Raw genomic sequence first — 141,506 nt, forward strand, 5'->3', positions numbered from 1 at the left:
GCAGCAGGGGCTGTGCTTTTGAGAGTTTGTTTGATTTCGGGACGACGACGACGACGACGACTGGTTGGTTGGTTGGTTGGTGGGTGGGGTGGCGTGCGCGTTTGTCGTACTGGGCGAGTCGATTGCCTGCCGGCTGGCGAAAGGTGCGCCGCCGCCCGTCTCGCGCTCTGTTTTTTTTTTTTTTTTTTTTTTTTCTGTGTGTGTCGGCTGCGTTTTGTTTGCGGTGCGCGCGAAAACGGTGGTGCCGAAAGTGTGCCGGCGTGGCGTTGCGACCGCGACCGCGACCGCGACCGCGACGAGCCGCGGGCGCGCCATTTGGCTGGTGTTGCGTGAAGAGCGGCTGTGGACGGGTAGTGGCTGTAGCCGTACGTGTACGTGCATCCGGCCCGGCCGCCAGCCCAGCCCAGCCGAGTCGGGTGAGCGGAGGCCGACACGTGGTGGTGCTGTGCTCTCTCGGCTCGGGGGGGTTTGTGTGTGTGCGTGCGTGTGTGTCTCGTTCGCTCTCCGGAATCTGCTCGTTCTGCTGATCCCCGCCTGTCGGCGTCGTTTATTTTTACTTATTTATTTTTTACCTGTTGTTTGTTTTTCGACGTCGTCTTGCAGTTTTGTCCTTTGCGGCGTGCCGACGACCCGCCGCGCGACCTTATGAAACCCCAAAGCGTGGCGTGGCCGAGCCGCAGCAGCTAAGGGGGTGCGGCCGCCTCGACGCCTTAACCTCCTAAACTTCTTTAAGCCCTTAACGCAGCCACCTAAACTAACGTAACCTAACCTAAGCTCTTAGGCCAACCCCCAAGTCGCCTTAACCTAACGTACGTGACCGCAACCTTAGCTTAACGCCTACGTTAAGACGTGACGTCACGTCAACGCTTAACCTAACCCTGACGCCTTCTTAGCCTAACCTGACGTAACCTAAGGTAAGGTAACCGTTGAAAGAAAGAAACCACCTTTGTTTTGACGTTGAGGCGTGTAAGGTCGGCTGTGAGGGCAGATTCGGTGTGTCTGTAGTTGGGGCTGGCTGGTAATTTATTTTGTTTGTTTGTTTATCGTTGTTTTGTTTTGTTTTGTTTTCGCCTGTGGCGGGGGAGGGTTGGCGCTCCGTCGGCCGGTGCCATGTTGCGCAGGCGGCGATCGTAAAAAAGTAAAAAAAAAAAGAAAAAAGAAAAAAAAATGTGTTGGAAGGGCTGTGGGTGTTGGCGGGCGAGGCGAGAGGAGGAGGACGGCCCGCGGCCGTGGCCCGACGGCTGCGGGCCGATCGGGAAAACGGCGGAAGGCGATGGGGCGGCGGAGGTGCGTTTGTGCACGGCCGTCATCGCCGCACGACTCGGCTCGTGTGGCTGTGGCGCCGGCCGCGGTGGCCGGGCTGCCGCGGCGACGGTGTGGGAGTTTTGACGAAGGTTTGGCCATTGTGGCGGGTCGTCGGCTGGGGCTGTGGGGGCGGCATTTGGGCGGGGGCGGCGATTCTCGGCGGGCCGACCCAGGCTGTGGCGCGCGGTGGCTGCAGTTTGGCCGTGGTTTGCGGCGCCGCCGCGGCGACTGGTTGGCGACCGTGGTGTCGGTGTGTGTAGCCCCATCCTCGGTGGTTTGAATGGCGCGGGTGGTTGCGGCGCAGGTTGGGGGCTGCTCCGCGCAGGCTGTCGGACGTTGGGCGGTAGCAAGCGCTCCTACCCACTTCTTCTTAACTTATCTTCAGTTGAGGGTAATGTAGGTTTTACCGGTAGGCATTTCCTACTTCATCTTTGTGTTCTTACGGGAGAGGAACATCGGGTTTGGATGTGTGTCATCTTTATTAGTGGCGTGTATCTGTCATCTAGTGTGGAATTTGTTTGTCATCATGTAGTTCAGCTGCGGCTTTCATCTTTGCAGCAGAGCTACAGGGCGTTTATATGTGGCCCTGTCATCATCAGGGGCTCCAAGGTTTCTGATCAATGGGTTTCCTGCCTCTTCCTTGTTGTCGTAGAATCTTCTTGTAACTTCTTTAATGCGTTGTAGGACTTCTGGTTCAGGCGTGAGTTCTCGCAGGAATCTCGTCGGGAACTGCGAGTTTACGTGCAGAATTCTTCTGAGGGCCTTGTTTTGTAAGGCTTGCAGTCTAGATAGATGTTTGGTGGCAGCATTTCCCCACACGGTGCAGGCATATTCCATGATGGGGCGAATAAACATGCGATATATGAGCAGCCCATGGTCGCTGGAGAGAGTTGAGTTCTCGTTGAGGAGGGGGTAGAGAGCCCCCAGGCGCTGGTCAACTTTTCTTCGGACGGCGGTGATGTGCTGTTGCCAGGTAAGTTTTGCATCCATTATGACTCCTAGGTATGTGGCCATAGGTTGCCAGTCCATCTCCACTCCAAACAGCTGAAGCGCAGGTATCTGTGTGGGTCTCTTCCGTGTGAAGATGATTGCTTGACTCTTCTGTGCATTAAATTTCAGTCTCCATTTTCGGGACCAGTTCTCGATGTTTCGGCAGGCGTCGCGTAGTCGATGATGCATGATTATGGCCCATCTGCTTCGGGTGTAGACCGCTGTGTCGTCCGCGTATAGAGCCACTTCTACACGCGGTGTCCGAGGTAGATCCGCTGTGTACAAAGAGTACAGGGTTGGCCCAAGCACTGACCCCTGCGGGACTCCAGCAGCGACAGGTCGTAGTGTCGAGGTGGTGTCGCTGATTCTGACTCGGAAGGATCGTCCTTGAAGGTAGGAAGCGAGCAGGACTACATAAGGTTTGGGAAACTGTAGGTGTTGAAGTTTCCACAGTAGTCCTGTGTGCCAAACACTATCAAAGGCACGAGAGACGTCCAAAAAGATGGCCCCACAGAATTCTCGCTGGTTTAAAGTTTGAGTGATTTCTTCTACAACTCTCAGCAGTTGATGTGTGGTTGAATGTTGGCATCTGAATCCAAATTGCTCATCAGGCAGCATGTGATGGCGATCTATGAGAGTCTTGATACGCTTCAGCAGAAGCCTCTCAAAAACCTTGCTGAGATGAGAGAGTAGGCTGATCGGTCGGTAACTTCGAGGGTCCTTTCTGGATTTGCCTGGTTTGGGAACCGGCACAACTATGGCTTGTTTCCAGGCAGTTGGATAATTCTTCAGACGCAGGATGATGTTGAACAGAGCGGCAATGTAGATGTATGCGTTTGGTGGTAGTTCTTTCAGCATCTTCCCATTGATGTTATCAAGTCCCGGCGCTTTCTGGTTGTTTAGTCCACGAATGCAGACGTCGACTTCTTCTGGAGTAATTGGTGGTATGTCCTCTTCTTCCACTCTGTCAGGTGCTTGTAGGTATTCTTCAATTTCATGTTCAATCCGTTGTATATGATTCCCATCCACCGGGTCTTCCACTGGTGTGAAGTTGTTTTCAAAAACGTCTGCAATGGCATTCGCTTTGTCTGCTGGAGTGTAGACGATACCATTGGGCGTTTCAAGTGGTGGTATCGTTGCCTTCCGCTTCGTGAAGAATCTGACAGTGTCCCAGGCTTCCGGATCGGGTGTAAACTCCTGCAGTTTGTCTGCCCATTGCCTGTTCCTGAAGTTTATGATGGCAGCCTTGATGCTTCTTCTCAGTAAGTTGATTCGTCGTTTCAGGGCCTGGTCCCTTGTCAGTCGCCAGTCCTTACAGAGCCTGTTCCTCTCACGTATCAGGTCAAGTATTTCCTGCGGAAGTCCTGGTCTTGTTGTCTGCTGTCTTCTAGTCATCGGTGTCGAGGTGGTAATGGCCGTTTGCAGGACGTCGTCAAGTGTCGCTAGCTCAGCCTCGATGTCTTCAGCGTCCGGATGAAGTGGTAATTCTTGATTGATAACTTCTTTATACCGATCCCAGTTCGTCCTTCTGAAATTCCATTTGGGTGGCTGATGAGTCGCTTGTGCAGCCAGGCGAAAAATGACCGGCAGATGATTTGAGTTTAGTGCGTGCCGCACCTCTGCTATCAGGAATTGATTGAGCCCCTTCGTTATGGCTATATCAATTACGTCCGGATTGCCATGAGACGGGTAGCAGGTAGGTTCATCAGGGCCGCACGCAAAGGCATTTGCCTGTTCCAGTACTTGCAGGAGGCGCCGTCCGCTGTAGGTAGTGGTCCGCGAATTCCAGGCTGCATGCTTCGCATTCATATCGCCAGCAATGAAGAGCTTTCCTCGCATTTGTAGGAGCGCTGTCGCATCCTCTACATTTAAAACTGGTTTCGGTGGTCGATATACTGCAACAAAAGTCACCATTCCCACTGATGTGTCTACTGCTATTGCTGTGGCTTCAATTGATCCCATGTCTGGTACCGGCACAGGGTAGTGTTTAATGGATCGTTTGATGTAAATTGCTGTGCCACCGCCCGCTGTAAGTCGATCCGTTCTGTAGCAGCTGTAATTCGCAATATTTGCTCGGAGTCTCGGTTTCAGATGTGTCTCAGAAATAAGGCAGATGTCTATGTTTTCGTCGATCAGGAACTGTCGTACGTCGAGTAGATCATGATATATGCTGTTGGCATTGTAGGTAGCCACGCAAAGATCTTCAATTCTGCGAACTCGAGCCATTATGCGCTGAGTGTTGGGTTGCCAGTGGGTCGAAGCACGTTTCTAATCGTGGCTTCAACTGTTGCTGCCAGGGTCGCTGGTAGAGCTTGAATAGCCCGACTCATCTCTGTGACAGCTGTCATCATGCCGGTCATGAGTTGTACTATGTCAGCGTACGATGGTGTTGTAGGCTGCTGTGATGGTTGTGATGTTTGCTGCTGCGATGGTTGTGGTGTGGTTGTTGCCTCAGGTCTTCGCCCACGTAGTGGTGGGAAGGTAGACGGATCGGGGTTGTAGTCGTCCTCATGCCGCGCCCTTGTGGAATTTTCTTGCTGCGCCCATGCTGCAGGTCGAGACTGTTGTTGCTGCAGATATGCGATGCGTCGCTCCATCAGCGGTGGTTGTCCAGTTTGTTGTCCTTCTGCGTAGCGCTGGCTGGCCGGGGTGCTTCTGACGACAGTGTTTCTTCTAATGCGGTTCCTTTCTTTGGATGTGAGCGGTGGCAGTCCTCTCATCCGTCGACTGGCATCTTTATGTTTTGGGCAAGTCTTGTAATTTGCGGGGTGATTGCCCCCACAAAGCCCACATTTCGCTGGTTGTTCCTTTGGAACCGGGCACTGCCGGCTGTCATGGGGTCCGCCGCATTTGACACACACCCAAGCCATCGTGCAGTGTCTGGCAACTTGATTAAATCCTTGACAGCGGAAGCACTGCGTGATTCCGCGTTGTTTGCGTAATATTTCTGCTGTGACTTCCAGGGCAAAGAGCCTGTGGATCTGTAGAATCTTCCTGCTGTCCAGGGAGTCAGGAAGGATGACAACTCTCAGTCCAGACTTCTGGTTGGTGCCAGGCATTCGGTGGAAGTCTACAACGTGCACCGTGTAGCCCATCCGTTGCAGTTCTTCCTTTACATCTTCATTTGTGAGGGAAGCTACTACTCCTCGCAGTACCACTTTCAGCATAGGTGCCCGTACAGTTGGGAAGGTATACATGGGTATACCTCTGGCTCCAACAAGGTCCATCACGCGTACATAGTCTTCATTAGAGGAGACAGTAAGCTTCAGTTTGTCTCCTCCCGCTTGTTTAGCAGAAAACGGTTGCTTCAAGTTTTCTTTGAGCCAGTCGTACAATTCCTTATATGTGTCTGGATATTGCATTACTATAGGTGGCATTCTCTCCGCCGGTTGTGAAGGCCTTTGCTGTTGTGACGCCTCGCTTTCCTCCGCAGCCGAAGTGTCTTCCTCGATAGCGTTGTATCTATTTCGTGTTTCAAGCCCTTGCCCTTGCGGTGGTTGCGATGCTTGTATCTTAGCTTGCCGTTTTCTTGGCGGGTTTCGAAATCCGTCGTCCAACTGAGTTTGGTGTTGTGATGTGCGGCCGTCTTCGCTTCGTTTGCGGCTTAAAGAGCTGCTGCCATTTGCATCAGTACTGCTCCCAGTTGCATTGTCGAACTGCATAGCTTCATAAGCCGACTGTGATATCATTCCGCCGTCCGTGTGCGCCGTGTTCGGAGTACCGGGTACATTTTCCAACTCCATGCTTTCTTCAGGTGGCTGAGACGCCGTCTGTGCGTTCTGCAGTTGAGGTGCAGTCGGCGCGGGTGCAAACAGTTCCGGATATGCTTGCCTAGCTCTGGCCGTTCTCGATTGCCGGGTCGTCATAGTCTCATTTCCCTGCCTCCATTGCCGGTTCGTCGTCAGTGGGGGGTCAGATGAGGCCGCCGACGAAGCATGCTCCGCCGGACGGCGATCTGCCACACCCTTCGCGGAGTTATCGCCCGTTATCATCGCAGCGCAAGCGTCATACGTCTGCTCACAACGGAATACTAACTCGAACTGGGTAGCAAGCGCGGGAGGCGCGGCGCGGCGGCGCGGCGGCGCGCCGAGTGGCGGCCGCTCTCTCGGCCGTCCGCGCCCGCCCGCGACACTGGCTGGGCCAGGCGCGTGCGCGGCATTTTCGAGGGAGTGCGACAGCCGAGAGTGGACGCTTAGCTGCTGCTGCTACTGGCCGTCTCGTCGAGCGCGCTACGCTAGCCGTAGCCGAGCAAAACTTGTCGTGTGCGTTGTGCGCGCACAACGCCGCAAAATTGTCGTGTGCGGGGGCGTATGCTTCGCGATTACGCCGCAAAATTGTCGTGGACAGATTCGGACGTGGTCCCTTTGTGGTGCAGCTGCTGCCGGTCTACTGGCAGCGCTGTGGCGGTGGGGGCCGCGGCTTTCTCGTTCAATCGTCGCCTGATCTGCCATCGTGATCCGGTCAGACACTGCCGCAGGGCATCCTCCCTGCCCCCCCGAGAGTAGGGAAATTCCTACGTCAGGGCCCGTGGTCTTACCCGGTTACCCGCGCGTAGTATATGCTAGGGCTGGCGCTGTTCGGGGAGACCTAACGGTGCCAACGAACGAACAACCAGTGCCCCTTGGCAGTGCATGTCTGGCTTCAGGTTCCGCTAATTCAGCCATATTGGGTAAGCCCAAAGCCCCAGTCCGCTGCGGCACCCAGTCATTGGGTTCCCGCGGCCAACCCACAACAAACATTACCAAAGCAAAGACACGTCTACAAGTCGCGGACGTAATGCCAGCGCCTAAGCGCCCGGCCCCAAGCCGGCTCGCTGAGGAACATACGACAGAAAGAGCTGATGACATGGACACTGGGGGGGAAACAGTCGTAGCCAATGTCCCCACATCAAATAGCTTCGCCCCGATCGCTCCCGAAAACACGGAAGCGACCGAGGCGACGCGTAACCGACCGTCAACCTCAGGTGCGCAAGCGCCGCAGAAACGGGAAAAGGTGCCGCCGATCATTGCCACCATCGTAAACGGCACGATGAAGATAATCAAAGAGGTTGCCCCCCACCTTAAAGGAGGTCTAAACACCTCATGCAGGGGCTCCTCTGTTAAATTTCAGCCATCTACCCCACCCGACTACAGGTATCTGGTGGAATACTTCACACAAAAGAAGATCCCGTTTCACTCTTACCCGATAGCTGACAAACACACCTATAAGGCGGTGATTAAAGGTCTCCCTCGAGACACAGACCCCGCCAAAATTAAAGAACTGCTGCTTCAACGACAATTCAGGGTCATTGAAGTGAAGCAAGAAACGCGTGCTTCTGACCCGAGCAACCCTGGCGAGGGAAGGAAAAAGAGAGCATCGTTTAAGGTGATCCTGCACCCCGATGAGAGAAACAGGGAACTGCTCAAAATAGAGCTATTCATGAATTGTAAAATCACCATAGAAAAATATAGACAGCCTGAAGGCCCTATACAGTGCCATCAATGCCAGCAACTGTTCCACTCGGCGGAGCAATGCCACCATCCCCCGAAGTGCCTTAAGTGTGCCGGCCCACACTTAACTAACACATGTAAAAAGAGCCGTGCAACACCGGCAAAATGCGCACTCTGCGGGGGCGACCACCCGGCAAATTACAGTCGCTGCCCGACACGTATACAACTCATGTCTACCCGTCCCCCACGGTCGGCAAATGGCGCGGCTTTGTCGCGAGGCGCCTCTGCGCCTGCGGCATGGTCGCAGCCAACCTCTGCGGCCACGGCGACGGCAGCCAGCTCTGCCGCCACCAACAGCCGCGGAACGACTGTGCGGGGTCGGGAAGCATTCCCTGCGCTTCCCCCACCACGCGCCCCGACGGCCGCTGCCGCCTGGGTACCCCCACCCCGCCCCCAGCACGCTGAGGCGCCTGCAGCTGCCGCACCGCCTCAGTCGTTCGCTGGCCAGCAGCCAGGAACGCCGCTCGGCTTCTTAGACGAGCTGCGACAACTGTTTGCAGGCTTCAGCCTGACAAATGTACTGACCACATTTAGGGACACCATGGCGCGCGTGCGTGCCGCGCCTGATGGCCTAAGTAAATTTATGGCCCTCGCTGAGGGAGCAATGACATTATTCACAATTGTAGATGGATCGCCGTGAATCCAACAAGTTAAAAATAGCAACCTTTAACGCCAACGGCGTAAAATCACAAAAGTATGTACTCGAAGAATTCCTAGACCGGCATGCTATCGATGTAGTGTGTCTGACGGACCTAAACTCGAAGCATAGGACCTTTGGCTGTCGCGGCGAGAACAGAAGTGGTGAGAGATTGCGTAGTCTCGTTGAGAGGCGTGCCGCCCTCAGCGTCATCGCACCCGATGAGCCTACGCATATCCCTGTAGACCCGACAAAAAATCCAGACATCCTGGATATTTTCGTCGTAAAAAACTTTGCTCTCGAAGCGACAGTCAGTGTGCACCACGAGCTGAACTCTGATCACAACCCGGTCGTTCTGGACATAGCCAGTGTTGAAGACGATGCCGGGAGGATGGCAAAAACAGAAGTAATTACAAACTGGGACCGTTATAAATATCTGGTGGGTGAGCACGTGGAGGAAATCCCGCAGTTGGAGACAGAGAATGATATCGACGACGTGATAACAAATTTTACAGACGTCCTCCACGCCTGTGCTCGCGCTACAAGTGTCAGGCTCACCACAGAGCCTGGCACCAGGGACCTGCCCCCTGACATCTGGGACCTCATAGTCGCCAAACGCAGGTTGCGTAAGCTGTGGCAGCGTCATCGCGACCCCGCTGACCGCCGCCTGCTGAGGCGGCTTGAGGACCAGGTGAAACTCCGACTACAGGAGCACAGGAGCCGCTGCTGGGAGGAGATGTTACGAACCGCCGAAACCGACAGCAGTAGACGCAAGATCTGGCAGATAGCCCGGCAGCGGAAAGCCCCCACCAAGTAAACAGGCCACTCCACGGCGAAAACGGTCTAGTGTATGAAGAACAAGAAAAGGCGGAAATAATGGCACAGTCACTAGAGTCACAATTCCGAACTCACGTCATCGATGATGACGAGAGTGACAGGCAGGAAAGAATAGTCATCGGACGAGTGACTCAGATAAGAAATACGCGCCCAAACACAGAATTCGTGCCCGTTAACGAGCGGACAATTAGTGCACTCATCAAGCGACAGGGAAACCACAAGGCTCCTGGCCCTGACCGTATCCGCACCCCACTCCTTAAGCACCTTCCACCTCCTGCCATAACATTTCTGGCCAGCGTCTTCAACGCTTGCCTAAAACTCACCTACTTCCCCTCAGCGTGGAAAACTGCTAAGGTAATCACCCTCCCCAAGCCTAATAAAAACCTGCTCCTTCCAGAAAGCTACAGGCCAATCTCCCCACTCACTGGCCTGAGCAAAATCCTTGAACTCCTCATCCTATTACCCCTCCAAAATTTCCTTACTGAGAACAACATCCTGATACCTGAACAGTTCGGATTCCGCGCTGAGCACTCCACAGTCCAACAATGCCTGCGCTTGGTGGAGCACATTTGTCTGGCCAGGGCAAAGAGAGAATCAACAGGAGCAGTATTCCTCGACATAGAAAAGGCATTTGACCGCGTCTGGCACGATGGCCTGATATACAAACTAGATCAAATAGGGTGCCCAGAACATCTCATAAAGATCATTGATTCATTTCTTGCGGAGCGTCAATTCTTCGTAAGGAGTGGGTCACGGTCGAGCCAGACACGACCGATTGCGGCCGGAGTTCCGCAAGGTTCGGTTCTGGGTCCCATTCTGTACTCAATCTACACGAACGACATACCCAAACAGGTCGGCGGACAGATTGCCCTGTATGCTGATGATACAGCTATCTATAGGAGTTGTCGCAACCTCGAGTTCATACGCCGAAAACTGCAAGCCCATCTCGACACCATCACACAGTGGTGTAACCTGTGGAAGATAAAAATAAACGCTAACAAGTCCCAGGCCATTTATTTCACCAGCAGAATAAAACTCCCAGACCAGCAACTTACCATTGGTGGACGGGACCTGCCCTGGAGAAATTGCGTGACATACCTAGGCCTTGAAATAGACAGGCGCCTGACATGGACCCAGCACATAAATAAGGCGGCGAACAAAGGTTGCGCACTCCTATCCCAGCTATACCCCCTTCTGAAGGGTGCAGGACTCACGTTAAATTGCAAAATGCTCCTCTGGTGCCAGCTCATGCTTCCGGCCATCTTATATGGCTCAGAGGTGTGGTCGATGGCGTCAGACACCAATCTCTCACGACTTCAAAGGCTCCAAAACAAAACGTTCAGGGTCATCACAGGCGCTGACAGATACGTCCGCAATACTCAAATTAGAGACTTTCTTGGACACCCAACCATTTACTCCCTCATAAAGGAGAAATCGGTCAAACTTTATGAGAAGTCAGAAACATCGCCCCACAACCTAATCCAAATCTTAGGCCGCGAACACCCCGACCATCATCACAAACGCCCAAAACTAACACTTACACGCCACTTTCGGGACATTTAGATAACACAAACATAATTCACACATCAAACATATACACAAAAACACGCACACAAACCAAACCCTCATTTCACCAAACCCCCTAGCGCACAACTTGAAGTCAGACGGGCACAGCCCAGTGGCACTTCGGAATCAATCCAGATCAACCATTGCCTCGTCGTGCGCGGCTATTCTCTGCTGCGCGCCCCTCGCTGTTGTGCGTCGTCGAAGGAGAGAAGGAAGCGAAACCAAGGGGAAAAAAGAAAAGAGAACAAGCAAAAGATGGCAGACCAGGCGGCTACGAACGAGACTGCCGCGGCACCCGCCGCCACCGGCACTACGAAGAAGGCCAAGTCTGCGTCGTCTGCGAAGAAGCCGCGCGCCAAGCCTGCGCACCCGCGCACCTCTGAGATGGTGACGGCCGCCATCAAGAGTCTGAAGGAGCGCGGCGGGTCGTCGCTGCAGGCGATCAAGAAGTACATTGCCGCGCACTACAAGCTGGACGCGGAGAAGCTGGCGCCCTTTATCAAGAAGTACCTCAAGTCGGCCGTCGTGGCTGGCGAGCTGGTGCAGACGAAGGGGAAGGGCGCGTCGGGCTCTTTCAAGCTTGCCGGCGCCGGTGGCGGGGCGGCCGAGGGCGGCAAGGCTCGTGGTGGCGGCGGTGGTGCGAAGAAGAAGCGCGCCGCTCCGGCCAGCAAGGAGAAGAAGGGGGCCCGTGCGGCCGGCGCAAAGAAGGCTGGCGGCGTGAAGGCGGCGACCGGTCGGAAGGCGGGCGCCGCCAAGAAGGCGTCTGCGGCGTCGGCCGCTCCCGCGGGTGCGAAGAAGGCGGCTGCGGCCAAGCCGGCCAAGGCCAAGTCGCCGTCGAAGGCGAAGAAGGCCGTCAAGGTTCCGACGAAGAAGCCGAAGGCGCCGCGCCCGAAGAAGGCGACGGCGACGCCGTCTAAGGCGAAGGCTTCGCCCAAGAAGAAGAAGTAAAAAGGGCAGGGAAGGGTTGGCGGTTGACACCGTCGCCTGGTGGCCGGCGCGCAACCAGAGGCTGTCGCGCGGTCCCGGACAAAAACAAAAACGGCCCTTCTCAGGGCCATCAAAGCACGTCGGGAAGGTGTTGATTGTCGTGTCGTGGTCGGTCGGTTGCCTTGTTGTCTGTCTGTCTGTCTTGCTTGCTGGCGTTTGTTTGTTTCATGTGTGGATGGTGTTTGCGTGCCGCGGTGGTTGGATTGTGGGGTCGTTGGCGGGCGTGGGCGGCGGCGCGCGGTTGGTGTTACATAAAGTGTATTTTACTTTTATTATTTTTACCTATTTATTTTGCGCCGCGTTTGTTTGTTTGTCTTGGTGGTGGTTTTGGAATACTCTTCTTTGGCTTTGCTTTCCGGGCGTCACGTTTTGTGCCGTGGCCTGTGTGGGTGGCGCTATTGACGCTTGCGACTTGGCTCGGCCGGTGCGGTGCTTTTTTTTTTTTTTTTTTTTTGGAAACGGCGGCGCCAGGCCGGGGGTGGGACGACTGGACCGGAGAGTGAGTGGGGAACTAGTCGTTGCGACCGACATAGTTTTGCTCGCGACGGAGAGACGTTAGTGGCCCTGAAAAGGGCCGTTTTGTTTGTTTGGCGGTGTGCGGGTTTAGGCGCGCTCGCCGCGGATGCGGCGCGCGAGCTGGATGTACTTGGGCATGATGGTGACTCGCTTGGCGTGGATTGCGCACAGGTTGGTGTCTTCGAAGAGGCCGACGAGGTAGGCCTCGCTGGCCTCCTGCAGGGCCATGACTGCAGAGCTCTGGAAGCGCAGGTCGGTCTTGAAGTCCTGGGCGATCTCGCGCACTAGGCGCTGGAATGGCAGCTTGCGGATGAGCAGCTCTGTGCTCTTCTGGTAGCGCCTGATTTCTCGCAGGGCGACGGTGCCCGGCCTGTAGCGGTGGGGCTTCTTGACGCCGCCGGTGGCGGGCGCGCTCTTCCTCGCCGCCTTGGTGGCGAGCTGTTTGCGCGGCGCCTTTCCGCCGGTGGACTTGCGGGCCGTTTGCTTTGTCCGGGCCATGGCTACTGCGGATGCGGCGTGGATATGCGTGCGCGACGGCGTCCGGTGCTGCCTTGACAACGGGCCCGCGCGCCCCGGTGCTGCGCTTATATGCCCTCGGTGCGCGGTGGTGGGGGGAGGGGAGGGCGGGCCGCGGGGCCCCAGAGTCTATATAGGGGGGCGGCGCGCGCGCTAGGCGCCACAACCGTAGCCGACTCGCTAGCGCCGGGTGAGGAGCTTGCCTTGCCTTGCTTTCTGTTTTTTTATATTATTGTGGTTGAGACGCTTGAAGAAGAAGAATGACAGGCCGCGGCAAGGGAGGAAAGGGGCTCGGCAAGGGTGGCGCCAAGCGGCACCGCAAGGTGTTGCGCGACAACATCCAGGGCATCACGAAGCCCGCGATCCGCCGCCTGGCGCGCAGGGGCGGCGTGAAGCGCATCTCTGGTCTGATCTACGAGGAGACGCGCGGAGTGCTGAAGGTGTTCCTGGAGAACGTGATCCGCGACGCGGTGACGTACACTGAGCACGCCAAGCGCAAGACTGTGACGGCCATGGACGTGGTGTACGCCTTGAAGAGGCAGGGGCGCACCCTGTACGGTTTCGGCGGTTAGGCGGTGTGAGACCGAAGGAAGGAAAGAGAGATTGAAAAACGGCCCTTTTCAGGGCCACCACAGTGTTCGGAAGTTGAAAAGTGCGAAAGAGTCTGTGTTGCTGGTTTTTTTTTTCTTTTCCTTTTTAGTCTACTTGGCCTTTTAGTTTTGTTTGGAGTTTTTTTGACGTGGTGTGCGGTGCGGTTGGGAGGGAAGGAAGCGTGCCCTTGCGTTGTGTGAGCTCCTTCCTTCCTTCCTTCCTTCCCCTCCCTCTTTGCTTGTATGCTCCTTGTCGGTGGATGGGCTGTGTGTTGCGGCACGGCTGAGTGCCGAGGGGTTATTTTTGAGGTGTGTTGTTGTGCGCCACGTGTGCTGGTTAATGGTCGCGAGACTGTGCGTGCGTGGAGTGGAGTGGAGGAGGTGGCCAAGTACGTGTGTACAAGATGGCGGCGCCTGTGTGTGTAAGAAGGAAAAACCGTACACAGAAAGAGAGAGAAAAAAAAAAGTGGTGCGACGAACGACTGGAATTCTGCTTTGGACGTAGGTTTGTGTGGTGGCCCTGAAAAGGGCCGATTGTGTTTTGTTTTTGAGCCGAGGCGGCAAATGGCGCGCTGCGTGCCAAGGGAGCACGCGGCGGTTGCCGATTGCGCTGTCTCTCTTTTAGGCCTTCTTCTCGGTCTTCTTTGGCAGCAGGACGGCCTGGATGTTGGGCAGGACACCTCCCTGTGCGATGGTGACGCCCGACAAGAGCTTGTTGAGCTCCTCGTCGTTGCGTATGGCGAGCTGCAGGTGGCGCGGGATGATGCGCGTCTTCTTGTTGTCGCGGGCCGCGTTTCTGGCCAGCTCGAGCACCTCAGCCGCGAGGTACTCCATGACGGCGGCGAGGTAGACGGGCGCCCCGGCGCCGACGCGCTCGGCGTAGTTTCCCTTGCGCAGGAGGCGGTGGATTCTGCCGACCGGGAACTGGAGCCCAGCCCTGCTTGAGCGGGACTTTGACTTGCCCTTGACTTTGCCTCCCTTTCCGCGTCCGGACATGGCGATGGGCTAGTTTGGAAAGAAGCGAGAAAGAAAAGCACAACGCCCCAAACGGTGCGAGCCGCAGCGAGTCGAGCAGCGGAGTGCGTGCCGGCGCCTTCCTTCCTTCCTTCAAACACTGGCGGCATATGCCAGGTGTATAGGCAGGTTAAGCAGCGGAGCTGCTGTTCCTGCGAGTACCTATTTTCTTGATTTGTGGGTCCTCACGTTTCGAGCTGACCTCACTGAGCGTCTCTTGGGGTAAGGACGCTCTGTTCGCCGTCATCGGGACCGCGAGACTTCACTAGTCCCGCAGTAGGTCAGGCCAACGTGTAGTCTGCCTGTGATGAGCCTGACGGCCCAGCCCACGTATTAGGCGGTTGCCAGAGTGTTCTGCCTTGTCGTAGAACACTCTGGCAGTGTGGCGAAACCGATCCCGGAGGTACGGGATGCCCGCTTCCTCGTGAAGCAGCCTCGTCGGGTAGCGAGGCGGCTTATGTAGCGCTAGACGTAGCGCCCTATTCTGTAATCGTTGTAGAGACGCAATATGCGTCTCGGCGGCGTTTCCCCATACCACGGCCGCGTATTCCAGTACCGGCCGTACCAAGGCGAGGTACATGGTGAGACCGTGGCGTGGTGGGAGGGTGGTCGAGGGATTGAGCAGTGGGTACAGCGCCCTAAGACGCCCCACTGCTCTTCCTCTGACATCTCGGACGTGGGGCAGCCACGTCAGGTGATGGTCCAAGGTGACCCCGAGGTATTTGCCGGTCCGCGACCATGGGATGGGGCCTCCCATGATCGTGACCGGCGGCAGGTCCGGAGGTAGCCTCTTCCTGCTGAAAACCACAGCCTGGCTCTTAGCAGCGTTAAACTTCAGGCGCCATTTCGTGGACCAGGCGCCCAGGACATCACATCCGAGCTGGAGGCGGCGGCGCATCTCGGCCGCGTTCATGCTGCGGGTGTACAACGCCGTGTCATCCGCGTAAAGCGCTAACTCCACGCGTGCCACCCGCGGCGCATCGGCGGTGTACAGGGAGTACAACAGGGGACCGAGGACCGATCCCTGCGGCACTCCCGCACGGATTCGCCGGTCGGTGGAGGTGCCTCCGTCTGCTCGGACGTGGAATGAGCGTTCCGTGAGGTACGAGCGCAGCAGGACTGCGTGCGACGTCGGTACCCCGTGCGCAAAAAGTTTGTACACGAGGCCGTCATGCCACACGCAGTCGAAGGCCTTGGAGACGTCGAGGAGCACCGCCCCGAGGTACTCCCGCGTCTCCAGCGCTCGCATCGCCTGTTCCACGAGGCGCAACAGCTGCTGTGTGGTGGAGTGGCCGCTCCGGAACCCGAACTGTTCCTCGGGGATGAGGTTGTTCTCAGACACGTGGCGGAGTAGCCGCACCGCGTACAGCCTCTCAAAAACCTTTGAGAGTGAGGGGAGCAGGCTAATCGGCCGGTAGTTGGCTGCGAGCCTCGGGTCCTTGCCGCTCTTGGGGATGGCAACCACTTCCGCGTGTTTCCACGCGGAAGGGAAGGTCCCAGAGCGGAGTATGGCGTTGAAGATGTCCGCCAGAGACTGGTGTACCTCTGGCGGCAGCATCCTCAACAGGCGATTTGTGACTCCATCCGTGCCACCCGCCTTTTGGGGGTGGAGTCGACGTAGCTGCAGGTCCACTTCTGCAGCCGTAATCTCCTCTATGACATCGTCCTCCTCTCTGGCCGCCAGGAAGACTGGTAGTCGCTCCTCAACCAGACGGACGTGGGCGGCATCCACCACGCCAGGGGCAGGCTGAAAATTCTCGGCAAACGTGTCCGCGAGGATACCGGCTTTGGCGTCCGGCTCGCAGACGACGTTCGCGCCCATGTGTAGTGGCGGGACACGCTGGCGGCGACGAAGGAAGCGCTTGGCCGTCCGCCAAGCACTGCCGTCCGTCGTTGTGAGGGTGGCCACAAGACCAGCCCAGTCCCGATTTCTGTGCTCCTCGATGGCTGCCCGGATTTCGCGCCGCGCCCTGTTGAGGCGGCGCTTCGTCTCGGGCAGGCGTGTGAGCTGCCACTCACGAAAGAGGTGGTTTTTGTCAGTGATCGCCTCAAGTATGTGCGGCGGGAGTTGCCGCGACATCTCACGTGGCCGTCCCGGCCGTCTGGGGGTGGCCACCTCCGCCGCACCCAGTGTGTGCCGAGTGAAGAAATCCAGAGCTTCCTCTGCCCCATGCACAGCTGGGTCGGGAGCGCCCGCGAGGCGGTCCACGATCTCGGCGCAGAAGCGCGCCTCGTCGATGCCGCGGTAGTTGCGGCGGTCGGGTGGCATCGAGGCACCGATGACATCCATGTCGAAGATCACCGGGAGGTGATCAGACGACATGGCGTGTCTGACGGTGGCCGACGTGAAGTGCCCGACGCCTTTGATCACGGCGATGTCCAGCACGTCGGACTGGCCTCTGTTGGGGAAAACGGTGTGCTCATAGGGCCCCAGTACGATAGCGCCATGCCGCTGCGTGGCGCGTAGGAGGCGGCGGCCGCTGGTGTTGGTGACGCGGGAGTTCCACTGTGTGTGCTTTGCATTAAAGTCACCCGCAATGAAAACATTCCCGCGTAACACGAGCAGGGCGTCGAGGTCAGCCTCCTGAAGCAGTCCCCTCGGCGGCCTGTATGCCGCAACGAAGGTGATGACCCCCGCAGTGGTGGTAACAGCCACCCCAGTGGCCTCCACCGCTGCAAGGGGCGGAAGCTGCACCTCATGATGTTTTAAGGACGACTTGACGTAGACGGCCGTCCCTCCGCCGTGGGTCAACCTATCTGTACGATAGCACCGATAGTTGGCCGCCTTAACGTGGACTCCTGGTTTCAGGAAGGTCTCGCACACGAGGCAGATGTCGACCGCCTCGTCGCGCAAGAACTCCCTGAATTCTCCCTGTTGAGGAACCAAGCTGTTCGCGTTGAAGACGCAAACGGTGAGGCCATGGATATGGTGATTAATATCCATGGCCTGCTCCGGTGACAGCGCCGGCCTGGAGGGCCGTCGTGACTGCGGTGACGAGCACCGGCAGTTGCTCGAGCAGCTGGCTCAACGACCGCAGAAGCGACCGGAGTTCAGCTGCATCGGGAGCAATGGAGGCGGTGGGGGCCGCTGGGGCGGCCTCCGCCACTGGAGCAGCTGGCTGCAGCTGCTCCGGAGTTGACGACCGTCGTGGAGCATCGGCGGTCGGTCGCGGTCGCGGCTCAGCACGATCTGCTGACGTCTGCTGCGGCAAGGTGTCGGCGGCAGGTCGTTGCGTGGCGGCTGGGGAGGCTCGGGCCGTGCGCCGGCGACGCCTGCGCGGGGCGGCATCCCGCTCCCCAGGCGTGGGTGCGGGGTTTGCCACCCCCGCAGGCGAAGCCGTGGACGACGCAGTCGGCTGCTGCTTCTCGCCCGTGTCCTGCTCCGGTCGGCGGGTGGAGGCGGCTGGTGGACCGCCCTTGGTGGCGGCGGCAAAGCTCGTTGACGGGCGCGTCTTGCGGGAAGGAGCAGTTCCTCTTCTCTGTTGCGCTCGACCCCTTTTAAAGGCCGAACAGCCTCTGTAGCTGGCAACATGCGGCCCACCACAGTTGCAGCACGTCGGCTTCTCCTCTCTGCTCAGCCCGCAAGATTTGCTCTCATGCTGTCCCGCGCACTTGACGCAGCGGGGCAACATGGAGCAGTAGCGGGAGACGTGGTCGAGCCGCTGGCAGGAGAAACACTGGCATCTCTTGCCTTTGGCCCGAAGTGGCTCCACCGTCACTTGCACTCGACCCACACGCTGCACTTGGAAAATCTTTCGATTTTCCAGGTTGTCAACAAGGACAACCTGGTACAGCGGCATGTCGCGGTGGGTGCGCGGCGATTTCATCAGGCCCGTGGACCTGACGCCGAAGCCCATGTCTTCGAGCTCCTCACGAAGATAGTCCGCTCCGAACTTGAGGGGAAGGTGGCGGAATACCACCTTCAGGAGTTTGAGTGGCTCGGAGGGGTGCGTATAGCACGGGAGGCCGTCCTTGCAGACGGTGTCCATCACCGCGCGGTACTCTTCATTTGTGGCGACCGTGACCTTGTAAAGGTCACGTCCGGCGTTCTTGACAGTCGTGGTCGTGGCCACTCTGTCAAGTTTGTTTTGGAATTCTTTGTAGTTGCCGTCCCATTGGACAACAATAGGCGGCGGTTTCTTCTGGGGCGGCGCCGGCGGCGCGTCGCCCTCATCTTCGTCATCAATGTTGGCGGCCGCGAACATGTTGGCCGTCGGCAACGGCTGCGTTTGCTGCAGTGCAGCGGCCCTGGCAGTGTGCCGCCTAGGTGGGGCAACAAAGCCCTCCGCGTCAGGCAGCCGTGAGGCAGCTGACGAACTTGGGGGTCGCTGTGTTTTCTTCTTCGGTCTCTGGTTGGCGGTGCTCCGGGAGGAGCCCGCAGCGGTGTTCCCAGACACCGCGGCAGGGACGCGGGAGGCTCTAGGGGCCTTCTTCCGCGGTCTCGCAGCGTCAGATGCCTGTGATGTTGCGTCAGAGTCGTCGGTAGTCAGTGCCCGGCGCTTTCTGGGCGCGCGGGTAGCGTCTGTGTCAGTGTCGCGACGTTCCGCCTCGGCTATGGCCTCGGCTAGGTTCGCGTCTGGCAGGTCGACTGTGTCCATTTCGGTGGTCTGTCCTGTTGACTGCGTCTCCGTCCAGACCGCGGGTGCTACACCAGCGCAGGACGGGGCAGAGACAAGTGCAGCCACGGGCTCTTCACGTGTCAGTGGGGCCAGTGGGGCAACCGGGGGCACATCGACCTCTTGCGTGGTCGAGGCCAGCAGCGCAACACCCGCCGAGGCCGCCGCCGCCGGGACCGCAAACTCTTGCAGTGCGACCGGCGGGGCTCTCGGTGGCACACCTGACTCTTCTTGCCTCGTGTGCGAAATCGCAACTTTGCGTATGTTGCAGAAGGCAAGTATGGCCTCCTCATCCGCCTCTCTCCCTTGGTAGAAACCCCCGTGAGCGAGCTTGTTCATAAGGATGAACGCTCTGTCACGAGAGTGCAAGTCATTGCTGTGAGAGTGTGTTCCGTCATTGTCAGTGGTCGGTAGCCGGTTCGTCATAGGTGGGGCGCCGTTACCTGCTTCCATCACGAGGTAGGAAAAATAGGGGAAAAAGCTAGTCGAGTGAGCGCGGACTGGTCCCACGTGAAGGGGGTCCTGACTCACGGCTTGCCCTAACGGTCCCTAGGCGCGGCACAAATCGATTTCTGAATCGATTTGATTCGCAGCCAAGTAACACGCAATTTTGCCGCTAACCACACTCGCGAGCGAGTTGTTAGCTGGAGCAGTTCGCTGCAGCTTTTGCCACGTGGCCGCCGTCGACGCGCGGGCCTTAACAAAGGCGCGCAGACAAAGGCACGCGTGAACAAAGGCGCGAGCGAGACAAAGCGCAGCGCGGAGCCAGTGCGTCCTCTCGCTACGACGGCTCAGCGCCGGGCCGCTTCGCATATTTTGACATGCTCGGACTTTGAGCAGTCTTGTGGTGGAGGTTTGTTGTCCTTTGACATTTGCTCCAAACAAGTATGTTCTTCGTTTTTGCATTTGTCATGCACCTTACTTTTTGATTTTGGCCTAACTTTTAATGCGATTTTTAATAAACCACTGTTGTCTGTTGGTGTTTGATTGTTAATCGTTTTTTAGTGTAGGATGCACTTTGGCCTCCTGTATTTGAGATTATCGGTGGGATAATTCCCGAGGTTATTTATCAGGTCGTTTTCAGAGTGACTCGCGGTTTGGTAGAATGCTACCGCGAGTTCTCTGAATCTTTCGGTTAGTGCTTTCACTTCCGTTGCTTCATGGGTGTCTGCAGTGGGGAAGCGCGTCCTGACATGAATTGCCCGTCTGAGTGCTCTATTTTGTACTCTCTGCAGTCTCAGCAGGTGAGATTTGGCTGCATAGCCCCAGACTGGGCAGGCATACTCAATGATAGGGCGGACAAGCGTACAGTACAGCCTTACTCCTGTAGTTGCCGCCAAGCTGCTTTCAATGTTGAGGAGGGGGTAAATGTTGTTGAGTCTGGCGCTGGTCTTCCTCCTAATGTCTTCGATGTGTGTGCGCCAAGTCAGTCTTTTGTCAAGGGTGACACCCAGGTATTTGGCCGTGGCCCTCCATGGGATGTCACGTCTGTGCAGTCTTAGTGGTCTGTTGTCACGTAGGCGGTGGGCAGGGTTTCGTTTGCCTTTTCTTTCGGTGAGCATCAATGCTTGTGTTTTCTCCCCGTTTATTGTTATTCGCCATTTCCTGGCCCAAGCTTCTGTCTGATGTAGTATGTTTTGGAGTCTCGCTGTAACCACCCTCCTATTTGTACTGACGGCGAAGAATGCCGTGTCGTCGGCGTATTGGGCTGTATGGGTCTGTGGGGCAGACGGTGTGTCGGCCGTGTATAGGTTATACAGTACTGGGCCTAGCACCGAGCCCTGTGGTACTCCGGCCCTGACGGTGCGTTTCGAGGACCTCGCAGTGTCCACTTTGACACAAAATGTGCGGTTGGCTAGGTAGCTCTTCAGGAGCTTAACGACATGGCCAGGGAAACCTAATGTGTACAATTTGTACAGTAGTCCAGTGTGCCACACACTGTCGAACGCCTTGGCTACGTCTAGCAGCACTAGACCACAGTAGCCTTTCCGGTTAAAGGCTTCTGTGGCGGCTTCGACCACTCGCATGAGTTGTTGGGGTGCTGAGTGTTGGTTGCGAAATCCGAACTGGAATTTGGGGAGCATGTTCTCTCTTTTTATGTGCCTGTCAATGTGCACTAAGAGGAGGCGCTCGTACAGCTTACTCAGCGTTGGGAGTAAGCTTATGGGGCGATGGTGCTGGGGAAAGATGGGGTCTTTTCCAGGCTTAGCGATCGCGACCACTTCCGCGTGTTTCCACTGTTTCGGGAATTTTTGTGATCGCGTGATTTCATTGAACGTTTCTGTCAGTTTTTCTATCGCTAGCTGGGGCAGGTGCTTAAGCAGTTCATTGGTGAGGAGATCGTGACCTGGGGCTTTCTTGTTGGGCAGCGATTTGATGGCTACCGCTACCTCCTCCGTTGAGAAGGTAGGTGGAACTTCATCGACGTCATCGTCTGCTGCCAGAAATGCGGTTAGTTGTCTGCGGACCATTCTTTCATGTTCGTGGTCCTGCGCCTCTGCTGGTGTGAATTGCTTCTCGAAGACGTCGGCGAGTGCGTTGGCTTTGTCTTGAGCGCTGAACACTAGTCCTCTCTCGCCGTGCAGAGGCGGCATCCTTGCGCGTCTTTTAGTGAACTGCTTAGTTGCTTGCCAAAGGCTGTTGTCCTGCACTTTGAGTGATGTAAGGCGGTTTGACCATTGCTGGTTTCTGTGCTCAGTGAGCGCGACCTTAAGTTCTCTCTGTAATCTATTGAGCAGCCTCCTGGTGTCCGGGTTTCGCGTAAGTTTCCATTCCTTCGCGGTCCTGTTTTTGTGCCTAATCTGGGCAAGCAGCTGGGGTGGCAGTCGCTGTGTGGGGGGTGGAAGGGTTGGGGGTTCTGGTGTTGCGCCCTGAGCTGCTTGGAGGACCGTGTCGGTGAAACTACTCAGCGTTTGTTCGGTGTCCTCTGTCGGGAGCGGGGTGTTGGTGAATTCTTCCATTACATGTGTTTGAAATTTTTCCCAATCGATGCGTTTGTACGAGGTTGGGCGCTGGATTGGCGGTAGCCAGCCGCCCACGTCAATCTCGAATGTAACAGGATTGTGATCAGACGACATTCTATTTAGTGAAATCGCCGTCACGAATCCTGCGAGACCTTTGGTGATTGCTACGTCGATTACGTCCGGGTTATTCCCATTTCTGGGAAAGTGTGTGGGCTCCTCTGGGGCCCATACGTGCATGTGGTGGATGCGCGCAATGCTTTTTAATTGTCGGCCAGCTTGGTTCGTCCTCCTGGAGTTCCAGTCAGAGTGCTTGGAGTTAAGATCTCCTCCAAGTATCAGCTTGCCTCCAATTTGTCCTAATTTGACGATGTCGTCTTTAACTAACCTGTGGGTGTTGGGTTGTCGATATGCTGACACCACAGTTACCGGACCTGTGGATGTCTGTACCTCTAGTGCTACTGTTTCCAACTGTGTCATTTCTGGCGTATGAATCTGGTGGTGCGGAATCCCCCTTTTTATGTATATTGCTACCCCGCCCCCTGCAGTTGGTCGGTCTCGTCTGTAGCAGAGGTAGTTTGGTGCAGAAACTCTGATTCCCGGTTTCAGGTTGGTCTCCTGCACCATGCATATGTCTATTTCTTCTTCCGCCAGGAATTGTCTGAATTCTAGACCCTGGGGGAAGAGGCTCATGGCATTAAACGTGCATAGTTTAAAACCCTGAATTGCTGGCCTAGCCATGATGAGGTGTTGTGACACTTGTTGTCGCAGTGGGCTGCGAGGGCCTAACTGCCGATGAAATTTCGGCGGATAATTTATCGAAGTTCTTTGTCATGGTCTGCATCAGCTTGTCCATGAGCTTGATTACTTCCGTCAGGGCTTGGGAGAAGTGGTGTATTGGTGTATTTTGTGTGCTGTTTGTTTGTGTTGTTGTTGCTGGCTTTGTTGTTTCTACTTTGGGGGTCTGTGCGGGGGATACTGCTCTTGCATAGGATCTTGTAGCGTCCTGTGTTCGTGTGCTTGTGCCGGGTGTTTGCGTGTTTGTGTTGTCGTCTTTCTCTTTGTTTCGTGTTTTTGTTTTGGTGTCTTCTGTTTGCGTGTTTTGAGTGGTGTTGGTTGGTTTTTTGGTGTTGTTACGTGTTTGTGCTTGTTTTACGTTTTTTGTGTTTGTGATCTGCCCAGTTTGTCGGGCCTTGGCTCTTTTGTGTGCTGGACAGCCTTGGTAGCTGGCCGTTTGGGCTCCGCTGCAGTTAGCGCATTTTGGCTTGTCCTGGGGTGACATTTTGCACTCCCTGGACGCGTGGCCTCCAGCGCATCGCACGCAGCGTGGCGGCATGTCGCAGTAATAATTTACGTGGCCGATCACTTGACAGTTAAAGCACTGTGGTGCTCTAGCTCTTTGTTTCAGTGGTTCGGTCGTTATTCCAAGGCCCATTAGTCGGGTTTCCTGGAACAACTTCCGATGCTGTGGTGTGTCGATTAACGTTGCACAATACAGTGGGTCTCTGTTGTTCGAGCCCTGTTTGCGCACCGACCTTACGTCGTATCCTTTCGCCGTTATGGCGTCCTTGATGTCGGCGGGGTCGGTGCGTGTGGGGAAGCCTCTTAAGACGACTTTCAAAGTCTTTTGTGCGCCTGTGGGGTACGTGTAGTGCGGTATATGGTGTTGTTTTAATGTGTTTTTTGTTGTGTTGTAGTCGTCTATCGTTTTCAGTGTGATTTTGATCTTATCACCGCCGGCAGATTTTGCGTGGAAGCGTTCGTCGCCTATGGCGGCAGTGATAAGATCGTACATTTTTTTGTATGTATCTGGATACGTGGTGACTATGGGTGGTAGTCTTTCATGTTTGGGATGTTGCGTGTTTTGTTGTGTCTTTGGTGGTGGTGGGGCTGGGGGTGTTTGCGCGTCTTCATCGAGCGCGTCGTATTTGTTGCTTGTGGCGCAGGCAGTGCCGGCCGCGGCTGGTGGCGGCTTGACCTTGGCCGTGCGCCGCGCCAGCTCGAAGGTACCGTTAGCTTCCGGCTCCTCGGCTGTGGCGGGCGCGTGCCCGGCTGCTGCGGTGACGTTTGCGTGTGCCGGCTCTGGGCTCTGGGGCGAGTTCGTGGGTGGTGCGTCTTGCGTGTCGTGTGTAGCGTCTTGTACTAGGGAGGACGTGCTAGGTTTGGGATTTTCGTTTGTTGTTACTGCTGGCGTTGACGCTTCTGCGGGAGACCCGTCCGTCACGATCGTTTCTCCCGCAGATGCGTTGCTTGGGCCTGGAGTGGCCGTCTCTGCAGCTTCGTCCGCCGTATCTGTGGTCGGGTGTGTATCAAATAGTAGGGGGAGAGGCTCTGATGTTCCGGGTTTGCGCTTGGGTGACTTCGCGCGCTTTCTTTTCTCCCTGACGAGCAGTTTGGCTGTCGTCTTTGGGAGAATTTTCCTGTCTGCTTTCCTGCCTATTTCCCTGATGAATTTGGTCTCCTGTTTTATCTGTTCCCTTTTTTGCTCCATTCTCCTCATTTCCCTACGTTTATCTGTTCGCACGACCGACTGCATCAGTTTTCTCTCGTCTTCTGGGTCGAGGTGTGGAAGCACATTTTGTATTAGTGGGTTGCGTAGTATGGTGCCCAGTCCCCTGTGGTCCCTCCTTTCCACTGTGAAGCTCGTCCCTGCTCTCCTGACATCGATTTCCACCGAGTCCTCCATGTCTATACGCGGTGTGGGGGCGGCAAAGTCAAGGGCTGCCAAGTGATTGCTGAGTGCGGCCTTTGTTGTCACCGTTACACGTTTCCGGCCAACACTCAGCCCTAACGCCTGACGTGCGCGAGTATACTGGCCGGCGAGCAGTTCCTTGCGGATCTGGTCGTCTTCCAGGCCCTGACACGCAATTGCCCTAACTCTCGGGGGGGCAGGGAGATTCCCTGCGGCAGCTGTGGCGCTCGATCCGGACGGAAAACCGGCCCGCGGCAACAAGAAGACGCGCCTCGCGTCGCGGCAGTAGTAACTGCTACGACTCCCAAGGCGCTGCTCCAACTCGCTGGGCACAACGACGATTTGCTCAACGGCTCCCGCTGGCGCTAAAAAGCTCAGGGTGCCGCCTTGTGCAACTCTAATTTAACCCGCTGGCCCTACAAGGCCTGTTTGCGTCCTAATAAGAACACAACCGGGACACTTCTCACTCGGGGCTTACACGAGGAATTTCACCAAGTGCTCCCGCAGTGTTCCTCGCAAGCGAGGTTCCTAAGGCTTCACAGTCAGCGCGGTCGGTGGAACTAGCGTAGCATAACACGCGTGCGTTCGCACTGGCTGCTGCTCAGCGTATGCCGGCGCCGGCTCTCGCTTCATCTTATACTTTCCCCTCTTTGGGGAAGTGTGTGTGGGAGTTTGTAGCCTTTTGGCTTTTACTCCCCTGTGTACTTGTGTGTGTGATTTTTAGCTGTAGTTTTTTGGGTTGTCTGTGATATGTGATGAATGTTCTGTGTGTGTCTGGTACTTGCCTGAGGTTGGCGAGAATATTGGTGTTTCTTGGGAAGGAGCAGGATTGAGGATTGGATATTGGGATTTAATCTTCGACTTAATCGTCAAAGATCGTCATGGGGCGTTTGTGTTTATCGCGGGACATGTCATACCGACCTAAGGAGTGGATAAGGTTATTCTCAGACCTGGAAGAGCTCTCGTAGAAAGCCCTTGCCAGATCCTGGAATCTTTCTTTCAGGAGTGGTATTTCAGCAGCGGCGTGCAGATCGTCTGTGGGGAATCCCATGGGTAGGTGCAGTGCCCTCCTGAGGGCGCGGTTCTGCAGCCTCTGGAGTTTGTCCAGGTGCTCCTTCGCCGCGTATCCCCAGACAGGGCACGCATATTCCATTACTGGCCGGATCAGGGCCTGGTAAACGTTTACTCCTATTGTGCAGGGGAGGGAGCTGGTTGTGTTAAGGATTGGGTACAGGATGGACATTCTGGCGCAGACCTTCCTGTGGATCTCGTCTATGTGGGGTTTCCACGTAAGACGAGAGTCCAAGGTTACGCCAAGGTACTTGGCGGTTTTGCGCCAGGGGAGTTGGGATCCATTTAGGTGAAGGTGGAGGGGGGGATGTTGAGGAGGTTCGCGCCTTCCGAGCCTACGGGTAATCAGCATAGCCTGCGTCTTTTCCGAGTTGATGGTAATGCGCCAGCGTCGGGCCCAGGTTTCTGTGTCATCTAGAACCCTTTGTAGCCTACGAATGACCAGGTCCTTGTTCGCATTTCTAGTGTAGAAGGCTGTGTCGTCTGCATACTGTGCGGTGTGCACCAGGGGGGCGGTCGGCGTGTCCGCAGTGTACAGACTGTACAAAACGGGCCCCAGGACCGATCCCTGTGGCACCCCAGCACGAATATGCCTTTTGGTGGAGGTGGCAGTTTCTACTTTGACAGAGAAAGTTCTATCCGTGAGGTAGCTTTTGATCTGCTTGACTATGCTCCCGGGGAACCCTTGTGTGTATAACTTGTAGAGAAGCCCTCTATGCCATACTGAGTCGAAGGCTTTGGCTACATCTAGTAGCACTATCCCGCAGTAGCCTCTGTGGTTGAAACCCTCTGTGGCTGCTTCAACCACTCTCATGATCTGTTGTGGGGCAGAGTGGTTCGGCCGGAAACCAAATTGGAAATCCGGCAGAAGTTGCTCTCTGGTAATGTGTTCCTGTATAGGTCTTAGCAGGAGGCGCTCATAGATCTTGCTGAGTGTCGGCAAGAGGCTAATCGGCCTGTAGTGCTGCGGGAATAGAGGGTCTTTCCCTGGTGCCGGCGCCGGCGGGGTGGGGGTCCTTTATGGGCTCGGGTGCGGCGGCCGGTTGCGCGCGCGCCCCATTGGTCGGCGGCCGCAGCAGGGCGAGCTGGTAAAGGTGCGGCGGCGGCGTGCGGCGGGTGTCACTGTGTGGGGAGACGCTGACTGGAGCGGAGCGCTTGACTGACTGACTGCGCGTGCTTGCCTGCCTGTTTGTTCGTGATGCCGCCCAAGACTAGCGGGAAAGCCGCCAAGAAGGCTGGCAAGGCGCAGAAGAACATTTGGAAGGGCGACAAGAAGAAGAAGCGCAAGAGGAAGGAGAGCTATGCCATCTACATCTACAAGGTGCTGAAGCAGGTGCACCCTGACACGGGCATCTCTTCGAAGGCGATGAGCATCATGAACAGCTTCGTGAACGACATTTTCGAGCGCATTGCGGCCGAGGCTTCTCGCCTGGCGCACTACAACAAGCGCTCGACCATCACGTCCCGCGAGATCCAGACCGCTGTGCGGCTCTTGCTGCCTGGCGAGCTGGCCAAGCACACGGTGAGCGAGGGCACGAAGGCGGTGACCAAGTACACGAGCTCCAAGTAAGGAGGTGGCTCTTGGAAATAGGAGGCTCGTCCGCGGCGCGGCGAAGAAAAGAAAAAACGGCCCTTTTCAGGGCCACCAAAATGCCTTTGCGGGAAGGGCGGAATTGTTGTTGTTGTTGTTGTGAGCGGGTGGACGGCGGCACAGCTGTAGCTGTAGCTTGTGGTGTGGTGCGGCGCCGGCGCCTTTGGTTTTGGTGTGACGTTGGGATACGCACTTTAGCCACAGCCGGGTCGTGGGCGTGGGTGTTTCGAGACGTGTTGGTGTTAGGGGGGCGGATCGCTGGAGTTGGCTTGTTTGATATATTTTTTTTGTCCCCTTTGTATGGTATGGCCGGAGGTGTGGAACGGAAAGCAAACCGCGATTGTCGGATGTCACACCGTTGGTGGCGAGGGTGAGAAACACGTTGCCGCCTACAGCTGCTTCTACGCCGAGCGGGTGCGTTAAGTTAGTTGGTTGGTTGGGCGACGTAAAAGTGGAGCGTGGAGGTGTGTGTGAACGTGAGGTGACACGCATTGCATTGTATTGTATTGTATTTGTACGCGCGAGGTGAGTTAGGAGACCACGCGCCACGACGTACGGTGCCCTCTTTCGACCTGACGTCTGACGTCTGGTTTTTGTTTGTGGAGGCGGTGTCGTCATTCTGGATGTACGTGTATTTTCCGCTCAGTTGAGTGAGGTGACGCGAGACGACGGCGTCGGTGGTGTTTTTTTTTTTTTTTTTTTTTTTTTGTTGTTGGCGCCCCGGGGATGAAGAGGGGCACCCGACGGTAACGAGAGGTTGCACTTTGTGATCGGTCGAATGTCCGGGGAGCGAGGAATAGGGTGGGGGGTTGAAAAGAAACGCCAGTGTAGGGCAACGGGACGGTGAACGTCCCCGTGGTGTCGGAGGTGTGCAGTGGGGGGGAGGAAAAAGAAAAAAAAGCGCGTAACGGCGCGGCTGCCGTGGTGGAAACGTTCTCTCCAACTTTGGTGGTGTCCCCTGTGTGTTTTGTTGTTCTCTATATCGTGTGTCCCCTCGCACAAGACGCTCTCTGGGCGGGTTTGATTCATTCATTTTTGCATTGTCACGTAGCGTAGAATGGAATGCGCAAGAGTTGAGTGAGACTGGCGACGGTATATGGTCTGAGCAGCGTCAGCTGCACTGCACTCCCCGGAAAAGAATCTTGGATGCCGTGCTAACTGAAATTTGGTGGACGGGGTTCTCAAGGCTGTTTTCCTATTTTGTTGTTTGTCTCTAGTTAAGATGGTGAAATGACGTCGAAGAAGCAGTGTTGTGCTCATAGAAACGGAAACAAACTGTTATGGAAATGCCCTAGTTTGATGAAAGGAAATGTGTGTTGAATACAGGATGGTAAAGACCAAGTGCGTTGAAAGAAACGTTGTGAAGGAACGAACGTTCCCTGAATTGGTTTCTTTTTGTTCCCGAGTTGTGTACAATGGACGACGGTTGTGCCATATCGCAGCATTGCATCGTCCCCAGGTTTTATTTCAATTGAGCGATAAAAAAAGGAAAAAGAGAAGAACAAGAACACTATCGAAATGGTCTATGGTGTGTGACCCACAATTGTTGTCTTTAAATCACTTACCCAACCATGTCGTAAAAATATTTTTTTTTACAGTGGCTGCCCAATGACCTAGATATAACACAGAGAGAGAAACACATGGCGTGTCAGATGTTTGTTTTCTTTTCCCCCCCGTCAAGTGGCAAATGCGAACACCGTGAGCTGTAATTGACGATCGACACTAGTATGGCGCGAAAAGGGGGTGCGACCTGTGCAGTTGTGGGTGAAACTTTGGGTGATGGGCTGTCATGCGGCATCGCGTGCGTTCATTACCCCTCGGCGGCGGCGCCGCAGCTCCGTCCAGCTCGCGCTCTCGGAAACAACCCTCTCGTAATGTCGCGTCTCCGTCACTGCAATTTTCAAAGGGATACCTGTGTGGCCGGTGGGGGTGTGTCAACCGTTGGCCTCAAGCTCCGCCGACAAAAAGTGTTGAGTGTATCCAGTGTGAGAGAGGTTGACGCTTTTCGTGGTGTGTGTGTGTGTGTGTGTGTGGCAATGTTTTGAAAAGTTTGCAACGTACGTTAAGAAGTGTTGACGCTGAAACTTGCGGGCTGTGTGGCCCTGGTGGTTGGCTGGCTGGAGACGCGGGCGTGTCCAGTCGGTCGGTTGTTGTGGCTGAAAGGTACGTATACGGTTCCGCCGTCCCGTCGGAACTGCGTCTGTCTGGAAGGTATGACGTGACGTGCAGTTTTTATTAGGTCAGCCTTGTTGTGTATTGTTCCATTTGTTGCTCACTCGTCACCCGTATTTGGTGTGGCGATGTATGTGGACGTACTGCTGGATCAGTGTCAGGGTTTCCGTGGGAGGTGTTGGTTGGGTTGGATTTGCCTGACACGGCTGAGTCCGCAATTGGCCTGCCGTTCGTTGATGTGATATGTGGGTTCTGAGGAAGAATGTGTACGAGATAGTTGCCCTGCCCTGCCCTGCCCTGCCCTTCCCTTCCCTTTCCTTTCTTTCGCGTTCGTGTGTGCCCCCCTTGTTGTGTAGTGTGGGTTGAACATGGTTCTTTACCGAGTGGGGGGGGAATGGGATGGACGGATCCGTTGCTGTTGCTGTCACCGTCAAGACAACGCACGCACGCACGCACCCCTGTCCTACGAGAAGGTGTGTCAACCGGGGTTTCGGTAGTCGTGTGTGTAGGGGACGGGGAGAAGCAAAGTGGAGAGTGCGGCACGGGCAGAGAGTGGAATTGGGGCGCGTTGATGTTGGGAAACATCCCCCAAGGGTTGCGGGATGATGTGGCGGTGAGAGCGGGGGGCGGGGGAGAAAAGAAAAGCGAAAAAGAACTAAGGAAGAGGAGGAGGCGTGCGTGTGCGCAGTGGCGGGGCCCCAAAGACCTGTCGTGTGGTGTCGGCCGAACGCGAACGCGAACGCGAACGCTTGTGCGGGGCAGCGTCGGCACGGAGAAGCGAGGAGGAGAGAGAGAGAGAGAGAGAGAGAGAGAGCTGGTCTGATGGGTATTTTTTACCCCCTGTACTCGAAGGACCGGATCTGTCCTTGATCCCTGCCTTCTGTCTGATTATGTTGGGTAACAAAATGATGGGATGATAGGGTCTCTTGGGTGTGTGTAGATGTTTGTTGTTTAAGTGAGTGTTATGGTGTTTGTATTTTATTTTTGTTTATCATGGTATGTTGTAGTTTGTGGTGTTTTGTCGTGATGGGAAATGTCGTTCTTGGGTCGGGTGGATTTTGTCCCAGATTTCTGATGAGTGGGTGGTTCGAATCCGTGGTTTGGTGGAAAAAAAAACTTTATGGATTTTTCTTTGGATGATTTCCGGGATTTTGAGTATGTTATGGTTTGTGTATATGTCTCGGTTTGTCTGGTACCGGCCGGCATCAGCAGTAATTCTGAAGTATTTGTTCTGCACCCTTTTTTACTCTTGTTATGTTGGTGTCTGCGGCCATTGACCAGATTTTCAGAGCCGTAAGTGATGGCTGGTTCCTATGACGGTTTTGAAGATTTTCTTTTTGGCGCGCATATTTATTCTGTTTCCTTTGATGATTGGGTACAGTCTGAATATTGCTGCTGCAGCCTTGTTACAAACGTGTGTAACATGGTCTCTAAATGTCAACCTCTTGTCCAGCTTGATACCTAGATACTTTATTGTGCCTGACCATGGAAGATTGTTATTTCTGAGGCGTATATGCAGGTTAGGAGGTATTCTTTTTGAATGTGAATCGTATTGTGTTGCTTGGGTTTTCTCCGCATTTATTGTTTTTTTTTTTTTTGTTTCCATTGGTTAGCCCATTTGTGGATGGATTGTAGGTGTTGCTCTATTTTTGTGACTCTATATTGCAGGTTAGAACTGCTGCGGTAGACTGCAGTGTCGTCTGCAAATAGTGACAAGTGTCCTCCCAGCTGTTTGTTTGTGTATATTGAGTAGAGAATGGGCCCCAGCACTGAGCCTTGCGGGACTCCAGCCTCTATGGATCTAGTGTTACTTGCCGCTCCTGGTACATGGACATAGAATGCTCTGTTGCGGAGAAAAGAAGCAATAATGTGGATGGGGCAGTTGTACTGGTGGAGCTTGTAGATAAGGCGTTATCCGAATGCTTTTCCAATGTCAAGCAGGACTGCTCCAGTACTGTGTCTAATGTTTCTGGCCTGACATATGTGCTCGACTAGTCTGCTCACCTGGTGGGTGGTGCTGTGTTCTTCGCGGAATCGGAATTGTTGTGGGATGATTATGTTGTTATCCTTTAAGAATTGAATTTCTTCAGTTCAGTTTGAACGAGCTTTCCGAGAACCTTTCCAAGGAAGTTGGCCTATAGTTTTGCGGAAATAATAAGTCCTTGTTTGGCTTTGGTAATGTGATGACTCGGGCCTGTTTCCAAGTAGTTTAGTCTGAAGCAAGCATTATATATTGATGTTAGATAGATAATTGATAGTTGCTGGAGGTAGGTGATGTAGTAGTTGCGGTTTGATGGAATCTGGGCCTGATGCCTTCTTAGGATGTGTGTATGTTTGTGATGTGATAAGATATGGGGTTTCTGCGTTTATTGGATTGTGAAAGATGTTCTGATCGGGGCACTTAGGATGCGGTTTTACCCTTCTGAGTACCATTTCCTGGTGGTCATCAGTTTCGTCATCTACCGCTTCTGGTGCTTGGAATTGCCTTTCTAGTGAATCCGCCAGTGCTTCAGCTCGGTCTGTGGGGTCGTTCCTTCCCCATGTAGATGTAGATGTTTCGTGTTTAGTTTACGAGTTTTAAGAAATTTCCAGAATTTTTCCTGGTCCCTTTCTGCTTCTCGTAACGTTTCCTCCCACGCCTCGCTACGGTGGTTTTCGGAGCTCTCTTTTTGATCCTCCCGGCCAATTGCTCTGATTTTCGTCGGTCGGCTGGGTCCCTGTAGTTTTGCCATCTCTTTCTGGCGCGCGCGGGCTGCGGTTGGCGCCTTTGGTGGCAACGGCCGGGGCAAGCAGCGGTGTGTGGTGTGGTGCGGGGCGGGCAGGGGCAGGGGCAGTGGCAGTGGCAGTGGCAGTGGTGGTTGACGGATGGCCTGGGGGCCGAAAAACGGGCCGGCCGGCGGACGGCGGACGGATGTTGAGAGAGGCGGCGCGCACGCGTCTCGCGCGGACACAGGCGCCACAGCGTTGATTGGAAGGAGGTGCGGTGCGGTGCGGTGCGGGGATGGGCCCAGGAAAAAAGACGGTCGTGGCCCCTGTCTTGGGTGCGTGTCGACGTCAGCACCGTCGGTGTGGTGTGGTGTGGTGTGGTGTGGTGTGGGCAGGGAGGGGGGAAAAGCGGGCTGCGGGCTGCGGAGGGAATGGTGGTGGGGAGTAGGCACACATGTGGGCGGGCGCAAAATCGGCCGGTGCCCGTAAACCGCGGCGGGATATTGGGTGGAAAAGAGGGAAATTGTAGAAAGGAAAACAAGCGGAGGGGGCGAATGTGGTGGGGGGGACGGGCGGGGGCGAGGCGACAGGCTTGCTTTTTCTTTTTTATTTTATTTTGTTGTAGTGTTTTTGTTTTTTTGTTTTTTTGCGTGTGTGTGGCCTTGGAGAGGCTGGTCTTGTCTGGCTTACGCTTTGGGTGCGTGTGTTGGTACTTTTTCGTTTTTTCTTGTTCTGCAGAGCAGGGGCGGGGCGGTGGGAACGGCTGGCTGGCTGTGCCCAGAGGAGGAGGAGGAGGAGGAGGAGGAGACGCTGGCGGCGGGCCCGGCTCCTGGGGCTGCTGTTGCATGCGCTGTGCAAAGAAAGGAAGAGTGGGTTTGTTTGGCTGGTGAAGTGCATTATTTAAGTGTGGGCTTGCCGGCCTGGCTCCGATGCGCAGGTAGATAGATGCCGGCGGCGACCGCAGGCAGGCGCGTTGTGTGTACAGAGGGACGAGCCATGTGTTTTGCAAGCAGGACGTGGCGTGCCGAGTGGAGAGGAGGCGGCGGCGGCTCGGCTCGGTTCGGCCCGGCCCGGCCCGGCCCGGCCCGGTCCGGTCCGGTCCGGCGGTGCCGCGCTGTTGTCGCGGACGTGAGCGCCCCCTGGCGGGCGGGTGGTTGGCGGCGGCGTGGTGGACGCGTGTGGCAGTTGTGTGCACGGGTTGCTTGGGCGAGTGAGCAGTGGCTGGCGGTGTTGGCGCGTCGTCGGGGAGGTATGTGTTGCGGCCGCGTCTGCTGCGCGCTGCGTCGTTGTGTCGACTGTGTGTGGGCGTGGGCACGTGTGCTCTGCCGAGGGCGTCGTAAAAAAGTGGGTCGCGGTGTGCGTGCGTAGCCCGTGATGATGTATGTGCGTCGCGTCGTTGTGTGCGAAACGGATGCCGAGAGGTGTGTGGTAAGTGCGAAGCGCGAATGTGCGGCGTTTGGCGGTTTCGGTGTGTTTTCTGTTTTTGCGGCGTGAGAGTGGGGCTGGCTGGCTGGCTGGCTGGCTGGCTGTTGTTGGTTGCCTTGTGTGTGTAGGTTGATGGCGCGACGCGGAGGGGACGCCGTTTGCTGCGTGCCTTGCCTCGCGTGTGTTGGCGCGCCGTGCATGTGTTTGGGTCGTGGGGGCGGTGTTTTTGTTTGTATTTGGATTTTCATTTTTTGGCGTGTTGTGTCGTGTATGGCAAGGGCGAGAGGAGTAGTGCGGTAGTGGTAGTGCAGTAGTGTCGTTGCGGCACGGGCGTCTGGTGGGGCTGTGCGTCGTGGCGGGGAAGGTGTGTAGGTTGCGGCGATGCGGCGAGCCCAGCCCGTCGTTTGACGGTGTGCCGGGTGAGTTGCGCTGCGAATCGAGTGTGGCGGGAAGGGAGCTGCGTGGCGCCTGCGTCCGTTGGCAGCAGGGGCTGTGCTTTTGAGAGTTTGTTTGATTTCGGGACGACGACGACGACGACGACGACGACGACGACGACTGGTTGGTTGGTTGGTTGGTTGGTTGGTGGGTGGGGTGGCGTGCGCGTTTGTCGTACTGGGCGAGTCGATTGCCTGCCGGCTGGCGAAAGGTGCGCCGCCGCCCGTCTCGCGCTCTGTTTTTTTTTTTTTTTCTGTGTGTGTCGGCTGCGTTTTGTTTGCGGTGCGCGCGAAAACGGTGGTGCCGAAAGTGTGCCGGCGTGGCGTTGCGACCGCGACCGCGACCGCGACGAGCCGCGGGCGCGCCATTTGGCTGGTGTTGCGTGAAGAGCGGCTGTGTACGGGTAGTGGCTGTAGCCGTACGTGTACGTGCATCCGGCCCGGCCGCCAGCCCAGCCCAGCCGAGTCGGGTGAGCGGAGGCCGACACGTGGTGGTGCTGTGCTCTCTCGGCTCGGGGGGGTTTGTGTGTGTGCGTGCGTGTGTGTCTCGTTCGCTCTCCGGAATCTGCTCGTTCTGCTGATCCCCGCCTGTCGGCGTCGTTTATTTTTACTTATTTATTTTTTACCTGTTGTTTGTTTTTCGACGTCGTCTTGCAGTTTTGTCCTTTGCGGCGTGCCGATGACCCGCCGCGCGACCTTATGAAACCCCAAAGCGTGGCGTGGCCGAGCCGCAGCAGCTAAGGGGGTGCGGCCGCCTCGACGCCTTAACCTCCTAAACTTCTTTAAGCCCTTAACGCAGCCACCTAAACTAACGTAACCTAACCTAAGCTCTTAGGCCAACCCCCAAGTCGCCTTAACCTAACGTACGTGACCGCAACCTTAGCTTAACGCCTACGTTAAGACGTGACGTCACGTCAACGCTTAACCTAACCCTGACGCCTTCTTAGCCTAACCTGACGTAACCTAAGGTAAGGTAACCGTTGAAAGAAAGAAACCACCTTTGTTTTGACGTTGAGGCGTGTAAGGTCGGCTGTGAGGGCAGATTCGGTGTGTCTGTAGTTGGGGCTGGCTGGTAATTTATTTTGTTTGTTTGTTTATCGTTGTTTTGTTTTGTTTTGTTTTCGCCTGTGGCGGGGGGGGGGGGGGGGGGTTGGCGCTCCGTCGGCCGGTGCCATGTTGCGCAGGCGGCGATCGTAAAAAAGTAAAAAAAAAAAGAAAAAAGAAAAAAAAATGTGTTGGAAGGGCTGTGGGTGTTGGCGGGCGAGGCGAGAGGAGGAGGACGGCCCGCGGCCGTGGCCCGACGGCTGCGGGCCGATCGGGAAAACGGCGGAAGGCGATGGGGCGGCGGAGGTGCGTTTGTGCACGGCCGTCATCGCCGCACGACTCGGCTCGTGTGGCTGTGGCGCCGGCCGCGGTGGCCGGGCTGCCGCGGCGACGGTGTGGGAGTTTTGACGAAGGTTTGGCCATTGTGGCGGGTCGTCGGCTGGGGCTGTGGGGGCGGCATTTGGGCGGGGGCGGCGATTCTCGGCGGGCCGACCCAGGCTGTGGCGCGCGGTGGCTGCAGTTTGGCCGTGGTTTGCGGCGCCGCCGCGGCGACTGGTTGGCGACCGTGGTGTCGGTGTGTGTAGCCCCATCCTCGGTGGTTTGAATGGCGCGGGTGGTTGCGGCGCAGGTTGGGGGCTGCTCCGCGCAGGCTGTCGGACGTTGGGCGGTAGCAAGCGCGGGAGGCGCGGCGCGGCGGCGCGGCGGCTCGCCGAGTGGCGGCCGCTCTCTCGGCCGTCCGCGCCCGCCCGCGACACTGGCTGGGCCAGGCGCGTGCGCGGCTATTCTCTGCTGCGCGCCCCTCGCTGTTGTGCGTCGTCGAAGGAGAGAAGGAAGCGAAACCAAGGGGAAAAAAGAGAAAAGAGAACAAGCAAAAGATGGCAGACCAGGCGGCTACGAACGAGACTGCCGCGGCACCCGCCGCCACCGGCACTACGAAGAAGGCCAAGTCTGCGTCGTCTGCGAAGAACCCGCGCGCCAAGCCTGCGCACCCGCGCACCTCTGAGATGGTGACGGCCGCCATCAAAAGTCTGAAGGAGCGCGGCGGGTCGTCGCTGCAGGCGATCAAGAAGTACATTGCTGCGCACTACAAGCTGGACGCGGAGAAGCTGGCGCCCTTTATCAAGAAGTACCTCAAGTCGGCCGTCGTGGCTGGCGAGCTGGTGCAGACGAAGGGGAAGGGCGCGTCGGGCTCTTTCAAGCTTGCCAGCGCCGGCGGCGGGGCGGCCGAGGGCGGCAAGGCTCGTGGTGGCGGCGGTGGTGCGAAGAAGAAGCGCGCCGCTCCGGCCAGCAAGGAGAAGAAGGGGGCCCGTGCGGCCGGCGCAAAGAAGGCTGGCGGCGTGAAGGCGGCGACCGGTCGGAAGGCGGGCGCCGCCAAGAAGGCGTCTGCGGCGTCGGCCGCTCCCGCGGGTGCGAAGAAGGCGGCTGCGGCCAAGCCGGCCAAGGCCAAGTCGCCGTCGAAGGCGAAGAAGGCCGCCAAGGTTCCGACGAAGAAGCCGAAGGCGCCGCGCCCGAAGAAGGCGACGGCGACGCCGTCTAAGGCGAAGGCTTCGCCCAAGAAGAAGAAGTAAAAAGGGCAGGGAAGGGTTGGCGGTTGACACCGTCGCCTGGTGGCCGGCGCGCAACCAGAGGCTGTCGCGCGGTCCCGGACAAAAACAAAAACGGCCCTTCTCAGGGCCATCAAAGCACGTCGGGAAGGTGTTGATTGTCGTGTCGTGGTCGGTCGGTTGCCTTGTTGTCTGTCTGTCTGTCTTGCTTGCTGGCGTTTGTTTGTTTCATGTGTGGATGGTGTTTGCGTGCCGCGGTGGTTGGATTGTGGGGTCGTTGGCGGGCGTGGGCGGCGGCGCGCGGTTGGTGTTACATAAAGTGTATTTTACTTTTATTATTTTTACCTATTTATTTTGCGCCGCGTTTGTTTGTTTGTCTTGGTGGTGGTTTTGGAATACTCTTTTTTGGCTTTGCTTTCCGGGCGTCACGTTTTGTGCCGTGGCCTGTGTGGGTGGCGCTATTGACGCTTGCGACTTGGCTCGGCCGGTGCGGTGCTTTTTTTTTTTTTTTTTTGGAAACGGCGGCGCCGGGCCGGGGGTGGGACGACTGGACTGGAGAGTGAGTGGGGAACTAGTCGTTGCGACCGACAAAGTTTTGCTCGCGACGGAGAGACGTTAGTGGCCCTGAAAAGGGCCGTTTTGTTTGTTTGGCGGTGTGCGGGTTTAGGCGCGCTCGCCGCGGATGCGGCGCGCGAGCTGGATGTCCTTGGGCATGATGGTGACTCGCTTGGCGTGGATTGCGCACAGGTTGGTGTCTTCGAAGAGGCCGACGAGGTAGGCCTCGCTGGCCTCCTGCAGGGCCATGACTGCGGAGCTCTGGAAGCGCAGGTCGGTCTTGAAGTCCTGGGCGATCTCGCGCACTAGGCGCTGGAATGGCAGCTTGCGGATGAGCAGCTCTGTGCTCTTCTGGTAGCGCCTGATTTCTCGCAGGGCGACGGTGCCCGGCCTGTAGCGGTGGGGCTTCTTGACGCCGCCGGTGGCGGGCGCGCTCTTCCTCGCCGCCTTGGTGGCGAGCTGTTTGCGCGGCGCCTTTCCGCCGGTGGACTTGCGGGCCGTTTGCTTTGTCCGGGCCATGGCTACTGCGGATGCGGCGTGGATATGCGTGCGCGACGGCGTCCGGTGCTGCCTTGACAACGGGCCCGCGCGCCCCGGTGCTGCGCTTATATGCCCTCGGTGCGCGGTGGTGGGGGGAGGGGAGGGCGGGCCGCGGGGCCCCAGAGTCTATATAGGGGGGCGGCGCGCGCGCCGGGCGCCACAACCGTAGCCGACTCGCTAGCGCCGGGTGAGGAGCTTGCCTTGCCTTGCTTTCTGTTTTTTTATATTATTGTGGTTGAGACGCTTGAAGAAGAAGAATGACAGGCCGCGGCAAGGGAGGAAAGGGGCTCGGCAAGGGTGGCGCCAAGCGGCACCGCAAGGTGTTGCGCGACAACATCCAGGGCATCACGAAGCCCGCGATCCGCCGCCTGGCGCGCAGGGGCGGCGTGAAGCGCATAGCGCATCTCTGGTCTGATCTACGAGGAGACGCGCGGAGTGCTGAAGGTGTTCCTGGAGAACGTGATCCGCGACGCGGTGACGTACACTGAGCACGCCAAGCGCAAGACTGTGACGGCCATGGACGTGGTGTACGCCCTGAAGAGGCAGGGGCGCACCCTGTACGGTTTCGGCGGTTAGGCGGTGTGAGACCGAAGGAAGGAAAGGAAAGGAAAGGAAAGAAAGAGAGATTGAAAAACGGCCCTTTTCAGGGCCACCACAGTGTTCGGAAGTTGAAAAGTGCGAAAGAGTCTGTGTTGCTGGTTTTTTTTTTTCTTTTCCTTTTTAGTCTACTTGGCCTTCTAGTTTTGTTTGGAGTTTTTTTGACGTGGTGTGCGGTGCGGTTGGGAGGGAAGGAAGCGTGCCCTTGCGTTGTGTGAGCTCCTTCCTTCCTTCCTTCCTTCCTTCCCCTCCCTCTTTGCTTGTATGCTTCTTGTCGGTGGATGGGCTGTGTGTTGCGGCGCGGCTGAGTGCCGAGGGGTTATTTTTGAGGTGTGTTGTTGTGCGCCATGTGTGCTGGTTAATGGTCGCGAGACTGTGCGTGCGTGGAGTGGAGTGGAGGAGGTGGCCAAGTACGTGTGTACAAGATGGCGGCGCCTGTGTGTGTAAGAAGGAAAAACCGTACACAGAAAGAGAGAGAAAAAAAAAAGTGGTGCGACGAACGACTGGAATTCTGCTTTGGACGTAGGTTTGTGTGGTGGCCCTGAAAAGGGCCGATTGTGTTTTGTTTTTGAGCCGAGGCGGCAAATGGCGCGCTGCGTGCCAAGGGAGCACGCGGCGGTTGCCGATTGCGCTGTCTCTCTTTTAGGCCTTCTTCTCGGTCTTCTTTGGCAGCAGGACGGCCTGGATGTTGGGCAGGACACCTCCCTGTGCGATGGTGACGCCCGACAAGAGCTTGTTGAGCTCCTCGTCGTTGCGTATGGCGAGCTGCAGGTGGCGCGGGATGATGCGCGTCTTCTTGTTGTCGCGGGCCGCGTTTCCGGCCAGCTCGAGCACCTCAGCCGCGAAGTACTCCATGACGGCGGCGAGGTAGACGGGCGCCCCGGCGCCGACGCGCTCGGCGTAGTTTCCCTTGCGCAGGAGGCGGTGGATTCTGCCGACCGGGAACTGGAGCCCAGCCCTGCTTGAGCGGGACTTTGACTTGCCCTTGACTTTGCCTCCCTTTCCGCGTCCGGACATGGCGATGGGCTAGTTTCCAAAGAAGCGAGAAAGAAAAGCACAACGCCCCAAACGGTGCGAGCCGCAGCGAGTCGAGCAGCGGAGTGCGTGCCGGCGCCGGTCTCTCTCCTCTCTTTTTTTTCCTCTACTGTTAGAGGGGGGTGTTGGTGGAGGTTGTTGTCCATTTTGGTCATTTCCTCCTCTTTTCTTTTTTGTTGTTTTTAATTCTGGTCTTTTGTGTTTTGCTGTTTTTTTTGAGAGATGTCATTTAACTAATTTTGCTACTGCAGGAGTAGCGACTTAGGTCTTTTGTATCTGTTCCCATTCTGTTCGTATTGCCCAAGGGTGTTTATTAGGTCATTTTGTGAATTTCGTGCCGTGGCGTAGAAAACTTCTGCCATGGCACGAAACCGTGTTGTTAGCGGCTCTATGCCTGCAGCTTCGTGCAGGTCCGCCGCGGGGAAGTGTGTGGGGACGTGTAAGGCCCGTCTTAGCGCTCTGTTTTGGACCTTCTGTAAGCGATCTATCGTCGATCTGGCTGCATAGCCCCATACAGGGCACGCATATTCCAGTATCGGTCGAATTAGACTTCGATAGATAGCTACTCCTGTTGCGGGGTCGAGGGAACTGGTGCTGTTTAATACAGGGTACAGGATCTGCATCCTGGCGTGAGTCTTTCTGCGAAGTTCCTCTATGTGACACTTCCATGTCAGGCGTCTGTCAAGTGTGACACCGAGGTACTTCGCAGAATTTCTCCATGGCAAGTTCTGCCCCTGTAATCGCAGCAGTTGGTATGGTCTTCTTGGGGGTCGGCGTTTCCCGTAACGTCTGGTGAGCAGCATGGCTTGTGTTTTTTCCGAGTTTATTGTTATTCGCCACTGCTTGGCCCAGTTTTCCGTCCTGTTTAGGGCGGTTTGCAGACGCCTTGTAGCCAGGTTCCTGTTTGTCGAGCAGGAGAAGAATGCAGTGTCATCTGCATATTGTGCAGTGTGTACATGCTGAGTCATAGGGATGTCAGCAGTGTAGACACTGTAGAGGATGGGTCCCAGGACCGAGCCCTGGGGCACACCTGCACCGATTCTTCTCCTGGTCGACAGGGATCCATCGATCTTAACTGAAAAAGTCCTACCGGAGAGATAGTTTTTAACTATTTTGACGATCTTTCCGGGGAAGCCTAGGGTGTACATCTTGTGTAGTATCCCGGTGTGCCAGACTGAGTCGAAGGCTTTTGCCACGTCTAGCAAGACAAGCCCGCAGTAGCCCTTTCGGTTGAATCTGTCCGTAGCTGCTTCAACCACCCTCATAATTTGCTGGGGGGCGGAGTGTCTTTGCCTGAATCCGAATTGGAATTTCGGCAGAATCTGCTCTCTTGTGATATGGTCCTGTATGGGGGTTAGTAGGAGGCGCTCATAAAGTTTACTGAGGGTAGGCAGTAGACTAATTGGTCTATAGTGTTGCGGGAACACCGGGTCTTTTCCTGGTTTTGCGATCGCAATGACTTCTGCGTGTTTCCACTGCGCCGGGAATTTTTGTGATCGCGTCAGTTCATTAACTATATCGGTCAGGTGGGTGATTGCCAGAGGCGGGAGGAGTTTCAGCAATTCATTTGTGACCTGGTCGTGACCCGGGGTCTTCCTGGTGGGCAGCGACTTGATGCAGTGCGCCACGTCTTCAGTACTGAAGAGTGGCGTGTAGTCATCTTCGTCGTCTGCTTCCAGGAACACGGCCAGTTCTCGGCGGACTGTTGCAACGTGTTCTCTGTCCTGTACTTCTGCTGGTCTGAACTGTTTTTCGAACACGTCGGCTAGTGCGTTAGCTTTGTCAATGGGGCTGAACTGCAGTCCGCGTTCGCCATGCAGTGGTGGCATTTTCGCGCGTCTTTTTGTGTACTGTTTGGTGGCTTGCCATAAGCTATTGTCTTCTAGTTTGAGAGCTGAGAGCCTTGCTGACCATTGTTGGTTGCGGTATTCATTGAGATCTGCTTTCAGCTCTCTCTGTAGCCTATTGAGTAGCCTCCGCGTGACCTTGTTTCTGGTGAGCTTCCACTCTTTGGCGATCCTGTTTTTGTGCCGTATTTGCGCAAGCAAGTGCGGGGGGAGTTGCCTCTAGCGGGGGGGCCCCACTTGAGGCGGTGTGGCTCCCTCAGCAGCTTGCAGGATCGCTCTTGTGAGGTCGTCTAGTGCCTGTTTTACTGTCTCTGCAGTTGGAGGCGGGGTCTGGGCAAGTTCAGTTGCTATTGCGTTGCTGAATTGCTCTTTATTGATGCGCTTGTACGTCGCATGTCGTTGTGGGATAGAGAGCCATTCTCCCATATCGACCTCAAAAATCACGGGATTGTGGTCCGACGACATTCTGTTTACCGATGTCGCGGATACAAAGCCCACCAGATTCTTTGTGATGGCTATGTCGAGGACGTCCGGTCTTCCTCCGTTCTTTGGGAAGTGTGTCGGTTCCTCTGGGCCCCATATTTGTAACTGGTGTGTGCGCGCGAGTCGTTGCAGCTGTTGACCAGCTTGGTTTCGGTGTCTCGAGTTCCAGTCCGCGTGCTTGGCGTTTAGGTCCCCTGCTATTAGCAGTTTGCCTCTAATACGGCTAAGTGCAGCTATGTCGTCCTCTTCTAGTCTTTGGGAAGGGGGGCGATACACTGCAACGACTGTTAGGGGGCCAGTTACTGTGGCCACTTCGATTGCCGCCGTTTCTATTTCTGTTGTATTTGGGGGGTATACTTGGTGGTGTCTGATTCCTTTTTTGACATATACCGCGACCCCGCCTCCGTGAGTGGGTCGGTCGTTTCTGTAGCAAATGTAGTTTGGTACAGAAACTCTTAGTCCTGGTTTGAGGAATGTTTCTCCCACTAGGCATATGTCAACGTTTTCGTCCTGTATGAATTCTCTAAACTCCATGGGTTGGCGAGTGAGGTTGTCTGCGTTAAACGCGCATATTTTGAGACCTTGTATATTAGGTCTCCTATCCATGGTGGGGGACAGTTTTCCCTGGGGCTGTCGCTGCTACAGGCGACTGCTGTGCTGCCGATCTGAGGTCGGCGGGGAGTTGCGTCAATGTTGCTAGTATACCTACTAGCTGGGTCATCTGTGCCTGTAGCAGCTGGATGGACGACGCGAGTTGCTGGATTGTAGCAGACTCGACTGCTTCTCGCGGACTGGTTTGTGGGTGGCATGGAGGACTGGCTTCCCTAGGACTTTCTTCAGCTTGGGGAACCTGGTTGCTGCTGTGTTGTGGTGGTAGTGGGTGGTTCGGCGGGTCAGGTGGGTCACCGGCAAGCGCGCGGGAATATGCGGTGGATGCGAAGACCTGCGTCTTTACGGTATCGTGTTGTCTTCTCTGGGGAGGTGGGGGAGGTGGCCTGGGCGCTGGTATGTTTTTGGTGTGATTTGGGGCTTTACTGATGTTTTTGCCCCTCTGCCTGTCCCTCAGAGCTCTGTATTCAGGGCATCCTAGGTAACTGGCGGGGTGCGCTCCTTTACAATTAGCGCACTTTTCTTTTCCCTCCCCCCTTGGCAATTTGCACTGGTCGTACGTGTGCTGCTCCGTGCATCTGACGCACACCACTGGCATCGTGCAATCTCGCGCGATGTGCCGAAGGGCCTGGCAGTTGTAGCATCGCCCTGGGCCCGATTTCTTCTTAAGTTTCTCAGGAGTGACCTTTAGGGCCAGTATCCTTTTGACCTCCCAGATCTTTCGATTTTGTGCAGAATCTGGGAGGGTGACCGTATGGAGGGGCCAGGGTCGATTCGGTCGCGTCAACACCACCGAGCTGACCTCAAAACCTTCCTCCTGTAGAAACTTTTTGATGTCAGCTGTGTCGGTGGTGTGTGGCACTCCGCGGAAGACCAGTCTAATTGGCCTTCTCGCTGCTAGTGGGAAGGTGTAGAAGTGAAACTTCCGCTCCTCGAGCACCTTCCTCACTGCCTTATAGTCGTCAACGTTCTTTAGCGTGATTTTAACTTTGTCACCGCCTGTTGTTTTGGCGGTGAACCTGCTTTCCCCTATCGAGTTCGATATGACGTCGTACAGTGCTTTATAGTTGTTTTCAAACTGTACGACTATCGGTGGGATTCTGAGGCTTTTTTGGTCATTTTCCTCAGTGTCGTTTGTACGTTGCGACTCGTCTCGTTCAGATTCTCCCATTACATCGAATCTGTTGGCGATGATGATTGGGGCTGGTGTCACTACGGTGGGAGATCGACTGGCGGTTTTTCGTGCCAGCTGGAATCCCTCGTCGTCTGTTTCTTGCGCGGCGGTCCCTACGTCACTTGCGCATCGCTCGCTCCCCTCGGCAACGCTCCGAGGTTCCCCCGCTACGGCATTCTCTCGCGGCGGCGAGCCCGCGCCGGCGGTATCAGATTGCTTCCGCCGAACGCGCGCACCCGCCTCCGCGCCTTCCTGCTTTTGCGCATTCACCTCGGCGCGCAGCCGCGTGGCCGCCTCGGGGCGCGCGCTAGCCGCCGCAGCGCCGGCGCTTTGTTCTGCTACCTGCCCCTGCCGGCCGCCGCTACACGTGGCCAGGTCGGCCTTTGTGTTGGCAGGTACGGACGGCCCAGGCGCGGCTGACCCGACCGCGTCCGCCACGTCCGGCCGCCGCTCTGCGGCGGGTTTACGCGAGGTGGCCTTTCGCTTCTTTGCCGGTGACCCAGTTTTGACCTTTTTGTTTCTTTTGGGTGATTTATTTGTTTTCGCCTTAATTAGGCGGGCATTCGATGGTGTTTTGTCACCCTTGGGCAGTATCCTCGGCTCTTTCCAAGCTCTTTCGAGCTTCTTTTGATATTTGACCTTATCCTTGCCGGTGAGGCCCGCGATTGCGTTAAGCAACAGCAATCGCGAGCTCGGGCTGATCCCGCCCTGGCTGCCCGTTAGGTCCGTCCTGTTGACCTCGTAGCAACCAGGGGCGTTTTCTTTCTCCGTGACCGTCAGTTTCACTGGGGTGTCCATGTCCAGACTCGGAGGGATGGCTGCCAGGGGGTGTCGGTGTCTGCTTTCTGTTGGCACCGTTAGGTATCAGGCAGAACAGTCCGACCCTAACAATTCTAACACGCGCGGGTATCTGGCCGTTGACCAGGCCCTGACGTGTAACTTCCCTACTCTTGGGGGGGGAGCAGAGCTAGTCTCCGCGGCAGCAGGAGTACCTGTCGCAGCCGAAGTGCTCGAACCGGCCGAAAAAGCGAACCGCGGCAGCAAGAAGACGCGCACCAAAACGCGCCAACCCACAGCCCGCAACACGCAACGACAATTTGCTCGCAAGCCGCCGACAAATCAGCCCTTTGCCCCGCATTCTTCTTGCAACTCCGCTCCTAATTTGAGAAAATCAGGAGCTCGGAAGCCTTAGTGCCGAACCGTCCAGCTAGAGCGCTAGGACAATCAGCGACTAAACTCGCAAGCGAGTTCCTATGGCTGAGTACCAACGAAGAGGGAGAGTACTAGCGCAGCCCCGCACACGCGTCCGCACTCTCCAGAAGCTACTCAGCGAATGCCGGCGCCGGCGGGGTGGGGGTCCTTTATGGGCTCGGGTGCGGCGGCCGGTTGCGCGCGCGCCCCATTGGTCGGCGGCCGCAGCAGGGCGAGCTGGTAAAGGTGCGGCGGCGGCGTGCGAGCCCAACGTACAGCAGCTACTGCAAGGGAACACCAAGTCCCCACCTCAAGACAGCAAAGACCACCAACCATCGCTCACCAGGGGATAAGTAACAACAGACCCCAAACCCCACCTATGCCTCCAAGCCTAGCAGAGGAGAGATACCGCCCTCTGCCACCCAGAGTAGAAGAAAACCCGCCAGGGACACAAACCGAAGCTCATGAAACTTCACCCCAAGGAGTTAAAACGATGGCGCAAATAGTAAAGGCTTCCACCTCAACCTGCACACCCACCATCAGACCCCACCCACAATCGCGCCCACAATCAAGACCAGAAGTCGTGAAGCAGCAAGCGAAAGCAAATGTGAAAATGGCCCCCCCACCAATAGCTCAAAGCACATCATCGTCATCAGTTCTTCCCCTACCCCTGCAAACCTGCACTACACAGACGAAAGCCACAATACTACCCCCAAACCCAAATCAAGAGCAAAGAAAATCCACCCAACATCAGGCAAAAGAAGAAGCTGCTCTCCCAACCAGTAACACGGCAGAAACGACGGAAACAACCACTCTTCAGGCGAATACCACCACACCTGAGCAACCGACCGAGCAAACAGACGAAAACGGGAGCACAGCAAACTCCACCCCAGAACAAGAAACTCAATCCACCCCACAAACCTGTGAGGAGACACAAGAACAGACACAAGATGCTGAACCAAAGCAAATCTTGGAACAAATATGGGACTTCCTCAAGTCACTAACCAAAATAAACTTCAGAGTCATATTTGGCAAACTAAAAGACGCCTTCACACAGATCATGGCCGCCCCAGACATGATGACAAAATTCACCCTGCTTTTCACCACCATCTTGCCAATCTTCTGCAGTGGAGGATAGAAGCAAACACCCACAAATAACCATTTGGAACGCCAATGGCATTTACCAACAACGACACGAGCTGGAACTCTTCTTGGAGGAACATGGAGTGGACATAGCTCTCATTAATGAAACCCATCTGACCCCAAACCAAAATTTCCAGATCCGTAACTACGTGACACACAGAACAGACCGGCCAAACCGCCCAGGTGGTGGGACAGCAATCCTTGTAAAACAGAGGATATGCCATCAGAGAATAACTCTGCCTCAGCTCCAAGTCGTAGAAGCAACCGGAATCGAACTCCTCATAGAAGGCCACGTCACCCATCTCATCGCTGCATACAATCCACCTCACCATAACATCCCTACCATAGATCTAGACGCCTTATTAAACGGAAACCACAGAGTCATTATAGGGGGGGGACCTAAACTCAAAGCACAGAGCCTGGTGTTGCCGCACCACGAACACCAGTGGGAGAACACTCTTAAGATACCTGGACAATGATCCAGACATTGAAATAGTCGCTCCAGAAGAGCCCACTCACTTCCACTACGACTCCAGATGCCGGCCAGATATACTGGACGTCTACCTACACAAGAACATCTCTCTGGCCATAACAACTGAAGTAGTGAATGCCCTTGACTCGGATCATAACCCGGTTATCCTTAGATTCGAGGACGATCGGGATGGTCCGGAGACGAGAAGGAGAGTTACATACCATACCAACTGGGAGCGCTACAAGACGCTCATCGCCCACCACATACCTAACATTGCTCCAGAGATGCCCCGTAAAAAGGACATCGACCAAGCTATTCAAGAATTCACCCATATAGTGTCCTCATGTAGCAAAATCGCAACGATAAAGATCACACATGAGCAAGGAAGAGGCGATTTACCACCTGACCTGGCCCAGCTCATTGCGGACAAGAAGAGAATCCGAAAGCTCTGGCAACGATTTCGAGATCCTCAAGACAGGAGAAACATGGAAAGGATGGCCAGAGAAATACGGCAGAGACTGCAAATGCTCAGAAATTCCCGCTGGGAAAGAAGCCTGCAGGAGGCAAACACAAACCCGGACCACCTCTGGAGCAAAATTAGAGCCAGAAGGCAACCCCGGAAGGCCATCAATCCTCTACACGGAGAAAATGGTATCGTGTACTCGCCAGAGGAAAAGGCAGACGCCATGTCGAGCACGCTCGAGCGCCAATTCAGAGAAAACATAGCGGATGAAGACGAAGAGGAAGTAGAGAGGAACGAAAGAAGGGTCCGCCGCTATCTCAACAGAAAACTTCGACAGAGACAAGACACCTTCTTCACCCCAGTCAGCGAACGTGCAGTTGGCGCTCTTATCAGGCGAATCGGCAACTCCAAAGCCCCTGGTCCCGACAGTATCAAACCTCCCTTCCTCAAAAACCTTCCTGAACCCGCTATATCACATCTCACAGCCATACTAAACAACTGCCTAAAAATAAACTATTTCCCTTCAGCCTGGAAGGTTGCAAAAATCATCTCAATCCCTAAACCCAATAAAAACCATCTATTCCCACAAAACTACCGGCCAATCTCCCTGTTAAACCACCTCTCTAAAATCCTAGAAATCTTAATACAGATCCCATTGTTGCACTACCTCCAAACAAACAACATCCTCTGCCCCGAGCAATTCGGTTTTCGTGCTGGACATAGCACCATACATCAGGCCATTCGCCTGATAGAGCACATCTGTACAGAGAAATCCCAAGGACATAGCACAGCTGCAATATTTCTAGATATTGAAAAGGCGTTTGATCGAGTTTGGCATGGCGGCTTGCTCTACAAAATGTTCCAAGTAAACATCCCAACCCACATAGTAAAAATTATTAGATCCTTCCTCACAAACAGGAAGTTTTACTCAACAATAGAAGGCGCTGAAAGTGCACCGAAAACAATAGAAGCAGATGTACCACAGGGTTCTGTGCTTGGTCCCCTCCTATACCTCTTATATACTAACGATGTACCTAAAGCACCAAGAGGAAATATAGCGCTGTATGCAGATGACACAGCGCTATATCACAGCGGCAGAAATTTAAATTACATAGTGGCCAGCCTGCAACGACACTTAGAAGATATGATCAAATGGTGCAACATCTGGAAAACGAAGATAAACCCTGACAAGTGCCAGGCAATAATATTCACAACCAAACGCAAACAGCCACTTAGGAACTTAACAGTAAACAACCAAAATCTACTGTGGAGAGAGACAGTCCAGTACCTAGGCCTAAAATTGGATAAACACCTGACATTCAAACAGCATTTAAATGAGGCGTGCAACAAGGGCGCTGCACGCCTCTTCCAGCTGTACCCCCTGTTAAAAGGAAGGGGTCTCACGACAGCAACGAAAATCAAGACATGGAAGGCAATTATCCTACCGGTTATACTATACGGATCGGAGGCATGGAGTATGGCCGCCGACACAAATTTAACAAAAATCGAAACGTTACAAAACAAAGCATTTCGCATCATAGCTGAAGCAAACCGCTATACCAGCAATGAAGAAATCCGAAACATGTTAAGGACAACCCACCATCTATCATATCATCCAACAAAAATCAATCAACTTTTATGAGGCTGCACGCACATCACGATACCAACTCATCAACACCCTTGGCAGGGAAATCCACCCCCAAATTAAAACCCCAAAAACAACCATCAACCGAATCTTTAGGATCTAGATCTAACAAAGTTCAACCTCCTTACAAACACCACCATCTAAACCCCTCACAAAAATATCTTACCTACATCACTCATTAGGAAGAAGACCCCAAAATAATTACCAAAAAGTTAAAGCTCCGAAACACAAAAGAAAAGAGGAGAAGACAGAGTGCAAAAGGCACTGGTTCTTCTAAAACATGGGGGAAACCCAGCTAATTCGACTCGGCGGCGGGTGCCACTGTGTGGGGAGACGCTGACTGGAGCGGAGCGCTTGACTGACTGACTGCGCGTGCCTGCCTGCCTGTTTGTTCGTGATGCCGCCCAAGACTAGCGGGAAAGCCGCCAAGAAGGCTGGCAAGGCGCAGAAGAACATTTCGAAGGGCGACAAGAAGAAGAAGCGCAAGAGGAAGGAGAGCTATGCCATCTACATCTACAAGGTGCTGAAGCAGGTGCACCCTGACACGGGCATCTCTTCGAAGGCGATGAGCATCATGAACAGCTTCGTGAACGACATTTTCGAGCGCATTGCGGCCGAGGCTTCTCGCCTGGCGCACTACAACAAGCGCTCGACCATCACGTCCCGCGAGATCCAGACCGCTGTGCGGCTCTTGCTGCCTGGCGAGCTGGCCAAGCACGCGGTGAGCGAGGGCACGAAGGCGGTGACCAAGTACACGAGCTCCAAGTAAGGAGGTGGCTCTTGGAAATAGGAGGCTCGTCCGCGGCGCGGCGAAGAAAAGAAAAAACGGCCCTTTTCAGGGCCACCAAAATGCCTTTGCGGGAAGGGCGGAATTGTTGTTGTTGTTGTTGTGAGCGGGTGGACGGCGGCACAGCTGTAGCTGTAGCTTGTGGTGTGGTGCGGCGCCGGCGCCTTTGGTTTTGGTGTGACGTTGGGATACGCACTTTAGCCACAGCCGGGTCGTGGGCGTGGGTGTTTCGAGACGTGTTGGTGTTAGGGGGGCGGATCGCTGGAGTTGGCTTGTTTGATATATTTTTTTTGTCCCCTTTGTATGGTATGGCCGGAGGTGTGGAACGGAAAGCAAACCGCGATTGTCGGATGTCACACCGTTGGTGGCGAGGGTGAGAAACACGTTGCCGCCTACAGCTGCTTCTACGCCGAGCGGGTGCGTTAAGTTAGTTGGTTGGTTGGGCGACGTAAAAGTGGAGCGTGGAGGTGTGTGTGAACGTGAGGTGACACGCATTGCATTGTATTGTATTGTATTGTATTTGTACGCGCGAGGTGAGTTAGGAGACCACGCGCCACGACGTACGGTGCCCTCTTTCGACCTGACGTCTGACGTCTGGTTTTTGTTTGTGGAGGCGGTGTCGTCATTCTGGATGTACGTGTATTTTCCGCTCAGTTGAGTGAGGTGACGCGAGACGACGGCGTCGGTGGTGTTTTTTTTTTTTTTTTTTTCTTGTTGTTGGCGCCCCGGGGATGAAGAGGGGCACCCGACGGTAACGAGAGGTTGCACTTTGTGATCGGTCGAATGTCCGGGGAGCGAGGAATAGGGTGGGGGGTTGAAAAGAAACGCCAGTGTAGGGCAACGGGACGGCGAACGTTCCCGTGGTGTCGGAGGTGTGCAGTGGGGGGGAGGAAAAAAAAAAAAAAAGCGCGTAACGGCGCGGCTGCCGTGGTGGAAACGTTCTCTCCAACTTTGGTGGTGTCCCCTGTGTGTTTTGTTGTTCTCTATATCGTGTGTCCCCTCGCAGAAGACGCTCTCTGGGCGGGTTTGATTCATTCATTTTTGCATTGTCACGTAGCGTAGAATGGAATGCGCAAGAGTTGAGTGAGACTGGCGACGGTATATGGTCTGAGCAGCGTCAGCTGCACTGCACTCCCCGGAAAAGAATCTTGGATGCCGTGCTAACTGAAATTTGGTGGACGGGGTTCTCAAGGCTGTTTTCCTATTTTGTTGTTTGTCTCTAGTTAAGATGGTGAAATGACGTCGAAGAAGCAGTATTGTGCTCACAGAAACGGAAACAAACTGTTATGGAAATGCCCTAGTTTGATGAAAGGAAATGTGTGTTGAATACAGGATGGTAAAGACCAAGTGCGTTGAAAGAAACGTTGTGAAGGAACGAACGTTCCCTGAATTGGTTTCTTTTTGTTCCCGAGTTGTGTACAATGGACGACGGTTGTGCCATATCGCAGCATTGCATCATCCCCAGGTTTTATTTCAATTGAGCGATAAAAAAAGGAAAAAGAGAAGAACAAGAACACTATCGAAATGGTCTATGGTGTGTGACCCACAATTGTTGTCTTTAAATCACTTACCCAACCATGTCGTAAAAATATTTTTTTTTACAGTGGCTGCCCAATGACCTAGATATAACAGAGAGAGAGAGAAACACATGGCGTGTCAGATGTTTGTTTTCTTTTCCCCCCCGTCAAGTGGCAAATGCGAACACCGTGAGCTGTAATTGACGATCGACACTAGTATGGCGCGAAAAGGGGGTGCGACCTGTGCAGTTGTGGGTGAAACTTTGGGTGATGGGCTGTCATGCGGCATCGCGTGCGTTCATTACCCCTCGGCGGCGGCGCCGCAGCTCCGTCCAGCTCGCGCTCTCGGAAACAACCCTCTCGTAATGCCGCGTCTCCGTCACTGCAATTTTCAAAGGGAAACCTGTGTGGCCGGTGGGGGTGTGTCAACCGTTGGCCTCAAGCTCCGCCGACAAAAAGTGTTGAGTGTATCCAGTGTGAGAGAGGTTGACGCTTTTCGTGGTGTGTGTGTGTGTGTGTGTGGCAATGTTTTGAAAAGTTTGCAACGTACGTTAAGAAGTGTTGACGCTGAAACTTGCGGGCTGTGTGGCCCTGGTGGTTGGCTGGCTGGAGACGCGGGCGTGTCCAGTCGGTCGGTTGTTGTGGCTGAAAGGTACGTATATGGTTCCGCCGTCCCGTCGGAACTGCGTCTGTCTGGAAGGTATGACGTGACGTGCAGTTTTTATTAGGTCAGCCTTGTTGTGTATTGTTCCATTTGTTGCTCACTCGTCACCCGTATTTGGTGTGGCGATGTATGTGGACGTACTGCTGGATCAGTGTCAGGGTTTCCGTGGGAGGTGTTGGTTGGGTTGGATTTGCCTGACACGGCTGAGTCCGCAATTGGCCTGCCGTTCGTTGATGTGATATGTGGGTTCTGAGGAAGAATGTGTACGAGATAGTTGCCCTGCCCTGCCCTGCCCTGCCCTTCCCTTCCCTTTCCTTTCTTTCGCGTTCGTGTGTGCCCCCCTTGTTGTGTAGTGTGGGTTGAACATGGTTCTTTACCGAGTGGGGGGGGAATGGGATGGACGGATCCGTTGCTGTTGCTGTCACCGTCAAGACAACGCACGCACGCACGCACCCCTGTCCTACGAGAAGGTGTGTCAACCGGGGTTTCGGTAGTCGTGTGTGTAGGGGACGGGGAGAAGCAAAGTGGAGAGTGCGGCACGGGCAGAGAGTGGAATTGGGGCGCGTTGATGTTGGGAAACATCCCCCAAGGGATGCGGGATGATGTGGCGGTGAGAGCGGGGGGCGGGGGAGAAAAGAAAAGCGAAAAAGAACTAAGGAAGAGGAGGAGGCGTGCGTGTGCGCAGTGGCGGGGCCCCAAAGACCTGTCGTGTGGTGTCGGCCGAACGCGAACGCGAACGCGAACGCGTGTGCGGGGCAGCGTCGGCACGGAGAAGCGAGGAGGAGAGAGAGAGAGAGAGAGAGAGAGAGAGAGAGAGAGAGAGAGAGCTGGTCTGATGGGTATTTTTTACCCCCTGTACTCGAAGGACCGGATCTGTCCTTGATCCCTGCCTTCTGTCTGATTATGTTGGGTAACAAAATGATGGGATGATAGGGTCTCTTGGGTGTGTGTAGATGTTTGTTGTTTAAGTGAGTGTTATGGTGTTTGTATTTTATTTTTGTTTATCATGGTATGTTGTAGTTTGTGGTGTTTTGTCGTGATGGGAAATGTCGTTCTTGGGTCGGGTGGATTTTGTCCCAGATTTCTGATGAGTGGGTGGTTCGAATCCGTGGTTTGGTGGAAAAAAAAAACTTTATGGATTTTTCTTTGGATGATTTCCGGGATTTTGAGTATGTTATGGTTTGTGTATATGTCTCGGTTTGTCTGGTACCGGCCGGCATCAGCAGTAATTCTGAAGTATTTGTTCTGCACCCTTTTTTACTCTTGTTATGTTGGTGTCTGCGGCCATTGACCAGATTTTCAGAGCCGTAAGTGATGGCTGGTTCCTATGACGGTTTTGAAGATTTTCTTTTTGGCGCGCATATTTATTCTGTTTCCTTTGATGATTGGGTACAGTCTGAATATTGCTGCTGCAGCCTTGTTACAAACGTGTGTAACATGGTCTCTAAATGTCAACCTCTTGTCCAGCTTGATGCCTAGATACTTTATTGTGCCTGACCATGGAAGATTGTTATTTCTGAGGCGTATATGCAGGTTAGGAGGTGTTCTTTTTGAATGTGAATCGTATTGTATTGCTTGGGTTTTCTCCGCGTTTATTGTTTTTTTTTTTTTTGTTTCCATTGGTTAGCCCATTTGTGGATGGATTGTAGGTGTTGCTCTATTTTTGTGACTCTATATTGCAGGTTAGAACTGCTGCGGTAGACTGCAGTGTCGTCTGCAAATAGTGACAAGTGTCCTCCCAGCTGTTTGTTTGTGTATATTGAGTAGAGAATGGGCCCCAGCACTGAGCCTTGCGGGACTCCAGCCTCTATGGATCTAGTGTTACTTGCCGCTCCTGGTACATGGACATAGAATGCTCTGTTGCGGAGAAAAGAAGCAATAATGTGGATGGGGCAGTTGTACTGGTGGAGCTTGTAGATAAGGCGTTATCCGAATGCTTTTCCAATGTCAAGCAGGACTGCTCCAGTACTGTGTCTAATGTTTCTGGCCTGACATATGTGCTCGACTAGTCTGGTCACCTGGTGGGTGGTGCTGTGTTCTTCGCGGAATCGGAATTGTTGTGGGATGATTATGTTGTTATCCTTTAAGAATTGAATTTCTTCAGTTCAGTTTGAATGAGCTTTCCGAGGACCTTTCCAAGGAAGTTGGCCTATAGTTTTGCGGAAATAATAAGTCCTTGTTTGGCTTTGGTAATGTGATGACTCGGGCCTGTTTCCAAGTAGTTTAGTCTGAAGCAAGCATTATATATTGATGTTAGATAGATAATTGATAGTTGCTGGAGGTAGGTGATGTAGTAGTTGCGGTTTGATGGAATCTGGGCCTGATGCCTTCTTAGGATGTGTGTATGTTTGTGATGTGATAAGATATGGGGTTTCTGCGTTTATTGGATTGTGAAAGATGTTCTGATCGGGGCACTTAGGATGCGGTTTTACCCTTCTGAGTACCATTTCCTGGTGGTCATCAGTTTCGTCATCTACCGCTTCTGGTGCTTGGAATTGCCTTTCTAGTGAATCCGCCAGTGCTTCAGCTCGGTCTGTGGGGTCGTTCCTTCCCCATGTAGATGTAGATGTTTCGTGTTTAGTTTACGAGTTTTAAGAAATTTCCAGAATTTTTCCTGGTCCCTTTCTGCTTCTCGTAACGTTTCCTCCCACGCCTCGCTACGGTGGTTTTCGGAGCTCTCTTTTTGATCCTCCCGGCCAATTGCTCTGATTTTCGTCGGTCGGCTGGGTCCCTGTAGTTTTGCCATCTCTTTCTGGCGCGCGCGGGCTGCGGTTGGCGCCTTTGGTGGCAACGGCCGGGGCAAGCAGCGGTGTGTGGTGTGGTGCGGGGCGGGCAGGGGCAGGGGCAGTGGCAGTGGCAGTGGCAGTGGTGGTTGACGGATGGCCTGGGGGCCGAAAAACGGGCCGGCCGGCGGACGGCGGACGGATGTTGAGAGAGGCGGCGCGCACGCGTCTCGCGCGGACACAGGCGCCACAGCGTTGATTGGAAGAAGGTGCGGTGCGGTGCGGTGCGGTGCGGGGATGGGCCCAGGAAAAAAGACGGTCGTGGCCCCTGTCTTGGGTGCGTGTCGACGTCAGCACCGTCGGTGTGGTGTGGTGTGGTGTGGTGTGGTGTGGGCAGGGAGGGGGGAAAAGCGGGCTGCGGGCTGCGGAGGGAATGGTGGTGGGGAGTAGGCACACATGTGGGCGGGCGCAAAATCGGCCGGTGCCCGTAAACCGCGGCGGGATATTGGGTGGAAAAGAGGGAAATTGTAGAAAGGAAAACAAGCGGAGGGGGCGAATGTGGTGGGGGGGACGGGCGGGGGCGAGGCGACAGGCTTGCTTTTTCTTTTTTATTTTATTTTGTTGTAGTGTTTTTGTTTTTTTGTTTTTTTGCGTGTGTGTGGCCTTGGAGAGGCTGGTCTTGTCTGGCTTACGCTTTGGGTGCGTGTGTTGGTACTTTTTCGTTTTTTCTTGTTCTGCAGAGCAGGGGCGGGGCGGTGGGAACGGCTGGCTGGCTGTGCCCAGAGGAGGAGGAGGAGGAGGAGGAGGAGGAGGAGGAGGAGACGCTTGCGGCGGGCCCGGCTCCTGGGGCTGCTGTTGCATGCGCTGTGCAAAGAAAGGAAGAGTGGGTTTGTTTGGCTGGTGAAGTGCATTATTTAAGTGTGGGCTTGCCGGCCTGGCTCCGATGCGCAGGTAGATAGATGCCGGTGGCGACCGCAGGCAGGCGCGTTGTGTGTACAGAGGGACGAGCCATGTGTTTTGCAAGCAGGACGTGGCGTGCCGAGTGGAGAGGAGGCGGCGGCGGCTCGGCTCGGTTCGGCCCGGCCCGGCCCGGCCCGGCCCGGTCCGGTCCGGTCCGGCGGTGCCGCGCTGTTGTCGCGGACGTGAGCGCCCCCTGGCGGGCGGGTGGTTGGCGGCGGCGTGGTGGACGCGTGTGGCAGTTGTGTGCACGGGTTGCTTGGGCGAGTGAGCAGTGGCTGGCGGTGTTGGCGCGTCGTCGGGGAGGTATGTGTTGCGGCCGCGTCTGCTGCGCGCTGCGTCGTTGTGTCGACTGTGTGTGGGCGTGGGCACGTGTGCTCTGCCGAGGGCGTCGTAAAAAAGTGGGTCGTGGTGTGCGTGCGTAGCCCGTGATGATGTATGTGCGTCGCGTCGTTGTGTGCGAAACGGATGCCGAGAGGTGTGTGGTAAGTGCGAAGCGCGAATGTGCGGCGTTTGGCGGTTTCGGTGTGTTTTCTGTTTTTGCGGCGTGAGAGTGGGGCTGGCTGGCTGGCTGGCTGGCTGGCTGGCTGGCTGGCTGGCTGGCTGGCTGGCTGTTGTTGGTTGCCTTGTGTGTGTAGGTTGATGGCGCGACGCGGAGGGGACGCCGTTTGCTGCGTGCCTTGCCTCGCGTGTGTTGGCGCGCCGTGCATGTGTTTGGGTCGTGGGGGCGGTGTTTTTGTTTGTATTTGGATTTTCATTTTTTGGCGTGTTGTGTCGTTGTCGTGTATGGCAAGGGCGAGAGGAGTAGTGCGGTAGTGGTAGTGCAGTAGTGTCGTTGCGGCACCGGCGTCTGGTGGGGCTGTGCGTCGTGGCGGGGAAGGTGTGTAGGTTGCGGCGATGCGGCGAGCCCAGCCCGTCGTTTGACGGTGTGCCGGGTGAGTTGCGCTGCGAATCGAGTGTGGCGGGAAGGGAGCTGCGTGGCGCCTGCGTCCGTTGGCAGCAGGGGCTGTGCTTTTGAGAGTTTGTTTGATTTCGGGACGACGACGACGACGACTGGTTGGTTGGTTGGTTGGTTGGTTGGTGGGTGGGGTGGCGTGCGCGTTTGTCGTACTGGGCGAGTCGATTGCCTGCCGGCTGGCGAAAGGTGCGCCGCCGCCCGTCTCGCGCTCTGTTTTTTTTTTTTTTTTTTCTGTGTGTGTCGGCTGCGTTTTGTTTGCGGTGCGCGCGAAAACGGTGGTGCCGAAAGTGTGCCGGCGTTGCGTTGCGACCGCGACCGCGACCGCGACGAGCCGCGGGCGCGCCATTTGGCTGGTGTTGCGTGAAGAGCGGCTGTGTACGGGTAGTGGCTGTAGCCGTACGTGTACGTGCATCCGGCCCGGCCGCCAGCCCAGCCCAGCCGAGTCGGGTGAGCGGAGGCCGACACGTGGTGGTGCTGTGCTCTCTCGGCTCGGGGGGGTTTGTGTGTGTGCGTGCGTGTGTGTCTCGTTCGCTCTCCGGAATCTGCTCGTTCTGCTGATCCCCGCCTGTCGGCGTCGTTTATTTTTACTTATTTATTTTTTACCTGTTGTTTGTTTTTCGACGTCGTCTTGCAGTTTTGTCCTTTGCGGCGTGCCGACGACCCGCCGCGCGACCTTATGAAACCCCAAAGCGTGGCGTGGCCGAGCCGCAGCAGCTAAGGGGGTGCGGCCGCCTCGACGCCTTAACCTCCTAAACTTCTTTAAGCCCTTAACGCAGCCACCTAAACTAACGTAACCTAACCTAAGCTCTTAGGCCAACCCCCAAGTCGCCTTAACCTAACGTACGTGACCGCAACCTTAGCTTAACGCCTACGTTAAGACGTGACGTCACGTCAACGCTTAACCTAACCCTGACGCCTTCTTAGCCTAACCTGACGTAACCTAAGGTAAGGTAACCGTTGAAAGAAAGAAACCACCTTTGTTTTGACGTTGAGGCGTGTAAGGTCGGCTGTGAGGGCAGATTCGGTGTGTCTGTAGTTGGGGCTGGCTGGTAATTTATTTTGTTTGTTTGTTTATCGTTGTTTTGTTTTGTTTTGTTTTCGCCTGTGGCGGGGGGGGGGGGGGGGGGGGTTGGCGCTCCGTCGGCCGGTGCCATGTTGCGCAGGCGGCGATCGTAAAAAAGTAAAAAAAAAAGAAAAAAGAAAAAAAAATGTGTTGGAAGGGCTGTGGGTGTTGGCGGGCGAGGCGAGAGGAGGAGGACGGCCCGCGGCCGTGGCCCGACGGCTGCGGGCCGATCGGGAAAACGGCGGAAGGCGATGGGGCGGCGGAGGTGCGTTTGTGCACGGCCGTCATCGCCGCACGACTCGGCTCGTGTGGCTGTGGCGCCGGCCGCGGTGGCCGGGCTGCCGCGGCGACGGTGTGGGAGTTTTGACGAAGGTTTGGCCATTGTGGCGGGTCGTCGGCTGGGGCTGTGGGGGCGGCATTTGGGCGGGGGCGGCGATTCTCGGCGGGGCGACCCAGGCTGTGGCGCGCGGTGGCTGCAGTTTGGCCGTGGTTTGCGGCGCCGCCGCGGCGACTGGTTGGCGACCGTGGTGTCGGTGTGTGTAGCCCCATCCTCGGTGGTTTGAATGGCGCGGGTGGTTGCGGCGCAGGTTGGGGGCTGCTCCGCGCAGGCTGTCGGACGTTGGGCGGTAGCAAGCGCGGGAGGCGCGGCGCGGCGGCGCGGCGGCGCGCCGAGTGGCGGCCGCTCTCTCGGCCGTCCGCGCCCGCCCGCGACACTGGCTGGGCCAGGCGCGTGCGCGGCTATTCTCTGCTGCGCGCCCCTCGCTGTTGTGCGTCGTCGAAGGAGAGAAGGAAGCGAAACCAAGGGGAAAAAAGAAAAGAGAACAAGCAAAAGATGGCAGACCAGGCGGCTACGAACGAGACTGCCGCGGCACCCGCCGCCACCGGCACTACGAAGAAGGCCAAGTCTGCGTCGTCTGCGAAGAAGCCGCGCGCCAAGCCTGCGCACCCGCGCACCTCTGAGATGGTGACGGCCGCCATCAAGAGTCTGAAGGAGCGCGGCGGGTCGTCGCTGCAGGCGATCAAGAAGTACATTGCCGCGCACTACAAGCTGGACGCGGAGAAGCTGGCGCCCTTTATCAAGAAGTACCTCAAGTCGGCCGTCGTGGCTGGCGAGCTGGTGCAGACGAAGGGGAAGGGCGCGTCGGGCTCTTTCAAGCTTGCCGGCGCCGGCGGCGGGGCGGCCGAGGGCGGCAAGGCTCGTGGTGGCGGCGGTGGTGCGAAGAAGAAGCGCGCCGCTCCGGCCAGCAAGGAGAAGAAGGGGGCCCGTGCGGCCGGCGCAAAGAAGGCTGGCGGCGTGAAGGCGGCGACCGGTCGGAAGGCGGGCGCCGCCAAGAAGGCGTCTGCGGCGTCGGCCGCTCCCGCGGGTGCGAAGAAGGCGGCTGCGGCCAAGCCGGCCAAGGCCAAGTCGCCGTCGAAGGCGAAGAAGGCCGCCAAGGTTCCGACGAAGAAGCCGAAGGCGCCGCGCCCGAAGAAGGCGACGGCGACGCCGTCTAAGGCGAAGGCTTCGCCCAAGAAGAAGAAGTAAAAAGGGCAGGGAAGGGTTGGCGGTTGACACCGTCGCCTGGTGGCCGGCGCGCAACCAGAGGCTGTCGCGCGGTCCCGGACAAAAACAAAAACGGCCCTTCTCAGGGCCATCAAAGCACGTCGGGAAGGTGTTGATTGTCGTGTCGTGGTCGGTCGGTTGCCTTGTTGTCTGTCTGTCTGTCTTGCTTGCTGGCGTTTGTTTGTTTCATGTGTGGATGGTGTTTGCGTGCCGCGGTGGTTGGATTGTGGGATCGTTGGCGGGCGTGGGCGGCGGCGCGCGGTTGGTGTTACATAAAGTGTATTTTACTTTTATTATTTTTACCTATTTATTTTGCGCCGCGTTTGTTTGTTTGTCTTGGTGGTGGTTTTGGAATACTCTTTTTTGGCTTTGCTTTCCGGGCGTCACGTTTTGTGCCGTGGCCTGTGTGGGTGGCGCTATTGACGCTTGCGACTTGGCTCATCCGGTGCGGTGCTTTTTTTTTTTTTTTTTTTTTGGAAACGGCGGCGCCGGGCCGGGGGTGGGACGACTGGACTGGAGAGTGAGTGGGGAACTAGTCGTTGCGACCGACAAAGTTTTGCTTGCGACGGAGAGACGTTAGTGGCCCTGAAAAGGGCCGTTTTGTTTGTTTGGCGGTGTGCGGGTTTAGGCGCGCTCGCCGCGGATGCGGCGCGCGAGCTGGATGTCCTTGGGCATGATGGTGACTCGCTTGGCGTGGATTGCGCACAGGTTGGTGTCTTCGAAGAGGCCGACGAGGTAGGCCTCGCTGGCCTCCTGCAGGGCCATGACTGCGGAGCTCTGGAAGCGCAGGTCGGTCTTGAAGTCCTGGGCGATCTCGCGCACTAGGCGCTGGAATGGCAGCTTGCGGATGAGCAGCTCTGTGCTCTTCTGGTAGCGCCTGATTTCTCGCAGGGCGACGGTGCCCGGCCTGTAGCGGTGGGGCTTCTTGACGCCGCCGGTGGCGGGCGCGCTCTTCCTCGCCGCCTTGGTGGCGAGCTGTTTGCGCGGCGCCTTTCCGCCGGTGGACTTGCGGGCCGTTTGCTTTGTCCGGGCCATGGCTACTGCGGATGCGGATGCGGCGTGGAAGATATGCGTGCGCGACGGCGTCCGGTGCTGCCTTGACAACGGGCCCGCGCGCCCCGGTGCTGCGCTTATATGCCCTCGGTGCGCGGTGGTGGGGGGAGGGGAGGGCGGGCCGCGGGGCCCCAGAGTCTATATAGGGGGGCGGCGCGCGCGCTGGGCGCCACAACCGTAGCCGACTCGCTAGCGCCGGGTGAGGAGCTTGCCTTGCCTTGCTTTCTGTTTTTTTATATTATTGTGGTTGAGACGCTTGAAGAAGAAGAATGACAGGCCGCGGCAAGGGAGGAAAGGGGCTCGGCAAGGGTGGCGCCAAGCGGCACCGCAAGGTGTTGCGTGACAACATCCAGGGCATCACGAAGCCCGCGATCCGCCGCCTGGCGCGCAGGGGCGGCGTGAAGCGCATCTCTGGTCTGATCTACGAGGAGACGCGCGGATTGCTGAAGGTGTTCCTGGAGAACGTGATCCGCGACGCGGTGACGTACACTGAGCACGCCAAGCGCAAGACTGTGACGGCCATGGACGTGGTGTACGCCCTGAAGAGGCAGGGGCGCACCCTGTACGGTTTCGGCGGTTAGGCGGTGTGAGACCGAAGGAAGGAAAGGAAAGGAAAGGATAGAAAGAGAGATTGAAAAACGGCCCTTTTCAGGGCCACCACAGTGTTCGGAAGTTGAAAAGTGCGAAAGAGTCTGTGTTGCTGGTTTTTTTTTTTCTTTCTTTTCCTTTTTAGTCTACTTGGCCTTTTAGTTTTGTTTGGAGTTTTTTTGACGTGGTGTGCGGTGCGGTTGGGAGGGAAGGAAGCGTGCCCTTGCGGTTGTGTGAGCTCCTTCCTTCCTTCCTTCCTTCCCCTCCCTCTTTGCTTGTATGCTTCTTGTCGGTGGATGGGCTGTGTGTTGCGGCGCGGCTGAGTGCCGAGGGGTTATTTTTGAGGTGTGTTGTTGTGCGCCACGTGTGCTGGTTAATGGTCGCGAGACTGTGCGTGCGTGGAGTGGAGTGGAGGAGGTGGCCAAGTACGTGTGTACAAGATGGCGGCGCCTGTGTGTGTAAGAAGGAAAAACGGTACACAGAAAGAGAGAGAGAGAGAGAGAGAGAAAAGTGGTGCGACGAACGACTGGAATTCTGCTTTGGATGTAGGTTTGTGTGGTGGCCCTGAAAAGGGCCGATTGTGTTTTGTTTTTGAGCCGAGGCGGCAAATGGCGCGCTGCGTGCCAAGGGAGCACGCGGCGGTTGCCGATTGCGCTGTCTCTCTTTTAGGCCTTCTTCTCGGTCTTCTTTGGCAGCAGGACGGCCTGGATGTTGGGCAGGACACCTCCCTGTGCGATGGTGACGCCCGACAAGAGCTTGTTGAGCTCCTCGTCGTTGCGTATGGCGAGCTGCAGGTGGCGCGGGATGATGCGCGTCTTCTTGTTGTCGCGGGCCGCGTTTCCGGCCAGCTCGAGCACCTCAGCCGCGAGGTACTCCATGACGGCGGCGAGGTAGACGGGCGCCCCGGCGCCGACGCGCTCGGCGTAGTTTCCCTTGCGCAGGAGGCGGTGGATTCTGCCGACCGGGAACTGGAGCCCAGCCCTGCTTGAGCGGGACTTTGACTTGCCCTTGACTTTGCCTCCCTTTCCGCGTCCGGACATGGCGATGGGCTAGTTTGGAAAGAAGCGAGAAAGAAAAGCACAACGCCCCAAACGGTGCGAGCCGCAGCGAGTCGAGCAGCGGAGTGCGTGCCGGCGCCGGCGGGGTGGGGGTCCTTTATGGGCTCGGGTGCGGCGGCCGGTTGCGCGCGCGCCCCATTGGTCGGCGGCCGCAGCAGGGCGAGCTGGTAAAGGTGCGGCGGCGGCGTGCGGCGGGTGCCGGCCAGGCCAGGCCTTTCCGAGGTGGGACTGCGAAGCGGACGGACGTGCGTTTACCTGTGCTCCGCGCCGCCATTGTGCTTCCATCCTTGGAAATTCCCATCGCGCGCTCTCGCCACCTTTGTCTGGAGCTCGCCTCGCTGCTTGGCTCTCGTGTGCTTGGTCGTCGCCTTCGTGCTCGCGCCGTAGCGGCGTGTTTCGCCGGATCGAGAGGGCTATCGAGCCGCGCTGTTTTCTGGGTTTCCGGACGTGGTCGGGCGTGTGCTATCTGGAAAAGCAAATTGTCGTGTCGAGAAAAGCAAAAGTCGTGTTGCACACGCAAGGCCGGGGACGGAACTCTAGATTACTTGAGCGCTCGTTCGGACGAAAGGCATATCTCGTTTAGAAGAGAAGAAAAGAAGAACATCCCGCCTGGAGAAAGTGGCTATAAATCATCATCTTTCGAGAATCTCGGTGCCATAGGCGTTAGGGAAGTTGCAGTCCAGGGACCCGCCGAGCCACGCAGTCAAACAGCCTGACTGCGAGGCCCGTGGTGGCATCCCGCGCCTGCCAGGTGTAGGGTAAATACATTGGCACGGAAACTGTCGAAATTATAGGGAAGCATTAGTAAACCATTTCATATCGTGGCTACCCCTCCATGGAGCGCCCGCACGACTTTGGATATCAGGAAGCCAAAATGGATCCACCTGCAAACCTGTCAATATCATCTTCTGCCCCACATCCCCCACAAATCTCACCAATTCATACACCCTCACTGAGCAGCAGCTCTGACTCAGATAAGCTCATAGTAGACACCGACTCCGTTGGCTCTGACAGCAACTCAAATTCCTCAACATCTGGATTTGAACTAAATTCTCCCCTCCACCTCCGAAATGGAAAGAGAGTAACAATTATGAGGCAGGAACAACAGCTGCCTACAACCAAAAACAACGCGGAGCCAGCCCAAAAAGTGGCGCAAGGCAACCAGAAAACCATCCCGCAAGAAAGGAGCAGGGGTGATGCTGCAAATCAGGAACCAACTACATCACAACAAGGAGAGTTGGACACACAAGCCACCCAAATAACAAAGGCATCACAAGCCAGGGGAAGAAAAGTACCCACCATTACAGTTTTCGAAACAACGGGGTACACAACTTTTATCGGCCAGATACAAGGCAAGCTAAAAGGGGCCCTCAGCACAACTTACAAGGGAGACAGTATAGTCTACCAGGCGACAAACTCAGATGACTTCTATTTCCTGAAGCAGGAATTCCGTAAAAGACAAATAGAATTCTATACGTATAATGATGACCCTAAACACACACTAAAAGTGGTCATAAAAAGATTAATCCCACATTTTACCCCAGACGAAGTGAAGCAAGCACTACTAGAAAGTGGCTTTCAGGTGCAGGGGGTATACCAGGTGACTCAGCCACAGACAGAAATAGACGCAGAAGGTAAAATCATCTCTGCCCCACGCAGGAAGACCAGGAATTTCCAAGTTAACTTACTAAATACAGCAGAATCCAGAAAGATTTTCAAACTGCAAAGACTGCTGCACATGACCATCGCAGTAGAGCTTTATAAAAAACCAGCAGGTCCAACCCAGTGTTATATCTGCCAACGCTTCAAACATGGAGCTCAGCAATGCAACATGGCCCCAAGGTGTGTGAAGTGTGCTGGACCACACCTGTCAAGCACTTGCAAAAAACCGAGACACACACCAGCCACTTGTGCAAACTGTGGTGGGGCTCACCCTGCATCCTATGGGGGATGCCCGGTACGTATCAAGCTTGTCGAGGCCTGGGAAGCGAATCGCACGACCACAGCCAGAAACCCCCCACCCCCCCCACCATCAATCTTGGAGGAAGCGCACTTCCCCACGCCACCAACACCCGCAAATGCGGGAAGAAACCCTGAAAACCAAACTCCATCATCACCCACTCCGCAAGAGTGCACAACAGGACCACCTGAAGAACACAACAATAAAAACCGCACTTTAGCCCAAGTGGTAAAAGCAAACCCCCAACCGGCAAAGGTGACAAATCCAAAAGCCCAACCACGACCCCAACGTCTACCAGCAGCGCAAAGACGCCCAGTCACCCCACCAAACCAACCAGTTGCCACCCAGGTCTCACGGCCCTCCCCCAAAAGGACAAAAACCCCCCCTCTGCCTACAAACCCCGCCAACAATCCAGACTCACCAGCACACCCCACACCCATGTTATTACCAGCAGCAACATCCCTTGCCACTATTGGCAACAACCACCACAACAACTCCACCACCACCAACAGCATCCCAGCAGCTCCTGCAAGCTCCCATCTCCTCCACAACATCCCGCACAGAATCAAATATCAGAACTGTCGAGATCACAGCATCTCCAATGCAGCAGGAATCACCACAAATCCAACAAAACCGAAATACCCAGGAGCATAGTCCAAACCAAAACCAGCCCTGGGACTTCGTCAAGAAGGTTATAGACCTCATCCAGAAATTACTGACTACCGACTTCTTCACAAAAGTGAAACAAGCAATAAACCAAATCCTTGCTGCTCCAGACACCTTCACGAAGATCTCAATGCTTTTCACCGTCATTCCCCCGCTGTTTTCCGATGGCGAATAACAAGCAACACATCACCATCGCCATCTGGAATGCAGACGGAGTGTTCCACGACCGCTATGAACTGGAAATGTTTCTAGAAGATTATGGCATCGATGTGGCACTGATAAATGAAACCCATCTAACCCCCGATGAACAATTTCGAGTCAAAAATTACATTCTAATCAGGACTGACCGTCCAAACAGACCAGGTGGCGGAACTGGTGTCCTAATAAAACACCGGATATGCCACAGGCAAGTCACCATCCCGCCTCTAATCAACACAGAGGCAACTGCAATAGAAATCATGTTAAACCAGCACCCAACTGTCCTGGTGGCAACCTACCACCCCCCAAATGAACGCTTCCACCACAGTGACCTCGACAGCTTGCTAAATGTGAACAACAGGACCATAGTAGGGGGGGACCTGAATGCCAAGCACAGGGCATGGGGTTGCCGCACGGGAAATACAAGTGGGAATCAGCTGCTGAGATACTTGGATACCCATCCAGCAGTTCAAGTGGTAGCCCCAGATGAACCCACCCACTTCCCGTACAACTCACGACATCTGCCAGACAAGCTGGACATATTCTTATTAAAAAATATTGACCTCGGCACTAGCACAGAAGTCATAAACACCCTGAACTCCGACCATAGCCCAGTCATCTTAAGATTCGAAAATGACCACATCATACCAACAGAAAACATCCACACTACGTATCACACAAACTGGGCACGATATAAAGAACTAGTGGCACATCACATACCAGACCCAGCACCGGAATACGCATCGACTGAAGACATAGACAAAGCCGTAGAAGACTTAACTAACATCATTAAAAGCTGTGCCCAAGTCACAACCAACAAACTCACCCAAAATAGGGGCAGGAGCAACTTACCACCAGACCTAGCCCGGTTAATAACAGACAAAAACCGGACCAGGAAGCGATGGCAAACATACCGTTACCCTCAAGATAGGAGGTTAATGGACCAAATGGCCCGTGAAATCAAAACCAGATTGCATATGCTCCGGTGCAGCAGATACCAACAGAGCTTGCAGGCAGCCGAATCAAACCCTGAACAATTCTGGCGAATCATAAAGGCTAGGCGGCAACCCCAGACTGCCACAAGACCACTGCATGGGCAACAGGGGCTGGTTTACACCCCTGCAGATAAGGCGGCCGCCATGTCAGACACCTACGAACTCCAGTTCCAAGAAAACATAGTAGAGAACGACGAAGAAGAAGCAGAGAGGCTAGAGAGGAGAGTCGAGAGGCACCTCGCACGAAAACTCAATGACAGGATTGACACCACCTTCGCAGACACAAATGAACGCGAAATAACAGCTTACATCAGGCGGATCGGCAATGCAAAAGCCCCTGGTCCTGACCTTATAAAACCCCCACTTCTTAAACACCTTCCACAACCTGCCATTTCCCATCTATCAAATATCCTCAACCATTGTCTCAAGCTACAATATTTCCCTTCAGCCTGGAAGGTTGCCAAGATCATCTCAATCCCCAAGCCCAACAAAGACCATCTATTCCCACAAAACTATCGTCCTATCTCGCTATTAAACCACTTATCAAAACTTCTTGAAATCCTTATCCTAAACCCCCTACTTAAATTCCTAAACGATAACACTCTCCTTACCCCTGAACAATTCGGTTTTCGTGCTGGTCATAGCACCACCCAGCAAGCCATCCGCCTGGTGGAGCACATCTGCGCTGAGAAACAACATGGAGACAGTACTGCAGCCATATTCCTCGACATAGAGAAGGCGTTTGACCGTGTCTGGCATGACGGCCTACTCTACAAGCTGTCGAAGCTAAATTGCCCCAATCACCTGTTAAAAATGATTCACTCATTTCTGACAGACAGGAGGTTTTTCGCTTCAGTTGATGGAGCGAAAAGTCCAATAACCAATATAGAAGCGGGTGTCCCACAGGGATCTGTGCTTGGCCCCCTCCTCTACCTTGTGTTCACAAACGATATCCCAAAAGAGCCGGGTGGGAACATAGCGCTCTACGCTGATGACACAGCGCTATACCACAGCGGGCGTAACATAAATCGTATAACGTGTAGCCTCCAGCGGCACCTCAACAAAGTCGAACGTTGGTGTAACTTATGGAAAGTAAAAGTAAATCCGGGCAAGTGCCAAGCCATAATTTTCACACACAAAATAACAAGACCCATCAGAAATCTCAACCATAATGGACAACAACTCCCATGGAGAAAAGTAATAAAATACCTGGGACTCAACATAGACAAGAACCTCACGTTCAAACAGCATATAACAGAGGCCAAAAACAAAGGTTCCGCCCGGCTCTACCAATTGTATCCCCTTCTTAAGGGCAGGGGCTTATCAACAGAGGCGAAGCTCCGAATATGGAAAACAATAATTCTGCCAGTTATTCTTTATGGATCGGAGGTGTGGAGCATGGCGGCAAACACACACCTGGCCTCACTGGAAGTGATACAAAACAAAACGTTTAGAATAATCACCGATGCCCCCTGGTTCTCCAGTAACGAGGAAATTAGAGGTATGCTGGGCCAACCAACATTTAACCATCTCATCAAAATCAAGTCAATGAAATTCTACGAAACATGTCATTCCTCACCTTTCCCCCTCATTAGATCCCTGGGACCAGATATTCTCCCTACTCACAGAACTCCCATCACTACCATTCACCGTCAGTTCAGATGACGGGCTACACTGAATTTCATTCACTCACATCATAACCATCATTAGTATTACACTAGACAAATCAAACACAGTTCATATACCCGGGGAAATCCCCAAACCATTACAGACAAACAAAGCCAATCCTAACCAAAAGGTGCCATCTCGAAAGTCAAGGCATCAATAGGTTGCCGGTACTTCAATTAACAAAAGGGGGAGAAAACCCCAAACATATCAGGTCGGCGGGTGCCAGCCAGCCAGCCATTCCGAGTCGTGCGCGCGGAGAGAGCGGACGTTGTTATCACAGCGCTCGCGTGTCTTTGTGTTGTTACGGCTGGGAATACTCAGACGGCTGCTCGCGTCTCGTTCGACCGACCGACCGAGCCGCCTTCGAAGCTTGGAGATTGTGTACTTGGTTACCGCCGTGTCGAGATTATGCCTCCGGGCTAGCCGGACGCTAGGAAGATAGTCAGGGAATATAGAGTACCAGGGCCCCATTCACGTTGGGTAAACCCGCGCACTCTGAGGCAAAGGCAGATTGTTCTCTCTCAACAGCCACCCCATTCTCACCTTGCCAAGGTAACACCACAAATTCCGCCATGGAGTCCCACGGGACTTCCATGACAGATGGGGAACCACCGCCCCAACTATCCACATCATCATTCACATCACCACCAGTCACCTCACCCACAACACAGGTAGAAACACCACCAGCAAATGATAGCCACAACACAAACATTGTACCGGCTACCAAACAAACAGCAGGGAAACGCAAAGCAACCATTGACAGCCAGACGAAGTTGCAGAACAACAGCAACAAAAAGAAAACCCAGGACTCAACAGATGATCCCACCCCCAACTCAGAAGACGAAAACAACGAACAAATGGAGTACGAGATCCCCGTCTCTAACAAGTTCGAACTACTGCCCGATAACGATGCGGGAAATTCCAGAACAGGGGAAAAACAGCAAGCAACCCAGACAAAGAGACTGCGTATTCCGCCGATCGTTGTCAAGGAAACATCCCAATACCTGGAAATAGTCAAAGCACTCCGAAACAAACTGAAAGGGGACCTCAAAACTAGAAGTCACAGTGACGAAATCACATATCAATTCTCACACCCAGATGATTTCCTAGCATTCAAGGGATATCTGACCGAAAACAACATACAATACTACACACATGATATGCACGCCTTTAAGCCATTGAAAGTAGTTATCAAAAAGCTACTACCAACCATAGACCCCAAGATTATTCATGAGGTCCTCTTAGATCACAACTTACCTGTCATCAAAGTAGCGCACATGACATCATTCGATGAGAACACTCAGAAAAAAGTGACTTTACGTCACTTTCAAGTTACACTTGAAAATACCGAAGAGGCGAAAAGAATATACGACCTCAAAGCAATGTTTCACATGCAGGTGACAGTTGAAACATATCGAAGTCCACAGGGTTTGACCCAATGCCACAATTGCCAGGGTTATGGAAATGGGTCGCGTAACTGCACCCTTCGTCCAAATTGTGTCAAATGCGGGCAACAACACAAAACAGCAGACTGCCTAAAGAAACCAGAAGCAAAACCAACTTGCTACCACTGCAAAGGAGAACACACGAGTAGCTTCAAAAAATGCCCAGTATATTTAAAACTCTTGCAGACTCAGCAAGAGAGAAAGAAAGCGAAAACCCCTGCACAAAACAGGCTGGAGGAGGAAAGAGCCAAACAAACAGTACAACTCAATCCCACAAACTTTCCAGCACTGCGGAAAACAAGAGGATGGGCACAACCAAACGCTACCCCCACAACAGAAGAAAACAGCAACACCTCCGAACCCACATCACAACCAGCATCAGGAATTGGTTCAGACATCAAAGAACTTCTAGGTTTCATCACACAATTTGACATTCCAAACATATTAAACACAATCAAGACAGCAGCAGAGCAGCTAAGACAAGCACAGGACAATTTCACCAAAATCACAATTTTATTTCAAGCCGCAGTTAGCATTCTTGGCGGCAAATAAAGCAGTAAAAATCATGAATTGGAATGCCAATGGCATTATAACTCAAAAACATACTCTAGCGGAATTCCTAGATGAGCAAAAGATCGACATTGCGCTCATCACAGAGACTCACCTGCAACCAAACCAGACCTTCAAAATCAGGAATTATGTGGTCCACAGAAATGACAGACCGAACAGACCAGGTGGAGGAACAGCCATTCTGGTCAAAAACAAAATTGTACACAGACGTATCACCTCACCTCATCTCATTAGAATGGAATCAACAGCAATTGAAACAAGATTATTCAACAAAACCATTACCATAGCAGCAGCTTACAATCCACCTACAGGAAGGAGCATATGTCCGCAAGACCTTGAGAACCTTTTCCAAATGCATCAAAATGTTCTGATCGGTGGTGACCTAAATGCTAAACACAGATCCTGGAATTGTCATGCCACAAACACCAATGGCAGAACACTCCGTAGATTTCTGGACAACAAGCCGAACATCTCCATCATAGTTCCAGACAGGCCAACACACATTCACTACGACACAAGATGCCGCCCAGACATACTGGATATTTTTCTATCAAAAAATCTGACATGGAATACGACAACCGAGGTGGTCAACGACTTGGACTCGGACCACCACCCCGTAATATTAGAAATCAATGGAAACCTGGTCAACTTTCATGACAACAGAAGCATCAAGGAATCCACAACAAACTGGATAAAATACAACCAACTACTCACAGCATACACTCCAGAACTACCTCCTCTTCAATCAAAAGCCCAAATCAACAGAGCCATAGAAGAAATCACCACAATCATAAAGGATTGCAGCAAAAGATCTACAACAACAATAACCCACACCACAGGTAGAGACACACTACCCCCACACATCCGGAACCTAATAGAGGAAAAAAGAAACACCAGAAAGAGATGGCAAAACTACAGGGACCCAGCCGACCGACGAAAGTCAGAACAATTGGCCAGGAGGATCAAAAGAGAGCTCCAAAACCACCGTAGCGAGGCATGGGAGGAAACGTTACGAGAAGCAGAAAGGAACCAGGAAAAATTCTGGAAAATTCTTAAAACTCGTAAACTAAACGAAACGTCTATACAGCCGCTCCATGGGGAACGTGGAATAGTCTACGACCCCACAGACCGAGCTGAAGCACTGGCGGATTCGCTAGAAAGGCAATTCCAAGCACCAGAAGCGGTAGATGACGAAAGTGATGACCACCAGGAAATGGTACTCAGAAGGGTAAACCGCATCCTAAGTGCCCCGATCAGAACATCTTTCAATCCAATAAACGCAGAAACCATATCATACCACATCAGAAACATACATCCTAAGAAGGCATCAGGCCCAGATTCCATCAAACCGCAACTACTACATCATCTACCTCCAGCAACTATCAATTATCTAACATCAATATATAATGCTTGCTTAAGATTAAATTACTTTCCCAAAGCTTGGAAACAGGCCCGAATCATCACATTACCAAAGCCAAATAAGGACTTATTATTTCCGCAAAACTATAGGCCAATTTCCTTGTTAGACTTCCTAGGAAAAATCCTCGAAAAGCTCATTCAAACGGAACTGAAGAAATTCCTAAAGGATAACAACATAATCATCCCAGAACAATTCGGATTCCGCGAAGAACACAGTACCATCCACCAGGTGACCAGACTCGTCGAGCACATATGTCAGGCCAGGAACATTAGACACAGTACTGGAGCAGTCCTGCTTGACATTGAAAAAGCATTCGATAAGGTATGGCATCAGGGCCTTATTTACAAGCTTCATCACTACAACTGCCCCAACCACATCATCCACATTATTGCTTCTTTTCTCCACAACAGAGCATTCTATGTCCATGTACCTGGAGCGGCAAGTAACACTAGATCCATAGAGGCTGGAGTCCCGCAAGGCTCAGTGCTGGGGCCCATCCTCTACTCAATATACACAAATGATATCCCCAAACAGCTGGGAGGACACTTGTCATTATTTGCAGACGACACTGCAGTGTACCGCAGCAGTTCAAACCTACAATATATAGTCACAAAAATAGAGCAACACCTACAATCCATCCAGAAATGGGCTAACCAATGGAAAATAACAATAAACGCGGAGAAAACCCAAGCAATACTATTCACATTCAAAAGAATACCTCCTAACCTACATATACGCTTCAAAAATAACAATCTTCCATGGTCAGACACAATAAAGTATCTAGGCATCAAGCTGGACAAGAGGTTGACATTTAGAGACCATGTTACACACATTTGTAACAAGGCTGCAGGAGCAATATTCAGACTGTTCCCCATCATTAAAGGTAACAGAATAAATATGCGCGCCAAAAAGAAGATTTTCAAAACCATCATAGAACCAGCCATCACTTACGGCTCTGAAATCTGGTCAATGGCCGCAGACACCAACATAACAAAAGTACAAAGGGTGCAGAACAAATTCTTCAGAATTGCTGCTGATGCTAGCCGGTACCAGACAAACCGAGACATATACACAAATCATAACATACTCAATATCCCGGAAATCATCCAACGAAAGTCCATAAAGTTTTTCCACCAAACCACGGATTCGAACCACCCACTCATCAGAAATCTGGGACAAAATCCACCCGACCCAAGAACGAGATTTCCCATCACGACAAACACCAGAAACTACAACATACCACGATAAACAGTATACAAAACAAAAATAAAATAAAATAAAAACATCATAACACTCACTTAAACTTAAACAACAAACATCTACATACACTCATGACCCTATCATCCCATCATTTTGTTACCATATATCATCAGACAGAAGGCAGGGATCAAAACAGATCCGGTCCTTCGAACACAGGGGTTAAATACCCATCAGACCAGCTCTCTCTCTCTCTCGGCGGGTGCCACTGTGTGGGGAGACGCTGACTGGAGCGGAGCGCTTGACTGACTGACTGCGCGTGCCTGCCTGCCTGTTTGTTCGTGATGCCGCCCAAGACTAGCGGGAAAGCCGCCAAGAAGGCTGGCAAGGCGCAGAAGAACATTTCGAAGGGCGACAAGAAGAAGAAGCGCAAGAGGAAGGAGAGCTATGCCATCTACATCTACAAGGTGCTGAAGCAGGTGCACCCTGACACGGGCATCTCTTCGAAGGCGATGAGCATCATGAACAGCTTCGTGAACGACATTTTCGAGCGCATTGCGGCCGAGGCTTCTCGCCTGGCGCACTACAACAAGCGCTCGACCATCACGTCCCGCGAGATCCAGACCGTTGTGCGGCTCTTGCTGCCTGGCGAGCTGGCCAAGCACGCGGTGAGCGAGGGCACGAAGGCGGTGACCAAGTACACGAGCTCCAAGTAAGGAGGTGGCTCTTGGAAATAGGAGGCTCGTCCGCGGCGCGGCGAAGAAAAGAAAAAACGGCCCTTTTCAGGGCCACCAAAATGCCTTTGCGGGAAGAGCGGAATTGTTGTTGTTGTTGTTGTGAGCGGGTGGACGGCGGCACAGCTGTAGCTGTAGCTTGTGGTGTGGTGCGGCGCCGGCGCCTTTGGTTTTGGTGTGACGTTGGGATACGCACTTTAGCCACAGCCGGGTCGTGGGCGTGGGTGTTTCGAGACGTGTTGGTGTTAGGGGGGCGGATCGCTGGAGTTGGCTTGTTTGATATATTTTTTTTTGTCCCCTTTGTATGGTATGGCCGGAGGTGTGGAACGGAAAGCAAACCGCGATTGTCGGATGTCACACCGTTGGTGGCGAGGGTGAGAAACACGTTGCCGCCTACAGCTGCTTCTACGCCGAGCGGGTGCGTTAAGTTAGTTGGTTGGTTGGGCGACGTAAAAGTGGAGCGTGGAGGTGTGTGTGAACGTGAGGTGACACGCATTGCATTGTATTGTATTGTATTGTATTTGTACGCGCGAGGTGAGTTAGGAGACCACGCGCCACGACGTACGGTGCCCTCTTTCGACCTGACGTCTGACGTCTGGTTTTTGTTTGTGGAGGCGGTGTCGTCATTCTGGATGTACGTGTATTTTCCGCTCAGTTGAGTGAGGTGACGCGAGACGACGGCGTCGGTGGTGTTTTTTTTTTTTTTTTTGTTTTGTTGTTGGCGCCCCGGGGATGAAGAGGGGCACCCGACGGTAACGAGAGGTTGCACTTTGTGATCGGTCGAATGTCCGGGGAGCGAGGAATAGGGTGGGGGGTTGAAAAGAAACGCCAGTGTAGGGCAACGGGACGGTGAACGTTCCCGTGGTGTCGGAGGTGTGCAGTGGGGGGGAGGAAAAAAAAAAAAAAGCGCGTAACGGCGCGGCTGCCGTGGTGGAAACGTTCTCTCCAACTTTGGTGGTGTCCCCTGTGTGTTTTGTTGTTCTCTATATCGTGTGTCCCCTCGCACAAGACGCTCTCTGGGCGGGTTTGATTCATTCATTTTTGCATTGTCACGTAGCGTAGAATGGAATGCGCAAGAGTTGAGTGAGACTGGCGACGGTATATGGTCTGAGCAGCGTCAGCTGCACTGCACTCCCCGGAAAAGAATCTTGGATGCCGTGCTAACTGAAATTTGGTGGACGGGGTTCTCAAGGCTGTTTTCCTATTTTGTTGTTTGTCTCTAGTTAAGATGGTGAAATGACGTCGAAGAAGCAGTATTGTGCTCACAGAAACGGAAACAAACTGTTATGGAAATGCCCTAGTTTGATGAAAGGAAATGTGTGTTGAATACAGGATGGTAAAGACCAAGTGCGTTGAAAGAAACGTTGTGAATGAACGAACGTTCCCTGAATTGGTTTCTTTTTGTTCCCGAGTTGTGTACAATGGACGACGGTTGTGCCATATCGCAGCATTGCATCATCCCCAGGTTTTATTTCAATTGAGCGATAAAAAAAGGAAAAAGAGAAGAACAAGAACACTATCGAAATGGTCTATGGTGTGTGACCCACAATTGTTGTCTTTAAATCACTTACCCAACCATGTCGTAAAAATATTTTTTTTTACAGTGGCTGCCCAATGACCTAGATATAACAGAGAGAGAGAAACACATGGCGTGTCAGATGTTTGTTTTCTTTTCCCCCCCGTCAAGTGGCAAATGCGAACACCGTGAGCTGTAATTGACGATCGACACTAGTATGGCGCGAAAAGGGGGTGCGACCTGTGCAGTTGTGGGTGAAACTTTGGGTGATGGGCTGTCATGCGGCATCGCGTGCGTTCATTACCCCTCGGCGGCGGCGCCGCAGCTCCGTCCAGCTCGCGCTCTCGGAAACAACCCTCTCGTAATGCCGCGTCTCCGTCACTGCAATTTTTAAAGGGAAACCTGTGTGGCCGGTGGGGGTGTGTCAACCGTTGGCCTCAAGCTCCGCCGACAAAAAGTGTTGAGTGTATCCAGTGTGAGAGAGGTTGACGCTTTTCGTGGTGTGTGTGTGTGTGTGTGTGGCAATGTTTTGAAAAGTTTGCAACGTACGTTAAGAAGTGTTGACGCTGAAACTTGCGGGCTGTGTGGCCCTGGTGGTTGGCTGGCTGGAGACGCGGGCGTGTCCAGTCGGTCGGTTGTTGTGGCTGAAAGGTACGTATACGGTTCCGCCGTCCCGTCGGAACTGCGTCTGTCTGGAAGGTATGACGTGACGTGCAGTTTTTATTAGGTCAGCCTTGTTGTGTATTGTTCCATTTGTTGCTGACTCGTCACCCGTATTTGGTGTGGCGATGTATGTGGACGTACTGCTGGATCAGTGTCAGGGTTTCCGTGGGAGGTGTTGGTTGGGTTGGATTTGCCTGACACGGCTGAGTCCGCAATTGGCCTGCCGTTCGTTGATGTGATATGTGGGTTCTGAGGAAGAATGTGTACGAGATAGTTGCCCTGCCCTGCCCTGCCCTGCCCTTCCCTTCCCTTTCCTTTCTTTCGCGTTCGTGTGTGCCCCCCTTGTTGTGTAGTGTGGGTTGAACATGGTTCTTTACCGAGTGGGGGGGGAATGGGATGGACGGATCCGTTGCTGTTGCTGTCACCGTCAAGACAACGCACGCACGCACGCACCCCTGTCCTACGAGAAGGTGTGTCAACCGGGGTTTCGGTAGTCGTGTGTGTAGGGGACGGGGAGAAGCAAAGTGGAGAGTGCGGCACGGGCAGAGAGTGGAATTGGGGCGCGTTGATGTTGGGAAACATCCCCCAAGGGATGCGGGATGATGTGGCGGTGAGAGCGGGGGGCGGGGGAGAAAAGAAAAGCGAAAAAGAACTAAGGAAGAGGAGGAGGCGTGCGTGTGCGCAGTGGCGGGGCCCCAAAGACCTGTCGTGTGGTGTCGGCCGAACGCGAACGCGAACGCGAACGCGTGTGCGGGGCAGCGTCGGCACGGAGAAGCGAGGAGGAGAGAGAGAGAGAGAGAGAGAGAGAGAGAGAGAGCTGGTCTGATGGGTATTTTTTACCCCCTGTACTCGAAGGACCGGATCTGTCCTTGATCCCTGCCTTCTGTCTGATTATGTTGGGTAACAAAATGATGGGATGATAGGGTCTCTTGGGTGTGTGTAGATGTTTGTTGTTTAAGTGAGTGTTATGGTGTTTGTATTTTATTTTTGTTTATCATGGTATGTTGTAGTTTGTGGTGTTTTGTCGTGATGGGAAATGTCGTTCTTGGGTCGGGTGGATTTTGTCCCAGATTTCTGATGAGTGGGTGGTTCGAATCCGTGGTTTGGTGGAAAAAAAAAAACTTTATGGATTTTTCTTTGGATGATTTCCGGGATTTTGAGTATGTTATGGTTTGTGTATATGTCTCGGTTTGTCTGGTACCGGCCGGCATCAGCAGTAATTCTGAAGTATTTGTTCTGCACCCTTTTTTACTCTTGTTATGTTGGTGTCTGCGGCCATTGACCAGATTTTCAGAGCCGTAAGTGATGGCTGGTTCCTATGACGGTTTTGAAGATTTTCTTTTTGGCGCGCATATTTATTCTGTTTCCTTTGATGATTGGGTACAGTCTGAATATTGCTGCTGCAGCCTTGTTACAAACGTGTGTAACATGGTCTCTAAATGTCAACCTCTTGTCCAGCTTGATACCTAGATACTTTATTGTGCCTGACCATGGAAGATTGTTATTTCTGAGGCGTATATGCAGGTTAGGAGGTATTCTTCTTCAGTTCAGTTTGAACGAGCTTTCCGAGGACCTTTCCAAGGAAGTTGGCCTATAGTTTTGCGGAAATAATAAGTCCTTGTTTGGCTTTGGTAATGTGATGACTCGGGCCTGTTTCCAAGTAGTTTAGTCTGAAGCAAGCATTATATATTGATGTTAGATAGATAATTGATAGTTGCTGGAGGTAGGTGATGTAGTAGTTGCGGTTTGATGGAATCTGGGCCTGATGCCTTCTTAGGATGTGTGTATGTTTGTGATGTGATAAGATATGGGGTTTCTGCGTTTATTGGATTGTGAAAGATGTTCTGATCGGGGCACTTAGGATGCGGTTTTACCCTTCTGAGTACCATTTCCTGGTGGTCATCAGTTTCGTCATCTACCGCTTCTGGTGCTTGGAATTGCCTTTCTAGTGAATCCGCCAGTGCTTCAGCTCGGTCTGTGGGGTCGTTCCTTCCCCATGTAGATGTAGATGTTTCGTGTTTAGTTTACGAGTTTTAAGAAATTTCCAGAATTTTTCCTGGTCCCTTTCTGCTTCTCGTAACGTTTCCTCCCACGCCTCGCTACGGTGGTTTTCGGAGCTCTCTTTTTGATCCTCCCGGCCAATTGCTCTGATTTTCGTCGGTCGGCTGGGTCCCTGTAGTTTTGCCATCTCTTTCTGGCGCGCGCGGGCTGCGGTTGGCGCCTTTGGTGGCAACGGCCGGGGCAAGCAGCGGTGTGTGGTGTGGTGCGGGGCGGGCAGGGGCAGGGGCAGTGGCAGTGGCAGTGGCAGTGGTGGTTGACGGATGGCCTGGGGGCCGAAAAACGGGCCGGCCGGCGGACGGCGGACGGATGTTGAGAGAGGCGGCGCGCACGCGTCTCGCGCGGACACAGGCGCCACAGCGTTGATTGGAAGGAGGTGCGGTGCGGTGCGGTGCGGGGATGGGCCCAGGAAAAAAGACGGTCGTGGCCCCTGTCTTGGGTGCGTGTCGACGTCAGCACCGTCGGTGTGGTGTGGTGTGGTGTGGTGTGGGCAGGGAGGGGGGAAAAGCGGGCTGCGGGCTGCGGAGGGAATGGTGGTGGGGAGTAGGCACACATGTGGGCGGGCGCAAAATCGGCCGGTGCCCGTAAACCGCGGCGGGATATTGGGTGGAAAAGAGGGAAATTGTAGAAAGGAAAACAAGCGGATGGGGCGAATGTGGTGGGGGGGACGGGCGGGGGCGAGGCGACAGGCTTGCTTTTTCTTTTTTATTTTATTTTGTTGTAGTGTTTTTGTTTTTTTGTTTTTTTGCGTGTGTGTGGCCTTGGAGAGGCTGGTCTTGTCTGGCTTACGCTTTGGGTGCGTTTTCGTTTTTCTTGTTCTGCAGAGCAGGGGCGGGGCGGTGGGAACGGCTGGCTGGCTGTGCCCAGAGGAGGAGGAGGAGGAGGAGGAGGAGGAGGAGGAGGAGACGCTGGCGGCGGGCCCGGCTCCTGGGGCTGCTGTTGCATGCGCTGTGCAAAGAAAGGAAGAGTGGGTTTGTTTGGCTGGTGAAGTGCATTATTTAAGTGTGGGCTTGCCGGCCTGGCTCCGATGCGCAGGTAGATAGATGCCGGCGGCGACCGCAGGCAGGCGCGTTGTGTGTACAGAGGGACGAGCCATGTGTTTTGCAAGCAGGACGTGGCGTGCCGAGTGGAGAGGAGGCGGCGGCGGCTCGGCTCGGTTCGGCCCGGCCCGGCCCGGCCCGGCCCGGTCCGGTCCGGTCCGGCGGTGCCGCGCTGTTGTCGCGGACGTGAGCGCCCCCTGGCAGGCGGGTGGTTGGCGGCGGCGTGGTGGACGCGTGTGGCAGTTGTGTGCACGGGTTGCTTGGGCGAGTGAGCAGTGGCTGACGGTGTTGGCGCGTCGTCGGGGAGGTATGTGTTGCGGCCGCGTCTGCTGCGCGCTGCGTCGTTGTGTCGACTGTGTGTGGGCGTGGGCACGTGTGCTCTGCCGAGGGCGTCGTAAAAAAGTGGGTCGCGGTGTGCGTGCGTAGCCCGTGATGATGTATGTGCGTCGCGTCGTTGTGTGCGAAACGGATGCCGAGAGGTGTGTGGTAAGTGCGAAGCGCGAATGTGCGGCGTTTGGCGGTTTCGGTGTGTTTTCTGTTTTTGCGGCGTGAGAGTGGGGCTGGCTGGCTGGCTGGCTGGCTGGCTGGCTGGCTGGCTGGCTGGCTGTTGTTGGTTGCCTTGTGTGTGTAGGTTGATGGCGCGACGCGGAGGGGACGCCGTTTGCTGCGTGCCTTGCCTCGCGTGTGTTGGCGCGCCGTGCATGTGTTTGGGTCGTGGGGGCGGTGTTTTTGTTTGTATTTGGATTTTCATTTTTTGGCGTGTTGTGTCGTGTATGGCAAGGGCGAGAGGAGTAGTGCGGTAGTGGTAGTGCAGTAGTGTCGTTGCGGCACGGGCGTCTGGTGGGGCTGTGCGTCGTGGCGGGGAAGGTGTGTAGGTTGCGGCGATGCGGCGAGCCCAGCCCGTCGTTTGACGGTATGCCGGGTGAGTTGCGCTGCGAATCGAGTGTGGCGGGAAGGGAGCTGCGTGGCGCCTGCGTCCGTTGGCAGCAGGGGCTGTGCTTTTGAGAGTTTGTTTGATTTCGGGACGACGACGACGACGACGACTGGTTGGTTGGTTGGTTGGTTGGTTGGTTGGTTGGTTGGTGGGTGGGGTGGCGTGCGCGTTTGTCGTACTGGGCGAGTCGATTGCCTGCCGGCTGGCGAAAGGTGCGCCGCCGCCCGTCTCGCGCTCTGTTTTTCTTTTTTTTTTTTTTTTTTCTGTGTGTGTCGGCTGCGTTTTGTTTGCGGTGCGCGCGAAAACGGTGGTGCCGAAAGTGTGCCGGCGTGGCGTTGCGACCGCGAACGCGACCGCGACCGCGACCGCGACGAGCCGCGGGCGCGCCATTTGGCTGGTGTTGCGTGAAGAGCGGCTGTGTACGGGTAGTGGCTGTAGCCGTACGTGTACGTGCATCCGGCCCGGCCGCCAGCCCAGCCCAGCCGAGTCGGGTGAGCGGAGGCCGACACGTGGTGGTGCTGTGCTCTCTCGGCTCGGGGGGGTTTGTGTGTGTGCGTGCGTGTGTGTCTCGTTCGCTCTCCGGAATCTGCTCGTTCTGCTGATCCCCGCCTGTCGGCGTCGTTTATTTTTACTTATTTATTTTTTACCTGTTGTTTGTTTTTCGACGTCGTCTTGCAGTTTTGTCCTTTGCGGCGTGCCGACGACCCGCCGCGCGACCTTATGAAACCCCAAAGCGTGGCGTGGCCGAGCCGCAGCAGCTAAGGGGGTGCGGCCGCCTCGACGCCTTAACCTCCTAAACTTCTTTAAGCCCTTAACGCAGCCACCTAAACTAACGTAACCTAACCTAAGCTCTTAGGCCAACCCCCAAGTCGCCTTAACCTAACGTACGTGACCGCAACCTTAGCTTAACGCCTACGTTAAGACGTGACGTCACGTCAACGCTTAACCTAACCCTGACGCCTTCTTAGCCTAACCTGACGTAACCTAAGGTAAGGTAACCGTTGAAAGAAAGAAACCACCTTTGTTTTGACGTTGAGGCGTGTAAGGTCGGCTGTGAGGGCAGATTCGGTGTGTCTGTAGTTGGGGCTGGCTGGTAATTTATTTTGTTTGTTTGTTTATCGTTGTTTTGTTTTGTTTTGTTTTGTTTTCGCCTGTGGCGGGGGGGGGGGGTTGGCGCTCCGTCGGCCGGTGCCATGTTGCGCAGGCGGCGATCGTAAAAAAGTAAAAAAAAAAAGAAAAAAGAAAAAAAAATGTGTTGGAAGGGCTGTGGGTGTTGGCGGGCGAGGCGAGAGGAGGAGGACGGCCCGCGGCCGTGGCCCGACGGCTTCGGGCCGATCGGGAAAACGGCGGAAGGCGATGGGGCGGCGGAGGTGCGTTTGTGCACGGCCGTCATCGCCGCACGACTCGGCTCGTGTGGCTGTGGCGCCGGCCGCGGTGGCCGGGCTGCCGCGGCGACGGTGTGGGAGTTTTGACGAAGGTTTGGCCATTGTGGCGGGTCGTCGGCTGGGGCTGTGGGGGCGGCATTTGGGCGGGGGCGGCGATTCTCGGCGGGGCGACCCAGGCTGTGGCGCGCGGTGGCTGCAGTTTGGCCGTGGTTTGCGGCGCCGCCGCGGCGACTGGTTGGCGACCGTGGTGTCGGTGTGTGTAGCCCCATCCTCGGTGGTTTGAATGGCGCGGGTGGTTGCGGCGCAGGTTGGGGGCTGCTCCGCGCAGGCTGTCGGACGTTGGGCGGTAGCAAGCGCGGGAGGCGCGGCGCGGCGGCGCGGCGGCGCGCCGAGTGGCGGCCGCTCTCTCGGCCGTCCGCGCCCGCCCGCGACACTGGCTGGGCCAGGCGCGTGCGCGGCTATTCTCTGCTGCGCGCCCCTCGCTGTTGTGCGTCGTCGAAGGAGAGAAGGAAGCGAAACCAAGGGGAAAAAAGAAAAGAGAACAAGCAAAAGATGGCAGACCAGGCGGCTACGAACGAGACTGCCGCGGCACCCGCCGCCACCGGCACTACGAAGAAGGCCAAGTCTGCGTCGTCTGCGAAGAAGCCGCGCGCCAAGCCTGCGCACCCGCGCACCTCTGAGATGGTGACGGCCGCCATCAAGAGTCTGAAGGAGCGCGGCGGGTCGTCGCTGCAGGCGATCAAGAAGTACATTGCCGCGCACTACAAGCTGGACGCGGAGAAGCTGGCGCCCTTTATCAAGAAGTACCTCAAGTCGGCCGTCGTGGCTGGCGAGCTGGTGCAGACGAAGGGGAAGGGCGCGTCGGGCTCTTTCAAGCTTGCTGGCGCCGGCGGCGGGGCGGCCGAGGGCGGCAAGGCTCGTGGTGGCGGCGGTGGTGCGAAGAAGAAGCGCGCCGCTCCGGCCAGCAAGGAGAAGAAGGGGGCCCGTGCGGCCGGCGCAAAGAAGGCTGGCGGCGTGAAGGCGACGACCGGTCGGAAGGCGGGCGCCGCCAAGAAGGCGTCTGCGGCGTCGGCCGCTCCCGCGGGTGCGAAGAAGGCGGCTGCGGCCAAGCCGGCCAAGGCCAAGTCGCCGTCGAAGGCGAAGAAGGCCGCCAAGGTTCCGACGAAGAAGCCGAAGGCGCCGCGCCCGAAGAAGGCGACGGCGACGCCGTCTAAGGCGAAGGCTTCGCCCAAGAAGAAGAAGTAAAAAGGGCAGGGAAGGGTTGGCGGTTGACACCGTCGCCTGGTGGCCGGCGCGCAACCAGAGGCTGTCGCGCGGTCCCGGACAAAAACAAAAACGGCCCTTCTCAGGGCCATCAAAGCACGTCGGGAAGGTGTTGATTGTCGTGTCGTGGTCGGTCGGTTGCCTTGTTGTCTGTCTGTCTTGCTTGCTGGCGTTTGTTTGTTTCATGTGTGGATGGTGTTTGCGTGCCGCGGTGGTTGGATTGTGGGGTCGTTGGCGGGCGTGGGCGGCGGCGCGCGGTTGGTGTTACATAAAGTGTATTTTACTTTTATTATTTTTACCTATTTATTTTGCGCCGCGTTTGTTTGTTTGTCTTGGTGGTGGTTTTGGAATACTCTTTTTTGGCTTTGCTTTCCGGGCGTCACGTTTTGTGCCGTGGCCTGTGTGGGTGGCGCTATTGACGCTTGCGACTTGGCTCGGCCGGTGCGGTGCTTTTTTTTTTTTTTTTTTTTTGGAAACGGCGTCGCCGGGCCGGGGGTGGGACGACTGGACTGGAGAGTGAGTGGGGAACTAGTCGTTGCGACCGACAAAGTTTTGCTCGCGACGGAGAGACGTTAGTGGCCCTGAAAAGGGCCGTTTTGTTTGTTTGGCGGTGTGCGGGTTTAGGCGCGCTCGCCGCGGATGCGGCGCGCGAGCTGGATGTCCTTGGGCATGATGGTGACTCGCTTGGCGTGGATTGCGCACAGGTTGGTGTCTTCGAAGAGGCCGACGAGGTAGGCCTCGCTGGCCTCCTGCAGGGCCATGACTGCGGAGCTCTGGAAGCGCAGGTCGGTCTTGAAGTCCTGGGCGATCTCGCGCACTAGGCGCTGGAATGGCAGCTTGCGGATGAGCAGCTCTGTGCTCTTCTGGTAGTGCCTGATTTCTCGCAGGGCGACGGTGCCCGGCCTGTAGCGGTGGGGCTTCTTGACGCCGCCGGTGGCGGGCGCGCTCTTCCTCGCCGCCTTGGTGGCGAGCTGTTTGCGCGGCGCCTTTCCGCCGGTGGACTTGCGGGCCGTTTGCTTTGTCCGGGCCATGGCTACTGCGGATGCGGCGTGGATATGCGTGCGCGACGGCGTCCGGTGCTGCCTTGACAACGGGCCCGCGCGCCACGCCACGCCACGCTGCACAGGAGAGGGTGGTCCCTCGACTCGTATAGGAAGTACTAGCGCTGGCGCGCTTCGCCTTCCTCTTGACGGGTGGTGAAGAAGTGGACTTGGCGGTATGGTTTGCTTGACGTTGTGCATTTTGGTTTTTTTTTTTTTTTTTTTTTTTTTTTTAATAAGATGAAAGAATAGTGAGAGGGATAGTTAGAGAAGCAGGAAAACGAAAGGCCCAATTGACTGGCCGTTGCACGGTAATTAACAGTAACAGGTGACAGAACAGTAAAAGGAATAGTGAGAGATAGAGGAAAACGAACGGCTCCACTGACTAGCCGGAAAAGAAACGTTGAGTGACAGACGAAAGAATAGTAAAAGATGACAGGAAGAGGATGAAGAAAACGAAAGGCCTTCGTCCTGGCCAGATCTTCTTGGCGACGGCGATGACGGTGGCGGCAGATATTTCAGGATGGGGTGACAAAAAAGGAGAAGTGGTAGGAAGAGGAAGAAGTAACAGGACGGGGGGGTGGATGGGAGGTGTCAGGGGGGGCGGGAAAGGAGGTCGGGCCAGCGAGTGGTGGCCAGGCGATGGATGTGGGTGCCAAGAGAGACAATGAGTGGATTGGGGGAATGACGGGATTGGTCATAGAAGGAGATGGCGGAGGATCGGACACGGTCTTGAAGGAGGGGGATATTGGCAAGGAGGTGAAGTTCACGGGTTGGGAAACGGTAAGGGAGGCGAAGGGCAATTCGAAGGGCACGATTCTGTACCGTCTGCAGGCGGTGGAGATGCGTAGGCGCGGCATTGCCCCACACAACCGAGGCATACTCCAGGAGGGGGCGGATGAGGGATGTGTAGAGGAGGAGGGCAAGAGGAATGGGAAGGGTAGAGGTAGGGTTCATAAAAGGGTAGAGTTGGCCGATGCGCCCCAAGGCCTTCCGCCGGATGGCCTCTATGTGGGGACGCCAGGTGAGGGCCCTATCCAGGGTGACCCCCAGGTACATAGCTGTTCTGGCCCAGGGGGCGGGGGTGCCGAGCACAGTGACAGGGGGATAGGCGACCGGCCACCGCCGCCGACAAATGATGAGTGCCTGCGTCTTTGCCGGGTTGAAGGCCAGGCGCCAACGTTTGGCATAATCGACAACAGAGTCGATGGCCTGTTGTAGTTTCTGCCGGAGGAGCGCCTTGCTCCGGGAGCGAGCAAAAACCGCGGTATCATCCGCATACAGGGCGAGATGCACACGAGGCACGGTGGGCGTGTCAGCTGTGAACAGACTGTATAGAACAGGGCCGAGCACGCTCCCCTGTGGAACACCCGCCCTGATACGACGCCTGGTGGAGGTACCTCCCGGGATCCGGACATGGAATGTACGACCTTCTAAGTAGGTGGCGATGAGGCGCACATGGGAGATGGAGAAGCCGTGCCCGAAGAGCTTGTAAAGTAGCCCCTCGTGCCAGACAGAATCGAACGCCCGGGAGACATCGAGGAAGACGGCCCCGAAGTACTCCCGACGCTCAATGGCCTCCAGTGCTTCCTCAACAAGACGGAGGAGTTGGTGGGTGGTGGAGTGTCCTCGCCGGAAGCCAAACTGAACGTCGGGGAGTACCCGCTCCCGAGCGACGTGGATCAGGACACGTTTGAGATACAGCCTCTCAAACAGCTTGGAGAGGGCGGGAAGGAGGCTGATGGGACGATAGCTGGAAGGGGATCGAGGGTCTTTCCCAGGTTTGGGGATGGCAATCACCTCCGCGTGTTTCCACACGGAAGGAAACTGCCTAGAGGAAAGGATGGAATTGAAAGTAGAAGTAAGGACGGGAACAGAGGCTGGGGGAAGCTTCTTGAGAAGCTGATTGGTGAGTCTGTCTGGGCCACCGGCTTTTCGGGAGTGGAGGGACTTAAGCTCCCGGGCAATCTCCTCATCCGTGACGGGGGTGATATGGTCTTCTGGATCCTGGGCGGTGAGGAACTGGTGGACTCGTGCGGTGACCATATGGTCGGGGTCAACGGGGTCGGTGACAGGGGTGAAGCTGCGTGCGAACACATCAGCCAAGGCATTGGCCTTAGCATCAGGATCGCACACAGCCTCAGCGCCGACCAGGAGGGGGGGAATTTGGGGCCCGCGCGCCCCGGTGCTGCGCTTATATGCCCTCGGTGCGCGGTGGTGGGGGGAGGGGAGGGGGGGCCGCGGGGCCCCAGAGTCTATATAGGGGGGCGGCGCGCGCGCTGGGCGCCACAACCGTAGCCGACTCGCTAGCGCCGGGTGAGGAGCTTGCCTTGCCTTGCTTTCTGTTTTTTTATATTATTGTGGTTGAGACGCTTGAAGAAGAAGAATGACAGGCCGCGGCAAGGGAGGAAAGGGGCTCGGCAAGGGTGGCGCCAAGCGGCACCGCAAGGTGTTGCGCGACAACATCCAGGGCATCACGAAGCCCGCGATCCGCCGCCTGGCGCGCAGGGGCGGCGTGAAGCGCATCTCTGGTCTGATCTACGAGGAGACGCGCGGAGTGCTGAAGGTGTTCCTGGAGAACGTGATCCGCGACGCGGTGACGTACACTGAGCACGCCAAGCGCAAGACTGTGACGGCCATGGACGTGGTGTACGCCCTGAAGAGGCAGGGGCGCACCCTGTACGGTTTCGGCGGTTAGGCGGTGTGAGACCGAAGGAAGGAAAGGAAAGGAAAGAAAGAGAGATTGAAAAACGGCCCTTTTCAGGGCCACCACAGTGTTCGGAAGTTGAAAAGTGCGAAAGAGTCTGTGTTGCTGGTTTTTTTTTTTTCTTTTCCTTTTTAGTCTACTTGGCCTTTTAGTTTTGTTTGGAGTTTTTTTGACGTGGTGTGCGGTGCGGTTGGGAGGGAAGGAAGCGTGCCCTTGCGTTGTGTGAGCTCCTTCCTTCCTTCCTTCCTTCCTTCCCCTCCCTCTTTGCTTGTATGCTTCTTGTCGGTGGATGGGCTGTGTGTTGCGGCGCGGCTGAGTGCCGAGGGGTTATTTTTGAGGTGTGTTGTTGTGCGCCACGTGTGCTGGTTAATGGTCGCGAGACTGTGCGTGCGTGGAGTGGAGTGGAGGAGGTGGCCAAGTACGTGTGTACAAGATGGCGGCGCCTGTGTGTGTAAGAAGGAAAAACCGTACACAGAAAGAGAGAGAAAAAAAAAGTGGTGCGACGAACGACTGGAATTCTGCTTTGGACGTAGGTTTGTGTGGTGGCCCTGAAAAGGGCCGATTGTGTTTTGTTTTTGAGCCGAGGCGGCAAATGGCGCGCTGCGTGCCAAGGGAGCACGCGGCGGTTGCCGATTGCGCTGTCTCTCTTTTAGGCCTTCTTCTCGGTCTTCTTTGGCAGCAGGACGGCCTGGATGTTGGGCAGGACACCTCCCTGTGCGATGGTGACGCCCGACAAGAGCTTGTTGAGCTCCTCGTCGTTGCGTATGGCGAGCTGCAGGTGGCGCGGGATGATGCGCGTCTTCTTGTTGTCGCGGGCCGCGTTTCCGGCCAGCTCGAGCACCTCAGCCGCGAGGTACTCCATGACGGCGGCGAGGTAGACGGGCGCCCCGGCGCCGACGCGCTCGGCGTAGTTTCCCTTGCGCAGGAGGCGGTGGATTCTGCCGACCGGGAACTGGAGCCCAGCCCTGCTTGAGCGGGACTTTGACTTGCCCTTGACTTTGCCTCCCTTTCCGCGTCCGGACATGGCGATGGGCTAGTTTCCAAAGAAGCGAGAAAGAAAAGCACAACGCCCCAAACGGTGCGAGCCGCAGCGAGTCGAGCAGCGGAGTGCGTGCCGGCGCCAGCGGGGTGGGGGTCCTTTATGGGCTCGGGTGCGGCGGCCGGTTGCGCGCGCGCCCCATTGGTCGGCGGCCGCAGCAGGGCGAGCTGGTAAAGGTGCGGCGGCGGCGTGCGGCATCTTCTGCCCCACATCCCCCACAAATCTCACCAATTCATACACCCTCACTGAGCAGCAGCTCTGACTCAGATAAGCTCATAGTAGACACCGACTCCGTTGGCTCTGACAGCAACTCAAATTCCTCAACATCTGGATTTGAACTAAATTCTCCCCTCCACCTCCGAAATGGAAAGAGAGTAACAATTATGAGGCAGGAACAACAGCTGCCTACAACCAAAAACAACGCGGAGCCAGCCCAAAAAGTGGCGCAAGGCAACCAGAAAACCATCCCGCAAGAAAGGAGCAGGGGTGATGCTGCAAATCAGGAACCAACTACATCACAACAAGGAGAGTTGGACACACAAGCCACCCAAATAACAAAGGCATCACAAGCCAGGGGAAGAAAAGTACCCCCCATTACAGTTTTCGAAACAAAGGGGTACACAACTTTTATCGGCCAGATACAAGGCAAGCTAAAAGGGGCCCTCAGCACAACTTACAAGGGAGACAGTATAGTCTACCAGGCGACAAACTCAGATGACTTCTATTTCCTGAAGCAGGAATTCCGTAAAAGACAAATAGAATTCTATACGTATAATGATGACCCTAAACACACACTAAAAGTGGTCATAAAAAGATTAACCCCACATTTTTCCCCAGACGAAGTGAAGCAAGCACTACTAGAAAGTGGCTTTCAGGTGCAGGGGGTATACCAGGTGACTCAGCCACAGACAGAAATAGACGCAGAAGGTAAAATCATCTCTGCCCCACGCAGGAAGACCAGGAATTTCCAAGTTAACTTACTAAATACAGCAGAATCCAGAAAGATTTTCAAACTGCAAAGACTGCTGCACATGACCATCGCAGTAGAGCTTTATAAAAAACCAGCAGGTCCAACCCAGTGTTATATCTGCCAACGCTTCAAACATGGAGCTCAGCAATGCAACATGGCCCCAAGGTGTGTGAAGTGTGCTGGACCACACCTGTCAAGCACTTGCAAAAAACCGAGACACACACCAGCCACTTGTGCAAACTGTGGTGGGGCTCACCCTGCATCCTATGGGGGATGCCCGGTACGTATCAAGCTTGTCGAGGCCTGGGTAGTGAATCGCACGACCACAGCCAGAAACCCCCCACCCCCCCCACCATCAATCTTGGAGGAAGCGCACTTCCCCACGCCACCAACACCCGCAAACGCGGGAAGAAACCCTGAAAACCAAACTCCATCATCACCCACTCCGCAAGAGTGCACAACAGGACCACCTGAAGAACACAACAATGAAAACCGCACTTTAGCCCAAGTGGTAAAAGCAAACCCCCAACCGGCAAAGGTGACAAATCCAAAAGCCCAACCACGACCCCAACGTCTACCAGCAGCGCAAAGACGCCCAGTCACCCCACCAAACCAACCAGTTGCCACCCAGGTCTCACGGCCCTCCCCCAAAAGGACAAAAACCCCCCCTCTGCCTACAAACCCCGCCAACAATCCAGACTCACCAGCACACCCCACACCCATGTTATCACCAGCAGCAACATCCACAGAAATACCTCCCTTGCCACTATTGGCAACAACCACCACAACAACTCCACCACCACCAACAGCATCCCAGCAGCTCCTGCAAGCTCCCATCTCCTCCACAACATCCCGCACAGAATCAAATATCAGAACTGTCGAGATCACAGCATCTCCAACGCAGCAGGAATCACCACAAATCCAACAAAACCGAAATACCCAGGAGCATAGTCCAAACCAAAACCAGCCCTGGGACTTCGTCAAGAAGGTTATAGACCTCATCCAGAAATTACTGACTACCGACTTCTTCACAAAAGTGAAACAAGCAATAAACCAAATCCTTGCTGCTCCAGACACCTTCACGAAGATCTCAATGCTTTTCACCATCATTCCCCCGCTGTTTTCCGATGGCGAATAACAAGCAACACATCACCATCGCCATCTGGAATGCAGACGGGGTGTTCCACGACCGCTATGAACTGGAAATGTTTCTAGAAGATTATGGCATCGATGTGGCACTGATAAATGAAACCCATCTAACCCCTGATGAACAATTTCGAGTCAAAAATTACATTCTAATCAGGACTGACCGTCCAAACAGACCAGGTGGCGGAACTGGTGTCCTAATAAAACACCGGATATGCCACAGGCAAGTCACCATCCCGCCTCTAATCAACACAGAGGCAACTGCAATAGAAATCATGTTAAACCAGCACCCAACTGTCCTGGTGGCAACCTACCACCCCCCAAATGAACGCTTCCACCACAGTGACCTCGACAGCTTGCTAAATGTGAACAACAGGACCATAGTAGGGGGGGACCTGAATGCCAAGCACAGGGCATGGGGTTGCCGCACGGGAAATACAAGTGGGAATCAGCTGCTGAGATACTTGGATACCCATCCAGCAGTTCAAGTGGTAGCCCCAGATGAACCCACCCACTTCCCGTACAACTCACGACATCTGCCAGACAAGCTGGACATATTCTTATTAAAAAATATTGACCTCGGCACTAGCACAGAAGTCATAAACACCCTGAACTCCGACCATAGCCCAGTCATCTTAAGATTCGAAAATGACCACATCATACCAACAGAAAACATCCACACTACGTATCACACAAACTGGGCACGATATAAAGAACTAGTGGCACATCACATACCAGACCCAGCACCGGAATACGCATCGACTGAAGACATAGACAAAGCCGTAGAAGACTTAACTAACATCATTAAAAGCTGTGCCCAAGTCACAACCAACAAACTCACCCAAAATAGGGGCAGGAGCAACTTACCACCAGACCTAGCCCGGTTAATAACAGACAAAAACCGGACCAGGAAGCGATGGCAAACATACCGTTACCCTCAAGATAGGAGGTTAATGGACCAAATGGCCCGTGAAATCAAAACCAGATTGCATATGCTCCGGTGCAGCAGATACCAACAGAGCTTGCAGGCAGCCGAATCAAACCCTGAACAATTCTGGCGAATCATAAAGGCTAGGCGGCAACCCCAGACTGCCACAAGACCACTGCATGGGCAACAGGGGCTGGTTTACACCCCTGCAGATAAGGCGGCCGCCATGTCAGACACCTACGAACTCCAGTTCCAAGAAAACATAGTAGAGAACGACGAAGAAGAAGCAGAGAGGCTAGAGAGGAGAGTCGAGAGGCACCTCGCACGAAAACTCAATGACAGGATTGACACCACCTTCGCAGACACAAATGAACGCGAAATAACAGCTTACATCAGGCGGATCGGCAATGCAAAAGCCCCTGGTCCTGACCTTATAAAACCCCCACTTCTTAAACACCTTCCACAACCTGCCATTTCCCATCTATCAAATATCCTCAACCATTGTCTCAAGCTACAATATTTCCCTTCAGCCTGGAAGGTTGCCAAGATCATCTCAATCTCCAAGCCCAACAAAGACCATCTATTCCCACAAAACTATCGTCCTATCTCGCTATTAAACCACTTATCAAAACTTCTTGAAATCCTTATCCTAAACCCCCTACTTAAATTCCTAAACGATAACACTCTCCTTACCCCTGAACAATTCGGTTTTCGTGCTGGTCATAGCACCACCCAGCAAGCCATCCGCCTGGTGGGGCACATCTGCGCTGAGAAACAACATGGAGACAGTACTGCAGCCATATTCCTCGACATAGAGAAGGCGTTTGACCGTGTCTGGCATGACGGCCTACTCTACAAGCTGTCGAAGCTAAATTGCCCCAATCACCTGTTAAAAATGATTCACTCATTTCTGACAGACAGGAGGTTTTTCGCTTCAGTTGATGGAGCGAAAAGTCCAATAACCAATATAGAAGCGGGTGTCCCACAGGGATCTGTGCTTGGCCCCCTCCTCTACCTTGTGTTCACAAACGATATCCCAAAAGAGCCGGGTGGGAACATAGCGCTCTACGCTGATGACACAGTGCTATACCACAGCGGGCGTAACATAAATCGTATAACGTGTAGCCTCCAGCGGCACCTCAACAAAGTCGAACGTTGGTGTAACTTATGGAAAGTAAAAGTAAATCCGGGCAAGTGCCAAGCCATAATTTTCACACACAAAATAACAAGACCCATCAGAAATCTCAACCATAATGGACAACAACTCCCATGGAGAAAAGTAATAAAATACCTGGGACTCAACATAGACAAGAACCTCACGTTCAAACAGCATATAACAGAGGCCAAAAACAAAGGTTCCGCCCGGCTCTACCAATTGTATCCCCTTCTTAAGGGCAGGGGCTTATCAACAGAGGCGAAGCTCCGAATATGGAAAACAATAATCCTGCCAGTTATTCTTTATGGATCGGAGGTGTGGAGCATGGCGGCAAACACACACCTGACCTCACTGGAAGTGATACAAAACAAGACGTTTAGAATAATCACCGATGCCCCCTGGTTCTCCAGTAACGAGGAAATTAGAGGTATGCTGGGCCAACCAACATTTAACCATCTCATCAAAATCAAGTCAATGAAATTCTACGAAACATGTCATTCCTCACCTTTCCCCCTCATTAGATCCCTGGGACCAGATATTCTCCCTACTCACAGAACTCCCATCACTACCATTCACCGTCAGTTCAGATGACGGGCTACACTGAATTTCATTCACTCACATCATAACCATCATTAGTATTACACTAGACAAATCAAACACAGTTCATATACCCGGGGAAATCCCCAAACCATTACAGACAAACAAAGCCAATCCTAACCAAAAGGTGCCATCTCGAAAGTCAAGGCATCAATAGGTTGCCGGTACTTCAATTAACAAAAGGGGGAGAAAACCCCAAACATATCAGGTCGGCGGGTGCCACTGTGTGGGGAGACGCTGACTGGAGCGGAGCGCTTGACTGACTGACTGCGCGTGCCTGCCTGCCTGTTTGTTCGTGATGCCGCCCAAGACTAGCGGGAAAGCCGCCAAGAAGGCTGGCAAGGCGCAGAAGAACATTTCGAAGGGCGACAAGAAGAAGAAGCGCAAGAGGAAGGAGAGCTATGCCATCTACATCTACAAGGTGCTGAAGCAGGTGCACCCTGACACGGGCATCTCTTCGAAGGCGATGAGCATCATGAACAGCTTCGTGAACGACATTTTCGAGCGCATTGCGGCCGAGGCTTCTCGCCTGGCGCACTACAACAAGCGCTCGACCATCACGTCCCGCGAGATCCAGACCGCTGTGCGGCTCTTGCTGCCTGGCGAGCTGGCCAAGCACGCGGTGAGCGAGGGCACGAAGGCGGTGACCAAGTACACGAGCTCCAAGTAAGGAGGTGGCTCTTGGAAATAGGAGGCTCGTCCGCGGCGCGGCGAAGAAAAGAAAAAACGGCCCTTTTCAGGGCCACCAAAATGCCTTTGCGGGAAGGGCGGAATTGTTGTTGTTGTTGTGAGCGGGTGGACGGCGGCACAGCTGTAGCTGTAGCTGTAGCTTGTGGTGCGGCGCCGGCGCCTTTGATTTTGGTGTGACGTTGGGATACGCACTTTAGCCACAGCCGGGTCGTGGGCGTGGGTGTTTCGAGACGTGTTGGTGTTAGGGGGGCGGATCGCTGGAGTTGGCTTGTTTGATATATTTTTTTTTGTCCCCTTTGTATGGTATGGCCGGAGGTGTGGAACGGAAAGCAAACCGCGATTGTCGGATGTCACAACGTTGGTGGCGAGGGTGAGAAACACGTTGCCGCCTACAGCTGCTTCTACGCCGAGCGGGTGCGTTAAGTTAGTTGGTTGGTTGGGCGACGTAAAAGTGGAGCGTGGAGGTGTGTGTGAACGTGAGGTGACACGCATTGCATTGTATTGTATTGTATTGTATTTGTACGCGCGAGGTGAGTTAGGAGACCACGCGCCACGACGTACGGTGCCCTCTTTCGACCTGACGTCTGACGTCTGGTTTTTGTTTGTGGAGGCGGTGTCGTCATTCTGGATGTACGTGTATTTTCCGCTCAGTTGAGTGAGGTGACGCGAGACGACGGCGTCGGTGGTGTTTTTTTTTTTTTTTTTTTTTGTTTTGTTGTTGGCGCCCCGGGGATGAAGAGGGGCACCCGACGGTAACGAGAGGTTGCACTTTGTGATCGGTCGAATGTCCGGGGAGCGAGGAATAGGGTGGGGGGTTGAAAAGAAACGCCAGTGTAGGGCAACGGGACGGTGAACGTTCCCGTGGTGTCGGAGGTGTGCAGTGGGGGGGAGGAAAAAAAAAAAAAAGCGCGTAACGGCGCGGCTGCCGTGGTGGAAACGTTCTCTCCAACTTTGGTGGTGTCCCCTGTGTGTTTGGTTGTTCTCTATATCGTGTGTCCCCTCGCACAAGACGCTCTCTGGGCGGGTTTGATTCATTCATTTTTGCATTGTCACGTAGCGTAGAATGGAATGCGCAAGAGTTGAGTGAGACTGGCGACGGTATATGGTCTGAGCAGCGTCAGCTGCACTGCACTCCCCGGAAAAGAATCTTGGATGCCGTGCTAACTGAAATTTGGTGGACGGGGTTCTCAAGGCTGTTTTCCTATTTTGTTGTTTGTCTCTAGTTAAGATGGTGAAATGACGTCGAAGAAGCAGTATTGTGCTCACAGAAACGGAAACAAACTGTTATGGAAATGCCCTAGTTTGATGAAAGGAAATGTGTGTTGAATACAGGATGGTAAAGACCAAGTGCGTTGAAAGAAACGTTGTGAAGGAACGAACGTTCCCTGAATTGGTTTCTTTTTGTTCCCGAGTTGTGTACAATGGACGACGGTTGTGCCATATCGCAGCATTGCATCATCCCCAGGTTTTATTTCAATTGAGCGATAAAAAAAGGAAAAAGAGAAGAACAAGAACACTATCGAAATGGTCTATGGTGTGTGACCCACAATTGTTGTCTTTAAATCACTTACCCAACCATGTCGTAAAAATATTTTTTTTTACAGATGCTGCCCAATGACCTAGATATAACAGAGAGAGAGAAACACATGGCGTGTCAGATGTTTGTTTTCTTTTCCCCCCCGTCAAGTGGCAAATGCGAACACCGTGAGCTGTAATTGACGATCGACACTAGTATGGCGCGAAAAGGGGGTGCGACCTGTGCAGTTGTGGGTAAAACTTTGGGTGATGGGCTGTCATGCGGCATCGCGTGCGTTCATTACCCCTCGGCGGCGGCGCCGCAGCTCCGTCCAGCTCGCGCTCTCGGAAACAACCCTCTCGTAATGCCGCGTCTCCGTCACTGCAATTTTCAAAGGGAAACCTGTGTGGCCGGTGGGGGTGTGTCAACCGTTGGCCTCAAGCTCCGCCGACAAAAAGTGTTGAGTGTATCCAGTGTGAGAGAGGTTGACGCTTTTCGTGGTGTGTGTGTGTGTGTGTGTGTGGCAATGTTTTGAAAAGTTTGCAACGTACGTTAAGAAGTGTTGACGCTGAAACTTGCGGGCTGTGTGGCCCTGGTGGTTGGCTGGCTGGAGACGCGGGCGTGTCCAGTCGGTCGGTTGTTGTGGCTGAAAGGTACGTATACGGTTCCGCCGTCCCGTCGGAACTGCGTCTGTCTGGAAGGTATGACGTGACGTGCAGTTTTTATTAGGTCAGCCTTGTTGTGTATTGTTCCATTTGTTGCTGACTCGTCACCCGTATTTGGTGTGGCGATGTATGTGGACGTACTGCTGGATCAGTGTCAGGGTTTCCGTGGGAGGTGTTGGTTGGGTTGGATTTGCCTGACACGGCTGAGTCCGCAATTGGCCTGCCGTTCGTTGATGTGATATGTGGGTTCTGAGGAAGAATGTGTACGAGATAGTTGCCCTGCCCTGCCCTGGCCTGCCCTCCCCTTCCCTTTCCTTTCTTTCGCGTTCGTGTGTGCCCCCCTTGTTGTGTAGTGTGGGTTGAACATGGTTCTTTACCGAGTGGGGGGGGAATGGGATGGATGGATCCGTTGCTGTTGCTGTCACCGTCAAGACAACGCACGCACGCACGCACCCCTGTCCTACGAGAAGGTGTGTCAACCGGGGTTTCGGTAGTCGTGTGTGTAGGGGACGGGGAGAAGCAAAGTGGAGAGTGCGGCACGGGCAGAGAGTGGAATTGGGGCGCGTTGATGTTGGGAAACATCCCCCAAGGGTTGCGGGATGATGTGGCGGTGAGAGCGGGGGGCGGGGGAGAAAAGAAAAGCGAAAAAGAACTAAGGAAGAGGAGGAGGCGTGCGTGTGCGCAGTGGCGGGGCCCCAAAGACCTGTCGTGTGGTGTCGGCCGAACGCGAACGCGAACGCGAACGCGTGTGCGGGGCAGCGTTGGCACGGAGAAGCGAGGAGGAGAGAGAGAGAGAGAGAGAGAGAGAGAGAGAGAGAGCTGGTCTGATGGGTATTTTTTACCCCCTGTACTCGAAGGACCGGATCTGTCCTTGATCCCTGCCTTCTGTCTGATTATGTTGGGTAACAAAATGATGGGATGATAGGGTCTCTTGGGTGTGTGTAGATGTTTGTTGTTTTAGTGAGTGTTATGGTGTTTGTATTTTATTTTTGTTTATCATGGTATGTTGTAGTTTGTGGTGTTTTGTCGTGATGGGAAATGTCGTTCTTGGGTCGGGTGGATTTTGTCCCAGATTTCTGATGAGTGGGTGGTTCGAATCCGTGGTTTGGTGGAAAAAAAAAACTTTATGGATTTTTCTTTGGATGATTTCCGGGATTTTGAGTATGTTATGGTTTGTGTATATGTCTCGGTTTGTCTGGTACCGGCCGGCATCAGCAGTAATTCTGAAGTATTTGTTCTGCACCCTTTTTTACTCTTGTTATGTTGGTGTCTGCGGCCATTGACCAGATTTTCAGAGCCGTAAGTGATGGCTGGTTCCTATGACGGTTTTGAAGATTTTCTTTTTGGCATGCATATTTATTCTGTTTCCTTTGATGATTGGGTACAGTCTGAATATTGCTGCAGCAGCCTTGTTACAAACGTGTGTAACATGGTCTCTAAATGTCAACCTCTTGTCCAGCTTGATGCCTAGATACTTTATTGTGCCTGACCATGGAAGATTGTTATTTCTGAGGCGTATATGCAGGTTAGGAGGTATTCTTTTTGAATGTGAATCGTATTGTATTGCTTGGGTTTTCTCCGCGTTTATTGTTTTTCTTTTTTTTTTTGTTTCCATTGGTTAGCCCATTTGTGGATGGATTGTAGGTGTTGCTCTATTTTTGTGACTCTATATTGCAGGTTAGAACTGCTGCGGTAGACTGCAGTGTCGTCTGCAAATAGTGACAAGTGTCCTCCCAGCTGTTTGTTTGTGTATATTGAGTAGAGAATGGGCCCCAGCACTGAGCCTTGCGGGACTCCAGCCTCTATGGATCTAGTGTTACTTGCCGCTCCTGGTACATGGACATAGAATGCTCTGTTGCGGAGAAAAGAAGCAATAATGTGGATGGGGCAGTTGTACTGGTGGAGCTTGTAGATAAGGCGTTATCCGAATGCTTTTCCAATGTCAAGCAGGACTGCTCCAGTACTGTGTCTAATGTTTCTGGCCTGACATATGTGCTCGACTAGTCTGGTCACCTGGTGGGTGGTGCTGTGTTCTTCGCGGAATCGGAATTGTTGTGGGATGATTATGTTGTTATCCTTTAAGAATTGAATTTCTTCAGTTCAGTTTGAATGAGCTTTCCGAGGACCTTTCCAAGGAAGTTGGCCTATAGTTTTGCGGAAATAATAAGTCCTTGTTTGGCTTTGGTAATGTGATGACTCGGGCCTGTTTCCAAGTAGTTTAGTCTGAAGCAAGCATTATATATTGATGTTAGATAGATAATTGATAGTTGCTGGAGGTAGGTGATGTAGTAGTTGCGGTTTGATGGAATCTGGGCCTGATGCCTTCTTAGGATGTGTGTATGTTTGTGATGTGATAAGATATGGGGTTTCTGCGTTTATTGGATTGTGAAAGATGTTCTGATCGGGGCACTTAGGATGCGGTTTTACCCTTCTGAGTACCATTTCCTGGTGGTCATCAGTTTCGTCATCTACCGCTTCTGGTGCTTGGAATTGCCTTTCTAGTGAATCCGCCAGTGCTTCAGCTCGGTCTGTGGGGTCGTTCCTTCCCCATGTAGATGTAGATGTTTCGTGTTTAGTTTACGAGTTTTAAGAAATTTCCAGAATTTTTCCTGGTCCCTTTCTGCTTCTCGTAACGTTTCCTCCCACGCCTCGCTACGGTGGTTTTCGGAGCTCTCTTTTTGATCCTCCCGGCCAATTGCTCTGATTTTCGTCGGTCGGCTGGGTCCCTGTAGTTTTGCCATCTCTTTCTGGCGCGCGCGGGCTGCGGTTGGCGCCTTTGGTGGCAACGGCCGGGGCAAGCAGCGGTGTGTGGTGTGGTGCGGGGCGGGCAGGGGCAGGGGCAGTGGCAGTGGCAGTGGCAGTGGTGGTTGACGGATGGCCTGGGGGCCGAAAAACGGGCCGGCCGGCGGACGGCGGACGGATGTTGAGAGAGGCGGCGCGCACGCGTCTCGCGCGGACACAGGCGCCACAGCGTTGATTGGAAGGAGGTGCGGTGCGGTGCGGTGCGGGGATGGGCCCAGGAAAAAAGACGGTCGTGGCCCCTGTCTTGGGTGCGTGTCGACGTCAGCACCGTCGGTGTGGTGTGGTGTGGTGTGGTGTGGTGTGGGCAGGGAGGGGGGAAAAGCGGGCTGCGGGCTGCGGAGGGAATGGTGGTGGGGAGTAGGCACACATGTGGGCGGGCGCAAAATCGGCCGGTGCCCGTAAACCGCGGCGGGATATTGGGTGGAAAAGAGGGAAATTGTAGAAAGGAAAACAAGCGGAGGGGGCGAATGTGGTGGGGGGGACGGGCGGGGGCGAGGCGACAGGCTTGCTTTTTCTTTTTTATTTTATTTTGTTGTAGTGTTTTTGTTTTTTTGTTTTTTTGCGTGTGTGTGGCCTTGGAGAGGCTGGTCTTGTCTGGCTTACGCTTTGGGTGCGTGTGTTGGTACTTTTTCGTTTTTTCTTGTTCTGCAGAGCAGGGGCGGGGCGGTGGGAACGGCTGGCTGGCTGTGCCCGGAGGAGGAGGAGGAGGAGGAGGAGGAGGAGGAGGAGGAGACGCTGGCGGCGGGCCCGGCTCCTGGGGCTGCTGTTGCATGCGCTGTGCAAAGAAAGGAAGAGTGGGTTTGTTTGGCTGGTGAAGTGCATTATTTAAGTGTGGGCTTGCCGGCCTGGCTCCGATGCGCAGGTAGATAGATGCCGGCGGCGACCGCAGGCAGGCGCGTTGTGTGTACAGAGGGACGAGCCATGTGTTTTGCAAGCAGGACGTGGCGTGCCGAGTGGAGAGGAGGCGGCGGCGGCTCGGCTCGGTTCGGCCCGGCCCGGCCCGGCCCGGCCCGGTCCGGTCCGGTCCGGCGGTGCCGCGCTGTTGTCGCGGACGTGAGCGCCCCCTGGCGGGCGGGTGGTTGGCGGCGGCGTGGTGGACGCGTGTGGCAGTTGTGTGCACGGGTTGCTTGGGCGAGTGAGCAGTGGCTGGCGGTGTTGGCGCGTCGTCGGGGAGGTATGTGTTGCGGCCGCGTCTGCTGCGCGCTGCGTCGTTGTGTCGACTGTGTGTGGGCGTGGGCACGTGTGCTCTGCCGAGGGCGTCGTAAAAAAGTGGGTCGCAGTGTGCGTGCGTAGCCCGTGATGATGTATGTGCGTCGCGTCGTTGTGTGCGAAACGGATGCCGAGAGGTGTGTGGTAAGTGCGAAGCGCGAATGTGCGGCGTTTGGCGGTTTCGGTGTGTTTTCTGTTTTTGCGGCGTGAGAGTGGGGCTGGCTGGCTGGCTGGCTGGCTGGCTGGCTGGCTGGCTGGCTGGCTGTTGTTGGTTGCCTTGTGTGTGTAGGTTGATGGCGCGACGCGGAGGGGACGCCGTTTGCTGCGTGCCTTGCCTCGCGTGTGTTGGCGCGCCGTGCATGTGTTTGGGTCGTGGGGGCGGTGTTTTTGTTTGTATTTGGATTTTCATTTTTTGGCGTGTTGTGTCGTGTATGGCAAGGGCGAGAGGAGTAGTGCGGTAGTGGTAGTGCAGTAGTGTCGTTGCGGCACGGGCGTCTGGTGGGGCTGTGCGTCGTGGCGGGGAAGGTGTGTAGGTTGCGGCGATGCGGCGAGCCGCGGGCGCGCCATTTGGCTGGTGTTGCGTGAAGAGCGGCTGTGTACGGGTAGTGGCTGTAGCCGTACGTGTACGTGCATCCGGCCCGGCCGCCAGCCCAGCCCAGCCGAGTCGGGTGAGCGGAGGCCGACACGTGGTGGTGCTGTGCTCTCTCGGCTCGGGGGGGTTTGTGTGTGTGCGTGCGTGTGTGTCTCGTTCGCTCTCCGGAATCTGCTCGTTCTGCTGATCCCCGCCTGTCGGCGTCGTTTATTTTTACTTATTTATTTTTTACCTGTTGTTTGTTTTTCGACGTCGTCTTGCAGTTTTGTCCTTTGCGGCGTGCCGACGACCCGCCGCGCGACCTTATGAAACCCCAAAGCGTGGCGTGGCCGAGCCGCAGCAGCTAAGGGGGTGCGGCCGCCTCGACGCCTTAACCTCCTAAACTTCTTTAAGCCCTTAACGCAGCCACCTAAACTAACGTAACCTAACCTAAGCTCTTAGGCCAACCCCCAAGTCGCCTTAACCTAACGTACGTGACCGCAACCTTAGCTTAACGCCTACGTTAAGACGTGACGTCACGTCAACGCTTAACCTAACCCTGACGCCTTCTTAGCCTAACCTGACGTAACCTAAGGTAAGGTAACCGTTGAAAGAAAGAAACCACCTTTGTTTTGACGTTGAGGCGTGTAAGGTCGGCTGTGAGGGCAGATTCGGTGTGTCTGTAGTTGGGGCTGGCTGGTAATTTATTTTGTTTGTTTGTTTATCGTTGTTTTGTTTTGTTTTGTTTTCGCCTGTGGCGGGGGGGGGTTGGCGCTCCGTCGGCCGGTGCCATGTTGCGCAGGCGGCGATCGTAAAAAAGTAAAAAAAAAAAGAAAAAAGAAAAAAAAATGTGTTGGAAAGGCTGTGGGTGTTGGCGGGCGAGGCGAGAGGAGGAGGACGGCCCGCGGCCGTGGCCCGACGGCTGCGGGCCGATCGGGAAAACGGCGGAAGGCGATGGGGCGGCGGAGGTGCGTTTGTGCACGGCCGTCATCGCCGCACGACTCGGCTCGTGTGGCTGTGGCGCCGGCCGCGGTGGCCGGGCTGCCGCGGCGACGGTGTGGGAGTTTTGACGAAGGTTTGGCCATTGTGGCGGGTCGTCGGCTGGGGCTGTGGGGGCGGCATTTGGGCGGGGGCGGCGATTCTCGGCGGGGCGACCCAGGCTGTGGCGCGCGGTGGCTGCAGTTTGGCCGTGGTTTGCGGCGCCGCCGCGGCGACTGGTTGGCGACCGTGGTGTCGGTGTGTGTAGCCCCATCCTCGGTGGTTTGAATGGCGCGGGTGGTTGCGGCGCAGGTTGGGGGCTGCTCCGCGCAGGCTGTCGGACGTTGGGCGGTAGCAAGCGCGGGAGGCGCGGCGCGGCGGCGCGGCGGCGCGCCGAGTGGCGGCCGCTCTCTCGGCCGTCCGCGCCCGCCCGCGACACTGGCTGGGCCAGGCGCGTGCGCGGCTATTCTCGGCTGCGCGCCCCTCGCTGTTGTGCGTCGTCGAAGGAGAGAAGGAAGCGAAACCAAGGGGAAAAAAGAAAAGAGAACAAGCAAAAGATGGCAGACCAGGCGGCTACGAACGAGACTGCCGCGGCACCCGCCGCCACCGGCACTACGAAGAAGGCCAAGTCTGCGTCGTCTGCGAAGAAGCCGCGCGCCAAGCCTGCGCACCCGCGCACCTCTGAGATGGTGACGGCCGCCATCAAGAGTCTGAAGGAGCGCGGCGGGTCGTCGCTGCAGGCGATCAAGAAGTACATTGCCGCGCACTACAAGCTGGACGCGGAGAAGCTGGCGCCCTTTATCAAGAAGTACCTCAAGTCGGCCGTCGTGGCTGGCGAGCTGGTGCAGACGAAGGGGAAGGGCGCGTCGGGCTCTTTCAAGCTTGCCGGCGCCGGCGGCGGGGCGGCCGAGGGCGGCAAGGCTCGTGGTGGCGGCGGTGGTGCGAAGAAGAAGCGCGCCGCTCCGGCCAGCAAGGAGAAGAAGGGGGCCCGTGCGGCCGGCGCAAAGAAGGCTGGCGGCGTGAAGGCGGCGACCGGTCGGAAGGCGGGCGCCGCCAAGAAGGCGTCTGCGGCGTCGGCCGCTCCCGCGGGTGCGAAGAAGGCGGCTGCGGCCAAGCCGGCCAAGGCCAAGTCGCCGTCGAAGGCGAAGAAGGCCGCCAAGGTTCCGACGAAGAAGCCGAAGGCGCCGCGCCCGAAGAAGGCGACGGCGACGCCGTCTAAGGCGAAGGCTTCGCCCAAGAAGAAGAAGTAAAAAGGGCAGGGAAGGGTTGGCGGTTGACACCGTCGCCTGGTGGCCGGCGCGCAACCAGAGGCTGTCGCGCGGTCCTGGACAAAAACAAAAACGGCCCTTCTCAGGGCCATCAAAGCACGTCGGGAAGGTGTTGATTGTCGTGTCGTGGTCGGTCGGTTGCCTTGTTGTCTGTCTTGCTTGCTGGCGTTTGTTTGTTTCATGTGTGGATGGTGTTTGCGTGCCGCGGTGGTTGGATTGTGGGGTCGTTGGCGGGCGTGGGCGGCGGCGCGCGGTTGGTGTTACATAAAGTGTATTTTACTTTTATTATTTTTACCTATTTATTTTGCGCCGCGTTTGTTTGTTTGTCTTGGTGGTGGTTTTGGAATACTCTTTTTTGGCTTTGCTTTCCGGGCGTCACGTTTTGTGCCGTGGCCTGTGTGGGTGGCGCTATTGACGCTTGCGACTTGGCTCGGCCGGTGCGGAGCTTTTTTTTTTTTTTTTTTTGGAAACGGCGGCGCCGGGCCGGGGGTCGGGGGTGGGACGACTGGACTGGAGAGTGAGTGGGGAACTAGTCGTTGCGACCGACAAAGTTTTGCTCGCGACGGAGAGACGTTAGTGGCCCTGAAAAGGGCCGTTTTGTTTGTTTGGCGGTGTGCGGGTTTAGGCGCGCTCGCCGCGGATGCGGCGCGCGAGCTGGATGTCCTTGGGCATGATGGTGACTCGCTTGGCGTGGATTGCGCACAGGTTGGTGTCTTCGAAGAGGCCGACGAGGTAGGCCTCGCTGGCCTCCTGCAGGGCCATGACTGCGGAGCTCTGGAAGCGCAGGTCGGTCTTGAAGTCCTGGGCGATCTCGCGCACTAGGCGCTGGAATGGCAGCTTGCGGATGAGCAGCTCTGTGCTCTTCTGGTAGCGCCTGATTTCTCGCAGGGCGACGGTGCCCGGCCTGTAGCGGTGGGGCTTCTTGACGCCGCCGGTGGCGGGCGCGCTCTTCCTCGCCGCCTTGGTGGCGAGCTGTTTGCGCGGCGCCTTTCCGCCGGTGGACTTGCGGGCCGTTTGCTTTGTCCGGGCCATGGCTACTGCGGATGCGGCGTGGATATGCGTGCGCGACGGCGTCCGGTGCTGCCTTGACAACGGGCCCGCGCGCCCCGGTGCTGCGCTTATATGCCCTCGGTGCGCGGTGGTGGGGGGAGGGGAGGGCGGGCCGCGGGGCCCCAGAGTCTATATAGGGGGGCGGCGCGTGCGCTGGGCGCCACAACCGTAGCCGACTCGCTAGCGCCGGGTGAGGAGCTTGCCTTGCTTTCTGTTTTTTATATTATTGTGGTTGAGACGCTTGAAGAAGAAGAATGACAGGCCGCGGCAAGGGAGGAAAGGGGCTCGGCAAGGGTGGCGCCAAGCGGCACCGCAAGGTGTTGCGCGACAACATCCAGGGCATCACGAAGCCCGCGATCCGCCGCCTGGTGCGCAGGGGCGGCGTGAAGCGCATCTCTGGTCTGATCTACGAGGAGACGCGCGGAGTGCTGAAGGTGTTCCTGGAGAACGTGATCCGCGACGCGGTGACGTACACTGAGCACGCCAAGCGCAAGACTGTGACGGCCATGGACGTGGTGTACGCCCTGAAGAGGCAGGGGCGCACCCTGTACGGTTTCGGCGGTTAGGCGGTGTGAGACCGAAGGAAGGAAAGAGAGATTGAAAAACGGCCCTTTTCAGGGCCACCACAGTGTTCGGAAGTTGAAAAGTGCGAAAGAGTCTGTGTTGCTGGTTTTTTTTTTCTTTTCCTTTTTAGTCTACTTGGCCTTTTAGTTTTGTTTGGAGTTTTTTTGACGTGGTGTGCGGTGCGGTTGGGAGGGAAGGAAGCGTGCCCTTGCGTTGTGTGAGCTCCTTCCTTCCTTCCTTCCTTCCTTCCCCTCCCTCTTTGCTTGTATGCTTCTTGTCGGTGGATGGGCTGTGTGTTGCGGCGAGGCTGAGTGCCGAGGGGTTATTTTTGAGGTGTGTTGTTGTGCGCCACGTGTGCTGGTTAATGGTCGCGAGACTGTGCGTGCGTGGAGTGGAGTGGAGGAGGTGGCCAAGTACGTGTGTACAAGATGGCGGCGCCTGTGTGTGTAAGAAGGAAAAACCGTACACAGAAAGAGAGAGAAAAAAAAAAGTGGTGCGACGAACGACTGGAATTCTGCTTTGGACGTAGGTTTGTGTGGTGGCCCTGAAAAGGGCCGATTGTGTTTTGTTTTTGAGCCGAGGCGGCAAATGGCGCGCTGCGTGCCAAGGGAGCACGCGGCGGTTGCCGATTGCGCTGTCTCTCTTTTAGGCCTTCTTCTCGGTCTTCTTTGGCAGCAGGACGGCCTGGATGTTGGGCAGGACACCTCCCTGTGCGATGGTGACGCCCGACAAGAGCTTGTTGAGCTCCTTGTCGTTGCGTATGGCGAGCTGCAGGTGGCGCGGGATGATGCGCGTCTTCTTGTTGTCGCGGGCCGCGTTTCCGGCCAGCTCGAGCACCTCAGCCGCGAGGTACTCCATGACGGCGGCGAGGTAGACGGGCGCCCCGGCGCCGACGCGCTCGGCGTAGTTTCCCTTGCGCAGGAGGCGGTGGATTCTGCCGACCGGGAACTGGAGCCCAGCCCTGCTTGAGCGGGACTTTGACTTGCCCTTGACTTTGCCTCCCTTTCCGCGTCCGGACATGGCGATGGGCTAGTTTGGAAAGAAGCGAGAAAGAAAAGCACAACGCCCCAAACGGTGCGAGCCGCAGCGAGTCGAGCAGCGGAGTGCGTGCTGGCGCCGGCGGGGTGGGGGTCCTTTATGGGCTCGGGTGCGGCGGCCGGTTGCGCGCGCGCCCCATTGGTCGGCGGCCGCAGCAGGGCGAGCTGGTAAAGGTGCGGCGGCGGCGTGCGGCGGGTGCCATTCCGAGGTGGGACTGCGAAGCGGACGGACGTGCGTTTACCTGTGCTCCGCGCCGCCATTGTGCTTCCATCCTTGGAAATTCCCATCGCGCGCTCTCGCCACCTTTGTCTGGAGCTCGCCTCGCTGCTTGGCTCTCGTGTGCTTGGTCGTCGCCTTCATGCTCGCGCCGTAGCGGCGTGTTTCGCCGGATCGAGAGGGCTATCGAGCCGCGCTGTTTTCTGGGTTTCCGGACGTGGTCGGGCGTGTGCTATCTGGAAAAGCAAATTGTCGTGTCGAGAAAAGCAAAAGTCGTGGTGCACACGCAAGGCCGGGGACGGAACTCTAGATTACTTGAGCGCTCGTTCGGACGAATGGCATATCTCGTTTAGAAGAGAAGAAAAGAAGAACATCCCGTCTGGAGAAAGTGGCTATAAATCATTATCTTTCGAGAATCTCGGTGCCATAGGCGTTAGGGAAGTTGCAGTCCAGGGACCCGCCGAGCCACGCAGTCAAACAGCCTGACTGCGAGGCCCGTGGTGGCATCCCGCGCCTGCCAGGTGTAGGGTAAATACATTGGCACGGAAATTGTCGAAATTATAGGGAAGCATTAGTAAACCATTTCATATCGTGGTTACCCCTCCATGGAGCGCCCGCACGACTTTGAATATCAGGAAGCCAAAATGGATCCACCTGCAAACCTGTCAATATCATCTTCTACCCCACATCCCCCACAAATCTCACCAATTCATACACCCTCACTGAGCAGCAGCTCTGACTCAGATAAGCTCATACTAGACACCGACTCCGTTGGCTCTGACAGCAACTCAAATTCCTCAACATCTGGATTTGAACTAAATTCTCCCCTCCACCTCCGAAATGGAAAGAGAGTAACAATTATGAGGCAGGAACAACAGCTGCCTACAACCAAAAACAACGCGGAGCCAGCCCAAAAAGTGGCGCAAGGCAACCAGAAAACCATCCCGCAAGAAAGGAGCAGGGGTGATGCTGCAAATCAGGAACCAACTACATCACAACAAGGAGAGTTGGACACACAAGCCACCCAAATAACAAAGGCATCACAAGCCAGGGGAAGAAAAGTACCCACCATTACAGTTTTCGAAACAACGGGGTACACAACTTTTATCGGCCAGATACAAGGCAAGCTAAAAGGGGCCCTCAGCACAACTTACAAGGGAGACAGTATAGTCTACCAGGCGACAAACTCAGATGACTTCTATTTCCTGAAGCAGGAATTCCGTAAAAGACAAATAGAATTCTATACGTATAATGATGACCCTAAACACACACTAAAAGTGGTCATAAAAAGATTAATCCCACATTTTACCCCAGACGAAGTGAAGCAAGCACTACTAGAAAGTGGCTTTCAGGTGCAGGGGGTATACCAGGTGACTCAGCCACAGACAGAAATAGACGCAGAAGGTAAAATCATCTCTGCCCCACGCAGGAAGACCAGGAATTTCCAAGTTAACTTACTAAATACAGCAGAATCCAGAAAGATTTTCAAACTGCAAAGACTGCTGCACATGACCATCGCAGTAGAGCTTTATAAAAAACCAGCAGGTCCAACCCAGTGTTATATCTGCCAACGCTTCAAACATGGAGCTCAGCAATGCAACATGGCCCCAAGGTGTGTGAAGTGTGCTGGACCACACCTGTCAAGCACTTGCAAAAAACCGAGACACACACCAGCCACTTGTGCAAACTGTGGTGGGGCTCACCCTGCATCCTATGGGGGATGCCCGGTACGTATCAAGCTTGTCGAGGTCTGGGAAGCGAATCGCACGACCACAACCAGAAACCCTCCACCCCCCCCACCATCAATCTTGGAGGAAGCGCACTTCCCCACGCCACCAACACCCGCAAATGCGGGAAGAAACCCTGAAAACCAAACTCCATCATGACCCACTCCGCAAGAGTGCACAACAGGACCACCTGAAGAACACAACAATGAAAACCGCACTTTAGCCCAAGTGGTAAAAGCAAGCCCCCAACCGGCAAAGGTGACAAATCCAAAAGCCCAACCACGACCCCAACGTCTACCAGCAGCACAAAGACGCCCAGTCACCCCACCAAACCAACCAGTTGCCACCCAGGTCTCACGGCCCTCCCCCAAAAGGACAAAAAACCCCCCTCTGCCTACAAACCCCGCCAACAATCCAGACTCACCAGCACACCCCACACCCATGTTATCACCAGCAGCAACATCCACAGAAATACCTCCCTTGCCACTATTGGCAACAACCACCACAACAACTCCACCACCACCAACAGCATCCCAGCAGCTCCTGCAAGCTCCCATCTCCTCCACAACATCCCGCACAGAATCAAATATCAGAACTGTCGAGATCACAGCATCTCCAATGCAGCAGGAATCACCACAAATCCAACAAAACCGAAATACCCAGAAGCATAGTCCAAACCAAAACCAGCCCTGGGACTTCGTCAAGAAGGTTATAGACCTCATCCAGAAATTACTTACTACCGACTTCTTCACAAAAGTGAAACAAGCAATAAACCAAATCCTTGCTGCTCCAGACACCTTCACAAAGATGTCAATGCTTTTCACCATCATTCCCCCGCTGTTTTCCAATGGCGAATAACAAGCAACACATCACCATCGCCATCTGGAATGCAGACGGAGTGTTCCACGACCGCTATGAACTGGAAATGTTTCTAGAAGATTATGGCATCGATGTGGCACTGATAAATGAAACCCATCTAACCCCCGATGAACAATTTCGAGTCAAAAATTACATTCTAATCAGGACTGACCGTCCAAACAGACCAGGTGGCGGAACTGGTGTCCTAATAAAACACCGGATATGCCACAGGCAAGTCACCATCCCGCCTCTAATCAACACAGAGGCAACTGCAATAGAAATCATGTTAAACCAGCACCCAACTGTCCTGGTGGCAACCTACCACCCCCCAAATGAACGCTTCCACCACAGTGACCTCGACAGCTTGCTAAATGTGAACAACAGGACCATAGTAGGGGGGGGACCTGAATGCCAAGCACAGGGCATGGGGTTGCCGCACGGGAAATACAAGTGGGAATCAGCTGCTGAGATACTTGGATACCCATCCAGCAGTTCAAGTGGTAGCCCCAGATGAACCCACCCACTTCCCGTACAACTCACGACATCTGCCAGAGAAGCTGGACATATTCTTATTAAAAAATATTGACCTCGGCACAAGCACAGAAGTCATAAACACCCTGAACTCCGACCATAGCCCAGTCATCTTAAGATTCGAAAATGACCACATCATACCAACAGAAAACATCCACACTACGTATCACACAAACTGGGCACGATATAAAGAACTAGTGGCACTTCACATACCAGACCCAGCACCGGAATACGCATCGACTGAAGACATAGACAAAGCCGTAGAAGACTTAACTAACATCATTAAAAGCTGTGCCCAAGTCACAACCAACAAACTCACCCAAAATAGGGGCAGGAGCAGCTTACCACCAGACCTAGCCCGGTTAATACCCCTGAACAATTCGGTTTTCGTGCTGGTCATAGCACCACCCAGCAAGCCATCCGCCTGGTGGAGCACATCTGCGCTGAGAAACAACATGGAGACAGTACTGCAGCCATATTCCTCGACATAGAGAAGGCGTTTGACCGTGTCTGGCATGACGGCCTACTCTACAAGCTGTCGAAGCTAAATTGCCCCAATCACCTGTTAAAAATGATTCACTCATTTTTGACAGACAGGAGGTTTTTCGCTTCAGTTGATGGAGCGAAAAGTCCAATAACCAATATAGAAGCGGGTGTCCCACAGGGATCTGTGCTTGGCCCCCTCCTCTACCTTGTGTTCACAAACGATATCCCAAAAGAGCGGGGTGGGAACATAGCGCTCTACGCTGATGACACAGCGCTATACCACAGTGGGCGTAACATAAATCGTATAACGTGTAGCCTCCAGCGGCACCTCAACAAAGTCGAACGTTGGTGTAACTTATGGAAAGTAAAAGTAAATCCGGGCAAGTGCCAAGCCATAATTTTCACACACAAAATAACAAGACCCATCAGAAATCTCAACCATAATGGACAACAACTCCCATGGAGAAAAGTAATAAAATACCTGGGACTCAACATAGACAAGAACCTCACGTTCAAACAGCATATAACAGAGGCCAAAAACAAAGGTTCCGCCCGGCTCTACCAATTGTATCCCCTTCTTAAGGGCAGGGGCTTATCAACAGAGGCGAAGCTCCGAATATGGAAAACAATAATCCTGCCAGTTATTCTTTATGGATCGGAGGTGTGGAGCATGGCGGCAAACACACACCTGGCCTCACTGGAAGTGATACAAAACAAGACGTTTAGAATAATCACCGATGCCCCCTGGTTCTCCAGTAACGAGGAAATTAGAGGTATGCTGGGCCAACCAACATTTAACCATCTCATCAAAATCAAGTCAATGAAATTCTACGAAACATGTCATTCCTCACCTTTCCCCCTCATTAGATCCCTGGGACCAGATATTCTCCCTACTCACAGAACTCCCATCACTACCATTCACCGTCAGTTCAGATGACGGGCTACACTGAATTTCATTCACTCACATCATAACCATCATTAGTATTACACTAGACAAATCAAACACAGTTCATATACCCGGGGAAATCCCCAAACCATTACAGACAAACAAAGCCAATCCTAACCAAAAGGCGCCATCTCGAAAGTCAAGGCATCAATAGGTTGCCGGTACTTCAATTAACAAAAGGGGGAGAAAACCCCAAACATATCAGGTCGGCGGGTGCCACTGTGTGGGGAGACGCTGACTGGAGCGGAGCGCTTGACTGACTGACTGCGCGTGCCTGCCTGCCTGTTTGTTCGTGATGCCGCCCAAGACTAGCGGGAAAGCCGCCAAGAAGGCTGGCAAGGCGCAGAAGAACATTTCGAAGGGCGACAAGAAGAAGAAGCGCAAGAGGAAGGAGAGCTATGCCATCTACATCTACAAGGTGCTGAAGCAGGTGCACCCTGACACGGGCATCTCTTCGAAGGCGATGAGCATCATGAACAGCTTCGTGAACGACATTTTCGAGCGCATTGCGGCCGAGGCTTCTCGCCTGGCGCACTACAACAAGCGCTCGACCATCACGTCCCGCGAGATCCAGACCGCTGTGCGGCTCTTGCTGCCTGGCGAGCTGGCCAAGCACGCGGTGAGCGAGGGCACGAAGGCGGTGACCAAGTACACGAGCTCCAAGTAAGGAGGTGGCTCTTGGAAATAGGAGGCTCGTCCGCGGCGCGGCGAAGAAAAGAAAAAACGGCCCTTTTCAGGGCCACCAAAATGCCTTTGCGGGAAGGGCGGAATTGTTGTTGTTGTTGTTGTGAGCGGGTGGACGGCGGCACAGCTGTAGCTGTAGCTTGTGGTGTGGTGCGGCGCCGGCGCCTTTGGTTTTGGTGTGACGTTGGGATACGCACTTTAGCCACAGCCGGGTCGTGGGCGTGGGTGTTTCGAGACGTGTTGGTGTTAGGGGGGCGGATCGCTGGAGTTGGCTTGTTTGATATATTTTTTTTTGTCCCCTTTGTATGGTATGGCCGGAGGTGTGGAACGGAAAGCAAACCGCGATTGTCGGATGTCACACCGTTGGTGGCGAGGGTGAGAAACACGTTGCCGCCTACAGCTGCTTCTACGCCGAGCGGGTGCGTTAAGTTAGTTGGTTGGTTGGGCGACGTAAAAGTGGAGCGTGGAGGTGTGTGTGAACGTGAGGTGACACGCATTGCATTGTATTGTATTGTATTGTATTTGTACGCGCGAGGTGAGTTAGGAGACCACGCGCCACGACGTACGGTGCCCTCTTTCGACCTGACGTCTGACGTCTGGTTTTTGTTTGTGGAGGCGGTGTCGTCATTCTGGATGTACGTGTATTTTCCGCTCAGTTGAGTGAGGTGACGCGAGACGACGGCGTCGGTGGTGTTTTTTTTTGTTTTTTTTGTTTTTTGTTTTGTTGTTGGCGCCCCGGGGATGAAGAGGGGCACCCGACGGTAACGAGAGGTTGCACTTTGTGATCGGTCGAATGTCCGGGGAGCGAGGAATAGGGTGGGGGGTTGAAAAGAAACGCCAGTGTAGGGCAACGGGACGGTGAACGTTCCCGTGGTGTCGGAGGTGTGCAGTGGGGGGGAGGAAAAAAAAAAAAAAAGCGCGTAACGGCGCGTCTGCCGTGGTGGAAACGTTCTCTCCAACTTTGGTGGTGTCCCCTGTGTGTTTTGTTGCTCTCTATATCGTGTGTCCCCTCGCACAAGACGCTCTCTGGGCGGGTTTGATTCATTCATTTTTGCATTGTCACGTAGCGTAGAATGGAATGCGCAAGAGTTGAGTGAGACTGGCGACGGTATATGGTCTGAGCAGCGTCAGCTGCACCGCACTCCCGGAAAAGAATCTTGGATGCCGTGCTAACTGAAATTTGGTGGACGGGGTTCTCAAGGCTGTTTTCCTATTTTGTTGTTTGTCTAGTTAAGATGGTGAAATGACGTCGAAGAAGCAGTATTGTGCTCACAGAAACGGAAACAAACTGTTATGGAAATGCCCTAGTTTTGATGAAAGGAAAATGTGCTTGAATACAGGATGGTAAAGACCAAGTGCGTTGAAAGAAACGTTGTGAAGGAACGAACGTTCCCTGAATTGGTTTCTTTTTGTTCCCGAGTTGTGTACAATGGACGACGGTTGTGCCATATCGCAGCATTGCATCATCCCCAGGTTTTATTTCAATTGAGCGATAAAAAAAGGAAAAAGAGAAGAACAAGAACACTATCGAAATGGTCTATGGTGTGTGACCCACAATTGTTGTCTTTAAATCACTTACCCAACCATGTCGTAAAAATATTATTTTTTTTTTTTTTTACAGTGGCTGCCCAATGACCTAGATATAACAGAGAGAGAAACACATGGCGTGTCAGATGTTTGTTTGGTTTTCCCCCCCCGTCAAGTGGCAAATGCGAACACCGTGAGCTGTAATTGACGATCGACACTAGTATGGCGCGAAAAGGGGGTGCGACCTGTGCAGTTGTGGGTGAAACTTTGGGTGATGGGCTGTCATGCGGCATCGCGTGCGTTCATTACCCCTCGGCGGCGGCGCCGCAGCTCCGTCCAGTTCGCGCTCTCGGAAACAACCCTCTCGTAATGCCGCGTCTCCGTCACTGCAATTTTCAAAGGGAAACCTGTGTGGCCGGTGGGGGTGTGTCAACCGTTGGCCTCAAGCTCCGCCGACAAAAAGTGTTGAGTGTATCCAGTGTGAGAGAGGTTGACGTTTTTCGTGGTGTGTGTGTGTGTGTGGCAATGTTTTGAAAAGTTTGCAATGTACGTTAAGAAGTGTTGACGCTGAAACTTGCGGGCTGTGTGGCCCTGGTGGTTGGCTGGCTGGAGACGCGGGCGTGTCCAGTCGGTCGGTTGTTGTGGCTGAAAGGTACGTATACGGTTCCGCCGTCCCGTCGGAACTGCGTCTGTCTGGAAGGTATGACGTGACGTGCAGTTTTTATTAGGTCAGCCTTGTTGTGTATTGTTCCATTTGTTGCTGACTCGTCACCCGTATTTGGTGTGGCGATGTATGTGGACGTACTGCTGGATCAGTGTCAGGGTTTCCGTGGGAGGTGTTGGTTGGGTTGGATTTGCCTGACACGGCTGAGTCCGCAATTGGCCTGCCGTTCGTTGATGTGATATGTGGGTTCTGAGGAAGAATGTGTACGAGATAGTTGCCCTGCCCTGCCCTTTCTTTCGCGTTCGTGTGTGCCCCCCTTGTTGTATAGTGTGGGTTGAACATGGTTCTTTACCGAGTGGGGGGGGGGGAATGGGATGGACGGATCCGTTGCTGTTGCTGTCACCGTCAAGACAACGCACGCACGCACGCACGCACGCACCCCTGTCCTACGAGAAGGTGTGTCAACCGGGGTTTCGGTAGTCGTGTGTGTAGGGGACGGGGAGAAGCAAAGTGGAGAGTGCGGCACGGGCAGAGAGTGGAATTGGGGCGCGTTGATGTTGGGAAACATCCCCCAAGGGTTGCGGGATGATGTGGCGGTGAGAGCGGGGGGCGGGGGAGAAAAGAAAAGCGAAAAAGAACTAAGGAAGAGGAGGAGGCGTGCGTGTGCGCAGTGGCGGGACCCCAAAGACCTGTCGTGTGGTGTCGGCCGAACGCGAACGCGAACGCGTGTGCGGGGCAGCGTCGGCACGGAGAAGCGAGGAGGAGAGAGAGAGAGAGAGAGAGAGAGAGAGCTGGTCTGATGGGTATTTTTTACCCCCTGTACTCGAAGGACCGGATCTGTCCTTGATCCCTGCCTTATGTCTGATTATGTTGGGTAACAAAATGATGGGATGATAGGGTCTCTTGGGTGTGTGTAGATGTTTGTTGTTTAAGTGAGTGTTATGGTGTTTTTATTTTATTTTTGTTTATCATGGTATGTTGTAGTTTGTGGTGTTTTGTCGTGATGGGAAATGTCGTTCTTGGGTCGGGTGGATTTTGTCCCAGGTTTCTGATGAGTGGGTGGTTCGAATCCGTGGTTTGGTGGAAAAAAAAAACTTTATGGATTTTTCTTTGGATGATTTCCGGGATTTTGAGTATGTTATGGTTTGTGTATATGTCTCGGTTTGTCTGGTACCGGCCGGCATCAGCAGCAATTCTGAAGTATTTGTTCTGCACCCTTTTTTACTCTTGTTATGTTGGTGTCTGCGGCCATTGACCAGATTTTCAGAGCCGTAAGTGATGGCTGGTTCCTATGACGGTTTTGAAGATTTTCTTTTTGGCACGCATATTTATTCTGTTTCCTTTGATGATTGGGTACAGTCTGAATATTGCTGCTGCAGCCTTGTTACAAACGTGTGTAACATGGTCTCTAAATGTCAACCTCTTGTCCAGCTTGATGCCTAGATACTTTATTGTGCCTGACCATGGAAGATTGTTATTTCTGAGGCGTATATGCAGGTTAGGAGGTATTCTTTTTGAATGTGAATCGTATTGTATTGCTTGGGTTTTCTCCGCGTTTATTGTTTTTTTTTTTTTTTTGTTTCCATTGGTTAGCCCATTTGTGGATGGATTGTAGGTGTTGCTCTATTTTTGTGACTCTATATTGCAGGTTAGAACTGCTGCGGTAGACTGCAGTGTCGTCTGCAAATAGTGACAAGTGTCCTCCCAGCTGTTTGTTTGTGTATATTGAGTAGAGAATGGGCCCCAGCACTGAGCCTTGCGGGACTCCAGCCTCTATGGATCTAGTGTTACTTGCCGCTCCTGGTACATGGACATAGAATGCTCTGTTGCGGAGAAAAGAAGCAATAATGTGGATGGGGCAGTTGTACTGGTGGAGCTTGTAGATAAGGCGTTATCCGAATGCTTTTCCAATGTCAAGCAGGACTGCTCCAGTACTGTGTCTAATGTTTCTGGCCTGACATATGTGCTCGACTAGTCTGGTCACCTGGTGGGTGGTGCTGTGTTCTTCGCGGAATCGGAATTGTTGTGGGATGATTATGTTGTTATCCTTTAAGAATTGAATTTCTTCAGTTCAGTTTGAATGAGCTTTCCGAGAACCTTTCCAAGGAAGTTGGCCTATAGTTTTGCGGAAATAATAAGTCCTTGTTTGGCTTTGGTAATGTGATGACTCGGGCCTGTTTCCAAGTAGTTTAGTCTGAAGCAAGCATTATATATTGATGTTAGATAGATAATTGATAGTTGCTGGAGGTAGGTGATGTAGTAGTTGCGGTTTGATGGAATCTGGGCCTGATGCCTTCTTAGGATGTGTGTATGTTTGTGATGTGATAAGATATGGGGTTTCTGCGTTTATTGGATTGTGAAAGATGTTCTGATCGGGGCACTTAGGATGCGGTTTTACCCTTCTGAGTACCATTTCCTGGTGGTCATCAGTTTCGTCATCTACCGCTTCTGGTGCTTGGAATTGCCTTTCTAGTGAATCCGCCAGTGCTTCAGCTCGGTCTGTGGGGTCGTTCCTTCCCCATGTAGATGTAGATGTTTCGTGTTTAGTTTACGAGTTTTAAGAAATTTCCAGAATTTTTCCTGGTCCCTTTCTGCTTCTCGTAACGTTTCCTCCCACGCCTCGCTACGGTGGTTTTCGGAGCTCTCTTTTTGATCCACCCGGCCAATTGCTCTGATTTTCGTCGGTCGGCTGGGTCCCTGTAGTTTTGCCATCTCTTTCTGGCGCGCGCGGGCTGCGGTTGGCGCCTTTGGTGGCAACGGCCAGGGCAAGCAGCGGTGTGTGGTGTGGTGCGGGGCGGGCAGGGGCAGGGGCGCAGTGGTGGTTGACGGATGGCCTGGGGGCCGAAAAACGGGCCGGCCGGCGGACGGCGGACGGCGGACGGATGTTGAGAGAGGCGGCGCGCACGCGTCTCGCGCGGACACAGGCGCCACAGCGTTGATTGGAAGGAGGTGCGGTGCGGTGCGGTGCGGTGCGGTGCGGGGATGGGCCCAGGAAAAAAGACGGTCGTGGCCCCTGTCTTGGGTGCGTGTCGACGTCAGCACCGTCGGTGTGGTGTGGTGTGGGCAGGGAGGGGGGAAAAGCGGGCTGCGGGCTGCGGAGGGAATGGTGGTGGGGAGTAGGCACACATGTGGGCGGGCGCAAAATCGGCCGGTGCCCGTAAACCGCGGCGGGATATTGGGTGGAAAAGAGGGAAATTGTAGAAAGGAAAACAAGCGGAGGGGGCGAATGTGGTGGGGGGGACGGGCGGGGGCGAGGCGACAGCTTGCTTTTTCTTTTTTATTTTATTTTGTTGTAGTGTTTTTGTTTTTTTGTTTTTTTGCGTGTGTGTGGCCTTGGAGAGGCTGGTCTTGTCTGGCTTACGCTTTGGGTGCGTGTGTTGGTACTTTTTCGTTTTTTCTTGTTCTGCAGAGCAGGGGCGTGGCGGGTGCGCGGCAGTGGGAACGGCTGGCTGGCTGTGCCCAGAGGAGGAGGAGGAGGAGGAGGAGGAGGAGGAGGAGACGCTGGCGGCGGGCCCGGCTCCTGGGGCTGCTGTTGCATGCGCTGTGCAAAGAAAGGAAGAGTGGGTTTGTTTGGCTGGTGAAGTGCATTATTTAAGTGTGGGCTTGCCGGCCTGGCTCCGATGCGCAGGTAGATAGATGCCGGCGGCGACCGCAGGCAGGCGCGTTGTGTGTACAGAGGGACGAGCCATGTGTTTTGCAAGCAGGACGTGGCGTGCCGAGTGAAGAGGAGGCGGCGGCTCGGCTCGGCTCGGCTCGGCCCGGCCCGGCCCGGCCCGGCCCGGCCCGGCCGGGTCCGGTCCGGCGGTGCCGCGCTGTTGTCGCGGACGTGAGCGCCCCCTGGCGGGCGGGTGGTTGGCGGCGGCGTGGTGGACGCGTGTGGCAGTTGTGTGCACGGGTTGCTTGGGCGAGTGAGCAGTGGCTGGCGGTGTTGGCGCGTCGTCGGGGAGGTATGTGTTGCGGCCGCGTCTGCTGCGCGCTGCGTCGTTGCGTCGACTGTGTGTGGGCGTGGGCACGTGTGCTCTGCCGAGGGCGTCGTAAAAAAAGTGGGTCGCGGTGTGCGTGCGTAGCCCGTGATGATGTATGTGCGTCGCGTCGTTGTGTGCGAAACGGATGCCGAGAGGTGTGTGGTAAGTGCGAAGCGCGAATGTGCGGCGTTTGGCGGTTTCGGTGTGTTTTCTGTTTTTGCGGCGTGAGAGTGGGGCTGGCTGGCTGGCTGGCTGGCTGTTGTTGGTTGCCTTGTGTGTGTAGGTTGATGGCGCGACGCGGAGGGGACGCCGTTTGCTGCGTGCCTTGCCTCGCGTGTGTTGGCGCGCCGTGCATGTGTTTGGGTCGTGGGGGCGGTGTTTTTGTTTGTATTTGGATTTTCATTTTTTGGCGTGTTGTGTCGTGTATGGCAAGGGCGAGAGGAGTAGTGCGGTAGTGGTAGTGCAGTAGTGTCGTTGCGGCACGGGCGTCTGGTGGGGCTGTGCATCGTGGCGGGGAAGGTGTGTAGGTTGCGGCGATGCGGCGAGCCCAGCCCGTCGTTTGACGGTGTGCCGGGTGAGTTGCGCTGCGAATCGAGTGTGGCGGGAAGGGAGCTGCGTGGCGCCTGCGTCCGTTGGCAGCAGGGGCTGTGCTTTTGAGAGTTTGTTTGATTTCGGGACGACGACGACGACGACGACGACGACGACGACGACGACGACGACTGGTTGGTTGGTTGGTTGGTGGGTGGGGTGGCGTGCGCGTTTGTCGTACTGGGCGAGTCGATTGCCTGCCGGCTGGCGAAAGGTACGCCGCCGCCCGTCTCGCGCTCTGTTTTTTTTTTTTTTTTTCTGTGTGTGTCGGCTGCGTTTTGTTTGCGGTGCGCGCGAAAACGGTGGTGCCGAAAGTGTGCCGGCGTGGCGTTGCGACCGCGACCGCGACCGCGACGAGCCGCGGGCGCGCCATTTGGCTGGTGTTGCGTGAAGAGCGGCTGTGTACGGGTAGTGGCTGTAGCCGTACGTGTACGTGCATCCGGCCCGGCCGCCAGCCCAGCCCAGCCCAGCCGAGTCGGGTGAGCGGAGGCCGACACGTGGTGGTGCTGTGCTCTTTCGGCTCGGGGGGGTTTGTGTGTGTGCGTGCGTGCGTGTGTGTCTCGTTCGCTCTCCGGAATCTGCTCGTTCTGCTGATCCCCGCCTGTCGGCGTCGTTTATTTTACTTATTTATTTTTTACCTGTTGTTTGTTTTTCGACGTCGTCTTGCAGTTTTGTCCTTTGCGGCGTGCCGACGACCCGCCGCGCGACCTTATGAAACCCCAAAGCGTGGCGTGGCGTGGCGTGGCGTGGCGTGGCCGAGCCGCAGCAGCTAAGGGGGTGCGGCCGCCTCGACGCCTTAACCTCCTAAACTTCTTTAAGCCCTTAACGCAGCCACCTAACCTAACCTAAACTAACGTAACCTAACCTAAGCTCTTAGGCCAACCCCCAAGTCGCCTTAACCTAACGTACGTGACCGCAACCTTAGCTTAACGCCTACGTTAAGACGTGACGTCACGTCAACGCTTAACCTAACCCTGACGCCCTCTTAGCCTAACCTGACGTAACCTAAGGTAAGGTAACCGTTGAAAGAAAGAAACCACCTTTGTTTTGACGTTGAGGCGTGTAAGGTCGGCTGTGAGGGCAGATTCGGTGTGTCTGTAGTTGGGGCTGGCTGGTAATTTATTTTGTTTGTTTGTTTTGTTTTCGTCTGTGGCGGGGGGGTTGGCGCTCCGTCGGCCGGTGCCATGTTGCGCAGGCGGCGATCGTAAAAAAGTAAAAAAAAAGAAAAAAGGAAAAAAAATGTGTTGGAAGGGCTGTGGGTGTTGGCGGGCGAGGCGAGAGGAGGAGGACGGCCCGCGGCCGTGGCCCGACGGCTGCGGGCCGATCGGGAAAACGGCGGAAGGCGATGGGGCGGCGGAGGTGCGTTTGTGCACGGCCGTCATCGCCGCACGACTCGGCTCGTGTGGCTGTGGCGCCGGCCGCGGTGGCCGGGCTGCCGCGGCGACGGTGTGGGAGTTTTGACGAAGGTTTGGCCATTGTGGCGGGTCGTCGGCTGGGGCTGTGGGGGCGGCATTTGGGCGGGGGCGGCGATTCTCGGCGGGCCGACCCAGGCTGTGGCGCGCGGTGGCTGCAGTTTGGCCGTGGTTTGCGGCGCCGCCGCGGCGACTGGTTGGCGACCGTGGTGTCGGTGTGTGTAGCCCCATCCTCGGTGGTTTGAATGGCGCGGGTGGTTGCGGCGCAGGTTGGGGGCTGCTCCGCGCAGGCTGTCGGACGTTGGGCGGTAGCAAGCGCGGGAGGCGCGGCGCGGCGGCGCGGCGGCGCGCCGAGTGGCGGCCGCTCTCTCGGCCGTCCGCGCCCGCCCGCGACACTGGCTGGGCCAGGCGCGTGCGCGGCTATTCTCTGCTGCGCGCCCCTCGCTGTTGTGCGTCGTCGAAGGAGAGAAGGAAGCGAAACCAAGGGGAAAAAAGAAAAGAGAACAAGCAAAAGATGGCAGACCAGGCGGCTACGAACGAGACTGCCGCGGCACCCGCCGCCACCGGCACTACGAAGAAGGCCAAGTCTGCGTCGTCTGCGAAGAAGCCGCGCGCCAAGCCTGCGCACCCGCGCACCTCTGAGATGGTGACGGCCGCCATCAAGAGTCTGAAGGAGCGCGGCGGGTCGTCGCTGCAGGCGATCAAGAAGTACATTGCCGCGCACTACAAGCTGGACGCGGAGAAGCTGGCGCCCTTTATCAAGAAGTACCTCAAGTCGGCCGTCGTGGCTGGCGAGCTGGTGCAGACGAAGGGGAAGGGCGCGTCGGGCTCTTTCAAGCTTGCCGGCGCCGGCGGCGGGGCGGCCGAGGGCGGCAAGGCTCGTGGTGGCGGTGGTGCGAAGAAGAAGCGCGCCGCTCCGGCCAGCAAGGAGAAGAAGGGGGCCCGTGCGGCCGGCGCAAAGAAGGCTGGCGGCGTGAAGGCGGCGACCGGTCGGAAGGCGGGCGCCGCCAAGAAGGCGTCTGCGGCGTCGGCCGCTCCCGCGGGTGCGAAGAAGGCGGCTGCGGCCAAGCCGGCCAAGGCCAAGTCGCCGTCGAAGGCGAAGAAGGCCGCCAAGGTTCCGACGAAGAAGCCGAAGGCGCCGCGCCCGAAGAAGGCGACGGCGACGCCGTCTAAGGCGAAGGCTTCGCCCAAGAAGAAGAAGTAAAAAGGGCAGGGAAGGGTTGGCGGTTGACACCGTCGCCTGGTGGCCGGCGCGCAACCAGAGGCTGTCGCGCGGTCCCGGACAAAAACAAAAACGGCCCTTCTCAGGGCCATCAAAGCACGTCGGGAAGGTGTTGATTGTCGTGTCGTGGTCGGTCGGTTGCCTTGTTGTCTGTCTGTCTTGCTTGCTGGCGTTTGTTTGTTTCATGTGTGGATGGTGTTTGCGTGCCGCGGTGGTTGGATTGTGGGGTCGTTGGCGGGCGTGGGCGGCGGCGCGCGGTTGGTGTTATAAAGTGTATTTTATTTTTATTATTTTTACCTATTTATTTTGCGCCGTGTTTGTTTGTTTGTCTTGGTGGTGGTTTGGGAATACTCTTTTTTGGCTTTGCTTTCCGGGCGTCACGTTTTGTGCCGTGGCCTGTGTGGGTGGCGCTATTGACGCTTGCGACTTGGCTCGGCCGGTGCGGAGCTTTTTTTTTTTTTTTTTTGGAAACGGCGGCGCCGGGCCGGGGGTGGGACGACTGGACTGGAGAGTGAGTGGGGAACTAGTCGTTGCGACCGACAAAGTTTTGCTCGCGACGGAGAGACGTTAGTGGCCCTGAAAAGGGCCGTTTTGTTTGTTTGGCGGTGTGCGGGTTTAGGCACGCTCGCCGCGGATGCGGCGCGCGAGCTGGATGTCCTTGGGCATGATGGTGACTCGCTTGGCGAGGATTGCGCACAGGTTGGTGTCTTCGAAGAGGCCGACGAGGTAGGCCTCGCTGGCCTCCTGCAGGGCCATGACTGCGGAGCTCTGGAAGCGCAGGTCGGTCTTGAAGTCCTGGGCGATCTCGCGCACTAGGCGCTGGAATGGCAGCTTGCGGATGAGCAGCTCTGTGCTCTTCTGGTAGCGCCTGATTTCTCGCAGGGCGACGGTGCCCGGCCTGTAGCGGTGGGGCTTCTTGACGCCGCCGGTGGCGGGCGCGCTCTTCCTCGCCGCCTTGGTGGCGAGCTGTTTGCGCGGCGCCTTTCCGCCGGTGGACTTGCGGGCCGTTTGCTTTGTCCGGGCCATGGCTACTGCGGATGCGGATGCGGCGTGGAGGATATGCGTGCGCGACGGCGTCCGGTGCTGCCTTGACAACGGGCCCGCGCGCCCCGGTGCTGCGCTTATATGCCCTCGGTGCGCGGTGGTGGGGGGAGGGGAGGGCGGGCCGCGGGGCCCCAGAGTCTATATAGGGGGGCGGCGCGCGCGCTGGGCGTCCTTACTTCTACTTTCAATTCCATCCTCTCCTCTAGGCAGTTTCCTTCCGTGTGGAAACACGCGGAGGTGATTGCCATCCCCAAACCTGGGAAAGACCCTCGATCCCCTTCCAGCTATCGTCCCATCAGCCTCCTTCCCGCCCTCTCCAAGCTGTTTGAGAGGCTGTATCTCAAACGTGTCCTGATCCACGTCGCTCGGGAGCGGGTACTCCCCGACGTTCAGTTTGGCTTCCGGCGAGGACACTCCACCACCCACCAACTCCTCCGTCTTGTTGAGGAAGCACTGGAGGCCATTGAGCGTCGGGAGTACTTCGGGGCCGTCTTCCTCGATGTCTCCCGGGCGTTCGATTCTGTCTGGCACGAGGGGCTACTTTACAAGCTCTTCGGGCACGGCTTCTCCATCTCCCATGTGCGCCTCATCGCCACCTACTTAGAAGGTCGTACATTCCATGTCCGGATCCCGGGAGGTACCTCCACCAGGCGTCGTATCAGGGCGGGTGTTCCACAGGGGAGCGTGCTCGGCCCTGTTCTATACAGTCTGTTCACAGCTGACACGCCCACCGTGCCTCGTGTGCATCTCGCCCTGTATGCGGATGATACCGCGGTTTTTGCTCGCTCCCGGAGCAAGGCGCTCCTCCGGCAGAAACTACAACAGGCCATCGACTCTGTTGTCGATTATGCCAAACGTTGGCGCCTGGCCTTCAACCCGGCAAAGACGCAGGCACTCATCATTTGTCGGCGGCGGTGGCCGGTCGCCTATCCCCCTGTCACTGTGCTCGGCACCCCCGCCCCCTGGGCCAGAACAGCTATGTACCTGGGGGTCACCCTGGATAGGGCCCTCACCTGGCGTCCCCACATAGAGGCCATCCGGCGGAAGGCCTTGGGGCGCATCGGCCAACTCTACCCTTTTATGAACCCTACCTCTACCCTTCCCATTCCTCTTGCCCTCCTCCTCTACACATCCCTCATCCGCCCCCTCCTGGAGTATGCCTCGGTTGTGTGGGGCAATGCCGCGCCTACGCATCTCCACCGCCTGCAGACAGTACAGAATCGTGCCCTTCGAATTGCCCTTCGCCTCCCTTACCGTTTCCCAACCCGTGAACTTCACCTCCTTGCCAATATCCCCCTCCTTCAAGACCGTGTCCGATCCTCCGCCATCTCCTTCTATGACCAATCCCGTCATTCCCCCAATCCACTCATTGTCTCTCTTGGCACCCGCCTCCATCGCCTGGCCACCACTCGCTGGCCCGACCTCCTTTCCCGCCCCCCCTGACACCTCCCATCCACCCCCCCGTCCTGTTACTTCTTCCTCTTCCTACCACTTCACCTTTTTTGTCACACCATCCTGAAATATCTGCCGCCACCGTCATCGCCGTCGCCAAGAAGATCTGGCCAGGACGAAGGCCTTTCGTTTTCTTCATCCTCTTCCTGTCATCTTTCACTATTCTTTCGTCTGTCACTCAACGTTTCTTTTCTGGCTAGTCAATGGAGCCGTTCGTTTTCCTCTATCTCTCACTATTCCTTTTACTGTTCTGTCACCTGTTACTGTTAATTACCGTGCAACGGCCAGTCAATTGGGCCTTTCGTTTTCCTGCTTCTCTAACTATCCCTCTCACTATTCTTTCATCTTATTAAAAAAAAAAAAAAAAAAAAAAAAAAAAAAAAAAACCCAAAATGCACAACGTCAAGCAAACCATACCGCCAATTCCACTTCTTCACCACCCGTCAAGAGGAAGGCGAAGCGCGCCAGCGCTAGTACTTCCTATACGAGTCGAGGGACCACCCTCTCCTGTGCAGCGTGGCGTGGCGTGGCGCGCTGGGCGCCACAACCGTAGCCGACTCGCTAGCGCCGGGTGAGGAAGCTTGCCTTGCTTTCTGTTTTTTTTATATTATTGTGGTTGAGTCGCTTGAAGAAGAAGAATGACAGGCCGCGGCAAGGGAGGAAAGGGGCTCGGCAAGGGTGGCGCCAAGCGGCACCGCAAGGTGTTGCGCGACAACATCCAGGGCATCACGAAGCCCGCGATCCGCCGCCTGGCGCGCAGGGGCGGCGTGAAGCGCATCTCTGGTCTGATCTACGAGGAGACGCGCGGAGTGCTGAAGGTGTTCCTGGAGAACGTGATCCGCGACGCGGTGACGTACACTGAGCACGCCAAGCGCAAGACTGTGACGGCCATGGACGTGGTGTACGCCCTGAAGAGGCAGGGGCGCACCCTGTACGGTTTCGGCGGTTAGGCGGTGTGAGACCGAAGGAAGGAAGGAAAGGAAAGAAAGAGAGATTGAAAAACGGCCCTTTTCAGGGCCACCACAGTGTTCGGAAGTTGAAAAGTGCGAAAGAGTCTGTGTTGCTGGTTTTTTTTTTCTTTTACTTTTTAGTCTACTTGGCCTTTTAGTTTTGTTTGGAGTTTTTTTGACGTGGTGTGCGGTGCGGTTGGGAGGGAAGGAAGCGTGCCCTTGCGTTGTGTGAGCTCCTTCCTTCCTTCCTTCCCCTCCCTCTTTGCTTGTATGCTTCTTGTCGGTGGATGGGCTGTGTGTTGCGGCGCGGCTGAGTGCCGAGGGGTTATTTTTGAGGTGTGTTGTTGTGCGCCACGTGTGCTGGTTAATGGTCGCGAGACTGTGCGTGCGTGGAGTGGAGTGGAGGAGGTGGCCAAGTACGTGTGTACAAGATGGCGGCGCCTGTGTGTGTAAGAAGGAAAAACCGTACACAGAAAGAGAGAGAGAGAGAAAAAAGTGGTGCGACGAACGACTGGAATTCTGCTTTGGACGTAGGTTTTTTTTTCTTTTTTTTTTTTTTTAAAAAAAATCTCGCAACCGTCGCTGTTTCTCAGTATCCTCTGTTCTGTCGTCGTCAGGCAACAGGGATCGGAGTAGGACCTCAGCAGTCTCCTGCCATGAGTCCGTCATCCCATCCCCATGCCTGACTGTGGACAGCATCATAGGGGAGCGGATCTTTTCTCTTACTAGTTTATACGGAATCCCCCATGGATCCAAGGCCAGCTGATTGGTCACGAATGTCTCCCAGCTTCTAACTCGGACCGCTTTTAATTCTTTTTGAAATGTTTCCTTTGCCTCCCGGTATAGCAGTAACCATCTCTGCTTCTCCCACCAGACGACACTGCGCTGGTAGTGCCTCCGCAGCCTTCTGACAGACTGACGCAGCTCCTGCAGCTCAGGAGACCATGGTGTCGGCGAGGCCGCCATTGCCCTCCTCCTAGTTGGCACGGCCGCCTTCATCGCTCTAGTCACTGCACACACCAGTACCTCAGCTCTGTTGTCGATGTCAATTTGTCTGTCACCATCCGGTAACGGAGGAATGTCACACTCTCTGGCTAAGCGTTCCCAGTTGGCTTTCCTGAAGTTCAACTGCACCTCCCACCCCATGGCCCAGTGGCACTCCCTGCTCCCTAAGGTAAAAGTGATAAGGTTGTGATCGCTTGTGGTGGCACTGTCTATCACCTTCCAGTTCTGTATTAGGTTTGCCGCATTTGGCGTGACCAAGGTCACGTCGATGTTCGTGCCTTGCCCCCCTCCCGCCGCATAGGTGGGAGAGTTTCCCGGTTTGTTTGCCACCACAAGCTGCAACGACATAATCACTTCTTCCACCTTTCCACCATTTTCGTCCCTTGTGCCACTGTACCATAGGGGGGACTTCGCATTTATATCCGCAGTTATGACAACTCTTCGTCCCTGCAACGCCATAGCCACTCTTGTTAGGTGGTCTAAATGTATGTCGATATTATCTCCATATTGAAAATACATGTTAATGAGTGTTATAGTGCCTGCTGGAGATTGCAGTTCTATGACGTTGCAGTGACTGTTTGAGTACTGCGAAAGTAAGGTTGCCTGCAGTTTTTTGTTGGTGATTACCACAGCTGCTTTGGGGGCATCCCCACAGCTGATGACTTGCCATGTGGTGGCCACAAAAGCAATTTTGCCAGCCAGAGAGTAAGGCTCCTGCAAACAGAGTACATCCAGTCTCCTCTCCTCCACTTCCCTACGGAGTTCCTGCATCACAAGTCGACTGTTGTGCGTATTTAGTTGGCCGACAGATGTCCTAGTCGTCATGGATAATATGTGTGTACACGGTCATATGGCCAGGTCTTGTTCGGATCGAAAGTTATTCTTCCGTTTGCCAACACTGACTGGACGTATATATCCTCTAAATCAAATTTCTCTCCTCGTCTTTCAAACAGTTTCTTTAGCAGGTCACGCAGGGCTCCGAAGTCCGTGGGGAGATTCACCGACTTTAGCTGTATTCTATCTACAGCCTCCATCACCGAGAAGGTTACCTTTCTGCCGTTCTCATGTCCAATTCGGACCACATGTCTCAAGGCAGTGGTCAGGGTTGCCGGCTGCTCCAGTCTTGCCAGCTGCATCGTAAATTCGAGGTTTGGGTACACCCTCACCGGATCGACAGGCGGAAGCCTGACAATTGATGTATCAGAGGTGCAACCCACACTCGAACTTGTGACTATATCTTCCTGTATGGATGGTTTTTCAATTTTCTCCTTGGGGGTTGCCACTACCACAGGATGCCCTTGCCGTGGATGGTCTGTTTTCGGCTCAGATCCCCGGCTTCGAGGGGAGGGACCCATGAGTGGCATGGGAAATTCTGTTTGCTGTCCTTTGTCTACCATGAATGCCTCTGTCTGGACAGCAGTGTCTGCTGTTTCGACTTCTGAGCTCGATAGCGATCTCAGAAATTCCCTGAATTTGTGAGCCCTCATAGCATCCCTCCTTCTCTTGCTCGGGGATTTTCGCTTTGGCATCCTGTAGGTTGTGTCAGACTCAACCATAATCAATTCTGGATATTAGGCGTTGTTCTAACATCCTGTATGTAGGGCAACTCCGTCCTGTAGCTCCACATGGTTTTTTCCCTCTGCTCTTACAGGGAATACAAACACTGGCAGCCTTGCAGTCCTTTCGTACGTGTCCATTGTCACCGCACTTGGAGCACGCCGACCCCCTGGTGCAGTGCCTGAGAATGTGGTCCAAGTCCCCACAATTGTGGCAACGAGGTACCACGATGTAATCCCTTACATTAATTGCATGAAACCCAACATATAGTCTGCCCATTCCAGTAATTTGCTTCCACATTTGTGGATTTACCTCGGCCACGTGATGGACAACGTCCCGATCACGGGGTCCTGTTTTGAATTTGAGTTTGAATTTATTATTGAATTCTTCCGCGTTCATGCTTTCAAAATTTTGTCCCCTTATTGTCTCACTTAACTCGTCGTTAGTCATTATAGTTGGCACGTCATATAATATCACCAAAGGATTCCTTTTCCGTGGAGGTTCACATTTCATTACTGCATTCAGTTTTTGGTTTTTTAGTAGTTTTTCCTTATCTTCTTCTGAGGCTACTTCTACTATTACAGAGTTCTTGCTGGGTTTAACTTTCTTGATTCTTATTTTGTCCTTTACAGGATCTATTGTGGTAGTTAAAAGTTCTTGTAGCTTTTTTACACTTGTGTCCTGTCCTGGCAGCGTCCGAAGAAAAACTGCCGTGTCTTGTCTCTTTGCTACCCTGTCGATTGTATCTTTTGTGGTAGTTGGCTTAATGGGCGCTTGCGCAGCCACTGCCGCCCAGGATTTGGCTGGTTGTTTTCGCAGCCTGCTGTTTTCTTTTTCTAATTCTTCTAAACGGCCTTCTAATTTTGCATGGGCAATAGCCCAGGCCGAAAGTTCATTCTTAATAATGGTCAAGGCAGCCTGACTGATCTTGCCATTTTTCACGTTCTGGTCAATCAACAGGGCGATTCTGTTATGCCTCTGTGCGACGGTTTCAGTATCAACATCTGCCTGCCCCACCTCGTCTTGTGGAGAGGGATCAGGCACAGCGGAAGCCCTCGAAAGCACACTCGAATCACTCGTTATAGTTGTAGCCATGATTAACGAGTGATAAAGAAGAAAGTGGGAGCCCGTCTCTTGCCCCGGACCGGCTCCTCTGGCATGGGGGGGGACTTCTTGCAGCTCGCCCACCGACCTCGCCCCAAGGTCAAGGGCCCTATCGAACTGCCGGGTTCAGCACGCCGTTGCCAGCGCACTGGTCCCCATCGATGGCTTCGTCATCGGCGATTTCACGCGACGCTCCTCGGCAATTGCACCCCGCACTCCGGAGAGGCGGATGCACCTCTCGCCCTTCGCCGCCTACTAGCCCGAGTTTCCACCTTACGGCCAAGGACCCACTCCTACTCAGGTGGCGGGCCGGTCCCCCAGACGTTCGGCGGTCTGGACCCAGTTAACCTGGCCCAGGCGATGTCACCACCTCCTGGGTTTGGCAGAACACGCCCCGGTTACCCAGGGGCGCGGCGAAGCACCCTTGCCGACTCGCGCCGCGATCCAACGCCGACAAACGAAGTCGCCGGCATGCAGAGCTCCTGCTGGTCTGGGCCCTGCGAACAGAAAGGGACAGATGTTCGTCCCTCGACACAGCTCCCCCTGTGCCACGCACCCTTCGCTTTCGCATCGGGTTGGGTCGCAGCTCTCCCTTTTGTCGCACGGCAAAATGCCGAGCTTAACGTCTGGCACCACGGGAAGGCGGAAAGAGCCACTTGGGAAGGAGAGGTTGTAAGAGACACATCACTTCCCCTGTGAGGAGTGCCGCGGCACGCCCGTCTGGAAGCGATACGCCCCAGTGCGAGCCTCCGTGCCTTACGGCGCGCCGGCTACGGGCGGGCCCGAGCCGAACACGCCGTCGAGCGACCGACCTCACGCCAGACTTGGACGTAGGTTTGTGTGGTGGCCCTGAAAAGGGCCGATTGTGTTTTGTTTTTGAGCCGAGGCGGCAAATGGCGCGCTGCGTGCCAAGGGAGCACGCGGCGGTGCCGATTGCGCTGTCTCTCTTTTAGGCCTTCTTCTCGGTCTTCTTTGGCAGCAGGACGGCCTGGATGTTGGGCAGGACACCTCCCTGTGCGATGGTGACGCCCGACAAGAGCTTGTTGAGCTCCTCGTCGTTGCGTATGGCGAGCTGCAGGTGGCGCGGGATGATGCGCGTCTTCTTGTTGTCGCGGGCCGCGTTTCCGGCCAGCTCGAGCACCTCAGCCGCGAGGTACTCCATGACGGCGGCGAGGTAGACGGGCGCCCCGGCGCCGACGCGCTCGGCGTAGTTTCCCTTGCGCAGGAGGCGGTGGATTCTGCCGACCGGGAACTGGAGCCCAGCCCTGCTTGAGCGGGACTTTGACTTGCCCTTGACTTTGCCTCCCTTTCCGCGTCCGGACATGGCGATGGGCTAGTTTCCAAAGAAGCGAGAAAGAAAAGCACAACGCAAACGGTGCGAGCCGCAGCGAGTCGAGCAGCGGAGTGCGTGCCGGCGCCGGAGGGGTGGGGGTCCTTTATGGGCTCGGGTGCGGCGGCCGGTTGCGCGCGCGCCCCATTGGTCGGCGGCCGCAGCAGGGCGAGCTGGTAAAGGTGCGGCGGCGGCGTGCGGCGGGTGCCACTGTGTGGGGAGACGCTGACTGGAGCGGAGCGCTTGACTGACTGACTGCGCGTGCCTGCCTGCCTGTTTGTTCGTGATGCCGCCCAAGACTAGCGGGAAAGCCGCCAAGAAGGCTGGCAAGGCGCAGAAGAACATTTCGAAGGGCGACAAGAAGAAGAAGCGCAAGAGGAAGGAGAGCTATGCCATCTACATCTACAAGGTGCTGAAGCAGGTGCACCCTGACACGGGCATCTCTTCGAAGGCGATGAGCATCATGAACAGCTTCGTGAACGACATTTTCGAGCGCATTGCGGCCGAGGCTTCTCGCCTGGCGCACTACAACAAGCGCTCGACCATCACGTCCCGCGAGATCCAGACCGCTGTGCGGCTCTTGCTGCCTGGCGAGCTGGCCAAGCACGCGGTGAGCGAGGGCACGAAGGCGGTGACCAAGTACACGAGCTCCAAGTAAGGAGGTGGCTCTTGGAAATGGGAGGCTCGTCCGCGGCGCGGCGAAGAAAAGAAAAAACGGCCCTTTTCAGGGCCACCAAAATGCCTTTGCGGGAAGGGCGGAATTGTTGTTGTTGTTGTGAGCGGGTGGACGGCGGCACAGCTGTAGCTGTAGCTGTAGCTTGTGGTGCGGCGCCGGCGCCTTTGATTTTGGTGTGACGTTGGGATACGCACTTTAGCCACAGCCGGGTCGTGGGCGTGGGTGTTTCGAGACGTGTTGGTGTTAGGGGGGCGGATCGCTGGAGTTGGCTTGTTTGATATATTTTTTTTTTTGTCCCCTTTGTATGGTATGGCCGGAGGTGTGGAACGGAAAGGAAGGAAAGCAAACCGCGATTGTCGGATGTCACACCGTTGGTGGCGAGGGTGAGAAACACGTTGCCGCCTACAGCTGCTTCTACGCCGAGCGGGTGGGTTAAGTTAGTTGGTTGGTTGGGCGACGTAAAAGTGGAGCGTGGAGGTGTGTGTGAACGTGAGGTGACACGCATTGCATTGTATTGTAATGTATTGTATTTGTACGCGCGAGGTGAGTTAGGAGACCACGCGCCACGACGTACGGTGCCCTCTTTCGACCTGACGTCTGACGTCTGGTTTTTGTTTGTGGAGGCGGTGTCGTCATTCTGGATGTACGTGTATTTTCCGCTCAGTTGAGTGAGGTGACGCGAGACGACGGCGTCGGTGGTGGTTTATTTTTTTTGTTTTGTTGTTGGCGCCCCGGGGATGAAGAGGGGCACCCGACGGTAACGAGAGGTTGCACTTTGTGATCGGTCGAATGTCCGGGGAGCGAGGAATAGGGTGGGGGGTTGAAAAGAAACGCCAGTGTAGGGCAACGGGACGGTGAACGTTCCCGTGGTGTCGGAGGTGTGCAGTGGGGGGGGGGGGGGGGAGAAAAAAAAAAAAAAAGCGCGTAACGGCGCGGCTGCTGTAAGTGTCTGCCGTGGTGGAAACGTTCTCTCCAACTTTGGTGGTGTCCCCTGTGTGTTTTGTTGTTCTCTATATCGTGTGTCCCCTCGCACATGACGCTCTCTGGGCGGGTTTGATTCATTCATTTTTGCATTGTCACGTAGCGTAGAATGGAATGCGCAAGAGTTGAGTGAGACTGGCGACGGTATATGGTCTGAGCAGCGTCAGCTGCACCGCACTCCCCGGAAAAGAATCTTGGATGCCGTGCTAACTGAAATTTGGTGGACGGGGTTCTCAAGGCTGTTTTCCTATTTTGTTGTTTGTCTAGTTAAGATGGTGAAATGACGTCGAAGAAGCAGTATTGTGCTCACAGAAACGGAAACAAACTGTTATGGAAATGCCCTAGTTTTGATGAAAGGAAAATGTGTTTGAATACAGGATGGTAAAGACCAAGTGCGTTGAAAGAAACGTTGTGAAGGAACGAACGTTCCCTGAATTGGTTTCTTTTTGTTCCCGAGTTGTGTACAATGGACGACGGTTGTGCCATATCGCAGCATTGCATCATCCCCAGGTTTTATTTCAATTGAGCGATAAAAAAAGGAAAAAGAGAAGAACAAGAACACTATCGAAATGGTCTATGGTGTGTGACCCACAATTGTTGTCTTTAAATCACTTACCCAACCATGTCGTAAAAATATTTCTTTTTTTTTTTTTTTTTTTTTTTTTTTTACAGTGGCTGCCCAATGACCTAGATATAACAGAGAGAGAAACACATGGCGTGTCAGATGTTTGTTTTGTTTCCCCCCCCCCCCGTCAAGTGGCAAATGCGAGCACCGTGAGCTGTAATTGACGATCGACACTAGTATGGCGCGAAAAGGGGGTGCGACCTGTGCAGTTGTGGGTGAAACTTTGGGTGATGGGCTGTCATGCGGCATCGCGTGCGTTCATTACCCCTCGGCGGCGGCGCCGCAGCTCCGTCCAGCTCGCGCTCTCGGAAACAACCCTCTCGTAATGCCGCGTCTCCGTCACTGCAATTTTCAAAGGGAAACCTGTGTGGCCGGTGGGGGTGTGTCAACCGTTGGCCTCAAGCTCCGCCGACAAAAAGTGTTGAGTGTATCCAGTGTGAGAGAGGTTGACGCTTTTCGTGGTGTGTGTGTGTGTGTGGCAATGTTTTGAAAAGTTTGCAACGTACGTTAAGAAGTGTTGACGCTGAAACTTGCGGGCTGTGTGGCCCTGGTGGTTGGCTGGCTGGAGACGCGGGCGTGTCCAGTCGGTCGGTTGTTGTGGCTGAAAGGTACGTATACGGTTCCGCCGTCCCGTCGGAACTGCGTCTGTCTGGAAGGTATGACGTGACGTGCAGTTTTTATTAGGTCAGCCTTGTTGTGTATTGTTCCATTTGTTGCTGACTCGTCACACGTATTTGGTGTGGCGATGTATGTGGACGTACTGCTGGATCAGTGTCAGGGTTTCCGTGGGAGGTGTTGGTTGGGTTGGACTTGCCTGACACGGCTGAGTCCGCAATTGGCCTCCCGTTCGTTGATGTGATATGTGGGTTCTGAGGAAGAATGTGTACGAGATAGTTGCCCTGCCCTGCCCTTTCTTTCGCGTTCGTGTGTGCCCCCCTTGTTGTGTAGTGTGGGTTGAACATGGTTCTTTACCGAGTGGGGGGGGGGGGGGGGAATGGGATGGACGGATCCGTTGCTGTTGCTGTCACCGTCAAGACAACGCACGCACGCACGCACGCACGCACGCACGCACGCACCCCTGTCCTACGAGAAGGTGTGTCAACCGGGGTTTCGGTAGTCGTGTGTGTAGGGGACGGGGAGAAGCAAAGTGGAGAGTGTGGCACGGGCAGAGAGTGGAATTGGGGCGCGTTGATGTTGGGAAACATCCCCCAAGGGTTGCGGGATGATGTGGCGGTGAGAGCGGGGGGCGGGGGAGAAAAGAAAAGCGAAAAAGAACTAAGGAAGAGGAGGAGGCGTGCGTGTGCGCAGTGGCGGGGCCCCAAAGACCTGTCGTGTGGTGTCGGCCGAACGCGAACGCGAACGCGTGTGCGGGGCAGCGTCGGCACGGAGAAGCGAGGAGGAGAGAGAGAGAGAGAGAGAGAGAGAGCTGGTCTGATGGGTATTTTTTACCCCCTGTACTCGAAGGACCGGATCTGTCCTTGATCCCTGCCTTATGTCTGATTATGTTGGGTAACAAAATGATGGGATGATAGGGTCTCTTGGGTGTGTGTAGAAGTTTGTTGTTTAAGTGAGTGTTATGGTGTTTGTATTTTATTTTTGTTTATCATGGTATGTTGTAGTTTGTGGTGTTTTGTCGTGATGGGAAATGTCGTTCTTGGGTCGGGTGGATTTTGTCCCAGATTTCTGATGAGTGGGTGGTTCGAATCCGTGGTTTGGTGGAAAAAAAAAAACTTTATGGATTTTTCTTTGGATGATTTCCGGGATTTTGAGTATGTTATGGTTTGTGTATATGTCTCGGTTTGTCTGGTACCGGCCGGCATCAGCAGCAATTCTGAAGTATTTGTTCTGCACCCTTTTTTACTCTTGTTATGTTGGTGTCTGTGGCCATTGACCAGATTTTCAGAGCCGTAAGTGATGGCTGGTTCCTATGACGGTTTTGAAGATTTTCTTTTTGGCGCGCATATTTATTCTGTTTCCTTTGATGATTGGGTACAGTCTGAATATTGCTGCTGCAGCCTTGTTACAAACGTGTGTAACATGGTCTCTAAATGTCAACCTCTTGTCCAGCTTGATGCCTAGATACTTTATTGTGCCTGACCATGGAAGATTGTTATTTCTGAGGCGTATATGCAGGTTAGGAGGTATTCTTTTTGAATGTGAATCGTATTGTATTGCTTGGGTTTTCTCCGCGTTTATTGTTTTTTTTTTTTTTTTTTTGTTTCCATTGGTTAGCCCATTTGTGGATGGATTGTAGGTGTTGCTCTATTTTTGTGACTCTATATTGCAGGTTAGAACTGCTGCGGTAGACTGCAGTGTCGTCTGCAAATAGTGACAAGTGTCCTCCCAGCTGTTTGTTTGTGTATATTGAGTAGAGAATGGGCCCCAGCACTGAGCCTTGCGGGACTCCAGCCTCTATGGATCTAGTGTTACTTGCCGCTCCTGGTACATGGACATAGAATGCTCTGTTGCGGAGAAAAGAAGCAATAATGTGGATGGGGCAGTTGTACTGGTGGAGCTTGTAGATAAGGCGTTATCCGAATGCTTTTCCAATGTCAAGCAGGACTGCTCCAGTACTGTGTCTAATGTTTCTGGCCTGACATATGTGCTCGACTAGTCTGGTCACCTGGTGGGTGGTGCTGTGTTCTTCGCGGAATCGGAATTGTTGTGGGATGATTATGTTGTTATCCTTTAAGAATTGAATTTCTTCAGTTCAGTTTGAATGAGCTTTCCGAGAACCTTTCCAAGGAAGTTGGCCTATAGTTTTGCGGAAATAATAAGTCCTTGTTTGGCTTTGGTAATGTGATGACTCGGGCCTGTTTCCAAGTAGTTTAGTCTGAAGCAAGCATTATATATTGATGTTAGATAGATAATTGATAGTTGCTGGAGGTAGGTGATGTAGTAGTTGCGGTTTGATGGAATCTGGGCCTGATGCCTTCTTAGGATGTGTGTATGTTTGTGATGTGATAAGATACGGGGTTTCTGCGTTTATTGGATTGTGAAAGATGTTCTGATCGGGGCACTTAGGATGCGGTTTTACCCTTCTGAGTACCATTTCCTGGTGGTCATCAGTTTCGTCATCTACCGCTTCTGGTGCTTGGAATTGCCTTTCTAGTGAATCCGCCAGTGCTTCAGCTCGGTCTGTGGGGTCGTTCCTTCCCCATGTAGATGTAGATGTTTCGTGTTTAGTTTACGAGTTTTAAGAAATTTCCAGAATTTTTCCTGGTCCCTTTCTGCTTCTCGTAACGTTTCCTCCCACGCCTCGCTACGGTGGTTTTCGGAGCTCTCTTTTTGATCCTCCCGGCCAATTGCTCTGATTTTCGTCGGTCGGCTGGGTCCCTGTAGTTTTGCCATCTCTTTCTGGCGCGCGCGGGCTGCGGTTGGCGCCTTTGGTGGCAACGGCCAGGGCAAGCAGCGGTGTGTGGTGTGGTGCGGGGCGGGCAGGGGCAGGGGCGCAGTGGTGGTTGACGGATGGCCTGGGGGCCGAAAAACGGGCCGGCCGGCGGACGGCGGACGGCGGACGGCGGACGGATGTTGAGAGAGGCGGCGCGCACGCGTCTCGCGCGGACACAGGCGCCACAGCGTTGATTGGAAGGAGGTGCGGTGCGGTGCGGTGCGGTGCGGTGCGGGGATGGGCCCAGGAAAAAAGACGGTCGTGGCCCCTGTCTTGGGTGCGTGTCGACGTCAGCACCGTCGGTGTGGTGTGGTGTGGGCAGGGAGGGGGGAAAAACGGGCTGCGGGCTGCGGAGGGAATGGTGGTGGGGAGTAGGCACACATGTGGTCGGGCGCAAAATCGGCCGGTGCCCGTAAACCGCGGCGGGATATTGGGTGGAAAAGAGGGAAATTGTAGAAAGGAAAACAAGCGGAGGGGGCGAATGTGGTGGGGGGGACGGGCGGGGGCGAGGCGACAGCTTGCTTTTTCTTTTTTATTTTATTTTGTTGTAGTTTTTTTGTTTGTTTGTTTTTGTTTTTTTGCGTGTGTGTGGCCTTGGAGAGGCTGGTCTTGTCTGGCTTACGCTTTGGGTGCGTGTGTTGGTACTTTTTCGTTTTTTCTTGTTCTGCAGAGCAGGGGCGGGGCGGGTGCGCGGCAGTGGGAACGGCTGGCTGGCTGTGCCCAGAGGAGGAGGAGGAGGAGGAGGAGGAGGAGGAGGAGACGCTGGCCGCTGGCGGCGGGCCCGGCTCCTGGGGCTGCTGTTGCATGCGCTGTGCAAAGAAAGGAAGAGTGGGTTTGTTTGGCTGGTGAAGTGCATTATTTAAGTGTGGGCTTGCCGGCCTGGCTCCGATGCGCAGGTAGATAGATGCCGGCGGCGACCGCAGGAAGGCGCGTTGTGTGTACAGAGGGACGAGCCATGTGTTTTGCAAGCAGGACGTGGCGTGCCGAGTGGAGAGGAGGCGGCGGCTCGGCTCGGCTCGGCTCGGCCCGGCCCGGCCCGGCCCGGCCCGGCCCGGCCCGGCCCGGTCCGGTCCGGCGGTGCCGCGCTGTTGTCGCGGACGTGAGCGCCCCCTGGCGGGCGGGTGGTTGGCGGCGGCGTGGTGGACGCGTGTGGCAGTTGTGTGCACGGGTTGCTTGGGCGAGTGAGCAGTGGCTGGCGGTGTTGGCGCGTCGTCGGGGAGGTATGTGTTGCGGCCGCGTCTGCTGCGCGCTGCGTCGTTGTGTCGACTGTGTGTGGGCGTGGGCACGTGTGCTCTGCCGAGGGCGTCGTAAAAAAAGTGGGTCGCGGTGTGCGTGCGTAGCCCGTGATGATGTATGTGCATCGCGTCGTTGTGTGCGAAACGGATGCCGAGAGGTGTGTGGTAAGTGCGAAGCGCGAATGTGCGGCGTTTGGCGGTTTCGGTGTGTTTTCTGTTTTTGCGGCGTGAGAGTGGGGCTGGCTGGCTGGCTGGCTGGCTGTTGTTGGTTGCCTTGTGTGTGTAGGTTGATGGCGCGACGCGGAGGGGACGCCGTTTGCTGCGTGCCTTGCCTCGCGTGTGTTGGCGCGCCGTGCATGTGTTTGGGTCGTGGGGGCGGTGTTTTTGTTTGTATTTGGATTTTCATTTTTTGGCGTGTTGTGTCGTGTATGGCAAGGGCGAGAGGAGTAGTGCGGTAGTGGTAGTGCAGTAGTGTCGTTGCGGCACGGGCGTCTGGTGGGGCTGTGCGTCGTGGCGGGGAAGGTGTGTAGGTTGCGGCGATGCGGCGAGCCCAGCCCGTCGTTTGACGGTGTGCCGGGTGAGTTGCGCTGCGAATCGAGTGTGGCGGGAAGGGAGCTGCGTGGCGCCTGCGTCCGTTGGCAGCAGGGGCTGTGCTTTTGAGAGTTTGTTTGATTTCGGGACGACGACGACGACGACGACGACGACGACGACGACGACGACGACTGGTTGGTTGGTTGGTTGGTGGGTGGGGTGGCGTGCGCGTTTGTCGTACTGGGCGAGTCGATTGCCTGCCGGCTGGCGAAAGGTGCGCCGCCGCCCGTCTCGCGCTCTGTTTTTTTTTTTTTTTTTTTTCTGTGTGTGTCGGCTGCGTTTTGTTTGCGGTGCGCGCGAAAACGGTGGTGCCGAAAGTGTGCCGGCGTGGCGTTGCGACCGCGACCGCGACCGCGACGAGCCGCGGGCGCGCCATTTGGCTGGTGTTGCGTGAAGAGCGGCTGTGTACGGGTAGTGGCTGTAGCCGTACGTGTACGTGCATCCGGCCCGGCCGCCAGCCCAGCCCAGCCCAGCCGAGTCGGGTGAGCGGAGGCCGACACGTGGTGGTGCTGTGCTCTCTCGGCTCGGGGGGGTTTGTGTGTGTGCGTGCGTGCGTGTGTGTCTCGTTCGCTCTCCGGAATCTGCTCGTTCTGCTGATCCCCGCCTGTCGGCGTCGTTTATTTTACTTATTTATTTTTTACCTGTTGTTTGTTTTTCGACGTCGTCTTGCAGTTTTGTCCTTTGCGGCGTGCCGACGACCCGCCGCGCGACCTTATGAAACCCCAAAGCGTGGCGTGGCGTGGCGTGGCGTGGCGTGGCCGAGCCGCAGCAGCTAAGGGGGTGCGGCCGCCTCGACGCCTTAACCTCCTAAACTTCTTTAAGCCCTTAACGCAGCCACCTAACCTAACCTAAACTAACGTAACCTAACCTAAGCTCTTAGGCCAACCCCCAAGTCGCCTTAACCTAACGTACGTGACCGCAACCTTAGCTTAACGCCTACGTTAAGACGTGACGTCACGTCAACGCTTAACCTAACCCTGACGCCCTCTTAGCCTAACCTGACGTAACCTAAGGTAAGGTAACCGTTGAAAGAAAGAAACCACCTTTGTTTTGACGTTGAGGCGTGTAAGGTCGGCTGTGAGGGCAGATTCGGTGTGTCTGTAGTTGGGGCTGGCTGGTAATTTATTTTGTTTGTTTGTTTTGTTTTCGTCTGTGGCGGGGGGGTTGGCGCTCCGTCGGCCGGTGCCATGTTGCGCAGGCGGCGATCGTAAAAAAGTAAAAAAAAAGAAAAAAGGAAAAAAAATGTGTTGGAAGGGCTGTGGGTGTTGGCGGGCGAGGCGAGAGGAGGAGGACGGCCCGCGGCCGTGGCCCGACGGCTGCGGGCCGATCGGGAAAACGGCGGAAGGCGATGGGGCGGCGGAGGTGCGTTTGTGCACGGCCGTCATCGCCGCACGACTCGGCTCGTGTGGCTGTGGCGCCGGCCGCGGTGGCCGGGCTGCCGCGGCGACGGTGTGGGAGTTTTGACGAAGGTTTGGCCATTGTGGCGGGTCGTCGGCTGGGGCTGTGGGGGCGGCATTTGGGCGGGGGCGGCGATTCTCGGCGGGCCGACCCAGGCTGTGGCGCGCGGTGGCTGCAGTTTGGCCGTGGTTTGCGGCGCCGCCGCGGCGACTGGTTGGCGACCGTGGTGTCGGTGTGTGTAGCCCCATCCTCGGTGGTTTGAATGGCGCGGGTGGTTGCGGCGCAGGTTGGGGGCTGCTCCGCGCAGGCTGTCGGACGTTGGGCGGTAGCAAGCGCTACTTCCGCTTTTCTTCTGGCTGATCTGCTTCAGCTTGGTGGTGCAGGGTTTACTTGTAAGCATTTCCTACATCTCTCAGGGGGGTAGGTTTGTGTTGAACATCTTTATTTGTTTGTGTGTCATGGGTGTGGGCGGGCATGAATCAGTTTCCATCTTGGGTGCAGATTCCGTCGTATTTCGGATTGTTTTCTTTTTACATTTTTTTACCTTTCAAGCATGGCAATGGGTCGCGCATAGCGTTCCCTTGGCTGAGGCGGTGCTCCAAGGTGTCGTATCAGTGGGTTGGTCGAAGTTTCAGTCCTGGCATAAAATCGTCGTGCAAGCTGCTTATGTCTCTGCGGTACCTCCAATTCTTCGGCTGCTTCATGAATGTATCGGTGAGGAAACTGCGGGGGAACGTGGAAAACACGGCGAAGTATCTTATTCTGGAGCGATTGAAGGCGCTGAAGATGTGTCTTTGCTGCATTGCCCCATACCTCACAGGCATAGTCAAAGATGGGGCGAATGTACATCCTGAATATCAACAGTCCGTTGGCTATCGATAAGTCCGAGCCTTCGTTGATGAAGGGGAAAAGTGCCCCTATCCTTCGTGACACGTTAGCGCGGACGTCGTCGATGTGGCGCTTCCATGTAAGTTGTTTGTCCATGGTCACTCCTAGGTATTTAACAGAGTCCGTCCACTGCAGTTCGGTTCCATAAAGTCGGAGGTTCCGAAGATGTCGAAGTCGGCGAGGGCCAGGTCTCCTCTTGGTGAAGATGATGGTTTGCGTCTTCTGTGGGTTGAACCGGATGCGCCACTTTCCTGCCCATTCCTCCAGGGCATAGCAGGCACTCTGCAGTCGTGGGACAAGGACTTCAAGCCATTTCTCCCTCGTGTATATCATGGTGTCATCGGCGTAAATGGCTTTGTCGACTCTTGGTGGTGTCGGAAGGTCCGATGTAAAGACGGAGTACAGGACTGGTCCGAGGACTGAGCCCTGTGGGACCCCTGCACGGATAGGTCTAGCCGTGGAAAGTGCATCCCCTACTCTGACCGCAAAGGTGCGTTGGTGGAGGTAGGCGGCAACGAGCTTGACGTACGCCCTGGGGAATCCGAAGGCGCTAAGCTTCCAAATGAGGCCCTGATGCCATACACTATCGAACGCCTTCATCACGTCCAGAAGAACAGCACCACATAACTCTCCATTGTTGAAGGCTGACGTAATATATTCTGTTGCCCTAAGAATCTGCTGTGTCGTGGAATGACCAGATCGGAAGCCAAACTGCTCCGGTGGCAGAACTTGGAGGCGGTCCATGATGGTGTGGAGCCTCTTCAACAGGAGCCTTTCGAAGAGCTTACTGAGGTGTGGTAGCAAGCTTATCGGTCTGTAACTGGTGGGTAGTCGTCGGTTCTTCCCAGGTTTCGGGACAGCCACCACTATAGAATGTTTCCACGCTGCTGGGTACTTGCCCGTAGCAAAAATCCAATTAAAGATGGTTGCCAAGTGCACAATCGCGGTCCACGGGAGTTGTTTTAAAGTCCTTCCCGTGATGTCGTCGCAGCCAGGTGCTTTGCTGGCAGGTAAGGCCCGGATGCCAGCGTCGATTTCAGCAGGCGTTACTGGAGGGATGAGGTCGTCATCGTTGTCGGCGTCGTCGTCGGCTGCACGAAGTATGGTAGTAACTTCGTTTTCAATGTCTGCAACCCGCTGGGGGTCAACTCCGTCGTCCAGCGGTCGAAAGTTCGTTTCGAAAACGTCCGCCAGCATATTGGCCTTGTCTTCCGACTTGTACACAGTGCGGTCATCATTTGTCAACGGCGGTATCCGGCTTCGTCTATTTGTGAAGAACCTGATGGAGTTAAAGTTCATCGGGTCGGGCGTAAACGATCGCAGCTTCGCAGCCCATCGCTGGTTCCGGTGTTCAATTATGGCTGCCCGTATGTCTCGTCTAAGTTGGTTGATGCGTTGTTTCAGTGCTGCGTCGCGCGTGAGGCGCCACTCACGGCAGAGTCTATTCCTGGTGCGTATGGAGTCCAATATGTGCGGTGGCAGATCCGGTGGTGGACGATGAGGTGGCCTTGGAGGTGGTGTGGCCAGTTCCAGGGCGTCCGTGATGGAAGTGGCGAACCGTTCTACGGAGGTCTCGTCGATTTCGTCTGGGTCATGGATGACGTCAAGAGAGAAGGCAACAGAATCACGAAATTGGTCCCAGTTCGTGTGCTTCAGGTTGAGGCGTCCTGCAGAAAGTTCCGGCGCAACCTGAAGCTGGAATAATACCGGCAGATGGTCGGAGTTCAGTCCATGGATCACTTCCGCAGTCATGTATTGGGGAATTCCCTTAGTAATTGCCACATCTAAGATGTCCGGTGCGCCATTGGACGGGTAGCAAGTTGGCTCTTCAGGGCCACAGACGTGTGCCTGGGCTTCTTCAACAGCCTGCAGGAGAAGACGCCCGCTCATGTTCGTGTGTAGCGAGTTCCATGCAGCGTGCTTGGAATTCAGGTCCCCAGCTATAAGGAACTTTCCCGGCATCCGTAATAGCGTTCTGGCGTCGTCGAGGTCGAGTAGGCGACGAGGGCTGCGGTACACCGCAACAAATGTCACAGGTCCAGTCCTTGTTTCCACTACGATCGCTGTTGCTTCGATGGTCCTTGTGATAGGCGCCTGCACTTCGTAATGTTTGATGGAGCGACGTATGTAGATGGCAGTGCCACCCCCATGGGTAAGGCGGTCCGTGCGATAGCAGCAGTAATTGGCCACGTTGCTTCTGATCCCCGGTTTAAGAAAAGTCTCATTGACAAGACAGATGTCGATATTATGATCACTGAGGAATTGCTGGAGTTCTGCGACATCATGAGTGAGATTGTCTGCATTGTACTCGAGGATACGAAGGTCGTCGAGAGGAAGGTGTCTAGGCATGGTGGACGTTGCCTTCTCTGAGTGCCTGGATGGCTCTGCTGACCGACACTTCAACAGTGGCGGTGATGGTGGCTGGTAGTTGGGCCAGCGTCTTGGTGACCTCTGCCAGTGACGCCGCGATGGTCGTCAAAAGTGTAAATAGGTCCTTCAGCTCAGTCTGTGATGTTGATGGTGCTGGATGAGTCGGCTGGCTTGAAGGTGGCGGTGCTGCTGGTCCTGGTAGGGCAGTCGACGTGGTCGAGGGTGGTTGTGTCTGCTTCATGGCATCCGTAGCAGTCTGCTGCGAGTGAAGTCGAGCTGCCCTCCGCTCTATCAGCGAGGGCCACGCTTTGGTCACAGCAGGCGTCGGGGGTGCTGGTGGTGGCAGTTGCTGCCAGCGTCTGTGGTTCCTGGGAGGCCTCGGCGGAGCAGGTGGAAGACCTCGCTGACGTCGGCTCTCTTCTTTGTGTCTAACACAGGTGCGGTAGTTAGCTGGGTGGTTACCGCCACAAAGGCCACAGGTAGCGGGTTGTTCGCGGCTCCTGGTGCATTGTCGGCTGTCGTGGTTCCCGCCGCACTTGACGCAGAGCCAAGGCATGGTGCAGAGGCGGGCAACGTGGCGGAAGCCCTGACACCGGAAACATTGAACCGGCCCCCTTGACTTCCTGAGCTTCTCAACTTTGATGTCCAAGTCATACAGCCTGGTCGGCTCAAATATTTTCCTGTGAGCTGGCGTGTCGGGCAGGACAACGACTCTGTGTCCCGTCTTTTCATTAGTGCCCGGCATGCGATGGTGGTCAACGACTGAAGCTGCAAACCCTGCATCTTCAAGGGCGATTTTTAATTCATCATTCGGCAGCGACGGCGGAATGCGTCTGATGAGCGTCTTCAAAGTTGGAGGGCGAACAGCTTGGAACGTGTACATCGGGACGCCCCTCCTCCCAAGCTCGTCGTGGACTTTCACATAGTCATCGATTGAGTTCAGTTGCAACTTCAGCGTGTCGCCGTTTCCGGCTTGACGCACGGTGAATGGCTGTGTACACGTGGAATGGAGCCAGTTTCTGAAGTCCGTATATGATTCCTTGTAGACTAGCACAATCGGCGGGATTCGTCGCTGTGGACCAGGCGGCGGTGCGCGGCTTCCTGCATTCTGGCCCGGCGATGGCGGAGCGTCGTCCTGTTGCTGGTGCGATGCGTTGGCAGCATGCTGTTGCTCTTCCCTCTGATTCTGCTGCTCGGCGAGGGAACGGACAGCTTCTTCTAGGGTCGCCCCCTCCCCCTGCAGAGGCTGGTAGCGGTTGCTCACGTCCAGCTCTCGCGCTACCACCGTAAGGTTTTTCGCGCGGGCTTGTTTCTTCGGCGGCGGCTGCTTGAAGCCAACTGTAGTTGTGTCACGGCGCGTTGCGTGACGCTCCAAAGATCGGTCTCGTCGGCTTCTTCTGTACAGCGCGGACCCCCTCCTTTCCACTCTGTCGTCCTCCGCTGTAGCGGCACTCGAATCCGAACCGTATTCCATATCAGCGTCCATGTATGTCTCCGCGGTCGAGGTACTACTTCTTCCCTGTCCCGCGGGTTGAGTCGTCATAGATGCGCCGGCTGATGGCGGGGCGGCCGGCAGGGCAGGCCCTGCCGGACCGCGGCCGGCCGGCGCGGTTGCGGTTGCCGCATCGTTCGCGAAGAGCGCGAGCGCACTCTCCACGTCTGTTCGCTGCGACATCTCAGTCGCGACTGGTAGCAAGCGCCGGTCCGCATCATCAGAGTGTCTTCAACTTAGGAAATGTAGTGTTTACCAATTAGGCATTTACTACTAACCGCAGATTTATATAAGGAAAGAAGGGACATCACTTTCATTCATATGTCAGCATGCAGGCGGTGGAGAAATCGGAATTACAAGAAGAGGGCTATACTGTGCACCTTAGCGAGTAAGTATAGCACTGGGCCGCTTATAGCGGTCTCTGTCATCAGACTGGGCACCGAGGCCCCGGATGAGTGGATTTGCAGAGTCCCCAGCAGAACGATAAAGAAGTCTGGCCTGGCGTTGAAAACGAGCCAGAACATATTCTTCTTGAGCTGCCTCGTGGAGAAAGCGAGATGGGAACGTGGCAGGAACGTGAAAGATACGGCGGAGGGCCTTGTTTTGTAGCTGCTGAAGGCGATGAATATGTTTAGTCGCGGCGTTGCCCCAGACAGCGCTGGCATAATCCATCACAGGGCGGATAAAGAGACGGTAGACGAGAAGCCCGTTCCTCACGGAGAGAGCAGAACGTTCATTGAGGAGGGGGTACAAGGCCCCCAGACGTTGGTGCACTTTAAGGCGGACAGCCGCTGCCTGCCGTTGCCACGTCAGTTGACGGTCCATAATGACCCCCAGGTAGGTGGCGGCGTCGGTCCACTCAATGTCCACACCAAACAGGCGGATCGGCTGGACTTGCGGCGAGCGTCGTCTGGTGAAAATGACGGCCTGGCTCTTGAGGGCATTAAAGGAGACTCGCCATCTCGTCGCCCACGTCTCGAGGTCAGAGCATGCATCCTGCAACCGACGGCGGAGAGCTGCTGGCCAGCGGCTACGTGTGTAGAGAAGGGTGTCGTCAGCGTACAGGGCCCTCTCGACGCGGGGAGACCGAGGGAGGTCCGACGTGTAGATGGAATACAACGTGGGGCCCAGGACAGAGCCCTGCGGAACGCCAGCCGTTATCAGCCGAGTCGAGGACAGGGCGTCGCCTATCCGCACCTGAAAGCGGCGTCCCTGCAAGTAAGAGGCGAGGAGATGGACGATCTTCTTCGGGAAGCCCAAGTCCTTGAGTTTATACAGCAGCCCGCAATGCCACACACTATCAAACGCCTTCGAGACATCCAAGAAGATGGCGCCACAGAACTCCCTATTGTTGAAGCCGAGGGTAATTTCCTCCACCACACGGATCAACTGGTGGCAGGTGGAATGCCCCTTCCGAAAGCCAAACTGTTCAGGCGGAAGAATGCGTCGGTGGTCCAGGAAGTCGCGTAAGCGGCGCAGCAGAAGCCTCTCGAAGACTTTGCTGAGGTGAGGCAGCAGGCTGATAGGCCTGTAGTTGCGAGGATCCTGACGGGGTTTACCCGGTTTAGGAACAGCCAC

Source organism: Schistocerca gregaria, chromosome 8 (assembly GCF_023897955.1).
Source record: "Schistocerca gregaria isolate iqSchGreg1 chromosome 8, iqSchGreg1.2, whole genome shotgun sequence".
Classification (NCBI taxonomy): Eukaryota; Metazoa; Arthropoda; class Insecta; order Orthoptera; family Acrididae; genus Schistocerca; species Schistocerca gregaria.